We start from the raw sequence: 111,371 nt of genomic DNA on the forward strand, positions 1-111,371 counted from the left end.
AGCTTTTTTTCTGCTTGTTAAAATTTTATAAAAATATCTCAGCTGTGCAGATCTTGTGGAAACGCCTGACGACACAGCGACAAGGTGGGTGTTTGTTATCCTTGGAACACGAACGCTGGGTGATTTTCACCCCGGCAATTATTGACATTTGATTGTGTGAAAACCCTTCAACTTACCTTTAATCTCCTTCAGCGAGAGACTTCATTTCCACATATCTCCACTATTCCGCTGACATTCTCAGTTGCAAGTAGCGAGGACCCGCTCAACGCTGCTTGTAGCTTTAATTTTATTTGAACTGGAACTCAGACATTGGCTCTGAGCCGGAGTGCAAAGATTACCTGTCAAACAGTCTGTGATCACCTGACCTCAGGTGAGCCTCCTCTGATTGGTCGCCTCAGAGTCTGGCCAGCTGCAGTACACATCGGCGATGCCGCGTTCGATACCAAAACTTTTTCTTAATCAGTTTGCAAATTACATTTTTTTAAATCTGTGAAACCAAAAAAAAAAAAAAAAAAAAAAAGAAAGAAAGAAAAGAAAAAATATGAATCCACAGCTTTGATTGATGTCAGGTGTGTTGTGAGGCGCCCTCTGGTGGGCTCACTGAGCACTGCAGCTGATCAAATTTCAAACATGAAGTTACAAAAAAATCTTAGCATGGAGAGAAAAATCCTGATTTTTGTTCTTTAGCTGAGATCATAATGAGTTTAGAACATCGGCATAAGCATCAGCAACTTCTTTAAATAAAACAAAACAAAAAAAACTTAAAACCTACAGCAAAGACGATGTTGAAGAAGATTCAAACGTGCAAAGGAACAACTGTACGTCACCATCTGGTGTCAAGTCAGAGTGGAGAGGTTACCATGGAAACGCAAAGTAAGAGCGAAGGGATTGCCATGGATATGCAGAGAGGTCACCATAGAGACGCAAACTCTCTATGGTGACTTTGCAGAGAGGTCGTGGAGCCACAGCCGTCCCGTGGATACAAAGTCAGAGCAGAGGTTGCCGTGGAGACGCAAAGTCAGCGGAAAGTTCCCCGTGGACACAGTCAAAGCAGAGGTCACCGTGGAGACACAAAGTCAGAGCGGAGAGGTTGATGTGGAGACATAGTTGCAGCTTTCAGATTTTATGTTTTATGAAGTTTTGTTTCCTTGATCCGAGCGTTACATTAAACGTCATCTTTGATGCTAACAGACTGACGTCACCGTGTGTGCTGCCTGTTTTGCTGGAGGAATCGAACCGCGTGCCGCTGTGGTTCAGGACACCTCGATGACCTCCATGCTGCCGGAGAAGCTGGACTGACTGCCCACCTTCACCATCTCCTCCCCCGCCCGCCCGTCGCCGAATTCCATCTGACAGCTGCGTCTCTTCAGCTGCTTCTCGAAGCTGCTCTCCTCATGCCAGCTCCTCCTGGAGTCGCCGCGGTCGCCCGGCCGCTGCCGGCTTCGCCGCCGCACCGCTTCCAGGCCCTGACTGCAGCCAAACGCTGCGAAGCCGCCGCCGCTCAGAATGGCAGAGGTGGAGTAGAAGCGAGCGGAGTCGGAGGACAGGTACCAGCCGCCGCTCAGGGAGGAGGAGGAGACGGTGACGGGGCCCAGCAGGATGTCTGAGTGCCAGCCCTTCAGGGCGCCGCCGCACGGTCCCGGCTTGGCAAGGTGCTGCTGGCTGCGTGAGAGGCCAAACAGGAAGCTGGTGGCGCTCTCCTCCATGCTGCCGCTCCGGTGCAGCGGGTGTGAACAGTTTGGAGCGGGGGGTGGAGGCTTCGTGAAGCCGCTGGAGGCCGGTGGCAGTGCTCGCTGAGCTGAGTCCGCCTCCTCCTTATCGGGACTCTGCTCCGGCGTCGACTGCTCCGATACTTCCTGCACTGGCGAGAACTGACACGCTTTGCTCTCTTTAAACGTAGACGCTTTGTAGAAGTCCGTGGCGTCTGTGGCACCCCCGTGAGGCACAAAGACGCGGTGGGTAGCGCTCCCGCCCGGCTCGCCGTATGACTTAATGTCCAGAGAAAAGGAGCGCTTCAGACGCGTGTTGTCCTCACCGCCGTCGGCGAGCGAGAGGCCGCTCAGAGCCTGAGCCAGCAGACGCTCCTCGGGGGCGTCGGCCAACACGCAGGGCAGCGTCAGCGGTTCTAGCAGAGCCGGGCCGGCGCCACCGGGGGCCTCTGGGTGGGCCGCGGCGTCCTCCAGCCCCGTGGCGTGATCAGCACCGGGCCCCGCGTGGTGGAGGGACCGGAGCCTGGTCTCCGTACCGTGAGGACTCTTTATCTTCTTCTCAAAGTCCAGCAGCTGACCCAGGAAGTTGAAGTTGGGGGAGATGGTGGGACGCTTCTCCTTCACAAACCTGACGAACAAACCACGGAAATTTACACCAGAGTAAGTTACCAGTCAGTTACAGTTACTTCTTCAGACTCAAGGAGCAACTGTAGTGACAGCAGATAAAAAGTAAATAGTAATTTAATCTGTTATTAATGGTCTCATGTCTGTATTACTGTAGTGTTAGCATTAGCACTGTTCAGTAACTAGTTACAACAGAAAATGTAATCCTGCCAATATTTACTTGCTGGATTAACTGACAGGAATGGAGCCGGTACCTGTAGGCCTCGTCCAGCGACATGTCCATCCTCTTCATGATGTAGGCGATGGCGATGGTGGCCGAGCGCGAGATTCCAGCCAAACAGTGAACCAGGACACGAGCGTTTGACGCTTTGGCTTTTTCTGGAAGACGGAGGAGGTCAGAGAAGAAGAGGAAGAGGAGGAGGAGGGAGAGGAGGAGGAGGAGGCGACATCTCACCAATGAAGTCCAGCGATCGGTCCAACCAGGGAAGGATCTTCTCACAGAAGGAGTCGTTGACAGGAACTCTCAGGAAGTGAGAGTCTGGGATGAAGTCTGGTTTAGGACACGTGTTGCTGGCGTTCAGCACAAAGACGATGTCGTTCTGCTGCATCACTTCCTGTCTCACACACACACACACAGAAAAATGATTCAAAAAGAAGAACTAAAACAGCTAAAGCCACTGAATATTGGCGTTGTTCCTGCCGATATTTGAAAATCACTAAATCACCATGCTCAATCGTGTTTCCTCACCTGGTTGAGGACGTCCCTCTGGCAGCCCAGGTACAGGTGGGGCAGGATGCGGGTGGGCCCGACGTTGGTGACAGGGAGGCACGGCTGGGACATGCATGAGGGCACCAGGGTGGATTTCCCCTCGCAGAGACCCGGGAAGAGGTGGGAGAACTGGGAGAAGCCGCCTGAAAGTACAGCAGCGCCTCCGTCACTGACCAGCAGGGGGCAGACAGGAGCTCACAGGCAATCAATGTGACTCTTATCAGCTCTGCCCTCATGTGTTTACACTAAGCCTCCATCGCCTGTTGCTAGGCAACAAGGCAGATTTCTGGCTGACTCTGGTGTGTTTTATTTAGGAGAGAAACAGAGCTCAGGGTGACGGACATCTTTATACTGCTACAGTAAAAATTATTAAATTCTCTCTTTCAACCTTCAACACACACACACACACACACACACACACACACACACACACACACACACACACACACACACACACACACACACACACACACACACACACACACACACACACACACACACACACACACACACACACACACACACACACACACACACACACACACACACACACACACACACACACACACACACACACACACACACCTGACAGCAGGTGGACGGAGGGGAAGCTTCTTTCCAGTTTGAGCAGCAGAACGCTGAGGAAGGACTCGGAGCTGAGAGCCGCTGGGTCTGAGGAGCTCTGATCGTACACCACCACCTCCTGATCACCCTGCAGCTGCAGCTGCAACACAAACACACACGCAGTGAACATGAGCGAGACATGAAAAAAAATAAACATTCCCAGACATTTTTCCATGTTCGCAAAGTTTGACTGAAAATTCAGCAAAGCAGAATATTCAGAAATGAATCCACTCAGCTGAAAGTGTAAAATTGACATGTTTGTCGTTCATTCTGAAGGTGTAACATGTAATGATGTCTGGTAGATATTCATCACACAGTCCGTACAAAAACCTGATTGAAAGAATTTTTTTTTTTAAATATATTTCTGTGAAAAGAAACACAGATCATCAGGAGTCAGACATGTTTGTAGTTCCTTATCTGCATTAAAAAGCAGAAATCATGTCGTGACTTTGTGGAAACTCCTGAAATAATGTCAGAACTTGTTTTATTTGCCATCTCATAGTGAATAATGGTTGGGTCGTGACTAAGCCATCGTCTATCTTTGTCATCCTCCAGCTGTGTGTTCCTCTCCAGTGTAAAGAGTCCGTTCAGCCTTGTGTTGGACAAAATGTGTGTCTGATGTCTTTTGCTTTTATATACATATATACAGTTTTAAACTCTCTCCTAATAATTTGCATTCGGTTCCGAGCTTTATAAAAGTTTTCCTCCTATTCACATAATATGTTTTCACTCAGACTACAATCAGTTTTGTAAATATTTAAGCTCAGAACTCAAAATGACACTTACGATGTTGCTGAACTGCTGGAAAAACTAAAACCATGTCTATCTTCGACGTGTGATATTCCCTCTCTGATTTATAACATTACATCAATGTTTCAGTCAGTTTTTTTGTATTTTTGGATCAACTCCCGCCGGGATCACCATAACACCTCCAGCCAGGAGCTGATCACAAAAAACTCTTTCAACCAGTGAGAGGCACTTTAAAAACTCACAACCTCATCAGACTCCATCCAGATGCTACGACTTTCTCCAGCTATCAAGGCGAGCTATGAGTCTGAGAGCTTTGAAGATAAATTTTATTGTTTCTTTTCCAGGAAATTGGTTTGTTTGCTTTGTTTCATTATCTACAGGTTGTCAGGGGGACTGAAGTGTTCAGATCAAGCAGACTGTTCCTTAAACCTTGAATACACAAGAAGCCCTCACCATGACACTACAGCATGCTGCAAACAGGAGACTGGGACAGATTTCTTGTCCAAGACAAGAAACTAGATATTTCAGGACGTCTCCAGGACGGGCCCAGACTATAATGTATTGATCCTGTCTGTTTGTGGGGGTCCAGGGCTACTCGGGGGAAGATTTACAGCTCCATGACCAATAGGAGCAACACACAAAGCGACTAGACGGACAAGGGAGAAATCCCACAGCTCACCTTGTTCTTGGCGGAGTGCTGCAGCAGCTCGTGGATCTGCACCTTGTCCTGCTGCAGCCTCCTCTTCATCAGTTTGGAGCAGTTCACGTTGACGGCCTCCAGGATGTGCGACGTGTTGTAGTCCACGAAGGGCCGGCTGTCGATCAGCACCACGCGGTCCAGTCCGCCCTCCAGCAGGGCCACCAGGGCCTCGGCCCCGAGGGGACGCACCGCGCCGGAGGCCCCACGCCGTGACATGACTCCCCTCGCCCTCACCCCCCCGCCCCCCTCCTGCTGCAGCACAGGACGCTCACAGGAAGAAGAGCTGCATGGTGTCAGCCCGGAGTGACGTCATGACTGTGTGTGTGCGAGGCGGGCAAGTTCAGGGGGCGGGTTTAGGGTCTCACACACTTCTGGTGACATCACTGCACATCCTCATCTTCATCCCGACCTCGAGCTGCAACACAGAGAAGCATGACGATTGAAGAGACCGGAGAGGACGGAAAATTCAGACTGACAAGTCAAAAAAACAGAACAAAACACTTGAATTGAATTAAATTGAATTGGGGACATTGAACAAAAACCTCAAGAGAAAACAATCAGTGGAAAAATATCATTTTGAAAAGTACAACTCAAAATACAAAATTAAGGAACATTTTAAACATTCTTTAAAATGTGAATAAAAACTAAACTGAAACTTAAAAAAGTAAAAAAAAGAATTTAACAAAAATGAAATACATATTCATATAATTTTAAGCATCAGATCAGGAAAAAGTCCAAAAACTGGAAAAAAGTTACATTTAATTAGATGTGTGCACTGTTCTGGCCCACCTGGGCCACCGTAGTTTGAGGACTGTTTTTGGTTCCTGGTACCAAGACGTTCATAATGGGACTTTCTGAAGCTGAGTCCCAGTTCCTGACAGCGCCCCCTGCTGGCTGCTCTCTGCCATGGCAAAACGAATCAGAGCCACTCTGACCAAAGGTGAATCAATGGACCAATCAGAGGACTTTATCCCCGCGGTGACGTCACAGGCAGGTCCAGTGAGAACACCTGGAGGAGGCGAGGCGCCTCAAACAGCTCAAATTTTACTGCCTGGTTATTAGTGAAGAAAATATCAAGAGGCTACAGCGTTACACTGAGCTACCCAGAATCCTCCAGTGTTTGTCTGCACCAGGATGTTTTGACCAATGAGAGATGAGCTTCAGTCCGTTTATAGAAGAAAACATTCAAATTCTAGTCAAAAACTGATCAGTTCTACAATAATTAGAAAACCAAAGTTTACCCCAAAAGCTGGGTTTTTAAGATTTTCAGATGTGATTTAACTCCTTATATGTCTTCATATGTATCGAATCAGATGAGAGGAGTTGGTTTAAAGTGAGCCGATGAATAAAATGTCATTAAAAAGGAAGTTTGGTTTGTAGTGAAGCTGAAGGTGTTGAAAATGCGAGTTTAACCTTTTATTTTAAGGAAGTTTGGTTTTATTTGAGGGGAAATGAAAGTTGGATCTTTACAGCTGATAAACACAGAGTGAGCGTTTGTTCTCACAGGTTTGCTTACTGTGAAATGTGTTTTTATAGGAACGTTTTCAGCTTTTCCCCTCAAGTAACGTCACAGTGACACACACTCCTCCACGATGAGAGTCCTCTTTACTCCAAAACAACCTCATTACGGATCATTTCTTTAGATTTTTTAAAAACTCTTATTAAGATCAACAAGGTTGAAAGATGAACTCGCTTAAAAATGCTGATGAAAATCTGCTTTTAAGCCAATTTCAACTTAAAAACATACATTTTGTCGTTTTCTTATTACTGGACAATAAACAATTAGTCACTCATTTTAGACAGATGACTAAAACAAATGTTCTTTACAGGAGATTCATTCAAGACTTTGGAACACAACTTATTTTAAGGATGTTTCATGTAATTTTATACCCGTTTGTATTCAAAGAGGACATTTGAACTTCGGTTCATTATAAGATGGAACATTTTCTCTCTTAGCGCATAAAAACTAAAACTAGAAGCTTTGATACATTCGACTGAAAAGATTTATACGATTATTTTGAGGGATTTTCATGTTATTACCACCCAATAGGTGTGACTTCATTATTGACTGAAAGGTGGGTTAACATTAAATAAACATCAATGGAATTTACAACTTAAGTCTTTAAGAGGAGGTACTTAACCTGTTTATAAAGAAGTTAAAAGTTCATTTACAGTGTGAAACTAACGTTGCCGTCAATTAATAAGAGAATAAATAGGAACTCTTTAAAGAAGTTTGGGATTTCTTCAACACATTTTATTTTAATCAAAGTGAAAAACATTGCTGACTTTTGTTTGAGAACAATCTCAGGAGAAAGAAAATAACTTCAATAATAATATATATATATCGGCAGCTGAAACTGTGACATTACAGAAAATAAATGATATCTTATTAATCCACTTGGGGAAATTCCTATTTCTAGGATGCAGAGCTGCCACAATAAGGCGCTACAGGGAGCTGTCAAGGTCAAAGATCATGCTCAGGGACCCACAGTGGGACCTGTCGCTGTGGGAATCAAACCACAACCCTGAGAATGGCGTCATTTGAGTGAAAGAACAAGTTAGAGCCGCTTCAAACAGGAATAAAACATTGTTTACTTGCAGATTAAAGCTGCAATTTTACTGTCTGTTAATATATATAGGAACAGTTGGGTGGAAGGTAATCGAAATATAAGTTATTACCTCTTTATATCAGAGCAATCCCTTTTTTATTGCGTGACGTAACCCAAAACTATGCTGTAATGATGTTTAAAACTTTTTCACATCATTTGTATTCAGATCAGAGCTGAAATTTGGAATAAAAACATAAGTTATTAGCAGATCTATCTCAGCAGAGTTGATCTTTTTTTTTTTTTTTTTTTTACACAGGGATATAAATTCAACTGTAACTTTCAGCAATTAAAACTCCTGAATTTACCTGGACTTTTTTTGGAAGGAAGTTAATGGAAACAGGTTAAGCAGTTTAATCTGTTTTTATGAGTTAAACTTCATCCGTGACCTTTCTGAGGTCAAAGTTAATGAAAAACCTGTTTATATAGAGCTAAAACATTTTTTTTTTTAACATACGGGTTAAAGCTGGAACAAGAAGTGACATTACTGGATGTCAATACAAATTTGTTTCAGTCCGTTTTGGTGAAAATAATTATTTCTTGGCAGTTTAATTGATTAGTTAAACTTATTTCAAGGAAATTTGACACTTTTCAGTAAATGTTGATGGAAACGGTAGTTATAACTCCAATAAAGAGTTTAAAACAGTTACAAACTGTCTTTACCCGAGTTTAACCCGTGTTTACCCGGTTAGGGTTTTTTTTATTTTTTTGTTTTTTTGCGGGTTTTCGGGCGACATGTTCACGCGGACGTTAGCCGTTTCCATCGTTAGCTCCGCTGACATTTTGTCGCCGTGTTGCCATGTTTCCAAGGGGCTGACCTGCGGCTCGAGTCTCGGAACCACTGTCCGCGTTTCCCGCCGCGTTCCGAGCCTCGGCCTCGGTGCGGACCGGGACTTTACACGGACCGCCACCGGGCCAGGCGCAACTTTAGGCCCCATTAACGGAACTTTTCCCAGCCGCCGCCGCCGCCACTGCCGCTCCGCGACCGGACATTTCGGGGGAACTCACCGTCTGAAAACTCGACCTCAGAGTCCGGCCAGCGGCTCCGGAGCCCCAGCTGGCTCCCCGGTGGCTTCCCGGGAAGGTTCCCCGGGTCAGGACGGCTGTTAGAGCGGGGACAGAGCGGAGTGAAGGCGGCGGAGGGAGTCGGTGCTCTGGTCCTGCTGCTGCCGCGAGAGATGAGGTCACCGCCATATAAATAATCGCATGTCGTCATCGGAGCGCGAGACACGGCCGTGCTGCCCGGACTCTTAAAGGGGCAGCACGCAAAAATGAAAGTGAGCCGAGAGAAAACACACTGTGACAAAATACTGTAAATATAATGTACATAACATATATTATTCTTCATGAAACTTCCAGAAAACTCTATGTAAATAAACATTTCGCTTTCATTTTTATTTTATGTGTGTATCAGTTTTTCCAAAACCGCTGGGATAAAACAGCCAGAGTTAACAAAATTGATAAAATAGCTAAAATTCCTCAAAAAAATAAATACAAAAACTAAACAGGAAAAACAGCTAAAATCACACAAAAAAGCTTAGCTTCGTTACTATAGCTAAAAGTGCTAATATAGCTAAAACTGTTCTAACCATTAGGAAATGTGACTACGAATAGCTAAAATAGCCCAGATGCATAAAATGACTAAAGCCGCAAAAATCCATTAAAAAAATTAGACAAATTGCAAATAAAATTAAAGCTGCAAGCAGGGTTGAATGGGTCCTCGCACTACCACGCATGTTGCAATGTGTCGCATGTTGAGGTTTTGTGAATGTCTCCCCACTTCCTGTCACAGGAGGTGGTATTATGTCTAATCATTGTAAACATCTAATGGCTGATATAAGATGTGGACTCTCATGCAACGTGTAAAGTTTCAGCCAGAACGGAGCATGTATGCTTCACTCCCTGTTTAAATTAAATGTGCTTTTCCTAATTTCAGAACGTTTAGGAAGTTTTGGTCAAAATGCTTGCAGACTTCAGCTATATACCATCAAAACAACAATACAGCAAAATTGACCACAAAATACTGAAACACACAATAAAATAACAAAAATATATATAAATGTAAGTTTACAACCAAGTCAATACAGTTTACAAACACATACTGCTTACTGTGAGTACAAAGCTCATGCTGCTCTAAAAACAGACTTGAAGTTGTTTACAGTAAATACACCATCCAGAAATATGTACTGCAAATTAACGCCACAGAAATGTTCGACAATGCAAACTGCACAACGTTAAAAACAAACCAGGTAAATAAATTAGATAATTTGAGAATGAAAAACTTTTGACTGGGTTTATATATGAGAGACCAAGTGAGACTTTAAAAGGAGAAACGGGTCAGAATGTCAACAAATGTACTTTTATTTCGACACAATTTTTAAAATAAAGTTCATCAACAGATAATCGCACAGAAAACACTAATCGTTCCTTTAGTTTCTCTCACACACACACACACACACACACACACACACACACACACACACACACACACACACACACACACACACACACACACACACACACACACACACACACACACACACACACACACACACACACACACACACACACACACACACACACCTCTCTGATCATGTGACCTGTGACTGACAGCTTGCTAATGGCCCAATCAGCAGCTGCTTATTTTCACCACAGTTTTCAGAGTTCACTTTCCTTCTGTTCAAGTCAGAATATTAGAATCTGTGTAAATCCACCAACTTAAAGAGAAAAAAAAAACATTCATCCACAGTTGACCAGTAAAAACTGTCAGGAAACTGGGGAAAATTCTCATCTAACTGGAAAAGTGGTTGTTCAACAGGTAAAGTTTCATGAACTTAGAAAGCTGTTTAACTAGTAGATTTAAACTTGGAAAGTTTCTGTTCCACTTTGGACCTCTCCAGGTGTGACCACGCTGTCGTCTATACTCAGCTGGGATTGGCTCCAGCGCCCAGTGACCCTGCACAGGATATATAAGCAGCATAGAAGATGGATGTAAGCTTCTGTTACACTGGAGACAAGTTGTTAAGCGTGGGAAAAACACCATAAAACTGTTGTTCCAGAGGAGATAGTTCTAATCTGCTCCGCGCTGTTAATGAGAACATGAATGCTGAGTGGCAGGGTGAGTGCAACCTCAGACTGGGTGAAATGTAGGTAGAGTCTCACGAGGCGGACGAGCGGCTCTAAGTGTGAGCGCTGCTGCTGTTGTTGGCATTTTTGTGATTTTTGGCAGCTTTGGTGCTGCTGCCGCTCTGAGGCGTCTTCTGCTCGTCTCCAGTCAGCAGAGCTTTGATCTCAGACGGGATCTTCCCCTGATCCATGGCCGAGCACCACTGTTTGTACTGCAGGACACAGGCAACAGATACACACTGTGAGGTTACATCTGATGGTGGAAGATGCTCTACAATCTAGATTTGATCAACTGGAATGTTACCAATTGGTTTTCAACATAAACAAAGATGTAATTCTGATTCTTCAGACTGTTTATGCTCACTAATACGAACATCATTGTTTATATCTATCTAAGGAGGTTCATGAACCTCGTCCTCATCCTCTTCTTCCTCACCATCTCCAGCTCCTCCCGCAGGGCGCAGATGGCCCTCTCCTTGCTGGACACCAGCTCCTCCAGGTACTGGTACCTCAGCTTCTTCCTGGCTCGACACTCTCGGGCGCTCTGACGGCTTCGCTCCAGTTTGGCCTTCAGGTCGATCTTGGCAGGTTTGCGGCCGCGTTTTCCCGGTTTCTTCACTTTTCCCGCCACCATCTGTCAGACAGCAGAGCCACCGGTTTAACAGATTCATACAAAGTCATATAATCAGTTCGGTCGGAATCAGATGATGTGTTTTGTTTCTGGTTCAGTTCTTCAATATAAACTATTATAGACATAAAAGTATCAGGAATAAATTTAGATTCTCCTCATTATATTTTACTCATCTGCAAAAGTTAAAACATTAAATCAGAGGCGTTAAACACATTTTAGTTTAAGAGCCACATACAGGCCAACTTCACCTTGAGTGGGCTGAGCCAGTAAAATATTGCCATAGTAACCTTTAGATTTAAACTTGTTCTTTGTGGTGGCACAGAGCACACATGATGAAAATCTCTTTATTTTTGTTAAAAAAACAAAAACAGACAACTGCCACCAAAAATGACTACAATCTCAACATGAAGCCAAGTTAACAATACCTTTTAGTGCAAAACACAGTGAAATGTAAAAAAAACAGCAGCTTGTTTTTACAAACTGACCCTGAGAGCGTGGCTTTGGGACTAATGCCAGTTTGCTCGCAATGATCTCAGGGTCTCAGTGTTCTATATTTTCTGTTTTTTTAAAATGTTTACCATTTGCTTGACCCTGGTCGGAGCCTCTTGCAGGCCGGTTTTGACGCACGGGCCTTGTGTTTGACACTTCTGCTTTAGATGTACAAATTAACTGATCAGATTAAATATTCATAAATGTCACAATACAAATAGCTGGAACATCTCAAATCCCCTTCACTACCGAACTAAGATGTTAGAAAGCAAACTACTTCAGATTGTGTGTTTTTCTTAATATTTCACACATTACTGCACTCTGTCATTCTTCAGAGTATCCCTGCTCTGTCTGGGACTCAAAACAAACTAATCGAAGCAGTTTTTGAAGTTAGATTTGAATTATTTATCCAACAAAAACAGGTCATATGTGTCAGCTAACGTTAGCCACGCTTAGCCGAGGGCAGCTAGGTAAACCAAACCAGCAAATTAACAAAACAAAAACCACTTGTCTCTCACATCAGATGATTGTAGATGTTCTCTACCACTTTGAACCCCTGAATTGGTTAGTTAACGAGCTATGTCGAAGCTGTTCCGAGTTAGCAGCTGTTCGCATCGTTAGCTTCTTACCTTGTTTTCATCCATGTTACTCCACGTTAGCAGTTAGCTCCTGTTAGCTCTGCTCCGCTAACAGCTCAGATACGAATGTTGTGAAACACGCAAGTAATGAGCAGCAGGAGGTAACTCCTCTGAAAACCAGCCGCTAACCAGGAGGTAGGTCCTCAGGTAATCAGCAGGCAACCAGCAGATAACCAGCTGTGGGTTCAAGCGATCTGTTTACAACGTCGATGTTACGTACTGACGTCAGAGCCATGTAATCTTTTCAAATACAACTTTATTGACAGCGGTGAGGCTAACAGTTTAACTAACCAGATGTAAATTAATGTCACCAAGCTGATTAACATGTTGTTGGCTTAAAGCTGCACAGTTATACACATAACTGTGTAACAGTGTTATAACAACAGAATTATAAGTCTTGAGGACATTAAACACAACTTCCAAATAATCTTTAAAAAGATTTCTAATTAGGACTCACTAATTAAATATTTTGATGTGAAATACAACATTTTATTGTACAAATCCATCCTGGATCCTAACTGCACGTATTCTGTTTGTAAAAATAATCCAGACAAGGTGAAAATGTACTAAGCATTAATAGAGTTCCGAATATTCAAATTATTGTTATGACTTCCTCCTCAGTAGAAATGAATGTACTGGAAAGAGAATCCTCATCCAAGATGGCCACCATATGGCAGAGAGGACCACGAATATTATATATCTATATATATCTATAGATATATATATATTGTCTGGTGAACTGTGGGAAACACTTCTCCCTGAGCCTGTGTTCAGTCTGTTCCTGTGAAATACTCTGAGCTGTGCTGACATGTAGGAATCGTGTCATCGGTGGGTGTTGGTTGTTTTTCAAAGGTCTTTTCTCCCTCTGCTGAGGGACATGAACGTTTCAGTTTGGCTGTGACTCTGAAATGTTCATGTCCCTCTGCTGAGGGACATGAACATTTCAGAGTCCCTCAGCAGAGGGACATGAACATTTCAGAGTCACAGCCAAACTGAAACGAAATACGAAAAGAAACTCAGTTTGAACTCTCAGAGGAAAAAAAGGAGACTATCTGTGTGTGTGTGTGTGTGTGTGTGTGTGTGTGTGTGTGTGTGTGTGTGTGTGTGTGTGTGTGTGTGTGTGTGTGTGTGTGTGTGTGTGTGTGTGTGTGTGTGTGTGTGTGTGTGTGTGTGCCGCTGAGTCATTTGTTTGTGTAATTTCACTGAGTTTATTTGGACCAATTAAAGTCTTTGTGGGTACAAACAGGAAACACCAGATTCACAGCAGCTGGAGTTCAAACTGAATCAGAGACAGAAAAAGTGTAAATCACAGAAAGGTGACAGTTTACAGATAAAGGTCAAAGACGAGTCACAAGTTTTTTTAAAGACTTTTTTTTTTTTTGGTCACTAAGCTAGAAAAATAAATAAATAAATAAGAGCAAGACGACAAATCAGTTGGAGGGTCAGAGTACCACAACTTATTCATTCCCCATCAGGAACAATGTTCATCTTCTAGAGCCAGAGGAATGAATGTCTGTCACCCTCTAGTGGTGGTAGTGATGATGACAGAAGCAACGTGGCAGGGCTCTGAAGCGGGAGAAACCGTGTTTCGGAGGGGCAGATGTGATTTTTACCCAGAGAATCATGGAAATGTAAAATGAGAGGTCTTCAAAAATATCTGCACCAAAATATTGAGATGAAACGGATTACTTTTGAAATAAAGAAATAAAAAAACCACAAATGAATAAAATCCAAGCACGAACAAACAATTCAAAAGTATTTAAAAAAAAAAACTTTTCTAAAATTCTAAAAGTAAAAATCGCTTTCAAAAACATTCAAAATAAAGAAAAAATTATCAAATCAAATCAATTTAGATTCAAGTAACTTAAACTTCAAATGATTTGGAAAAATATCATTAAAAACATTGAAAACAATTATAGTAAAACTTCAAACTCATAATTATGAAAAACCAGGAATTCAAATATCTAAAATAAAAATTCTTTAAAAGTATTTTAAAATGAAAGTGAATTAAAAAAGATTTTTTAAAATTTCGAAAACTACACATGACTGAGTTTTGAGTTACTTTTGTAATCATTAAGTGACACAATGGAATATAATAAATAAGTCCAAACAATATGAAAATAAAAATTTTTTAAAAAATAAATAAATATTCCGAGTGAAGGTAAAAAATTCAATTTAAAAAAGAAATACATCACAATGAAATGGAAAATAAGCAAAATAATGGGAAATAATGACAGTGAAAGAAGAAAATAAAATTCTTGTAAGAGCTTGAAGCCCGCAATGCATTTTGACCTAAAACTTTGTTGGGAAAATGGGACCTCAGTTTAGTCTGATGGGAAAACTACTCACGCCACACATTATTCTCAACAGCAACATGATAATGCTAATGTTCAAAACAAGTTTCTACCAGTCAGAGCAAGAAAATTGATGTGGCCTTTAAATCTTCTGTCATCCAGAACTACCTGGTTGAAGAACTCAAAACAATAGAACAAACTAAACAAAACGTTTTCATCACATTAGCTTTTACTATCATAACATCTAAGTTCACCCTGATAAGCAAAAGTAGCCAGGTAGTTTTCATTATTAAAAGTTATGATTTGGTTATAAATGTGATTACGTCGTTTCCTGACCGTGATGCTGGCCGCGGTCTCCTGGATAAAGGTTTGTGGTTTTCTCCATCCAATCACACTCAAATTGCCCCTGAACATGAACTCTGCGGTGTTTTTTATTCCGTTATTTCATTTTGCTGAACGATCTGGTTCAAACAGCTGCGACCACCAGAGGGCGTCACGTCAGTGACAAACGTTCATGTCAACTGAGGTTCTCAAGCAAAGAGTAATCGCCGCCTGTATGTCTACTGATGGACGCACCTTCTGACCGAAGGAGTTCTCAGCCAATGCCGACAAAGCTCCAATCACAGGTGACACTTTAAAAAATAAGTTGAAGCTTTGATTGACAGCTAGCATGAACTCGCTGCTATTAGAGCATCTTTACGACATGATGTTGACATATTGGCCCTTTTTCTAACGACAGCTTCCACCACGAACGTGACTGCAGCAAACCAGTAACAACACTTTTTTAAGCGTGTGATCAAAACAAACACACACAAAAATCCAATGAGCTCATGAAAAAAATTTGCAAAAGATGGAAGGAAAATCTCCTCTGATCCAGATCTTACGTATGAAAACTCCAGTATGGCTGCCGGGAGGAAAAAAAGCCCTTTATTCAAACCTTTGTTCAGCACGAGTTTGTCTGCGTTTTGGCATCAGAAAGTTCACCGTTCACACGAAGGTGTTTGGAGGGTTGGTGTTCGTGGGCCACGCCACCTTCTTTTCTTTTGCGTCTCGATCGAACGGATCACAAACGGCGTCCTTTGAGACGGTCTTGGCCTGCACCGGGATGTCCACCACCCCCACGTAGTTTTTTTTGGCCATGCGGGAGCTGGCGGTGATGGTGTACGCGTTACTGCGGTAACACTTCATGGACGACATGCAGAAGGTCTCCCGCATGCCGCGCCGGAAGTTGGCGTTGTAGACAGAGTACAGGGTGGGTTTGGAGGCGGTGGAGCTGAAGGAGATCCAGGCGATAGCCGAGAAGAAGAACAAGCCCTGCCGGTCGGCTCCGCCCGACTCGTTCGGGTGCCACAGCTGGGCGACATAGAACGGTGTCCAGGTGAGGAAAAACACTGAGTTGAGCATGAGGAACATCTTGATTGTCTTGACTTTAGTCCGAGGGACAATGTTCATCGTCCGGCGCACTGTGTGGCCGTCGGCGCTGATCCTCCAGATGTACCGAATGACGCGCTGATAGAACGACACGATCAACGCCACCGGGACCACGAACCCAACCAGGAGGTGAAGGGCGGCGTAGGCGATGCTGCCCCAGCTGTCTGGGAGGAAGAAGTCACAGTGACTGTCTGTGGACCCGTAGAAGATAAGGCAAGGCGACGCGAAGGCTGCGTCGAACAGCCACGAGGCCAGGATCATCTTCTTGGCCTTCTCCCGCGACACCTTGAAGCTCAGCGGGTAGACGATCGTGTAGAAGCGATCCACGGAGATGGACAGCAGGACGTAGACCTGCACGCCGGGGCACAGGTGCTGCAAGTAGCGCACGGCCTTGCAAGCAGCGGCGCTTAGCGGCCATCGTCCAGAGGCGACCTGCATGAGAATAAACGGCGCGCAGCCGAGGCTCATGAGCAGGTCTGCGCAGGCCATCGAGACCACAAAGTAGTTGGTGGTCGACTGAGTCCGCCGACTCCGGTGGATGACCAGGCAGACCAGGGCATTTCCCAAGATGGAGACCAGCCAGAGGACCGCAAACACCAGGCCAAGGGCGGCGACTTCCCCGGGAGTCAACTGCTGGGCGGCGGCGGAGCCATTGGTCCAGCTGGAGGAGCCCTGGAGGCTGCAGAGCGTGGTGGTGGGTACGGTTGCCAGGACAGTCGCGCTCTCCCTCTTGGAGTAGTTAAATGACATCTGATAGGTGAACGGCGGAGAAACGACGGAGGGATTGACACCGGCTGCGTTTGTCGAGCGAGCGTAGACCATCACTGCGGCGCCGCGGCGGAGAGGAGCTGGAAGCAAACACAGGAGAACAAGGAGCCGTCAGAGAACTTCACCTCCACCAGAAACACCGGGACTCAGGGGATGTGAGACTTCTGAACGTTTGGTGGTTCCGAGTGGTCAGTCGGACGCACGGTCATGGTGACTGGTTGGTACACGAAACAGGTCAATATGTCACCAGTTACTTGTGACTTTGATCAGCTGGATTGGAGACATTTCTACTCTGTATCGAGTGCTTCTTGTTAACGAAACACGTTGACAGGTTGGTCTTGGTTAGTTGGTAGACAGATTTGGTTCTTGTGACAGCAAACTGGTTCCAGGTGAGTTACAGTGGCTCGCAGAAGTATTAAGAAGGTAAACTCTTACCTCTGCTCTGGTCAAAGAAAACCAGAATGGAACTAAACGCTATGTCACCCTGAACACACCACCCCCACTGTGAAACATGGTGGTGGCAGCATCATGCTGTGGGGCTGCTTTTCTTCAGGAGGAGACAGGGAGGCTGCTCAGAGCTGATGGAAGATGGATGGAGCCACAAATTCAGCAATCTTGGAAGAAAAACTTGTTAGAGTCTGCAAAACACCTTCCAGAGGTTCACCTTCCAGCAGGACAACGACCCGAAACATCCAGCCAGAGCTACAATGGAACGGTTTAGATCAAAGAATAATCATGTGTTAGAATGGACAAATCAAAGTCCAGACTATAATCCAACTGAATATCTCTGACATGATTTAAAAACTGCTGTTCACAGCTGCTCTACATCCAGTCTGACTGAGCTTGAGTCATTTTACAAAGAAGAATTGTCAAAAATGTAGATGAGCGAAGCCGGTCCAAACCCCATAAGACTTGGAGCCGTGATTGTGAAAAGTCCAACCTCCAGTGTGTGAATTCATCAATTCATTACCGTGGAAACATCAAACACAGCAGAGTCGTCAGGTGACTCTGGCTCGCAGCTCACCTTCATCAGGCGCCTTCTGGGCCGCAGCTCATTTCATTAAAGCGTCACTCGGGGCCCTCGGGCCCTCAGAGGAGGCCCTTTAACAGCGTGGAGGAGCTCAGGGAGGAACTCCCTCCTCCCTGCCGAGTTCACTCAGCTGGATGTCCTTCTTAGCAACAGCCTCCTCTTCCTCACCATCCTCATCATCATCCTGAGAACACTCGCTGCATGTGACCACCTCCAAACATGGAGACCTGAGCAGGTGAGAGAGGGACCGGGCGGCTGAGCAGGGTAGAGTTAAAAGCTGCCCGTGGAAAATTACTGGTGCAGCTGAGAGGTGACCATCAGGTGTCTTCATCAAACCTTCATCAAATACTCACAATCAACAACAAATCTCGCTCCTCCAGTCATCAGGAAAACCTGATCATTAAAACATGAAATGATCAAAAACACCTGATGAGCGGCTCCATCCTTTCTCTCCTGAAAAATATATAAATAAATAAAATAACCAAGCAGCGGGACGAAGGAGCAGCTCGAGTCCGACCAGCGCGCACCGAAACGCGGCCACCGGAACAAGCCGCGGCCGCTCGGATCTCCAGCGGGGGCCGCCGCGCACTGAGCGTCCGTCCCGAAGCGCAGCCTGCCCGGGCTACCGGGGACCGCGCGAGGCCGTTCAGAGGAGCGACTCACCGGGGCTCAGCAGGGCGGAGAGCAGCGCCTCATCCTCGGTGGAGGTTCAGACAGTCAGAGCCGGCGGAGGAGAGCAGGAGCCCGAAGGAGGAGGAGGAGGAGGAGCAGCGGCAGACATCATGGAGGAGGAAGAGGATGAAGAGGAGGATGGATGTTTGCTTCTTCTCAGCAGGGGCGCGCTGAGAGGATTCTGGGGCTCCGGGCAGCTCAAAGAGGGGCTCCTTCAACCAGAGACATGGGGATACTAACTGTTTTAAATCAAAGAACAATAAAATCCTTCTTATTCTTTTTGTTTTTTTCAACAAAGCTCTTGAATATTTAGAATTTTGATATTACACCTTTTATCAATCATCAATTATAACCTTCGGGTCATAACATTTATTTAATCATTGAAAACCATTGCTTAGATTTTTGATTCTTATATGTTGTTTAGTTAACCAGGTTAGACAGACGTTGGTCAGTAAAACAAGATTTGGGGATGTTGGGAGATTTGTGTTGAATTCAAGTTTTTCTCCTGATTGTAAGAAATTCTTTCTGAACTATTTTGATGTCACAGTTTTGCTTTATATCTTAAAATGCATATATATTTTATGTGAAATGTTTTTATCACAAAGTTTAGGTTTTTACGTCCAATAACAAAGTGATGAATTACTTTGTTTCAGAGTTCATAAACACAGACTTTAATTGAGACGTTTTAACTTTTAGAAGCTTTTTAATATATTTTTGATGAACTTTCAACTTTTCCTTTTCTAACTCAAAATGTTTTTTTTTTTTGTTTGTTTGGTTTTATCACTGGAGGTTCGATGCCTGAATGCGACTTTATCCTCTGTAGGACAAATTCCACATCCTCCTCTTCATCATCATCATCGCCTCACTTGGTTTAAATTTAGTTTCAGTTCCTCTGTAGACGGTCAATGGTTTTGCTTTTATTTGTCATCATTTGTTTTGGAGCTTCTTTTGTTACATTTTTCTGTTGTTTCAGTGTTGATCCTTCTCCTCCTCTCCTCCACCTCTGCTCCTCTCCTCTCCTCCTCCTCTGTTCCTTCGTTGGCCTTCAACATGTCGGCTCTATAAAAGGAAGCGACGCCGTGCGCCTGCGTCTGATTGGTCCGATGCTGGCAGGGTTTGCTGTCGCAGCACGTCACCATGGCAACTGCATCCTGTTGCCTTGGAAACCAGCAGGCATTGCTGATGGGAGGAGGAGGAGAACGAGAAGAGAGGGAGAGGAGTAAAAGAGGACCTCTGAAAATTGTCGGGAAAAGTATAAAAAAAAAAAAAATTGTGTTGACAAAATGACATTGAGACAAAAAACAATGAATTGAAGAAAAAGTAATCCACAAAAAAAATCAAAGACTTCTTGAAGACGTGACACTGATGGTGAAATCTTTTCTGGGATTTTTGTTCATAAAGTTAAAATATTCTCGTTTTATACCAGAAACAAATCAAACATTTGAAAACATGAAAAAGTTCCAACTGTTTTTCTCAGTTTGTGACACAAAACAAGAAAATTAAAGAGAATTAAACCATAAAACTGAGCAAAAGTTAAAAAAAGGTTTCTCTGAAAAGATTCAAACCTTAAAAACACAAATGTTAGATGTTGGTTAACCAGGTTAGTGATACATTGATTATCTTGTTAAATCACACGGTCTAACATGTTGGTAACTTAACTGTTCATTTCTCTTTATTGTCATAATTGAAAACCCTAGTGATTATTATAACCACGTTAGTGAAACGTTTGTTAACCAGCTGAAATGTAACATCGGTGGGACTGACAGACGAAACATTCAGTAAGTTTCTCTTGTGTTTATTTGCTTATTTACAGGTTTTCCTCAATGTTGTTTATTGACAAAAACAAGCCTTTCCATGGTAACGTCGAGTAGTTTGTTGATTACATAACTGATGCACGATAAATAAACACGAGAACTTTGACGATCTTATTCAATAGAATGAAGAGGGAAAAAAAAACCCCTTTGAAATAAAAGTCACTTTAACGGACTCGTTAACCCCTTCAACATGTTTGTCTTTATGCAAAAGGAACTTTTTTTCTGTACATATGGAGTATTTGACGTATATAATAAAATCAAGCAGGAAGCAAAATAACCTCTACTCACATTTAATAAAAGAAAAGTCCCTTAACTTAACTGTAATAAACCTTATCTCCACTAAATCCCAGCTAACACTTTCAATTGTATCGGCAGCTTTCAGTTCCTCTTCTGTCCACCGGGGGACAGACTGGACAGTGACTCACGGCACCACCTAGTGGTCCAAAATAGTATTACAGCACATCAGCTGTAAGCCTGTTGGGTGTACAATGAAAATTTAGAGTTCAATTTAATCAGATTGCACTTTTGACTTCCAGCGTTTCAGTTTGAATGAATCGGAGGAGTCATGTTGATAAACAATGTTTTAAAATTGACCATATTGGTTCTTTGGGGACGTTTGTTTGGCTCTTTGGAGGCGGGTGGATGTCTGAAGAGGCTTCAGCAGCAGATGACGGTGAACAGTGGTTCAGATGAAGGTGTCCGCTCAGCGATCGCAGGAGGAGGAGAAATGTTCCAGGCAGTCGAGCTCGTCCGGTTGCTTTGCGGTTACAGAAATCTTCCTCTTGGTCACAGCGCGGATTTTACAAAAAAGAAGAAAAAAAAACAACATTTTCACCACGTTCATCCTCTCAGGCCACCGTCCAGCGTCAGAGTCCCGAACCTGCAGGACAAACATCGACCAATCAGACGGCTCTGTGTGGCGTCATCAGTAGAGTAATGGATTACAAGTCAGAGAGTAACTTAATATAACAAATTGTATCGTAAGTGATGAGTTTGATGTAATCTTTGTGTTGTGTTGCTGCTTCTTCACAACGTTAGTTTATAAATCTGTTTCTTTCTGCGAACATCCAGATTACAGAGCATCTTCCCCCACTAACATCCAGATTATAGAGCATCTTCCTCCCACTAACTGATGTAACTTCAGATGAAGGTAATGCGTGACCTCTCTAAGAAGTGGTTGTTCTCTGCAAGTTCTTTGACAACGCCCTCCATCTCCTCCTTCAGCTTCTTCATCCTGCAATAAAACACACACGGTTACATCAACCATGATGACGCTGATGCTGATGATGAGGGTGATGAGTGTTTTACCCCAGAGTCATCTCCACCAGTGTGTTCTGGCTGAGGTAGGCCTGAGGCTTCATCCCACTGGACACCACGGGGAGAACCTTCTGAGGGAGCTGCTCCTGGAGCTGAAACATCCAACACGAAGCCAACGTTACACACTGAGATCATGCGTAATTTGAGACGACTTGTTTGTTTGTTTACCTTGATGGCTCGCTCCATCAGCATGCTGACCTCCTTCTCGATGCCAATCAGCTGGCCCGACACGCTGAGCAGCTGCTTCCTCACGTGATGAACCTTCCTGAGAGCAGAAAAAAAACAAAACACAAGGCGCCACTTTAACGGGACACTTCTCTGTCGCCATGGCAACCACAGACAAGCCAAAGTGTCAACCAATCAGAACCCACTGCACTGTGACTTTAAGAGGTCTTCGTTTCAGGTTGCACACAATAAATCTTAACGTTACGGCCGGGAGGATTTACGATGTCACGTGAGCCAGCGTGTGGTTGATGTCTATGTTCCCGGACGACATGTCCCATGATGCACCACTGCGACTCACCTCATCCACTCCTCGCTCTTGGAGATGAAGAGTCGGTACTTCATGGCGCACTCCTCAGTGAACAGAGAGCGGGCTTTACTGGCATGGAGGACCAGCTTCTGTCTGTGAGAGGAACCAGCACCACAAAGCCCATCAGAGACCATCAAAGACAAAAAAACGAGGACCTCTAGTGGAACAAACAAGAACTTACTTATCAAACTTGTGGATCTGCTCCTCGTTGTACGGTAGACCTGAAAAAAAAACACACACACGCAGGTTGTGAATGAAGTCGGGTTGACGTTGGTTCCCCTGAAGTTGGATTGTTACTCACGTCTCTCAGCTTTGTCCTTCTTGAACTGTTGGTAGATCGTCGTGATGGCGTCCAGCAGCACTTTGATCTTCTCCACACTGATACACAAATATACAAGAGAGTCACACTTTGACACAAACACACACACACACACACACACACACACACGCACGCACGCACGCACGCACAGGTCCTTACTTCCTGTCCTCGGGGTGTGTCCCCACTTGTTGCGTCCAGCCGTCGGTCAGCAGGCCTCCGGGCAGAAACTTGCTTTTGATGTCCTGAGATGTCCGTTCAATTGGATCCAGAGAGCCCGAGATCTAGACACAGCCAGGGGGCGCTCATGAGCACACACACAGTATACTGACATGCAAACCCACGGTCCAGGACGCCCTGGAGGACGTCTCAGGCTTGAGCAGACAAGGATAAGCTTTTGTCTGTCAGAGAAAGAATAAAACACTTTGTGTTTCTAAAGCAGAGCGGGAAGCTGCCCTGTGTGTCTGAGAGTGGGCGTGTCCTCATATATCTGAAGCACAAGCTGCCTGTTCGGTTATGTTGAAACTCACACATGACTTTTTAAGTTTTAACGTTGAAATCAGGAATTTTCTTCAGTTTTCATTTTAAAGTTGCAGACATTTTTGATTTTGCAGACGTTAGAAACACAAATTGTTGGTTAAGCTTCCACATTGTTTTAACGGAGGGCTCCCCAGTGTGTGGCCACGTGGTTTGCTGTTTGTTTTTATTGTGATCAACTCCTAAAATTCTCTTTTTAATGTCAAGTTACGTTAAAATCACAAGTTTCACGCAAGTCATTTAAGGCGTGTTGTCTTGCATTTGCAGGTTTCCTGAGTGAACGACGACTCACTCTCAGGACTTTCTTGTGCATGTCGGAGATCTCGTCGTATTCGGACGACAGCATGTTGGCCTGCATCAGCACTTCCAGCCTGTACACACACACACACACACACACACACACACACACACACACACACACACACACACACACACACACACACACACACACACACACACACACACACACACACACACACACACACACACACACACACACACACACACACACACACACACACACACACACACACACACACACACACACACACACACACACACACACACACACACACACACACACACACACACAGAGTGAGTCCTCAGCCGCCCCGCCCTCTGAGTGGAGGGGATCAGACCGGTGTTCCTCACAGCTGTTCGGTCTTCTCCAGCAGCTGCGTGCAGAAGTTACAGAGGTGGAAGACTTCAGACTTCTTGTGGAGGATCTCGCTGTAGTCCTCTTTCATCAGCTCGCTGCCACCGAACAGGAAACACACACACACACACACGTTCAGCTTATCACGTGAAAGAAAACTACATATCACAGCGTCTCCTTGCAACTTCTTCCAAAAACGACACTGTATCAGATTCACGTCAGCAAATTTTTACACAGAGAAAAGTTTGACCACCACAAATCTTACTAATTTCAATTTTTAAAAAAATTTATGAACTGAAGACTTTATGTATTTTCTATTCAAAGTCATGAAACGATGTTGATTTGTATCCAATGAAAATCTTTTTCTAGTCTGGTATCTGTTCAAAAACATGAATCTTTTAGTGTTTTTCATGAATAGAATAATAAAGATTGCATTAAGCATTCTTGTTGAAACACTAATTGCATATTTTTTTATCCCAAAAATCAAACTTTGAACAGATTTTCATGGAAAAACTAATTAATTCAGTTATTTCACATTGGCTTCTGTCAACAGGCGCCAAATCGGATTCTGCAGCCAATAGAGCTGTTTGAATTCCTAAGCCCCACCCCCTTTACTAAGGTTGGAGGAACTGTCACTCAAATCAGGGACACCCCCCCTCCACTTCATCCCCACTGAAACGTTGTGACTCACATCAGCCCTCGGACTCCTTTCCGCACCAGTTCCTGATAAACCAGCAGAGACTCCGACGTCTTCCACAAATGTCCGACGTCTCCTGCAAACGTCTGACAACAACCAGAGAACAGCCGGCAATGCGTCACCATGGAAACTGAAGATAGTGTGTTTTCTGCTCCATCAGTTCCTGGCGGTCTAGTGTAGGCGGGGTTACCTTTGCGTAGCTGGCGTCCAGGTCAAGGTCGTACCGAGGCTGCACTTTAGGAGGACTGGCTGTGGGAGCACAAACACAGCAAACTCAGTTTGAGCTTTTAGAAAACTCTCGAGGGGAAGTGTTTGTGGCGCCGAGGAGATCTCGTACGGTCTTCAAAGATGAGGCCGACGGTGGCCACGGACTCGCGGCTGACCAGCATGATGGGGTTGTCTCTGGAGGTCTTGGGGAAGGTCTTGGCCTGGCGGTTGGGGTCGAGCACGAGGCGGCGGCCCTCGTACAGCAGCTCCTGGTTGTGCAGCGGGATGCTGCTCCGGCGGCACAGCAGCTCCTGGAATAGCGCCGCACTGTGGACACGCCGAGGACAACAGTCATGACACAGACGGTCCAATCGGGTGGCCAATTGATGGGCCGAGGGAAGGGGGGGGCGGAGCTTACGTGTTGTACTCGTGGATGTAGACGTGGTGCAGCGTGGCCTGCTGCAGGCTGAACACGTAGACCACGGTCCGGTGCAGAATGTCGTTGGTCTCAGCGAAGAACTGATCGAAGCCCCAACACTTCTCCTGATCCGCCTCCAGGATGTTGGCGAGGACCGGAGTCAGGAGGCTCTGCAGACCCCTGAGACCGGCACAGACCACATCAGAGGAGGGACGGCAGCTCGGAGGAAGATTCTAATCTTTCAGAACTAATTTACAGCTTTGAAGTGATTCATGAAACAATCAATGTATCACATTAAAGCAATGCCGCCTCTGTGCATTAGGGGGCGATGTGGAGCTCTAACAGTTAGGTTGTTTAATGTTATTTTATTTTGGACGCATCTTCAACCAGTCAAATTTCCTGTTCTAGTGCCATACGACTAACTGCAAAAAAAAAAAATGGTATTACAATACAGATGTCGGCAACATTTATCATCACTGTAAATATTTGAGGGTATGTTGGGATTTTTTTTTTTAAATAAAGAAAGTTACATATATGTGTAACTTAAAACATTTATCACCATCACTAATCAAACAATCTACTTCAGCTGTAGATTTAGCAAATGATCGAGAAGCTAGTTTGGTGAAAGAAAAGCTGACGATGACCCAAAGTTGATCCCTGAGGAACTCCAGAACTACAGTTTACCAAGAAAAAAAAAAAAAGAGCCAAATTTTCTAAGAAAGTTTTGATCTTGCTGAGCAGAAGGACGATACTCCAGTTTAATACCTATGATTCTGTACTAATATAAAAGTGGGTGTAACATAAGGCTCGATGTGAACTCCATATATGTGTATTACTGTAAGACTGAAACTCTACAAGAAAAGAAATTTCACAATATTGATTCTTTTTAAAGTTTCTGCTGTCAGAAGCAGAAGGAACACAGTCGTGTGAAAGTGTAACGATGGAACCACTGACCAACATAAAGACAAGAAAATAATGAAAATCATCGATTTGTTTCAAACTAAAATATGCAGGGGACCCAGAGTTCATCCCTGAGGAACTCCAAATTAACTGCACAACATGTCTTATCAGTATAAAACATTAATATTCAAAAACAGAAAAAGAGAAGAACATCCAAAAGCTGAACAGAAACTCCTAAAGTGTTTAGGTTATGAAAACGTTGACCTAATGAACACCAACAGAGCAGCTCCAAGAACACAGAAAACCACCACAGGAGAAGATGGTGAGCCCACATTTGTTTGTATATACAGTAAGATAAATATTAAAGAGGGCCCAGAGTCGACCTCTGAGGAACTCCTAAGCCTAATTTGTCTGCTATATTTTCACAAGCGTCTTTACAGCAATGACTTGCACAATACATGCGTCTGGTTTTTATGGTTATTATCAATCTTCCTGCCACAGATGGTTATCAAACCCAGGTTTCCCACACAAGACCTAACCCGATGCACCACCAGTATGTCAAAAATGACAACAATTTAAATCATAGAAGTAAGGATTGTGGATATTTCTGTGTGTGTGTGTGTGTGTGTGTGTGTGTGTGTGTGTGTGTGTGTGTGTGTGTGTGTGTGTGTGTGTGTGTGTGTGTGTGTGTGTGTGTGTGTGTGTGTTCAATACTTGGACAGACTGCAGGATACGGGCATCTCTGTGCTCCACTCGATTTTCCCGTTCTCACACTTCTGGTGACCAGAGATTGTCCCTGACGGCTTCTCCGTGATGATCTTATACCTGAAACACAGCGAAGGTGAGCGAGGCAGCACGTCTACATCACGTCTACATCACGTCAACATCACGTCTACGTCACATCTACGTCACGTCGCCTTCTTACATCACTTCCTTGTTCCTGCGCGGTCCCTCGAACGGCCTGAAGGGGAGGCTGCCGGTGGCAGCATGGTAAAAAGTGACGCCGATGCTCCACAAGTCCACCGTGGCACCGTACTTCTTCTGGTGGTCTTTCCTCAACACAGCTCGCTCGTACATGTCGGGGTGCTGCACCATGAGGAGGAGGAGGAGGTGGAGGAGGAGGAGGAGGAGGAGGAGGAGGAGGAGGAGGAGGAGGAGGAGGAGGACTTAGCATTAGGACGTCAGTCAGGTGTGTCATATTAGCTCTTTTGTACCAGGTGTATTTTTTTCCATGGGTGTGTTTGTCATACCAGCACGTACAATCGTTATGCAAAGGTGCGTTTGTTTTCTTCACCAGGAACATTTCTTCTTCCACTGGGCGCATTCGTCATCATTACCAAGTACGTTTGTATTGCTCACCAGAATGGTTTTGTAAATGTTAGTGAGCCTGTGTTCTGCACACCTGGTACACTTTACAGACCAGTATGTTTGTTTTTTTCACCAGATGTGTTTGTTTTGCTCACCTGCAGCATGTTGTAAAAGGGAATGTTTGTTTTTCTCACTGGGTGTATTTATTTTGCACACCAGGTACACTTTACAGACAGGTACCTGTATGTTTATTTTGCTCACCAGGTACTCCTCGGTGCCGTACAGTGATACAAACTGCTCGTCGTCCTCCAGCTCTCGGGCGGCTCCGAAGTCGGTCAGCTTGTAGACGGAGCGCCCGTCTTCGCCGATCACCCTCATGATGTTCCCCGGTTTGATGTCTCGGTGGACGATGCCGTACTCTCTCAGGTGGTTCATACCAGCCACTGCGGGAGCCAATCAGAAAGCTGGAACACATGAACTCGGACTAACTCAGACTGGGAGGTTTCCAGGGAGACGGGTGGAGACTCACCGACATCGTGCAGGACGATGAGGAACTCATCCTCGGGGAGTCCGTACGCGTTGGACGACTCCTCTAAGACGGTGTAGAGACTCCCACAGGGGCAGTACTCCATCACCAGCACCTTGTGACGTGTGTTGGACTGAACAGAGACACTGATGTCAGAGTTTGCTGGCTCAGAGGGAGGGGCGGAGCCTCGCGGAGCGCTCGCTCACCTCCTCCTCCACAGCAAACAGCTTCACGATGTTCTTGTGGTTCAGCTTCTTCAGAACTTCAAACTCTCTCATCTGGACATCGAGCGGCCGCAGGAAGCTCAGGTTGTTGAAGACTTTGACTGCGTACAGATCGCCGGTTTTCTACGGAGACACAGCGGCGAAAAAGCTCAAGAGAAAAACTCTGGAACCGCGCCGACTTATTTCTCTTTAACATGCAGAAAGAAGTTTAAAACTGAGGCGGGTACTTTGTGCCGTCCTCGGTAAACGTTGGCCGTCGCTCCCTGACCCAGCAGGTCTGAGATCAGCCACAGGTAGTTAGAGGTGCTCTGCATCGTGACGGCAGCAACGGGACCCTGCACACACAGACACACACAGACACACACACACACACAGAGTTATGCTCTCCATGAGACGACGTTCCCATCCTTATATGATCCTGATTGGTGCGCGGGCTCAGGGGGAGGAGATGAGAAAGTATCTACAGCGATCTTTTTGACATAATAGAATAAATCCTGGTCCCTGAGGCTTTGGAGGATGTTTTTGTTGTTTTCTTGACTTATTCCAAGTCTGTAAGTCTGTTTAGCTCCACGAGGGTTGATCTGTAATGAGGAGGTAAATAATACTGGCCACGCTGACAGAACTGCAGAAACATGAATTTATGGAACGCAGAACTGCTCCTGCCGTTGCGGTGATGAACTAATATTCCAACACAAAACTCACTCACCCGTTAGGAAACTCAGCCTCAAAACAACAGGATGGAAAATATAAAATAAAAGAAGAGCACTAAGGAAGTTCTGTTCGACACGTCTCTGCTGTAATAAAGTGAAATTGAGTGATCAGAGTGCCTTACGTTTATAATGTCAGATGAATTAATACCGTATAATCTTGGGAAAGTTTGGGATGGTCTGACCTTGGACACTGCAACAGCATTGCTTTTAGTCTGGTCGATGTGTTTTAATTCTTCATATTCTCAGAGAATAATTTGCTAATAATTCAGTAATCCGTAAACTGCACTGCAGGATCTCTCCGTGTGTGTGATTGGTCAGACGCTGCAAACTCCGCCCCTTTCATGTGAACTCGCACTGATCCTAAAGAAAAAACACTGGGTTGGTCTAACAAGTTGATAACAGGCTTCATATTGCCGCTAATCTGAACCTCGCATGTCAGGCTAAGTCAACCCAGGAAACAGAAAGAGATCCTGGATATGTTTATCACGGGTCATAGTTCAGGCCCCAAAACTTCACAGCTCGCTGATTAATAACAGTTAGTCACTGTGAATCCACCACCAACTCAGCAAAACATAAAAGCTAAATATATTAGAATTTGAGCTTTAAATGATACATAATGAACAAAATAATAAAATAACTCAGTTTGAAATTTGAACAGGTCAAATAAATAAATATAAAAGTAAATTATCAGAACTCTACGTCAATGTTTACGTGGTGACGTCACATCAGTGTGGGGAAATTCCCGTGTTTTAGGCCCCGAAAAAACACACAGAATGACGTCTGAATGACGGAGCAGTTTGTGTTAAAGTGTCGATTCCCTCACCGGTTGTTTGTCTCTGGTTTGTTTGTTGGTTTGAACGCGGAGCTGTTCGAGCTGTTTGGAGTCGCGGTACCTCGACGCTTCTCTCCGGCCCGGACCTCCTCACTGCTCCTACTCTCCGCTCCTCCTCGATTCTCCCCCCTCGTTCTCCTACCGCCTCTCGGTAGCTGCTCCGGTGTTATGCCGTCTGTTTGTTTGTAATCGGCTGATTTTTTTTGGTGTTGTTTATTTCCTCACCTTCTCTCCGCAGTCGAGCTCTCTGCTTCCGCACTCTGCTTCTCATGTGACGGATCATTGACCAATCACATTCAGGGAAAGGCAAGGAGCGGGGCTCGAACGTTCCCGTAATAGTTGACATAGACGCGCAGACAGACAAACGTGACACAACTTTCAATTATTTAGTCTCATTGTTCTGATAAATAGCATAAAATGTTTAAATCACAGCGAAGTTTAATTAGAAACAGTAAAGTCAGACCGGTGAGATAGCAGGTTGGGGGAGGGGCCAGTGAGCACGAATCAGAGTGCGGCTGTATTTGGTTATTACGTTAAAGCGAAATCGAAAGGGATAGTTCACATGCAGAAAATTGTAATACATACGCTAAATTCACAATCACATCCCCACAAAATAAATACAACATCTTAATGACTATATTTGGAAATCTGTCTTAATCCATCAACAAATCAGACAAAATAAAGTAAGTGACTGAGGACAGTTTTAGTTTCAAAAGGTGACGTCGCCACAACTCAAACACAAACTCAATTTAACTTTGTCTTCACAAGTCAGTCTGATTGTGCATGTATTGTAAGTACTTTCAATTATTTCGGGAAAAAAAAAAAGAAAATAGCAATGAAACTTTGACAGTTAAGTTAGAAATAAAGTTTGATAAGACATAAAGGAATAAATAAAGCTAGGTCAAGAATAAAATGTAAACTGTGGGAAATAAATCAAAAGTCAAAAAACAGCAGTGAAATAAGAATAACGTCTTTTTATATGAAGCTCATTCTTTTTTTAATTGAAAGATTCTGCATCATTAGAAACATAGGCATATTGTGTAATTTAATGTTTTAAAGTCACAACTAAAAGGAGACCAGAGAATGAAGTTGAAAAAAGTATATAACTGAAGTATAGAGATAAAAAGAGCCTTTAGTCAATTTAGTCACTTAAGGAAGAGAATTGAAAAAAAAAAACACACTAAAGTTTTATATTAACAAAATATCTAAATGCAGGAATCTAAGATTCCTGGGCTTATTGAAGTATTTTCAATTCAATTCAGCTTTAATGTGACCACAGAAGTTTGTTTTTTGTTCTAGTGAAAGCAGAAATGATGACACAAGAGTCAGGTCAAAGTTCACTCACTTTATATTTAACAAAAAGAAAACTAAAATAAATCAGCATTAATGACTTACGACAGATTCTGGTGGCAGCTGTTTGGACGCGACAGGTTTTCGAACGAGAACAAAGTTAGTATCGGAGAGATCAAACTGAGCGCAGAACCTCGGAGCACCATTAGAGGGCAATGTTACCACCGCAACTCTCCCATTGTAGAAAACAAACAAAAAAACAATTCAGACAAAAGTGCTTCCATACAAAAACAGCAGGAAATGGCCTTTTTAAAAAATATTTTACTTTGTACTTCCTGTAAACATTTTCTGACCTCGGGAGACCCGATAAGAACTCGCATGAAACGGACATGAGGACGTCCTGTTTCAAAGTAAAATACTTCCTCATTTCAAACAACAGGAAGAAAGTTTTAGAGAACAAGAATCACCAGATGGAGTTTCAGAGAATCAAACTTTGGCAATAAACTCGATTTTTCTGGGTTTGCAGCCTAAAATATCCCAAAGTCATCAGAATCACAGGAAGAGGAAAAACATGAGGAAATATTTTAGTTTGAATTTTCACATTTCACTGAAAAGCTCAAAAAGGTTTTGACTGATGAAAGCAAGTCAAAATATCTAGAAAAAAAATAAAAAATCTTAGTTTGAATTCAAAATTCAGAAAATGAGGTATTCAAACATTTGTCATGTAAAAACAAAAAATTGAGATTAAAGTCCAAATGTTAAAATATTTTAACATTTCATTTTTTTGACAAAATTTTAATTACCAACAAGCAAATTTTTACTCAAAAATTTGTGAATCCAATTTCAAAACATCTTTAAAATCTGAGAAGCAATCCCGAGTTTGTTCCCTTAAAAGAGACACTCGCTGGATTTCACTCATCTTAGATTTGCTTAATTCCAGTTTGTAATGCAACTTCGTTTCGTTTCAACATGTTTGATTTTCTATGCTTTAAAAACATTCAAACATAGAAGCTGAGGTCCGAGGTTTTGACACGAAAAGATTTGTCCCAAGTTTTTATATTGTACCGGAAAAAAAAAAAGAAAAAGTAAAGTGCAGTCAAGAAACGGTGTAACAGACGCATGTTGAGACTTAGATGTACCACAGGGAGGCGCCAGCGAGGCTGAACTGAGGCAGCACAGGGTTAAAAAATCACCACCGGGGGGGCGCCAGCCCGGCTTGCTTTTAACCACAGGCCGAAGAAACCGTGCCGACACATTTTTATTGTAACAGAAAAGACCCCAGAGTCAATTACAACGATTCTGGAAAACCTCGCTAACTTTCGCTTTTTAAACTGTTTTGATAAAAACTCGTACAGACCACAAAATGTGGCAACACTTCGCTGAACCCACAAAAATGTGGACCGAAGACACAAATTTTCTTGTCGGAGTTATTCATACAGTTTTAAAAGGGAACGACTGCACTTGCCAGAGGGTTTCAAATGTATACAATTCCAACGCGTATTCAGGATTCAAGCAGATATTTTTTTTTTGTTCGGACTCTTTTGAAAATCTCAATGGAGAACGTCTCAAATTGTTTCAATTGAAATTGTCCAGCCCCTGACTTTAACTGGATTTTGTTTAAAAAAAAATCTCTTGAAACTTTGGCGGTACTATTTAGTGACTCACTGCACCATCTGGTGGTAGAAACAAGGAACTTGGTTAGCCTGTTTATGTTGTAACCAATGTAACAGTTTTACGCAATAAATGTCTGACTGTACCGTTTAAAGTTCAGAAGTGACAGAATCTGAAGATTTTTGATGAAAAAAAACCTCCAAAAACTAAATTTCCTGTGGTTCCTGAACACAACACTGACATTCTTTAAGACGATTCAATTAAAAACGTAACAGAAAAATTCAGATGATTTAAAAACAAAAAAAAAAACATGTTTAAAGATTGTCGTTAAATTCACGCTGGTGTTTTTGTCTTCTCTTAATGTGACGAACAAATGGCAAAAACAAGAAAATAAAAAACAAAGGCTCCTTTTCCCCCCCTGCCGTACGACGACGGTTCAACCTGTGGTCCTGACAGCTGCCTCCAGAAAGGTTGGAGGATCCTTCACACACACGTGGAGACGGCCTGATGGGTAGATTGTCAGCGTTTGTAGAAAAATAGAAGGAGGCGGTATAAAAAAAGACGGAATGAAGAGTCGGATGGAGATTTACAAGTCGTTTCTATATAGCTTATAAATACGTATCTACACAATATGTGGTACAAAAATACTATGGAGCATTTCCTGGGCACTGAATCCTCTGTGGGAGTTTCCTCAAAGTCACGATAAAACAAAACAAACAACAAAAAGACGACATGAAGCTGCGTCAGGCACGAGATCGTCTTCTCCATGGAGACGCCGCCACCGCCGCCCGGCGCTGACAGGAAGTGCCGGAAGCGCCTCGCAGGGGCGTCAGGTGCAGCCGGGCATTTTTCAATGAGAACAGAAAGACACAAAGTGAGTTTTGGTTTAAATCCGTCTGAACGTCGGCGCCGCGGTTCAGGATGTGAGTCACGAAGCGTGAGCTTCAGTCTTCATGGCGCCCCCCGGTGGCTGCACTCGTAACAAACTCCCGACACATTTCCAGCGCATCCCGCTGCTCGGTCGCAGATTGTGACTCACACCCTGACCGGACGCTTCGTACAAACTGTCTCGCTTCAGAGGAGGCTCACCCCTCCCCCTTCGGGAGGCGGGGCTTCTGATCCTGTCTCCATGGTAACAGGCGTCGCCTCCCATGACTGTTGGTTTTTGGCATTGTTTAAGTGGAACGCCCCGCTGATGATGATGTGATTTTTTTTTTTTTGTCCTTCAGCCTCTTTTTCTCTCTTCTGCTTTAAGGCAACTTATATTTGTGATGATTTTAATAAAACCTTTTCTTAAAAAATTTACAAATTTCTTAATACAAACCTCTATGGCGTCATCAGTAAACACTGTATAGAAAATATATAAATATGTTTTTCTCTGTTTGTACAAATGTTCTGCAGCTCCTCTTTCCCTTTTTTCAGCCTCCTTCAGTCTCTCGTTCCCATTCTTCGCCTCATATATGCACAATTGCTATTTACAGTGAGGGGGCGGAGCTGTGCGGCAGGCTCATGAGGAGTCCGTGCAGGGCGAGGGCGGTGGCGGGTACAGGTGGTGCGAGTAGCTGCGCTCGGTGTAAGGCGACGGCGGGCAGCTCTCGCAGTTCTCCTCCGCCGACAGGTACTGGCTGCGGGGTGTCGGCGGCGGCGGGAAAGGCTCCGAGTCGTAGTTGAGGTCGCTGGTGTAGCCCTTGGTGGCGGTGGCGGCGCTGGACTTGAGCGGTGCTCGGCGTCCCGGCGTGTAGTCGCTGTCGCACACGTCCGTGCTGCAGGGGGTGGTGGGCGGGGCGAAGTGTCGGTAGGTGTACGGCCGATAGCTTCACAAAGGAAAGACGGAAACTTTAGTTTGACTAACAATCAAACCTCTTTCAGTCTGAGGAGTTTAGTTTGGATGTTTAAGATCTCTGTACAGCAGAGGACGTCTGGGCGGTGCAAAGATAAGCTGTGTGAGTGTGCGTGAGTGTGCGAGTGCGAGAGAAGTGTGAGGGAGTATGTAGAATTGTGTGGGAGAAAGTGTGGAGCTATCTGGAGGGTGTGAGACTGTGTGGGAGTGTGAAAAAGTGAGTGGGAGTGAAGGAGACTGTGTGCAAGTGTGCACCTGAGAGAAAAGTGTGTGTGTGTGTGTGTGAGTGTGTAGAAGTATGTGCGGGAATGTGTTAGATTGTGTTGAAGAGTGTGGAAGGGTGTTACAGTGTGTGTGAGTTCTCGTAGCAGTGTGTACTAGTAGAGGTGGAGGGTCGGTACCTGTAGGATCTGTGAGTTGACGGACTGTTGGAGGAATATCCGAACTCCATGGTGTACTGCGAGCGCACGGTGGCCGGAGAGGGAGGAGGGTTGAGGATCTGAAAGCAGACGCACTGTTAGCTTGTGATGGGGGGGTGGGGGTGGGGGGCTGCTGCCTCTCTGGACGCTCACCGGGGGGGAGTACGTGCCCTTGGTGCTGGACGAGCTGCTGGACGACGCCCCGGTGACGTGAGCGCGGTCGTACGGCGGCCCGCTGCTCCCACCCATGATGCTGAGAGAGCCAATCACAGACTTCCCTCGGGACATTCCTGCAGACAGACAGAGGTTAGAGGTGTCACTCCTCTCTGAAGCTTGTAACTCCTCCACAAGAGTTAGAGGTTTGTCTCACCGGGCAGCGAGCTGGACAGCGAGTTGGGATGTGGCACGTATCCCAGTGGCACGGAGGACGGGCCGTGGACCACAAAGTCGTTGGTGACCGTCTCGCCGTCGTCCTTCATCTGCGGACAGTGGACGCGCTGACACACAAAGTATACGGTGCCCACCACGAACAGCGTCAAGACCACGGCCACCACGGAGATGATGGTGTTGTTGGGAGGCGGCGGCGGCTCCTCCGTGGGGTCTGAAAACACAGAAGAAGAAGTGTTGGAGAGGATCTGAGGGTCAGTGGAATCCAGCACAGCGTTGGAGACTCACAGCAGCCGATCTCGTCCGAGTTGTCCGTACAGTCCATGTTGTGGTCGCACTTCTTGTGTTTGCCGATGCACTGACCGTTGGAGCAGGTGAACTGATCGGCCGGACAGCGAACTGCACACACGGAGCGGGACAACGGTTTATCTTCAGGCCCGTGTTCGGGAAGCGAACAGGAGATCTCGGAAAGCCAGCCCTTCCCCCTCACCTTCACATTTGTTCTCGTCGGAGCGGTCCTGGCAGTTGGCGTCTCCGTTGCAGCGCAGACTCTGGTCGATGCACTGCCGACTGTCGCACTGGAACTCGGACTCGGAGCAGACGGGGCAGTCCTCCTCGTCGCTGCTGTCGTCGCACTCGGGGTAGCCGTCGCAGCGCCACGCCTGAGGGATGCAGTCCACCTCGCCGGAGGTGCAGGAGAACTGCTCGGGGGAGCAGGTGGGAGGCTCTGAGGGGGGAGACACAGCACAGAACGCTTCAGGTCAGCAGCTGACCTGTAACCCCGGATTTTTATCTGCTGTGAGGACAAATCTCCGAGGAGCTTCGTTCACAATCCTGCAGTCGGACTTCAGCGGAGAATTCACAGCATTCCAACACTGCTGAATGTGTGGAGGAGGACTGGAAGGAGTCACTTCTGCTCAGAGAACAAACACATCAAAGAGAGTGTGTTTACCTCCACAGGACAGCTCGTCGGGCAGCAGCACCAGGTGGACGGGGCAGGAGCAGCGCGTGGTCCCGTCTCCCTTCACGATGCAGATGTGCGAGCAGCCGCCGTTGTCCCACGTACACGGATGTTTACCTGCAAGGAGGCGCAGACAGAGTGAGTCCGACGGGCACGAGCAAGGCCGCCCGTCTGACGGAGTGGAGCGCGGACTCACCGTACTCCCTCATGTCGAGCTCGTGCACGGCGTGGATGTCGCTCAGGTAGGCGATGCGGGCCTGGATCTTGGTGCGGCCCTCCCGGGTGGTCTTGTCGATGCGCTCGATCATCTGCTGCTGCTTGTCGATCCAGTACAGGTGGTTGCCGAAGACGGTGAGGCCCACCGGCTGCAGGATGTTGGAGTCGGCGATAACGATGCGGTTCGCTCCTACAGGGTTCGACGCCACAAACAAAACCAGGGAAAACAAACGGTTGGAGGGCAAAAAACTTCAAGGAAGAAAAGGCAACAAAACGGGAGAGGAGCTGAGGGGGGAGGCAGGGGGGAGGATGGAGAGCAACACACCCACGTCAGAGAGAGACCGTCTGCAGGAAACAACAACCAGGAGACTGAAAACTGTACAAAATATCAACCTCAAGACTAAAAACGGTGAAAAAATTAAAACAGTACCAAAAAAATCCCCCCAGAAAACTAAAAACAAGGAAAAAAAAAAAAAAAAAAAAAAAACTGAATCAGAAAAAACTTAATTCAACCCTGAGAGGAAATAAGTTGACTAAAACTAAAAAATATCAACCAGGAGACAAAACAACGTTGGAGGGAGAAAAGAAAACGATATATAAATAAATAAAGAACCCAGTAAATAACAACCAGGACATTTTGAAAGAAAGAGTAGAAGAAAAACCCGACAGGAAGTGAAAAGTGTGAAACCATCTGGAGCGTCACGCTGATCGAAGCGGACTCACCGGAGAGGTCGCTGCTCTCGATGCGCCGCAGGTCCGAGTCCACCCAGAACAGCTTCCCCACCTGGTTGTCGATGGCCAGAGCCACCGGCTTCCCCAGACCGCTGAAGAAGAGCACCTCGCGCTCCGTCCCGTCCAGCGCCGCTCGCTCGATCTTGGGCGAGCGCTCCAGCAGGTTGGTGAAGTACATGTAGCTGCAGGAGGAGGGCCAGGTTAGAACCACTGACTGGTGTGGTTTTATGTAGAGGGAACCACTTCCTGTCAGACTGCTGATGTCACTCACCCTCTCTCGGGGTTGACCACGATGGCCCGAGGCTTGTCGTGCTCACCGTGCAGCACCACGCCCACGCGGCTGCCGTCGGTGCGGGTCACGTTGATGACGTTGGTCACCTCGCTGGTCCAGTAGATGAAGCGGCTGTAGATGTCGATGCTCAGATCGTACAGCTGCAGACCTCCGGAGGCTCCGCCCAGCGACGCCGACACCACCGTCATGCTCTGGTTGGACGACAGCCAGCAGGGGGCGGTTAGACACGTGCAGGACACAGTCGACGGTTTTCTCGCTGAGCTCTGCTGGTACCTGGTTGCCGTCCTCCTGCGCCCGGCGGATGACGTTCTGCTTGGAGTCGATCCAGTACAGCTGCTTGTCCAGCGGGTCGTAGTCGATGGCGCGGACGTTCCTCAGACTGTGGATGGGCAGGATGATGTCGGGGCTCTGCTGCTCGTCCATTACCATCCTGTTGATGGCCGTCTTCTGGCTGAACAGCAGGAAGGACGTCGGCGCTGCAAACACACCAAATTTATCGTTCATTAAACATTTTACAATTACTAATTTTCTTTTGCTTGTGATTATAGCTTTTATTCACAATTCTTCTAGTGTTATAAACTATTCTTAAAATTATTTTTCGTGGTAGTTGTAGTGCAAATCTGTTCCACTGTTTTGTTGTCGTTCTTTTCTTTCCTGTAAGCCCCGCCCCCAAGTGAAGTGGGTGTGGCCTCACCGCTGCAGGTTTTGTTGTCAAAGTTCAGGGAGAAGTGGGCGGGGCAACCGCAGACGAAGCTGCTGACGGGCACGGCGAGGCAGAGGTGCGAGCAGTGGCCGTTGGTGGAGGCGCAGGCGTTCCAGCCGCCCTGACGGGACGAGTGGAAGACCAGGATGTCCATGACGTAGTCCAGGTGGCCCTGGATCACCGTCCGGTTCTGGCCGCTGGTCTTGTTGGCCCGCTCGATGCTGCGCTGGCTCCAGTCCGTCCAGTAGATGTAGTCCTGGTACTGGGTCAGGCCGAAAGGGTGCGGCAGGTCGTCGGCGATCACCTCGCGGTCCTGACCTGTGGTGCCACAAGAAGCGCATGCAAACATGAGAAGGCGGAGCCACGCTGAGCGCGCTCATTACAGACTGAAACAGGACCGAACCAGGAATGCAACCAATCTGAAACCAGGTCAGGAACTATTCTGGAAGAACTGAATCCAGATTGAAACACAATGTTTAACTCGTCTGAGTGAAAGCAATAAATGCGGTCAAAAATGAACCCATTATCTGATCTGGACCTTTTCAGGTCAACAGCTAGTCTGAAGTCAAACGGCTCATTTTTAAACGGGACTAAAAACAGTTGCTAAAAAAAAAAAAACTAACAAAAACAAAAAACTGACTGATCGAAAAAGTCTGATTCAGACTTATTTCACACTAGTGTTTAGAAGTGGCCTGAGTGTGAGTGAGGAGAAACTTGGTCTGGAGATCTCGGTCCTGTTCACACTGTGTCACTGGGACCAAAGTGGACTGTGTCTGACGGTCTGGTTCTGCTCACCGAGCATGTTGGAAGACTCAATGAGCGTCGTGTCCAAATCCGTCCAGTAGAGGCGCCGCTCTGCGTAGTCGATGGTAAGCCCGTTGGCTCGGCCCACATCGGCCACCAGTGTGATACGTCCGGTTCCGTCCATCGCCGCCCGGTCGATCTTGGGCTTCCCACCCCACTCGGTCCAGTACATGTACCTGTGGAGCGGACACGGGTCAACACACACCAGCTTCACCTGACCGGACAACCCCAGTTCTATTGCTTCCTTCGAGTCTCACCCCTCAGCGGGGTCCAGGGCCAGGGCTCGAGGACTGTCCAGGTCCTTCCAGACCAGGACCTGCCGGTGCTGCCCGTCCAGCTTGGCCACCTCGATGCGGTTGGTGCCGGTGTCGGCCCAGTACAGGTTCTTCCCCAGCCAGTCCACCGCCATGCCCTCCGGGTAGTCCAGGCCGAACTCCACCACGTGCTCCAGAGCGCTGCCGTTCATGAAGGCCCGCGAGATGGTCTGCAGAACAACATGTCAGATATAGATTTAGAGGATCCAGAGCCAGTTTAGACTGGGCCCAAGAACAGTCCAGACCTAAGAAATGTCTGAGCCAGGTCCAAAAATTGGAATAATGTCCAGATTAAAGAACCGTCAAAATCTGGTTCAAAATCAGATTCAGCAGAGTTAAAAACCTGATTAAACCAGGTTTAACACGAGATTACACTGTGAATACAATCAATTTAAACCGGGTTGACTCCTGTTTAAATATGCACTAAAGCTAAGAATGTCCACACCTGGTTTAAACAGAGTAAGAAATCCAATTGAACCAAATCAAAAGATAAATGGGTATAAAGAGTCACAAAACCTGCCTTAAAAAAAAAGTCTAACCAATTCTTAAGTCAATATGAATTAACATCCGATCTAAACTGGAATAAAAACAAGTGAGTCTGAATTGAAAACTGGTCCAAACTAAAGTTTTCTAAAACTGTTTAAAAACAAAATGGGACAAATACTAGGTAACAGGTGGAGAAACTGCACCAAAACTGATTAAACACATTAAAAAAAGACAAAGACATAATCAGAATAAATCTGGTCCAAACACAAAATTAAAAACCAGTTAAAAGCAGATTTTTTAAAAAAAATACTTAAAGCGCCCACCTTCAGCGTGATGTCGGTCCAATAGATCCGGTTGTCGGTGACGTCGAAGTCGAGCGCGGACGCCTCCTTGACGCCGGTCAGCGGGATGGCCACGTTGTTGTTGTTGGTCTCCAGGGAGATGCGGCGGATGTCGGTGTGTCGGGAGAAGAGCAGGAAGGCCTCGGGGACAATGCAGGTCTTCATGTCAGCGATGAGCTCCAGACCGATGGGGCAGCCACACTGAACGCCGCGGGGCTTGAACAGGCAGAGGTGGCTGCAGCCCCCGTTCGCTTCCGCACACGGGTTTGTACCTGAGGGGGGGACACAAGAGGCGTTCAGGGTCAGTGGGACATTGGAGCGTGTCAGGGCGTTCTCGTGGTGTGTCCGTGGTGCGTCCGGACTCACCGTGGACCTGGTACACCGAGGTGGCCTTGAGGCCCATGAGGTCGGGCAGCTGGTCGATGATGACCTGCCGCTCGGCGGTGCGTTTGTGGACCCGCTCGATGCTCCGGCGCTGCCAGTCGGTCCAGTAGATGAAGTCTCCGAGCAGCGTGAAGCCGAAGATGTGCGGCAGGTTGATGTCCACCATGACACGGCGGCCCGTCCCGTCCATGTTCATCATCTGGGGAGGGAAAGGGAGAGGAGGGTCACCGTCACTTTAAAAATGGAAAGAACTGAATAAATGGACTTTCTGAAGCAACGTCCTAAATCTCAGTCTGTACATTTGTCTGGTATAATATCGTGAGGCTAATATTTTGATGAAACGTGAGAGAAATTTGTTGTTTTTCTTGCTAGTTAATAGTGAAGAAAACAATTGAGGGGCTACAGAGTTCCACTGAGCTGTTCTCAGACAGCGGGAGCAGAACTTTGGTTCCTGTGGAGGCACATTAGAAGATGTGTGTGTGTGTGTGTTTGTGCGTGCAGCAGGAATGTGAGGAATCTGCACAAATGTGTGATTGGCTGATTCGCCGTGGCCCTGCATGGCCCACCGCCATCTTTGTTAACGTTCCTGCGAGAGGCACAGAGGAGGGGAGGAGAGTGAGAGGAAGAGAGGAGCCAGAAGAAGAGAGAAAGTGGAGGGAGAGGAAAGCGGGGGGAGGAGGAGAGGAGGTTGAAGCAGAGAAGGAAGAAAGGAGGGAAGGAGGAAGAAAAGAATGATGAGAAGAGGAGGAAAACAGAAAGAAAAGGAAGAGAAAGAAAAAAGGAAAGGAAAAGAGGAAGAGGAGTCAGACAGGACGGGAGGAGGAGAAAGAGAGGAGAGAGCAGCTCCTCAACCACAGATGTGCTGCTACAGTGATGAAGTCATGGTTCGATTCCCGGCCCCCCGGCCCGAGCAGAGCCTCTCACCTCGATCTTGTCTGTCTTGGCGTCTCCCCAGTAGATCTTCCTCTGCTGGTAGTCCAGCGCCAGTCCGTTGGGCCAGCCCAGCGACGTGTTGACCATCACCACCCGCTCCATCCCGTCCAGGTCGGCCCGCTCAATCTTGGGCACCTCGCCCCAGTCCGTCCAGTACATGTACCTGAGGGGGCGGGGATGTTTATTCAAACTGCCCTCACACCAAATCTCCAGTATTAAAGTCACGTTCGATAGTTTCTCACCCGGCCTCGGGGTCCAGCACGATGGCCCTCGGCTCGTCCAGGTCCTCGGAGATCAGGATCTTGCGCATGGTGCCGTTGAGCCTGGTCACCTCGATGCGGTCGGTGCCGGTGTCGGTCCAGTACAGGTTACGAGCGATCCAGTCGACCGCGATGCCGTCGGGGTGGCTGACCTGCGAGGTGACCACGAACTGCGCGTCGCTGCCGTCTAGCTGCGAGCGGCGGATGGCCTTCACGTCGTCGTCCGTCCAGTAGATGTAGCCCTCCACCGGGTCGTAGTCAATGGCGATGGCGTGGCGGATGTCGTCCACCTGCAGGATGATGTCAGTGAAGTCGGGCATGTCGAGGGAGATGCGGCGCAGGTCGGTGCGCCGGGCGAGCAGCAGCATCTCCGTCGCACCTGAGCAGGAAGCAAGAAACAACCAGGTCAGCGCCCGGAGTGGAGCCTCAAAGTATCCGAGTATCAGGGAGGCCTCAACAGAGCAGACGTCAGAATAAACAATCGAGAGCAGGAAGCTTCCCTTAATCTGAAAGACTTAATCCAACAATATCTGGTTCTGTGATTTAAAAAGTCGATACGACCTTGACATCTGAAATACAAGATTAACGATCACATGAGGATCAGTCCATCTGTTTGGAAATGTCAGATAATATAGATTCAAAAAAATATTTGGATTTGAATTCGACTAAAGTCCCAAAAGGTGGCATTTAAAATCTAGTTCAGATTTGACGAGTCCAGGTGTCGTGGTTTTTAATCTGGTCTAATTTGGTCTATGGAAATATAATCTGCGATATCTCCCATTTAGCATTCCTACAAATAGAATAAAGGTTATACAAATTCAATATTGGATGTTGGGTAAATGTCATAGGTTTCACTGTATGACATTCTAAGATGAAAATTAAACTCGATCAGCTCAGTTCTCTCCTTTATATCGTGGCTCTGTGCATCGGGAGACGTTAGAGTTAATAATGAATTAACTTCTGCTCACAAAATATTAACTTATGTACAAAAGATAAAAGAAATATCTGTTGATTTTAGCAAAAAAAAAAAAAGAAAAAAAAAAGAAGTGCCGATAGCAGAGTCTGTGGACGTCCTCACCGTCTCTGCAGGTCTTGCCGTCCTCCAGCAGCTGGACTCCGGTGGGACAGGCGCACTGAAAGAACGGCGCCCGAGGAGACAGCAGGCAGAGGTGGGAACATCCTCCATTGTTCAGGGAACACGGGGTGCTTACTGCTGTGCACACGCAGACGACAGGTTACACACTACAAACACACGTTCATTGAACACATCCTCTAGAACCAAAGTGATCTAAATCCACAGGGTGGTTCTGGTTTTGGTTCTGGAGGACCGGACCGACTCACCGTGCAGCTGCCTCTTGGCGCTGAACACGTGGATGTCCATCGGCGAGAAGATGTCGGAGTGCACGATGCGCTGCTCGCCGCCCGTCTGCTTCCTGCACGAGTGGATGGAGTGAGTGTTCCAGTCGGTCCAGAACAGCGTGTCCTCGTACAGGGTGAGGGCGAAGGGGTGAGGCAGCTCCCCTTTGACCACCACCTCCCTGAAAACAGCAGGCAGGGGGGGTCAGACACACCCGGAACTGGAGCTGGACCAGAAGTGGACAACAACTGGCCCAGGGGTCTGTCTCTACTGGTTCCCGAAAGCTTTCATTAAATTATACATAAATAAACATTTTATCTGATGATTGGCTCAGGTACTCAACAAGAGTCATTTTCTAAAGGACTCTTATCTCTTGGCTAGAGACGTCTTTGAAAAACGGTGCCGCAAGCGAAATAAGGAAACTAGTTAAAACCACCAGAAATGGGATGTTTAAGCAAAAACAGCAAAAAAACTAAAATGATTGAAAAAATGTAAACAAAAAGGCTTAATAATGGAAAACAAAACGTGCAATGCGGCTTAAAAAAGCAGCCAAAATGATTAAAACAGGTGAAATGTAGAAATTAAAAATAAAATAAAAATCTGAAAAAGAAGAGTGAAACGGCTAAAATCAGGTACAAAAACAGCTGAAAATGAAATGTTTTTGGTCAACAAGGCTGCAGACCCCTGAACTACACTAAAACTAGATTACAACTGGACCACAAGCAGATTGCAGCTCAACAAAAACTGGACCACAACAAGACTAGAACTGGATTAAAAGAGGACTAAAACTAGACCACCAACCAGAAATTGACTGCTACTCCGTTAAAGGCGGATTACAACTGGACGACAAAGCAGAAAGCTGAATTTAAAAAAAAATAAAAACCTCAAGAGAATCGAGAGATTCTGGACCAAACATGAAGAAAACAGAACATCAATCATGATAAATTCTGTGTTAAAAAACCTTCCGGTCCCCGTAACCCGATGACCCCTGTCTGCGGTGGAACCAAGAACAGGTCCTGGTTTGGACCGGTAGAGGTTTACCTGGAGGACCCGTCCAGGTTGGCGCGGTGGATGAAGTTGTGCTTGGCGTCGGCCCAGTACAGCTTCTGGAGGCTGTAGTCCAGCGTGAGTCCGTTGGGCCAGTAGATCTCCTTGTCGATGATCATGGAGCGGTTGGTGCCGTCCATCCCCGCCCGCTCGATCTTGGGGACCTCGCCCCAGTCGGTCCAGTACATGAAGCTGAGGACACAGACGGACGGCCGTCAACACCAGGACTACAGACACGAGGGGGTCGAACGCTGGACTCTCCAAATGTGATCAAAATGACTCTTCCAGGAAGTCAAACGATTCAGAGTGACGAAGTCTGAAGACTTTTAACAAACAAAGTACAACCACATCAAGTCAACACTGTTTAATAACCGAGCCTCACTCACGCTAATGTGACATCATTTACCCCGAGATGCTGTGATCCCGTCTGAAAACATACTTCACCAACTGACCTCTGGCTAAACCCCGCCCCCAAACCCAAACGAACCAATAGCATTCAACTATTAACTGCCCGGACCAGGACAAACAACCTCAGCTCCGGAAAGAAGAATTAGAGATGGCGACACTTTTGTTGTTTTCTAAATCATTTAAAGATGCAAAAATTAAACAAGGAAACAAGTTGTTTTCATTATGTTGCTGAGATCCAGCCAGACTCTCCTGCTTGAACAAAGGAGATCTCGTGAGCTCATTGTCACAATTTCTTTTGTTGTGGCACAGAACACATGTGAGGAAAATGCTTATATTTTCACAAAAAAACTAACCAAATACAACAGAAAATCACTACAATCTCAACATAAAGCCAATTTTAATGAAGCCTTCTGGTGTAAAATACAGTGAAATGTCCAAAAAAGTAGTATATCTGTTGGATTATGGGTGTTTTTATAAAATCAACCAGATTTAAGAAAAATTTTAATCAATGTTTTATTTGAAATTTTTACCATTTGCTTGCATATTGGAGCCTCTTGCGAGCTGGCTTTGGCCCACGGGCCTCATGTTTGACACCCTGGGGTATAGACTATGCACTGCCTTATATGTACCGTCGACACAGTCGTACATATCCGCCTTTAGCCTGAGCGTGGCTCGCCACTAGCATAGCCAGCAGTCGCAGGCTAATATGAAGTGTTGTGGGAATAGACGACAGTTAAACCTGAAAACTAATAAAACATCAAGGTTTAACCGTTCAGTCCTTGACCAGGACCCCCGGCGCCAGTGGGACTCACCCCCTTTGTGGATCCAGAGCGATGGCTCGCGGCTGATCCAGCTCCTGCCAGAACAGAACCTTCCTCAGCGTCCCGTCCAGCTCCGCCACCTCGATGCGGTTCGTCTCCGAGTCCGTCCAATACAGTTTGTTACCCAGCCAGTCACAGGCCAGCCCGTCGGGCGAGGCCAGACCCGGGACTACCGTCTCCACGCTGCCGCCGCCGCCCCCCGACTGGTTGAAGGAGGTGCGTTTGATGGCCTCCTCGCTCACGTCGCTCCAATAAATGAGACCCCGCGAGAACACAAAGTCCACGGCGGCGGCGTCCTCCAGCCCTCCCACCACCACCGAGGCGTTGGCCTTGTTCCGCCCCGCGTCCACCAGCCGCAGGTCCCGCCTGTTTGCATACAGCAGGAGGGGGTCGCCTGAAGGGAGGCAAGACAAAACCAGATACTTCAGAATACGTCAAGAAAAGGATGATAAAAGATGTCAGAATACGACTTTAATGAGGAAAAAAAGAATTCACGTAGGTTTTATGAAGCAAAGAAATACCTTCAAAAATACAGGAACTAAAACATTCTCTTAAAACTGTTGAGTGTTTAGAGTAACTGCTTTAATGACATAAAAAAAAACAACAACGTTAATTTACATCTGAATAAGAAGTTCAGAAAAATGATTTCAAACTCCTGGAAGGAAAAAACAAACATAAAACAAAAATAAAAAAAACTCTCTTAAAGACCCGAGAACACAACTTCAAGACTGAAAATATTATTTGTTATATGAACGGCACCAAATGCGACATCTAAAGTAAGGAGAAAATAAAAATATTCTTTAAATCAGAAGAAAAACAAATATAAAACAATAGAGAACCTAATCCACTTTAACAATGAAAAACGATGAAAAAATCTAAAAAAAAATATGAGAAAAAAGTTTTAAATTTGGTCCAAAAAGATTGTTTGCTGCCTTTTTTTCTTAACCTTTGTTTAAACTTGTTTCTTTGAATTGAACTGTTTGACTTCATCCCACCAACACGTTTTTTATTTCAATTTGTTGTTTCACTGTTTATAAGCAGAAAATAATAATTAAAAAAAAATTAATAAAAGAGAGACAAATATCAAGGTTTTTTTATTCCCCGTTTTAAATCAGATTTGAGTCTTTTTCCTAATGTTTTGTTGATGAATTGTGAATTTGACAACTTTTATTCTCGTGTTTACACAGAAAAACCTGAAACATTTCTTATAAGAACGACTTAATTTGTGTATTGCACAATTATTATCTGAATGTTTCTGTCGAAATATGTAGTACGCACTTCTCACAGATTTCTGTAAAAAAAAAAAAGTTTTGTAAGTTTAACCTTTGGATGAGTTGACAAAGCTTCTGAAGAGGAAGTTCAGCTCTTCTGAAACATTTTTATAAAAAGTCATAAATAATCTGCTTTGAAATCTCAACTGAATTAAAAAGATTGAATATTCTTCATTTTGACAACTTAGAATGGATTTCCAGATGTTTAACGGAGTTATTTCACAGGGCTTTGAATAATATAATCCTCTTCTTTTTTTTTTTATCCAATTTCTACCTCAAAAAACAGATGTTTTTATCTGTGTATTTTTGTTGCTTTCGTTTCCATATTTAACAAAAATTATAATTTCATTATGAAAATGAACTATGCAACATTTACAGATGTCAACCGAGTTTGTGTCTCACAATAATAACGAGCATTAAAACAGGTTTTATAAAAGCAGAAAAACAAAATCACAATTTTGCTGATTTATAATGTTTGATTTAATTTACTAGTCTGTTGTTGACTGAACTGACCTCAGTATAAAATTACTAAGATTAAAATGACTCCTTCATTAAACAAACACACTTAAACAATTTTACCTCCATTATTTAAAATGATTAGAAATAAAGTTTGATGTTTTCCAGATGAAGAAACGTTTCAGTGTTTATTGCCTCATAGTAAAAATCAGCAGCTGTGATTTCACTTCAGCTTTAGCAGAAACTCCCTTTATCTCAGATGATCTATTCAAACTCATGATTTTCTCTCATTCCCGAGTTAAGCGTTTATCTGGTGTGTTAAATTAGAATCTTGGGAACTTGTTTGGTCTGTAACTGTTGTGTTTTCATCGAAAAAGTAACTTTAAATCAAAGATTCATAAGAAAATTCCACTTTTTTTTTCTCCTGTTTTCCTCATCTTTCGTGTTTTTTTTGTAGTTTTCTGGGTGGATGTTGAGCGCAATCTCAGTTTCACTAGTTATCTGACGTGTTTTCCTCGCAGTTCGCAGTGAATCAGCAGGTTAGATAAAGTTAAGCAGTTTACGTGCAGCTGGTTGTTCCTCCAACCTGTTAGCTTCCAGCTAACTAGCCGCTAGCATTTGTTGTGCTAACTGCCGCTAACGTGAATCCAGCCGGTTAAAGTTACTAAAACCCGAGTTAGTGGCTTTAAACCCGGGGTAAATGATGGAGTCCGGGGGTAAATGATCGGGTCCGCGGGGTGAACGACGCAGGGTAGCGGGGCCGGCGGGGTAACGGAGAGTGTTTTTCCCCCAGCTCAGTGCGCTAACACGGGCTGTTTGTGGTTTGCATCCCGGGCTAACGCTAGCTCCGCTCGGGAAGACCCGGAGGGCCCCGGGCCGGGCGACCGACATCCACCGGGAAACCGCTCCGAGCGGCGGGCAGCGGCGCTCCGGCGGGGCCGGGGCGAGCACACGGACGCGGGGAGTGGAGCTGGGAGGAGAAACTCACCTCGTACGAGAAAACAAAAAGTGCACAACAACAGGCTCCGCAGCGCGACTCCCATCTTTCTCCCGGTGCTCGGCCCAGCGCCGCTCCTCTCAGCGCGGTGCTCCCATCCCGCGGCCGCTCCGGGCCCGACACGAGGGGAGGGGGGTTTCCAGCGACGGTCACAGGTCGGAGCTCCGAGGTTCGATCACTGCGTCCCCGCTGCCATCGCGGCTGCTGCTCGGTCCTGAAGCTTCTCCTGCTCGGTGTCTCACATTGTCCTGCAGGAGCACCGCCGTCTCCTTCCGCTGTGAGTGAGTGAGAGCTGCTCCTCCCCCTCCTCCTCCTCCCTCATTCCCCCCCTCCTCCTCTCACCCCCACCCCTCATTCCCTTCCCCTGTCTTTCACCCCTCCACCTCTTCTCCACCTCTTCTTCTCCTCTTCTTCTCCTCTTCATCTTCCCTTCTCCTCCTGCTCCTCCTGCCTCCGAAATACATGGGCGCCTTCACGTTTCCCTCACATCCTGATGATGATGATGATTTTATTTCATACATGTAGATTATAGCAAACTTATAGCAAACTTTCCCCCTCCCATATTTTCATATGTACACATCCATGAACTCAGTTCACATGTAAATGTTCCAACATTCCTACAGCTCCAGTGTATAATATAAACTCACTCCTACCTCACATGCACACAATAACCTTCAAATATAGTTTACTCCTCTTGTTTTGACACATTTCAAAACATCACTCACAAAAAAAAGATATTTGGCTTTCAGATAAAATTTCAGAACGCTCCTATAACCTTGACCTTCCCTTAACATCTAGATGCACCCGTCCAGCTGTTCAATGTGTGGTTTCTTACTGCATCACATGCTGCTCTAAGAGGAACATTACAGTCTGGAAGTCCCAAACGCACAGATTAAATTCTCAGCATCACATTACAAGTGAAAGAAAGCAGTTCAATAGACTTTATAACTTCTTGTTTTATCTGAGTTCAGAAGCAGTAAATCACAGCTCATCCAGGCCTTTGTGTCTTTGAGACAAAGCTTAAGGTTTGACAAGTTGATCAGTATCATCTGCTGTCATTGATTTGTGATTTGAATGTTTTCCTTGTATGTTTCTGTGTTTCAGGCATCTGTACACCAGATCGCTATTGATTTCAGAGTTTACTGACCAGATTAAATCATCAGCTGCTCTTCATCTCTTCCAGGTGTAAACACATTTTGGACATAAAACACAGTGGAAGTTTCAAAAATCACGTTGTTTTTTAATCCTTACAACAAAACATCAAATTCCAAACTTATGCAAAAGCATCACTTCACAAAACAAGACCAAACTGTGACCATCCGTGGAAGTAATCAGAGTAAAAAGCAAAGAAAGAAGTGGAAAAAAATCTAATAAAGTCAGCCTCGCTGCTGCCACCTGGTGGCCAATTGGTGTCTCAGCAGCCTGTGCCCAACAATCCAGATGTTCTCATAATAATTAATAAGAAAATAGTGCTGTGCAGCGGCAGCCAGTGTCTCCCTCAGCTAAGAAAACATTCCCATATTTATCAAAAAGACGTGATACAGAAGTGCATCAATTTCCAGAAGGTTGCATTCATCATCTGGATCTTTTACCCCAGAAAAAAAAGTGGAACGAGTACAAAAACAACACAGTGAGAGTGCGCCTGACATCTACACTCATATGGCTGAAGCGTGTGGCAGGAAGAAGACATGCAGGTGAGTGTGCACGAAGCCGGGCTGCAGCTCCACTTCAGAGGCTTCCTGAGATTGGGGGGGGGGGGGGGGGGGGGTGTTCAGATATTGCTGCTGGGGAGCTTCAGAGGGTTTCTGCCTCGCTTTGACCTCCAGGCATTGCAAAGCTTTCAACAATCGCAGACTAAGAGTCCCACATTTCTGAAAATATCTGGGAAACGTCTTGATGACAAGAACAACCAAGAGCTCACGAAAGGAAGAAATTAACTTATGATGATGTTCGTTTTTGATGGCAAAATGATAAAATTAGGCCTCCTAGTTAAAGGTTCAGGATATCAGTTTAATGTAATACCACCCTTGTTCACTGGGTGGCAGCAGTGGGTTGAAAACAGGACGAGCGGTGAAGTGACTCACTGCACCGCCTCCTGGTACAAAGTGATATCACAATGACAATCTGACTGTTTCAAACTGGTTACCTATACATTCTGTTACATTCAATTCAATTCTTTTTTAACAAACATTTTCTGAATTCATCTGAAGTCCAGATTTTATGCTTTATTTTTTTAACGAGTTTTGTTGTTCTGCCATTCTGGACAGTAAAAACATGATACTGCTTTAAAGAAATAAAATCAGTATCCTATATGAAGTCAATACGTCACCTTCTTGCGAAATCTTTAAGGAGGCTGAGCTTGTGCAGGAATGCGACTTAAATGAATAACAAGAGTGAGCAGTTAAAAAAGCTAAAATAGCTCAGTTATGTCATGATTACTCAAATGAGGTGGAGCTTAAAATGGTGAGGTCTACTTTAGAGGATTGGTGTGCAGTGGATCACACATTCCAGCAGGGGGCAGTAAACAGTTATAAGAAAACAAACAAATAAAAAAAATCATCTGCACCTTCCGGCTAATTAGAGATGAGTTAACGCTTTAACAAATTACGTCAGTGTGCGAATAGGCATATTTAAGTTTTCTTTAAATGTGGCTATGCAAACATATTTTTCGGTGTTTGTGGACTTTAATGTAAATAAACTTAAGAGTGCTGTTGTGTTTAAACAAATAACACATTTCGTTAAGAAGAAAAAAGAAGCTAAATAGCAAACGAAGCGGTGCGTTAATTTACATAATTGCTGGGATTTGATTCGAGCACTATAAATGTAACTCGTCAAATGAAAAGAAATGGTGAAGCAGGTAGTGCTTACTGGCCAGTTACAGGCGGGACCTGACTATAGGGGCGGAGCTTAACATACTGAAAAATACTGCAAAAACTGGAGACTAAGGGGTGGAGCCTAAGTCTGGGTTATGGTATCAGGGCGGAGCTGAGATCCGAAAAAATAACACAAAAAGCTTTGTTCAGTCTGTTGTACTGGTGGTTCTCCAGGGCTATTGCTGTTAGCATGTATTCTGAAGTAAAATGTTTACAAATCTGTCAGAAATGTGCAGTTCCGGTCCCAGTTTAGTATTAAGCAGAGCACCGTCTGTGGCCACTCCGAGGGGGCGGAGTCAGACTGAGGGCGGGGCGTGATAGGACAGTGTTTAAAAATAACACAGAAAGCAGAGATTCACATCGCATGTATTTTTACGTAAATAAACTGTGGCGCTGCCAGAACTGCACAGTTTTCATCAGAATAAAATACAGCTTCTGGCCAATCACTGTCCAGTAGTTTCCCCAACCACTAAAGAAACATATTTCAAATTGCGGTAAAAGTTCTGTAGTTGAGTGATGTGCGATTATTATCCGATGCTAATGATGCTAAGTGAACTCCCGGCCCGCGGTCCCTCTGAGCTCCCGTCATGGAAACAGTGTTTTTCACACCTCGTAGTGAAGGTCGTTCAGCTCCAGCCTCGTGTAGTGGCGCCTGTCGAAGGACTCCATCGCTTTGCGGCCGCCGACAGCCAAAGCTAGCGTTAGCACGGCTAGCCCCAGCACCATGAACGCCACCAGGCCACTCTTTATCGCCCCGCGCGCCGCCACCGCCTTTCCCCGGCTGGCGTTCACGTTCTGGAGGGCGCGGTCAGACTGAGTGGCATCTTTGGGGACAATGAGAAGACTTGTTGATGACGTGGTCGTGGTGGGCGGAGGCTCAGTGGTGGTGGTACGTGGAGGTGGAGGGAGAGTAGTGGTAGTTGTGGTAGGTGCAATAGTGGTGGTTGTGGTTGGTGCAGTAGTTGTGGTGGTAGTAGGTGCAGTAGTGGTGGTAGTAGTAAATGCAGTAGTGGTGGTAGTAGTGGGTGCAGAAGTGGTGGTAGTTTGGGTGGTGGGAGGAGGAGGAGGAGGAGGAACGGTAGATGTGGGTTTAGTCGTAGTAGTGGTGGTGGTTGGGGCAGTAGTGGTTGTAGTTGGGGAAGTAGTAGTAGTGGTGGTGGTGGTAGTGGTGGTGGTGGTGGTGGGTTCAGTAGTGGCTTGTGGGCTCTCAGTAGTCCTATGCTCAGGCTCTGGAGTGGTGGTGGTGGTGGTTGTGATGGTGGTGGAGCTGTTGGCAGGGCGGATGGAGGCTGTGACAGGATGTTTTCCTTTCTTGGCCATTTTGTTTTGCTTTTTGTTGGTTTTATTTGTTTTTCTGGTGGCGATGAGAACTGCGGTGGTCGGATCTGCTGTTGTTGTGGTCGTTGTGGTGTTTGGGGGAGGTGGAGTTACTTCTGGCTCTGTGGCGATGATGATGATAGGTGGAGGTGTCGTTGTGGTGGGCGGAGCCTGCGTGGTGGTTGTGGGTTGTGTGGTTGTTGGCTGTGTGGTGCTCATTGTAGTTGGTTCCGGTGTTGTGGTGGTTGTTGTTGTTGTTGTTGTGGTGGTGGTGGTGGTTGTTGTTGGTCTCAATGTGGTTGGGTGATTTAAACCTGTGGGCGAAATTAAAAACAGCACGTAAACTAAAAACGTTCTTACCACCAGGGAGCGAAAGATTCAAATTTGTATTTCAACGACTGAATAAAAACATTCCGATTGACACTCAAATGTTTGTTTTGCATTGCGGTTGTTAATTTACTTTAGTAACCACCGCTTCTCTTCATTTCTGTACAACATTGTACAAAAAAAACTTTCCGCTTGAAAGTTCCAGCTAAAAGCAGAACGGCAGGTCAGTGTAACGTCCAAGCCTCGTGATATCTCCTGCTCTATTAAAGTACAGAGCTACTCTGAGTACACGTTGATAAGAAACCCCCCCACACACACACACACACACACACACACACACACACCCGCTGCTATCAGAAATGTGCATAAAGCATAGAGTCGTCGGCGTACGTGGAGATCCTGAACAGACACAGACAGCAGAGGCAGGTTCACCTTTGTAGATGTCATGGGTGTTGATGCCTTCTTGAGCCTTCATCAGAGGACAGTCCTGCTCCGTCTGACAGTGGAACAGGAAGCAGTTATCGTCGCCGGGGCGCTTGTTAGCGTTGAACGCGGCCATGTTGCACTTTGCACCTTCAGGAACATAAAAGATCAGAGTTTAAATCTCGTTCTTTCTGTGGAGATGTTGTGTTTGTTGATATGATGGGAAAAACGTGTTTGAATCTGATCAATTTCACTGATTTCTGTGTGAATTTAAAGCCACACCCACACAAAATCTCACTTTGTTAATTTTCAGGTTACGTATATGTTTAAAAAGATTTCTGTATTCCAGATTTTAAAATATATACCAAAATTGTTGATTAAATGGCAACAATGTGAAACCTCACAGGCATGGTAACCATGGTAACTACGTTGAGCGAACTCCTGTTAATGAAGATCCACAGTTTTTCAGTTTGCTGATTAAAAGTTGAAATTTCAGTTTGACTTTTTTCAAAGGTTTGCAGACGAAAACATTTGATTCCAGCTGCTCAGCAGTTTGAGCTTAAGACGCAGTAATAAAAGACACATTAGGACCTGGACCACCTGGATCCCCCGTGGGTGCGCCTCACCTGGTTTGACCTCCTCGGAGCAGCAGGCCAGGACGCAGTCTCTCTCCGAGCGGACCACCCGGGCGTCCATGACGGTGGTGGGCCTGTTCATGGCCAGCCGCACGTTCACGATGGCCATCTGATGCTGTCTGGAGAAGCATGTCTCCGGCTCGGTGGCCGCTACGGACACCGAGGTCAGCAGCAGGAACGTGGCGGTGACGGCGGCGTGGACGAGGAGGCGGAGCTTCGGGGAGGGTTGACCGGAGAGAGGAGGAGTCATGGCAGCAGAAGGAAGGAGACGTCAGAGTCGGAGCGAGGAGAGTAGAGTCGAAGGAGCTGAAGGACACAAACAGCATCAGGTCGTCAAGCAGAAGAGAGAAAACAAATAAACAATAAGATTTAAAAAAAAAGAAGACAAAAGGCTGCAGAAAAGAAGGAAAGTAAGGTGTAGTAGAGTGACATGGGTCATAACCCTGTGGTGCTCCTCTGGACTTGTTTCTCAAGAGCTTCTCAGTTTCCTCCACTCCGACAGTTCGGTCTAAATCTCAGGTTTTTTTTTTAAAACAGCTTCTGTCGGACTTCAAACCTTCGTCTGATCCGTCTGACGGCCGTCAAACGCGAAACCGAGCAGAATTAGAAACGGAGGAAAATAGAAAGCTAAAAATACAGAAGCGTGAAGGCGGATTTTTATTTTTAGATTCAGTATGAACGAGGTCACGAACATCCAAATATTCCCTCCCAAAAAAACCCCAAAACACCCAGACTGTCTCAGAACAACAGTGTGAAATCCAGTTGGTGGACTGAAGCTTCTTGCTCTGGTGGTCGCAACGAGCGCTTCCTGGTGTCTGTGTGTGTGTGTGTGTGTGTGTGTGTGTGTGTGTGTGTGTGTGTGTGTGTGTGTGTGTGTGTGTGTGTGTGTGTGTGTGTGTGTGTGTGTGTGTGTGTGTGTGTGTGTGTGCGTGTGCGTGTGCGTGCATGTGTGTGGTGGGGGGAGTTGTGGGTCAAAAGGTCAAGAGGTCGAAGGAGGAAACACAAACAACTAACGACTAAAAACCTGACTGGACCAACAGTCTTTCTCACGGGTGTACTCTCAATCACTCACAGATGTACTTACAATCAGAATAACAGTCATTCTAATCGTACTCACATTCATTCTTAAAGACATACAATCATACTTACAAGAGTTCCTAAAGTCATCCTCACAGTTGTACATAGTAACTGTTCTCGTTTTACTTACAGTCAAACTCACAGTAGTACGTGCAGTGGTTCCTCCAGTCCTACAGCCTGCAAGCGGAGCGTTAGTAGCTCGGGGTTGTGGACTCACCGTTGGCCGTGTGTGTGGAGGTTCCTCCATCAGCGGTGAGCCGACTCGCGGGTCCACAGTCCAAAGGCTCCTGCAAGAAACACGTTTCTATCACTTCTGCTCATCGGCTTTACGGCTTTACAGCTGCTGCTATCAGCCGGCCGCACCCCCGTCCAGTTGTGACGGGAGGTACAGGCGACCCGAACGCACTGGCCCACAATCACAACACCAGTTTGTCAACAGCGTGTCACAGTTTGAGAGGGAAACTGAAAAAAAAATTTGATTTTAACTTCGTCTCCAGGTTGTGACTTCATTTGAAAAGCATTTAAAAAACCTAAATAATATTCAAAGAAATAATTACTCTTGTTTTAAGATATATATTTTACGCCTGACACTATTCTGAAAGATAGAATTAAGGAATTAATTAAAAATAAGTTATGATTGTTATTGATTAAAAATTAGATTATATTGTCCATTAAAATGTGTTTAACATCTGATCATTTGTTCATGTTCCTTTTTTTGGGGATTAAATATGAGTTTATGAGATTTTGCTTTCAGGCGTGGAGTAGCTTAAGAAAATCTTTGTAATTTCTGATAATCACCTTCACAAGAATCATAAATGACCACAAATAACCAGTTCAATGTCCGCGTGCTGCGATAGGGATCATTTGAATCGTCTCAGCTGGTGTAACTTCTTTTATTGGAGGGAAAAGAAAAGAATCGAGGACTCAAATTGAATCATTTTAAATCCATGTTTCTATTTTTCTGCAGCCCGTCAGGCTGCCTCCTCCAGTGAATCTTTGAGTTTCAGCCGTTTGTATTGAAACTGAATCCAGTTTGAGCTGTTTTTAGTCTGCGGGTCCAATGAGGGCAGAGCGAACTTAGTTCTATCACGCGGAAACGAACAAACGAAGAGCAACGCGAACGTGACGCCGAGCAGTTTCAGGACCAAAGCTTCAGATGAAAAAGGTCACAACGAGACTAAAATACGACAGAAATTATTTGAAGATCGAACATTTCAGGCCAGACACCACATGTGTGGTCAAGTAGCCGTGCGACGTCGTTTTTCCATCAGCTGCGTGCGGCTAAAGAGAACTTCTTCAGGCGAAAGCGAAGCCGCTTCGCTGTAAACACAGAAACTCTTATTCCGAGATAAAGGTCGGGAAATATCCTGAACAAACTCGGACTGTGTAGAAATAAAACCACGGTCTGTTTTTAACATGTATCCTGATATCACAGGGAGAACTGGCTGCGCTATGTTCGCCCGGGAGTTCGTCCACGCACCAGCAGCCCGACAAACGGGTCTTCGCGGGCTCCGCTGGAGCCGCAGCTCCGGGAGTCAACCGAACCGGGACCGGGACCGGGACGGGTGTCGCTTTCAATCCGGTCTTACCTGCACGTTCGCCGGTGGACGCGGATTAACTCGGAGCCGCCTCCATGGTTCCTCCGGCGGGCAGCGAGCGAGGCGAAGAGTCGGTGTTCGTCTGGAAGCCGGGAGGCTTCATTAACCGGAGAGAAACTCGCTCCGTTACCGGGACATGAGGCTCCGAACGCGGCCGCAGGCGGCTGAAATAAAACCCGCCTTCCTCCGGTTTGAAGTGGAGACACAAAGCGGCGACACGTCGGCCGACGGAGCGGCGAGAAGCGGCTGTGTGTCCGCTGCTGAGGATGCTGAGGATGATGATGGTGATGATGAAGCAGCACGTTACATGACGGCGGGTGCGGAAGATGCGCCGCTTCGCTCCGGAGTCTGACCCACTTCAGTCTTTGTCCTCTGGAAGGAGGGGGATGGAGCCGCGACCCCCGGCGAACCGCGCCGCGAAGCTCCGCGCGAACAAATAAATCAACCCGATAGACGATTTACCGACAATCTCGATCGATATGTGTCCGAGGTCAATCAGTGGACGTCAAGAACTACGCAAAATAAAATAAAAATAAATTAAATACAATCTTTAAAAAGGCAAAAAAAACATTATAAACCCTCAGAAATGCAAAAACCGTATTAATATTTAATATTTTTGTCTCATTGTTGAATGAAAGATTCATTTATATAGAAGATTCCTGCAATAATATCTGTAAAAAATATATAGATATGTGCCAAGAGATCAAACATGAACATAGTCACAATTTTACAATATTGATGAAGTGGACAAAGAATTTATTCTGTCGAAAAGATCAAATACGGAAGCTCAACACCCTCAAAATAAGACTTTTAATTCCCTTTAGAAAGCTTAGATTTTATTCAAATAACCAAAAGATGCTTATTTATCATTATACAAAATATGCAAAGCCAAAATAATGTGATTCAATCCATCCATTTTGACAGCTGAGGGCCAATTTAGGGAACCAACATTGGACTGATGGCTGCCAAAGCAACAAAATCCCATTTGTAATAATTCTAATAATTTTAATTTGCATTTCTACAATTCAAATGTATTGGTCTGCATTCCATAATGTGCAATAAACACATCTTAATTCAGAAATGAGGCTAAACTTGAGAAAACCTTGAGAAACAACTGTCATGCACACACAATCCAAAAGGCAGTTTTCTGCCCTCGACAGTCAAATTTGGTATAGAACCGTCCTGCTGGAGTCCATTTCAGAATAGATATTCATTATTGATGTCGCTAAAGACGCCAATGATATAAACATTAACAATTCCAAGTACACATGTACAGTAGAAGCCTTTTAGTTGCCTGGGCTTTTTCAAAAAGTTCTACTTTCGGAGCCAAAAGTTGTGTTCATAGTTACTCTGAGCACCGTTGTCATGGAAACGGACAGCCAAAATGAAATTACATGTTTTTCCCGTTGTCACTTATAAGCTGCAGAAGCGGGGAGTCAAATAGTAAAAACTTTAAAGTTCAGTTTCACCAGAAAATGTAGATAATAGAATTTCCTGAACGAGTCAAGCGTTTTCATTTTGTCCGAACATGAGCAAAAGTATTTTATGCCAAAGATGGGAACATTTGAAGTTGTGATGATTTACTATTTAAACTGAGAGAGTTTTGTTTTTAAGGTAAAATGAAAAACAGAAACACCAGGATCATTTCATCGTAGAAGATTTAATTAGTTTCACAGGGGAGGTTTTTTCAATCCTTGAGGCACAAATAGATAAAAACATTCTGACATTCAACCAACAAACATCTGAACATCTCGTCTGAAGAAGTTCTTCATCTTGTTGGAATAAGCGTTGCCGTGACGACAAATCTTTTCTTTGATGATATAATCTTTTTATAAAAACGTCCTTTCACTCAACATCCGCCATGTCCACGTCGACATTAGAACCGCCTGCTTTCTTCTTCTTCTTCTTCTGTTTCTTGGTCGAACCCGTCGAGTCGTCGGGGTTTGTCTTCTGTGGCGCCGACGCAGCTTCAGCTGCAGAGCAATGAAAACAAAGAAAGTGTGAATTTGACAAGAATACAAATGTATTATTTCATTTAATTATATCTTTAAATATTGCTCTGGCAAAAAAAACCCAACAACCTCTCTTTAACTACACGCACGCACGCACACACACACACACATACCTTCTTTGGCGTTTTTCTGGTGTTGAAGCTGTTTGATCAGTTTGCGTTTCTTCTTTCCGGACAGTGTGATGTTTGCTCGAGGACTCGAACTGGACACAGAAGTGTGTGTGAGGTGGGTGTGATACATGTACTGTATGTATGTATGTATGTATGTATGTGTGTGCACGCGTGTCTTGACTCACTTCCTCTTCTTCAGGTGGTGGATGGTGATCAGACCTTCGTCCACCACGGCGCCGACAATCTGATGCTTCTTTCTCTTCTCTCGACTCAGAACTCGGCGACGCTTGAAGAGATTCCTCCCCAACTCCTGACACACACACACACACACACACACACACACACACACACACACACACACACACACACACACACACACACACACACACACACACACACACACACACACACACACACACACACACACACACACACAATTAGTAAAATTGTTTTTGACAAGTTTTCTATTATGTCGACAAAACTTAAATGTTTAAATGAAACGCCGCTTCATGTAAACCAACAATATGTTGGATCTCATCCCAACTGGACTATTTAATGACATTTTCCCTCTACTAGTAAATCAATACTAGATCAACTTATACTTTAACGGGTTACGTACCACAGGACTTTATGGATGCTTTTATCTAACATCTTCTTAAAAAACGTTCCCTTGATCCAGATGTTTTAACAAGTTACAGGCCAATATCCAACAGATTACAGACCGTCTACATGAGCAGCAAGAACTCTGATTTCTGCGTTAACGAACAGATGAATAAGAAAAGACACAAATAAACTGACTTGGTAGAAAAATGTGTTTTGACCCTGACACTTAAATAATGATATAAAATAGGAAAAAAAAACATCCAGTCTATTCTCGTGTTTTCATCTACATTTGTCTTCCTTCCTGATGAGAAAACGCTCGGGCCACGCTGCTTTGCTTTGATTGGCTGGTATCAGTTTCCCCTCAAAATCAGAGCCAATCAGAAGCAGGATGCAGGTTATTGCACCCGCCTCCGCCTCGTGTGTGTGAGTGTTTTTAAGTGCTCTAAAATACAAAACAAATATCTGTCTAACATGTTAAGACACTGATCCAAATATATATTTAAGAGACAAGCGAAACGACTAAGTACGGATATATACGGGAAAAAAAGCCCAACATCGATTTAAAGAAGCAGACAGCCCTAATTAAAAGACCCGCGGTGTGTTTGAGATCGTGAATCAGAGTTTTTACTCGTGGTTTTAACTGCTCATTAAACGTTTTCGCATGGTTTTGGCTGTAAACGAAGCTTTCTTTACTCACAGTTTTTGGTCGGTTTATTTTCCCTCCGGGCGGCGACATCTTGTCTTCACGTGGAGGCTGACTTCTTCTTCTTCTTCTGCGCTTTGAATCCCTGCAGACTAAGCAGCTCCCCCTGGAGGCCTGAGTGAGCGTTACACTACCGGCAGAGATTTATTTGTTTACTGCAGCGAAACATTAACGAAACACCAACAAATAAGCAGTTAACGAAAGAAGAAGTACTGTTAATATTAGGGTCAACGTTCTTGTTTTTACTCACTTGTGTTCTTTTGTCTTTTTATGTTTTCATACCCCAAATTGATTATCATTCCATTTAAATCTGTGTAGTTTTTGAAATCTTCATTTAAAAACTCTTTTTTCTGTTATGTAGATTGAGTGTATTATACCGAGTTAGATTTGTGTTGTACATGTGCTGTAGTGGTTATCAGTGTCTGCTGGTCACTTATCTACTGTACTACAACTCAATTACTATCGATTTGTCTACTGTATTCTTCTACTTCTATTTTGTTTGTCTGCCTGTACTACTATTATTAGTGTGAATACTACTTCAACAACAACTATTAGCACTGCTGTTACTATGAATTCTCCTACTACAACAATAACTACTAGTATGCATACTTCCACTTATATTACTACTACTACTGTGATTGCTACTTTACTTTTACTATGATCACTACTAATATAACCACCACTGCTATTAGTACTACTATTAGCAGTTTCACTATCACAATAACTAAATCTGCTTGTGCCACTGCCACTGCCACTACTACTTCTATTACTACTACTACGACTATTAGTATTCCTACTTCCACTATTGTTAGTGATACTGATACTAGTATTACTACCAATTCTACGGCTACTACTGCTGCTTCGGGTACTCCTACCATTAATGATTGTGCTACTAGTATTAACACTACTTGTAATTGTCCCTGTAAGACTTTCCTTCTGAGATTAATCAAGTATTTCCATTCTATTGTATTCTATTCTATACTTGGTAGTCCAACGACTGCACTTCCTGAACTTGTTGGATTGAAACTGCGGCGGCTGGATCCTCAGAACCTTTTATATGTTTTCAAGAAATTCAATTCATCCTCTACAGTCGAAGAAACAACCTCTTCAGAGGACCCATGACGATACCCTGAGGTACACCAGCACACAGTTCCACCTTTGGTTTGTGGTGATTAAATAACTTGTGTATCATGATATTTGGTCGGAGGACACAGGAAGACACAGGAAGACACAGGAAGACACGGGAGACGAAGAATCTGTCAAATGTTTAATCGGTTCAGTTTTTATCTCAGTGCAAGTGCCAAAGACATGAGGGTGGTTTGATTTATGTACAGGTCCAGCTGTGGCTTCAAGGAACAGGGTGGAGATAAGAGGGATCAAAATAATTGCCCCTCCCAAAAAAAAAAACGAAAAAAAAAAAACATGGGAAAAAACATAGGAAACCCCTCAAACAGCAGCAGAGGAACAAAGAGAGTCCATCACAAACACACAACAACATTAATGGTATATATATTTATATAATTATATATCTAAAGTGCATTATGGTACAAAAATATAGAAGGTCAGCAGCACCTCGATACATTTACAAAATAAATACACCATTCAGACCAAATAAATTACCGCAACAACAAACAACAACAAACAACAACAAACAGCAACATGGGACAACAACTGGAGTCTGTTTTTTTTTTTTGTTTTGTTTTTTGTTTTTTAAAGGAAACTTAAGCGAAGATTCACAAAGATCTGAATCTGACGTCGCCTCAACACATTTAGTTGTTTTTTTTTAAATTCTGCGAGCTACTCCGCTAACGTCCAAATATATTTACACACAATAAATATGTTCCACTGTCTGTCCAAACAGTCCCCGTCCCCCGGGACGAGGAGCATTTAGGAGTCCCATCAGAGTGCCGCCAACTCCCTGCAACAGAGAATAGAAGGAGGAAGAGGAGAAGAAGGATTAAGATGAAGAGCAGGAGGAAGAGGAGGTAGAAACAGGTCAGTGACTTTATCAACAGCCAAACAAAAATATATAAACAGTCCAGTGTGCTGGTTTACAGATGTGTTAAAGTGGTTTCAGGCTGTATGAATGTGTGAGCAGCGTGCGCTCCACTCAGTTTCTGTCTCAGCTCCACTGACCTTGGTCAAAGATTGACGGTGTTTCAGAGCAGCGCCCTCCGCAGGCCAAGCAGGGATCTCCACTCCAGGCGGAGCCCGCTGCCGGCCTCCTCCTCCTCCTCCTCGGGCCTCCATCCCAGTGACCTCGCCCTCCTCCTCCTCTTCTCGCCCTCCCTCCTCCTCCCACCACGGCCTTTCTTCTTCTTCTTGCCCGGTGTCCTCGGCGCCTTGTTGGTCTCCTGCGGAAGGTTGGTGCCTTCCTCCTCCTCCTCTTCCTCCTCCGGCCGGAAGCTCAGCGGCAGGTTCTTGGTGCCTCCAGCCGGTTTGGAGTGCAGGGTGCTGCCGGTGGTGCTCAGGTGGATCCCGACGCCCGGTACCCCGACCGCCACACCGCCGGCGCCACTGCTGCTCCCTGCTGCTCCTGCTCCTGCTCCTGCTCCTGCTCCTGCTCCTGCTCCTGCACCTCCTCCTCCTCCTCCTCCTCCTCCTCCTCCTCCTCCTCCTCCTCCTCCACTCCGGATCTGGAGGTCTCGGATTTCGGCCGTGTGGACCTCGTCTAGCAGCTCCTGCAGCCACATGCGGCGCTTAAAATCCTGCAGCACCCGACCTTTGTCGTGCATGAGCTGAGCGTGGCTTACAGAGCGCCTCCTGCACAACAAACAGACAAAACACAAGACGTTAGACTGAAAATAGCCACAGAAACATAAATAACAAGACATTTATTGAAAGACATTCACACAGACAAATTCTCCACTGTAATGAGAGTTTCACATTTTGACACATCAGAACCTCAGCTGGACTCTTGAAACATCCACACAGTCTCAAAGTGAAGCTCCTCAGACCCCCGACCATCAGATTCTGAGACCCTCAGTACAGAAATATGAAACGCGTCAAAAGGTTGGGTGTAGTTCACAAAGTGTCCACAGGATGGTGCCAACGCTCCACGCACCGCTGCAGGTGACGCTCCAGAGGATGGAACCCTCAAGGTGGATCTACCTGCGCTCAGACCTCGGCGAGGTCAGAGCAGCTCTTATCTGTGCGAGTGCTGGAGGCTTTGCTTTGCCGCGGTGTCGCCTTACGGGGTTTTAACTCCTGGAAAAACAGAGAGGCGGCGAGCCGAGCCTGGGAACCGGCGAGGGGCCGAGGACGGCCAAACCCCCTCAGTGTCTGAGCACACAAACAGCTCAGAGAGCAGCCGCTGGCAGGCTTTCCCATGATGCCCTCCTCCTCCTCCTCCTCCTCCTCCTCCTCCTCCTCCTCCTCCTCTCTCCTTCTGATTCAGCTCTCCCAGCGTCGGAGCCGTTTTCTGCTGAGTCGTGCCGATATCCTGTGCCGAGCTCCTGAGGGCTCCACTGTTTATGTGCATACAGATATTTCCTCCGAGTCCTCTGAAGCTTTGAAAGCCGAGCCTGGCTCTGTTTTACCTTTAATAACGCTCACATCAAACGCGGGGGGAAAAAAAACGCCGCGGTGCATCCGGCCGTGGCAGCGCTCCAGATCCCCGTCCTCCACCTACCTACCTCGTCCTAATTGTGTCTCTCTGCAGGAGACGTATGAAAGAAGGAACGGTGTTGTTTCCAAAAAAGCCGCCGCGAGTCATTTCCCAACCGACCGCTCCAGATAGAAGTCAGATGTTTGTTGGTTCGACTTCTAAAAAGTCTCGGTCGTTGGAGTCTAAACCGAAAGACTCTTCAGTTTTAAAGTCTCTGCTTCCCAATTCCGACCCCATTAGCAGTTTAAATTTGGGATTTTATAATATGAAAGTTTGGTATTTTTAACTCTTGATACTCCTCCAGCCTCGGAAATCTTTAGGTTTGTGTCTCAAAAGGCCGCAGAGAAACGGACTTCTGGAGGTTAGAACTTTCCACTTTCCACTTCTTGGGCCAATGAAACTTCAGATTTTAATTCCAAGAACTTTGGACCGGCCGATATTGACTCCTAAGGCCTTGAAGACCTTGATTTTGTCTTTGGAAACTCCACATTTGGATGTTGACTCTAATTGTGACTCCCGAGGCGTCGAGAGTTGGACCTTGACAGCAGTTTGGATTTCAATTCTCGGAACACGTCTCAAACTTCAGATATGAAGATACGACGACTTTCTGAGTTTTGAGTTCCTGAAGCTTCTATGACGCTGGTTTGGATCTCCCGACTTCTGGAGATTTGTTTCTCAAGGCTCTCGGAGCGTGCAGAATCCTTAAAGCGTCTGACTATAAACTTTAAAGCTCAAGTCTCACCTGTCAATCTTTAAGAATTTAGAGTTTCATTTCTTAACACTTAGAGATGTTAATCTCTCACTGCAGTGACTCTTTAATCTTTAGATCTCAAGTGAAGAGGTCCTGGATTTCCCCTGGTAACACCCCCCCCCGGGGTTCCCGGAGCGTCACATGTCCTGCGTTGAATCTCAGATTTAATGTCTTTCGATCACCGAGGCGACTTTTGACAGCGATTTGCCTCGTGATGTCACTCCCAAGAGACGGCGCGAGTGTCGGATTTCAGGTCCGGGATGGTTCACGGCCCCCGATCGCGTAAACTGCAGCAGCTTCCAGATGCTGCTGCGCCTGCGGGCGGGGACTGGAAGCGGGCCCTTCTGACCCAGTTCTCCCCCCGAGCAGCAGAGACCTCCGCCACCAACAGGACCAGAGACGTGAAAACAAATCAGTCACATTAGTGCGTCAATGAAATGTGTTTGCGTTCGAGCCGCGGGGTTTTCTAAAACTCGGGTTTCCTCCACTCGATTGTCTGGAAACAATAAATCCCACATCTCCACCTTCACGGCTTTCAGGTCAAACCAAGCGAATCTGTCTCGAACCGGGAGGTCAAAGGTCACCGGGCTCCCTCCCCAACTTTGTGATTTTTTTCTTTTTCGCGGTGCTGGTGTTTTCCTTTCTGCTCAGGTGGCGCCGGGTCGCGTCCGGAGCGTATCAGAGGCCTCTCTGGAAAGTGTTAGGGGAAAAGCTGGACGGCGTGCGCGCTCTGAATCACCGCTGCCACTGAAAATGCCTTTCAGATGTGACGCGGGCGCCGCGCGGGCCAGCGAGAGAGTCCCGGCCCACCAGAGCATCTTCCCGCTGCTTCATTAGAGGCCGCTCAGGTCCAAGAAGCCCTGCGAGGCGGCGATACGATCTTTCCAGAGTGGAAAAAAAGAAAAGAAAAAAAAGCCGGGAAAGCGTGAAAGCACATTTATTCGGCCTGGCATCAGGCGGCTCGGCGGGAGCGGCAGGTTTGCTTTGGTCCGCCGCCGACTGCGACATCAGCATTATTCATTGCACTGGCGAACGCTCGGGAGCCTCCTGAAGGTGTCGCAAATACAAAGAGCCGCCGCGCTTATCTCCATCGGCAACGGCGCTCCGGCGGCTCGCCGGAGACATTGACGGACGCCGCAGGGTCGTCCGCTCACATCCCAAGAGGCTCAAGGGCTTTAGTTTCATTCTCCAAGCGTCGGATTTGAGCTGCTGAGGCCTTCGACTGTCTGATTTAAACTCCTGAACTCCCTGAGTATCAAATCTGGACTCAGAACCGAGGTCTTACATAACCAGGCTTGGATTCGAAAGGCCGCTGACACTTCTGCTTTTTGGTCCCGAGAGCGTGAAAACACAACTACGCAACCGCTGAAGCTTTGAATGTTGATTGTTGTTGCGTCACAGACACACATTTTGAAGTTGATTAAGTCTTTAATTTCCACTCCTGAAGCAAGTTAAGATTCAGATTTACAGTCTTCGTTCAAATTTGAGCCTTGAGAACCTCCGAGCCGAAGATTCCTATTGCAGGATCCTCGACGTCTTTGATTTTCACTTTGGAAACTCCCAGATATTTAAATGTTGACTCACTTCAGCTGCCGGGACTCCCGAGACATGTCGAGTTTTAAAACTCGACTTTTCAGATTCCTGCAGCCTCTGATTTCAGCTTCTAGCCTGAACGCGTGTTTGGATTTCAACTCTTAAGATTCCAAATTCTGAAGCATGAACAGTGAACGCCCGTGCTCTGAAAGAGTCCGGCGATGAATAAGAAGACCTTGGAGGTCCAGATTTCAAGGCCTCAGTGTCGGAGAATTCAGGTCCAGACCTCTTTTAAGACGTAGGTGTACATTTTTGAAAACCTCCGTAGACTTAGACTTACGTTCTGCTGCTGAGGGCGTCGATCGGCCGGCCGTGGTGCGGCACCGGAGAGCAGAGCAGGAAGACGGCGAAGCACCACTGCTGCACGAGCCTCCGAGAACACAACATGGTCCTGAAACCAGAGAGAGAGAGAGAGAGAGAGAGAGACTTGATTCACCTTTCAAAATGTTCCCCTCGTTTAAATGAGTGAATGCAGGAAGCCAGGCTAAAGGTTTCCCTGCACCACCCGGTGGTACAAAGCGGTATTTCACGACGGATCAGGCTTTGGCTGGGTGTGTAAACAGTAAACCAGGGCTGAGACACTGAGAATGGGTTGTGGCTTCGCACAAACAAATAAAGTAAATAACACTTTCTGATTGAACGTTCATACCTTCTATATACCGTATGTAAGTTTGAAGAAAATCCACCTTTGTGCACAGAAACGAGTTGACAGGCTTCACCGTTTTAGCACATTGCCTCTATCACTCAACAACATTGAGGATTTTTTTAAGATTCATTTCAACGAGTTACAATCTGGAGGATCGAATTTGTTCTTCTGAAGTTTTGACGTGTGACAAAAGAGAGAAAATGTGTACACATATATAGAATAAACATTTTCCAGTATATATATAGAGTGGAAAATATTTACTCTTCAGATATAGTTAATTGAATTAGTGGCGTTCCCCAGGGATTGATTCTAGGGCCCCGTAACAAAGTCTTTCTGAAGCATTGACATGCGATTTCACTTCACATGAACAAACCAGGTAATAAGTTTCATTCATGAGGAATCTGGTACTTATTTTCCCAATGAATGCATTACTTTGCGGCTCTTCTAAATGTGAGTAATCTGTGGGAAAACATCAGTCAGGCTTCAGGAATTTGAAGCGGTTGAAATGATTGCTCTGTGAAGGTATCAGGAGGACAAAATGAAGGGATTAATTAATAATTGAACAGACGTCCAGGTCGTTAAATGCAAAGTGGAAAAATCTGGCAAATGTTTGATTTTCTCTCAATAAATAATGACATATTAACAAAAAGTGACAGTAAATTCTTAGACTTGGAACTTAACTGACACCAACCAAATGCACAACCTTTATAAATTGTCTCTGTTTTAAACTTCAAAATCATCCAGAACTTCTAAAAACCCAAAGTCCTTCAAACATTCCAAAACATCCAAATCTCTTTCAAAAACAACCCAAAAGAGGGTCAAACCCCGAAATCTTCAGATTAATCGAAATTCTTCAGTCGTGTTTCTGACTGACGACTGGTTCTCAAGGTTCGACCCGGGAAACCTCAACGACTTCCAAACCCTCGAAACACTGAAGCCTCCAAAACCCGACCAAAGAAACAGAAACGCTCGACTCATCCTCATCCTTCCAACACGTCAAAACACCTCCAGGTTCCCAAAACACCTTCACAACTTCCACAACTTCGGAAACCCAACAACCTTCCAACACCTCCACATCTGAAAAGGTCCGTGCCGTGACTCTAAAACGTCTCCACTGTTTGATAAAAGTCCACAGAACGCAGATCGTCACTGGACACGTTCAGCAGTCTGCCAGGGTGAGACGACGGGAATAATGAGTCGACTGACGGCTGCAGATGTTTGACACCAGCCGGGGGGGAGCAAAGAGTCGAAAACGCCGTCTGCCGAGGAAACGTCCGAACTGTGACCTTCCTGCAACTCACTTGAGTTTTAAAAAAGCCAGAACAACCGAAACAATCTGCGCTGCTGCTGAACAAACTACCTCATCCTGAAGAGATCGGCTTTCTGATCGATGAGAACAGAGTCGGCTCTCAAAGGTGGAGGCCCATTTAGGTCTCAGAAATGAGTAAAATCGGTGGAAACTTGTTGGCGCTTTGACTTTTTTTTTGTAAATAACAGATTAAAAAAATAGACCCAGCCAGAATCAGCTGATATCAGACCACTCTGAGGTGTGGGGGACACAGTCTCAGGTCTAGATAAAAGTTCTGTAACTTGACAACTTGTTGAGAGTTCTGTAGAGCTGAAATCAAACTCAAGACTTACACAGCGATGTCAGTCCCTCAGAAACAAATCAAAAGGAGGAAAAAACAAAAAACCAAAAGAAGAAATAAGTCCTCCAGAAAACTTTCCAGAAAATCCAGGTGATGACACCTCCGGAGATAGAAATCCTCACGAGCCCGAGCACATCCAGGTCCTGGTGTGTGTGTGTGTGTGTGTGTGTGTGAGGTGGCCCTCAGCGAGCGCTGCCTTGCGGGGGGAGTTGCCGGGGTCCTGCAGGCGTGCGGTGGTGCGTGTGCTTGCAGGGCGCTGTGAGCCCACCGTCTGCTGCACGCTGCCTGAGAGCTGCAGCAGGTCAGGAGCAGCGGGGGAAGGAGGAGGACCGTCGGGCGGAGAGGGAGGGCCTCCCACTCCGCCACGCCTCCCCCTGCGGGAGCAGCGGGGAGGGAGGAGGACGGCCCGCAGGGAGGTGGCGCTGCAGCTCGTACGGAGGCCCGATTCCACCTGGAGGACAGCTGCCGACGCTCCAAACCCCTCATTCCTTCACGTGAAGACAAACATCTGCGATTCTCACGGCTCGCCGTCTTGTCGGTTTCTGGCTCTTTTATGTCGGACCAGTTCTGACTTGTTCTTGGACTTTTTTATTTTGGGTTTTAAGTCGGGCTTTTGGACTGATTCTGGTGGGTTTTTTCATGGGCAGTTTTAGTGTTGGAACCAGCTTTACAGTTTTTTGAAGACGTTTGGTGGCGTTAGGAACCGTTTTGGCTGGACTGGTGGTGGAGGTCTGGACGAGTTGTGTCTGGTTTAATCTGCGGTTTTGGTTGTCAGACTGGTTTGGGCCAGTTTTTAGACCAGACGAGCCGCATTGGATGACTCCTTGGACTGAGCTGCCCTGGTTTTCAGACCAGGTTGGTTATGAAACCAACTTTGCATGGTACTAGTTTCGAAAACTGACGTTCTGGCTGAAACTTCCATATTCACAGTGATGTTTTTATATATGTGCTCTGTCCTATGCTCAAGAAAACCTCTTCACTCTTTAAACCGTACATACATTTGACAATAGTCACTTGACTTACATCACACTGCCGTAGAAAACCAGGTTAGAAAATAAAAAGTATGGTGTGCAACTTTAAGAAAGTCACAGTAAGTGAAAAGCTTGATTAAATATAATTGTAACTTTTATAAACACACAGTGTCCTCACAGTGTTAATTATCAAAAATATTAAAATGTTTAACAAAATATGAGCATTCTATTCAATTACATTAAAGTGAAAATGTGGCGTCCCACAGGGAATGATTCTGGGACCCTTTTGGTTTTCATTTATGCCTCTCACTCAATCTTCAGAGACGGCAGGAAATAAAATGAGACACAATTTTAAACTATGAAGAACAACAAGATCAACAGCACATCTGCAGGGTTTGACGACGCCTTCAAACCATTCAAGCAGAGATATTTTCATATTAATGGCTTCAAATCTGAGTTCTTATCAGACAGACACACACACACACACACACACACACACACACACACACACACACACACACACACACACACACAGACAGTCAGACGGACTCAGACTCTCCCTGCCGATGTGACGCCCCAGGCTGCGCTCAGCGATTGTAATAAATCTTCTTCAGCGGTTTACGAGTTGCTTAATGAGCTGCTTCCTCTTTACTCACACTCTTTGTAGCTCAACGAGTGATGAAACAGCTAAACCTCCTCGTTAAGTCATTTTGACATCCAGAAACACTTTAAATCACAAGCCGACTGTCTCTGTGTTTGTAAGCCACTCACCGAATGCTCATATTTACGGAATATTTCTTCTGTTAAGTCAGTAACAGTCACAGATTGATCACTTCAAGAAAGCATCGACCGACCCACAGATCACCAAGCGACCACAACATTCACACACCAGCGGACCAAAAAGCTAAATATGCATAAAAAAGGAGATAAAATATCAACAAAATAACCAAGAAGACATTAAGCAATCTTGAAGTGTCGGACAGGAGTTCCTGCAGTGAGCCCTCTGTTCTGCTCCTCAAACCTGTTGAACAGCTGTGGACAGCCGACGCTGAGCTGGTTGCTACAGTTTTTACAACATGTCTTCCTGTCTGTGAGTCAGTCTCGCATGCAGCCCTGCCACTTGGGGTCACTACATCACACTTGCTGCGTCATTAAGTCACAAATCTAACGAAACCGAACTGCAGCAAGGCAGGATGCAGTGGAATAATTATTTATAATGTAGTCATTATATCTTATGCTTCAGAGTTGAAGGTTTTTCTTTTATGCAGACGACTGTTTTCATCCTGATTCTGGTTTTAAAATTGAAGCAGAATATCAGATGTGTGTCGCCCTCAAGTGGTTGTATTAAATATGACAACAGCAATGGAGGGGATGGCGATATGAATCCAAACACAGTTCAAGTTGCTAAAATCTCCTAATTAACAAAATCTATGTGTTATTTCTTTGTAAAAAAAAATTGTGAATATACTTGAGTAAAAAAATATTTGGTGGTAAAAAGTATTACACAAAAAGAAATGGACCCACGGTTCACAGACGCACAAAAAACCCGACTTCCTGACTGTGTTTGTTTTCACACATTTAGTTGATGCGTCATCTTGTAGTACACAGTGTACATACAATACTTGGCTAGTTGGTGAGCATAAACAGCACTGAGACGATTTGTTTTTGATGGGTAAAAGTTGTTTTTGGACGTTTTCCACAGAAAACCATGAAAGACTGAACCGTGTGCAGCGACTTTAACACTTCACGAGCTTTGTGTTTCTGAGTGCAGACGGCGATCCCGAGCGAATCTCTGATTGTTTGAGTCGTGCAGGAGCCGAAGTGGGTTCGAGGCCTCCTGTGCAGTCGAATGTGTTTGATTTAATGTGGAGCTTCATGTTGGTCCAGCTTTAATCGTTGTGGACACACGGAGCGCTCTGAAAGCCCGGCACCGGCCCACCCCCAGCCGACCGCCGGCCCACCGTGCACTCTCCAAATGTTTGGTTTCAGACAGCCTCCCGGGGCTTCAGACGCTCCCCTCCTGCTCCCCCTGCTCCTGGTGCAGGTACAGATGTGTATCAGGGCTTCCCTGCAGCTCTGTTTTCCATTGACTCAATTATCTACCCCCTCGGCTGCTCTGACTGAGCCCCATTGATGCGTCCTTGATTTGTACCCAGAAATAGCAGCTCCACTGTAAAAGGTCAGCGTATGAACATGAAACGCACACAATGAACACATTATTGGCTGAAGGTGCCGACTGCCAGCGCCGCTGATGCAACCGAGCGCTCTGCCTTTCATTCATTAGCATCAGAAACAGAATCCATTGTTTGATTCCTGAGCGGTCGCCGGCTGCTCAGACAACACACACACACACACCCACACACACACACACTGTGGTACCGTTCAGAGGTTTCCCTCTGAATTAGTGGAGTTGCTTCTCTTTACGAGCCTGGAGATGCTCCACGACCCCAAAACAGGAGCAGGAGAGTCTGGATCATCACCCTCCTGCTCCTCCTGCTCCTCCTGCTCCTCCTGCTCCTCCTGCACCTCGACTGTGGAGAGAAGGCTCTCCTGTGCAGCCACGCTACCTGCAGGTAAACAGGTAGGAGTCGGAGTGTTTTCCTGGCAGCGTGGCGGCGCGTGGGGTCCCGGCCAGGAAAGCTGTTTTACATTCACTGAAAATTGCAGCAACTTGGCAGAGAACCACACACACACACACACACACACACACACACACACACACACACACACACACACACACACACACACACAAAGCCAGCCACTGTGGGTGTACGGCCCCCTCTTGGTGGTCTCGGCCCCGTCCTGAAGGACCCCGTCCTGAGAGCCTCTCAACGACCACAACAAGAGCACAGATCTGCTTGTTGGACGTTTCACTCCGTTTAATCTCCGAGCGAATCACGAAAACATTCAATGCAGACCCGAAAACAAAGCGAACACACCACGACGTTCTGATGGGTCACGCTGTCAGCGAATCAGAAATGTCCCCACAACAATCCATCCAATCAGAGGAGGGGAGACAGACGGAGACAGGAAAATCGTCTCAGATAGTTGTTTCACAGTAAGAGACAGACTCCTCCTGATTTGATGTGTCCACTGTGAGTCAGACAGGAAGTATCACCACTCAAACACGAGCACTCTTTTCCACTCACAGTCCAATGTAAAGGGGTTTTTCAGACCTGCAGCTCACAGTGGTAAATAATCACCATCCAATAATCCCCATCTAATAATCTCAATCCAGTTAGCATCTTCCAATACTCACCATCCAATACTGACATGACATCATGAGCTGTTCTGGAGGTTTTGTGATCCATATTTTTGTTGAAAACTTTGGGGTTCGGGTTCAGTAATAATAATCTATTTTTGTTTTACTTAGAAAACTTAATAACAGGTTAACACGGAATAGGACATCATATCGTTAAGTGATGCAAAACGCTGTTTTACCATGTGGTAGAAATAATATTGCTACAGATGAAGTTGTGTTTTTGTCTCGCCCTAAATGTTTTACGATGCCATCTTGAGGTATCAGGTAGTATTACAAGGCTACTAGATATCTCAGTGGCCTTAAATATTAGTGTCCTTCTGATGAGGTCATTATAAGTTATATCCTGAGAATGTTGAATAAATACAAAACCAAACTTTGGATAGCAACGTTATGAAGTGACCAGTCAGGCCATCACTGCACCACCTGGTGGTACAAAGTGGTATCAAATGACCAGGCTAGTTAGTTAAATTAACCAGCTCGAGACAAAAGACATGTTTTCTCCCATTTCTTGAAAAGATTATTTAAAACTGGATCAGCCATCACACCCTCTTGTGGTAAAAAGCAGTACTTCATCAGGAGGCTCGCTTCAATATTGAAGTAGTAATTGAAACAGAAGACATTTTGACTGGTCGTTCAAACATTTTTCAGCTTTGAAGTGTTCACTTCACCCTCTCCTGGTACAAAGCGGTATTACAAGACCAGGCTAGCCGCTGGTCAACAGCTGGCTGTTGTTTCACAACATTTTCCGGATTGTTTTAGCTGTTTTTCAACATTCTGAGTTAAAGCGTTGAATTTTCCAAGGAGTGAAATGCGAATCTGAGGCTCCTACTGTGAAACAGCAGCCGGGTGAGTCGCAGTGAGTCATGGGGGAGTAGTCAGGACGGGGGGAGGAGAGGGTGGAAGAGAGCCAGTGTTAGAGGGAGGAGGAGAGGGAGGTGGAGGGGTGATGGATGATGATGACTGGGTGATGATGAAGAGACCAAGAGGCGTCTCCTCTCCGGGTGGCCTTACTCCCAAACACCCCCCCGCCCCCCCTCCCACACCCCCAATATTGTTCACCTCTGGATCACCTCCTGCTCTTCAAATACGATACATTCGAGGACCATAGGAATTTAGGAATGTACAAATTATTTGAAGGGAGATAGAGAGACAGACCCCCCCCCCCGACCACAAAGCAACCACACACACACACACACACACACACACACACACACACACACACACACACACACACACACATACAGATATGATTGCTATTTAAAAAAATGCAGAAATTGAAAATGAAGATGTGAATATTTGCACACAAAATGTCAGAATGTCATACTTCCTGATGTTTTTCCACAAGAAAATAGACTGTTGCTCGCAGCTGCTTGGATCTGTAGACGATTTGATTCCTTCAATCTGCTTTAAGTTCGTATGTATAGTCTGTAACTGTTATAAATGACATGTTATTTGTAAAATCTGTTTTTCCTGTTGTATGTTTTCTTTTGAAAGAAGTGTTCCTTTAATTCTGAAGTGAAGCAATTCCATCCTGATGTACACTTCAAGTATTTCATTTTGAACCAAGGTTTGTTAATTTTTGGTTTTATCAGCCTTTGAAAGACAAAACAAAGAGTCTCTTAAAGCTTTATATTTAATTTACCACTTTTACAAGCATTGTTGTCTCTTAATTTCTTGTTTTCTTAGTGTCTTTAAACGCTCTGTTAATTCAGTCCACTGTATAAACATCCAGTCATAAACAACCTTATGAAAATATAAACTGAGAGGATTGAATATTAAGAAATAGCACATTTGACCATTTGGCTGTTATTGAAGGTTTTTTTCAATGTTTTTGGAAATAAAAAAAATAAACACAACTTTCTGCCATGTGCAACACACACACACACACACGCAGGTACACAAATACGCTAACACGCTAATGTATGTGATACAGAAAAGTTAAGCAGAAGAAAATCCTCTAAAATATTGTGAAAATGTATAGAATAATGTTTTTTAACATTTGGAAGTATGTGGAGAATAATTTATCATTTGGAGACAGACGCTAACAAGCTGAATGAAAACATTGTTGGGTGGTAACCCCATAAAACAACACTCAAGAGTCGTAAACGAACACAGTAGACAACCACAAACAAGCTTAATACAAATCTGTCTTTGGGCGGTAACTCATAAAACAACAACAACTTATAAAGAAAAACCAACCCCGTAAATATATTTTTAGAGAATTAAAATTTCACCGCAACTAAATACACACATATGTAACGCAGTAAAACGACAGTTAGTAGATGAATGCAGGAAGTCAACCAGCAGCCCCAATGATACTTTAAATACGAAGAAAACGGACGGCAACGAGCGACACAGACACCAGGAGACAAATCCTAATACGCCAATAGAAAACTTTCTCCAAATTTGAACACCGAGATGAGAACGTTCATGAAATCCTAAATGAAAAAGAACTGAAACATACGTTTCCTGGTGACTTCAGCTCGTCTTCAGCAACACTTCAGGTTCAGGTTCAGCCAGAAAAGCTGCGCTCACTTCAAGCTCCACTATTTTTCAGTATTTCAAGAACATATCCAGAAAAACAAACCGAAAACAAGAATTTGTCATAAATAATGATCAGAGCTTGAACACTGGAGGTAAACCTGACATTCGAACTTCAGTGTGTGTTCATATAAAACAACCCGACGCCTTATAGAAACTTAGTTTTCACTGTATTTCATCTCCTGACTTGAATAACTTGATATTGTCGTTAATCTAGAAGTTCTAATAGCAGCTCCTTCTACACTCTGCACTGATGTCTGATGTCCTCGTGTGCACGTTTGAATTATTTGTGACGGAAATTCTTATTTTTCTGAAGAAAAAAAAACTGAAGCCAAAGTTGTGAATTGAAATAAACGATGAAGTGAAATCACTTTTTAGAAAAAAAACACGAAAAGTCAAGTTAAAAGTCAATGAAGCTAAAATCATAAACAATATATTTTTTTCAGATTTTCTGACTTTTTCAGAACAACAAACAACCCGAGAGAAGAAAGTGATGGAGCATCAGGTTTAAATGAGACAGTTCGGACACATCCAAACTTCTCAATGAAAGATTTAAAAAAAGAAGAAGAAAAAAAAAAACATGTTTCTCAAGATTTGAAGAATAAAAGAGTGAACCTAAGAAGAGAACTTCCTCCTGACTGCAGTCTGAAAGCACTGCTCTGCTTTTTACTCTCAGGTCATTTGGTGTTATCCACGTTTGAAGGATTTTCTTTGAGTTTTCTCCACATTTTACAGTCGAGTAAATTCTCCGATCATACAGAAGAAAATGGGATTTAATCAGATTAAATGTTTCACTCCTGCCTGCAGTTTAAAAGGACTTTTTTACCAGTTTCCCCAAAACCTTATTCACATCTTCTACCGGTGAAACCTTTTGCACCGACATTATTTCACTAATATCATTAAATCTGAGCCACAGTTCAAGTTTCTGTTTGCAGCTTACTTACTGGTTTGGAGGGTTTTCCTGCCTGGTTCGTCTTCTTCCTTGTGTTCGGTGTCAGAAGTGGCCTGCTCCTCTTCCTCACCACGTGAATCCACAGGAGCCGGGAGCAGCAGTGAGGAGATGTTCTGCAGGCAGATTCCCACATGTGGTGTTTCAGCTGCAGCGTCTCTCTTTTTTAAAGAATCCCTCCTCGTGACATCACACCCAGGTCACCACCGCCATCATGGCCGCCTCCTCGCCGCTGAATGTGGAATCACACGGACGGAGTTACTCACCCCATCTGCCCCCCCCCCCCCCAACCTCTCTCTCCTCCTACAGATTTCACTTTAAGAGCGGAAACACACACACACACACACACACACACACACACACACACACACACACACACACACACACACACACACACACACACACACACACACACACACACACACACACACACACACACACACACACACAAACAAGCTGTGGTTTGGTTACATGTGTCTCCTCGACACTCTGCACCTTCACTCATGTCTCTGATTATTCACAGACTTGAATCTGAACTAGAACACCCCCCCCCCCGACACACACACACACACACACACACACACACACACACTGGAGTGCACCAAGAGCAGAAAAGCCCACTCGCGTTCCAAAACATGGTGGTTTTGGTTTTGCCGATCCCGCCTGGCTTGCGTAGCCTCGGCTAATCTCCTCCTGCCAGCGGTTCTCCTCGCTGCTCCGCTATGTTTAGCCCCGGCCGGTGGTTTGAGGTCCAGAGCGTGGGGCCGAATTGGCACCGGGAGCTGTTTACAGTCCGGCACGGTCCAGAGGAGGAACCCTGAAGATGCCGAGGAGGTTCTTCCACTGCTCATGAACTCTGCAGGAGATCTGATGTCTGTCTGTGGGCTTGATGTTTCATCTTTGCTTTTTACTGAATCTGAATGAAAGGTGCCACGGTGTCACTTGGCAATTACTACCATAGGGAATTCTTCGGCCAGATTAAAGCATCTCGCCGGCCAGTTCTGGTCTCTGTGCCACGTGGCTGACGCCTGTGAGTCATCCAGTCCTGAATATTTCTCAGATTAAAGTTTTGTAATCTACAATAAGCTTCTCTAACAGTCCAAACACAAAGTAAACACTGTTTCTTCATCTACGTTTTTTCCACGAGTATTTTTATTTGATAACCTCATTATGGCTTCATTAATGAACAGATTTAGTGAAGATACTTACAATTCAGTCATTTAATGAACATCAAAACATCTTATTTTGGTTTTCTTCATGTTGAAGAACTTTTCTGAAATCTTCACAGACAATGGTTTTATGAAACCTAAAAATAGAATATAAGAAAAGGAAAAAAAACACTATTAGCATAATGAGCTTGTTCTGTAGGATTTCATGTGTTAGCGCATGAAGTCATCTATAAATACTCCGGTTTGTGAAATATGGAGAGGCTCAGTTTCACGGTCCGCTGGAACAAGTTGAGGATTCAGTGGAACTAATGAGGTAAACTGGAGGTGAGTTCAAATCAAACGACTGCCATAACTTGAGCGTGAACGATGGATCGGATTCTCAGAAAGAATCTGTGCTGTGAGGACGAGATAACGAGCACCTCTGACGCACTTCCGACTGACCTGGGAATCGAACCGGCGACATTTCCCTTGACAAACACGCCGCCTCCTTTGACTTCAGCCCGAAGCCAACAAGTGTCACTCAGACTGCTCGTCCTCCTCGTGGCCTTCGGCTTCGACCCAGAACCGACCATGACTCACTAAACACATCGGCCCGGCCAACCACTGCACTACACCATCGCTCGCAGGACCTGGGAAGAGGGAGCGTTCCAAGAGCGATGGAAGGAGGTGGTCTGCTCCGAGCGGCCAGGGTCGCCCAAAGATCACATTATGTATGAGATTTACATTCTTTTTTTTAGTTTTAGACATTTGAAGACGCTATTCCAAATAAGTCTTGGATGTTTGTACAGGTGTGACGAGCTTCGCGATCTGAGGCAGGTGGTCCTAATGTTGCGGCTGTATGTGGCGTTTAAACGTACCGCTGCCGTGTGGCCTGAATAATGAATGAGTTTCTCTGTTATGTAATGTCCGATGGGACGAGGCTCACATGTTCCCTGGAAACGTCACAGTGAAGACAACGCGTTAATCAGCCCTGAAAACGTAACCAAGTGCATCGGCGCTTTACCGTTTGTGTCGCTCATATCGCGGCTGATTGAACCGTTGCTGCTAATTAAATGTCCGGCCGGCATCCTAAAGATAGACGCCGCCGAGTAAATGAGGCTAACGAGGCTAACGAGATGAGGACGAGTGGTCCTGATGTTCGTTCTGCCTCCGTGCGCTGGAGCACACATGAAAACTTCAACCACATGTTCGCGGTGGACGTGACGGCAGATACGAGCCGCTCTGAAGCTCCAGTTTATTCAGTCTGAGAGTCTCTGAAGTCGTAATCTGAAGCAGACGCTGACGAGGCGCCAAGCAGCCAATCGGAAGACGTCAAGTAGACAAGTTGATTTAAAACATCTGCCGACACGGACCTGTCGGCTTCACGCCGCCACCACCGGAACTGCAAATGAAAACACTTTAAAATACTCTCTCACTCCATGTGTGACCTGCAGGTGGCGCCATCACAGCACACAGTGGATTATGTAAGGCTCCTACTCTCCAATGATCCGGTGAATTAGGACTGAAATGTTACGGAATGTTTCAAGTGGAAGCACCGCACGTTTACCCGGAAAAAGTTTTGAAAACGACGTCTTAGAATACGGAAACGGCAGAACCGCTAAAAACAAGGTAGTTAGCATGCCCGGCCGCGAGTTGGCGCTGCTGGTTGTTTTTGAAATGAAATCACACACACATGCATGTAGAGAATAATACGCTATAAACATTGACAATAGGAGTAAACGGACATTCGTATGGGCAGACGACCAAGTTGGATTATTGTTTTCCGGTGACAGTCAACTATAAAACTACAAGATCCCAGGAGGATATGAACTCGGGGAGTTATGACACTCTGGAGGAAAACATTGTTGTTATTGTCCATCAACTTGCGAATGTGAGGAAGGACTATTTACGTTTCCATGGAGACAAAGCGTTTTTGGAAAGTTACACTTTATGAGGCGTTTTCAAAAAGTTGTGTTTGTTGTGTTTTCTGTCGTCGTGTAAACGGACACACAAAATGCTACGAAAGTTTTTGGTTTTTTGCTTGAAAGCCTGAGAATGATGCCACTTCCTGTTAAAAAGTGAGGTTGTCGGATTCCCGTTTATCACAACAACCGACTCCTCTGGAGCTGTTTTTGTGTTTTGTGCTCCTTGTATGTGTAATCAAAAACATTGTTCCTTTCACTGTCACTTCCTCTCCACAGAGACGCTGCAGAGGACCTGAACACACGAGTCACTGACAACATCAGAGTGCTTGGCACGTCAGCCATCTTTCAACTTCAGCCGTTTCCCCAGAATTGTTCATTCTCGGCATTGTGACCCCAACGACACAAACAAATCTGAAGGCCCAAAATATCAAGAAATTTCTAATTCCAAGACATCTGTAGCGTTACCTGTTACTTTGTTTTACTTCCTGTTCACAGCTGTTCTACAGATAGTAGGAGCAGAGCTGAGGAAATTGCCTCCTTTGTGTGTGTTTGTGTCCAGTTTTCTACTTCGATGTTCGATGTGATTTTAAAATGTTCCACATTTTTATTTAGTTACTCCTACATTTTAGCAGTTTCTATTTTTCAGCCTACTTTTATTTTTTTTGCATTTTTTCCTACATTTAAGTCCATATTTTTATGTTTTATTCCAGTTTTTTTGAATTTTTGCCAAATATAGTGAGAAATAATGATCAAAACAAACAAATGGAATAAGTGGTTGACCGGTGGATTGTTGTCCAAGCCCAGTGTCAGCGATTCGATCAACATGAATGAGTGAAAGTGACTGAAAGTGTGGAGCATGTTGAGACTTAACTGCTGGAGCGGTAAAAACAGGATATAAGGGTGAAGTCTGTTTAAAAATGAAGTCGGCTGGTTGCACACACACAGTTATAAATCCCCTACTAAACTGATGGAAAACATGATAAAAACTAAAAATAGGAGCTGAGCGTCGCCGCAGAGAGTAATGGTATTTATTGTTAATGTGAGATAATGACGAGCGTCGAACAGCAGGAGAGAATCCAGTGTGAAAATATGAGCTGCAGCCGCAGTTTGAGCAGCTCCTTCAGCGTCGTCTTCATCTCCCTGACAATGAAAACATGTTTATCCACAGAAGTGGTTGACAGCCAGTGTGTGGCATTAAAGAGGCTCCTCGGCTGTCTCTTTTCCCAGAATCCAGCGGGCGTATATTACCGTCCTGATCCCTTCTGTCAGCTCCCATCGCCTCTCCGTCTGCTTCCACTTTACCAGCCTTAATACCGCTCACATTCTCTTCACGCACAGCACAGACACACGACTTTTTCTTTTCTACCCCCAGAACGCCACGCAGAGAGAGAAACCGGCCTCACACTGCAGCGCCGCCATACCGCTGCCGGACAGGTGACCCGCCCGTCAGTCCTGCAACCCCAAGTTTAGGAAAAACCTTCGATCAGTACGATCGGGACTCAGAGACACACAGGAGCATGACATTGAATCGGGACAAACACAAAGACAAAGCAAATCACCCAAGACAGACACAAAGTGATCAAATATGGAGACGAAAACAACTGAAAATAACCTGAAAAATTTGAGATATTAATCAAAAATAAATGTAAGGTAGGCCAAATCACAATAACTACATACAAAATGACATAAACTGACAACTAAGAGACCAATAAATGATGAAAAACTGAAACAAAATTACCAAAAAGAAACACAAAACTAACCTAAACCCTAACTGACAGTAAAAAAACAAAAAAAAACAAAAAGGAAAACATCAAAAGGTGAATTCTAAAACAACGAAATTTTGAGAGTCAATGAAGAAAAACAGACCAAATATTCCCAAACAGGTAAAAAAAAACACACACACACACACACACACAAAACTAAAACACAACCTGACAAACAACCAAGGGAGACAAACAGACTGAAAACAGACTGTCTGTTAAATCCATTTAACGGGAGTTAAATGGATTTTTGGGCGTCTGTTTACACGACAACGGTGCTCAGAGAAACCGGGAAAAAAAAGCAGTAAAACGAGTTGATATGTGGTCGATAACAGTCACAGGAATCAGTGCTGGATGTGATTGTTGTCAGGATAACGGTGAACCGGTATGAATGTGCGTTTGGTCAGCTTCAGGAAAACCTGATGGTTTTGGTTGATCAAGGTCGAGACGTAGCTGTGTTATGTCTTTACGTGACTGTAACAAACCTATGTTACTTGCTGCTTTCCCTCAGAAATCAAACATGGGTCCCTGCTCTGTGTCATCCTGCACCTCTGAGACAGGCGTCCTCCCTCTCCAGCCTTCCTACAACGCTGCTGTCATCATTACTGCAACCACAAGGGGGAGACATACAGCTTCAGTTGGTGCTGTTGGGACGTGTGAGACAGACTGATATATATATATATTTGAATGGTTCTATTTATTCTGCTTTGTGCTCTTCCAGCTGATTTTGACAGTTTTTATACAGTTTTCCAATGTTTTGCAGGGTCTGACCTCATTTTAATCAAAAAAGAAAGTCCTGCTTGTCTACATGGTTATTGTTATAATTACTGTGACCACCAGAGGGCAGCATACATTTCGATGTGTTTCAAACTGACATGTCTTTTTTCTGGACTTTCACGTGGTTTTGCTCAGGTAGTTACAAAACTCTTTGCATGTTTGACGGCTTCGCTGGAGACTTTCTGTGCGTATGAGCCGACATATAAGTTTTGAACTCAGTGTGTGTTGTTGGACGCAGTGTGTGTTCTGACCTGTGGTTTGGTGTGTGTTGGTGGCTTTTGGCAGTCTGTGGGTGTGTGTGTGTGTGTGTGTGTGTGTGTGTGTGTGTGTGTGTGTGTGTGTTTGTTTGCGTGTGTGTGTAAACTGGAGCTCAGAATGTTTCGAAACCCTGAAAATAAACCAGACTCTCAGAATAGAAAGCTCTGAGTTGGGGAGGCCGGGCGGTGACGTGGTGGGTCGGAGGAGACCCACCGGCTGCGTCACGGCGACACGCCTCCGGTGGGAAAAGCCCCGAGCCAAGGCAGCGTGCGGATCAGCGGAGAGACCGCGGCGTGTTATTACAGCATTATCCAATCAGACCTGTCTGCCCCTAGGGATTTGCCCCGAGTGTTACCCACAGACCCACAGGGGGCGGGGTTGGGGGCAGTGTGGACGTAACACAAACCGACTGAATGTGAACCAGCAAAAACACTTTAACTTATTCTGCTTGTTTTGTCTTTTGTCCCATTTTGTGAGTCTTTGCTCTGATTTTGTGGATTTTGGAGCACATTTGTGTTATTTTGTGATCATTGTTTTCGCCTCTTTTGAATCAAAATGAAGGTATATCCTAGTTTCTTTATTAAGCGGGATAGAGAGCGGAGAGATGTCAAGAAAATGGGATTAAAATATATCAAAGTTCCCTACAGTGTAAACAATTAGACTAAAATGTAAAAAAAACAAAAAAGAGACTAAAGTGGACAGTTTTTCTGTCACTTTTTGTCTTGTGAGTTTGAGTGCAGGTCTTGAGGTTGAGATGTTAAAAACTGGACATTCTGGAAGCTGACAGCTTGTCAGATGCCTCCATATTTTGCTAAAAGTGTGTAAAAACCAGAGAGATCCCACAAAACCGGACTGAGCAACTCATCTGCTGAGAGTCAAACGCGCCAAAGAAAATCTTCTCAGCGTCATGTGCTCGTCTTCACTGTAACGTCTTGGTGGGTCAGAGGTCAGAGGTTGGGGGTCTGATGGATCCTCCGTCCTCTCAACTCAGCGCTGTAATAAAACTCACAGCGACGGCGACAAGGCGGCCATTGTGCTGGTGAGGTCATGGCGGCCGGCGCCCAGACAAACAGCCCCCTGCTACGACTCATTTACTTCCCCTCCGCCGCCGCTCTGATGGTTTTGTGCATAATGATGGATGAAAGGCGCGGAGTGGCTCCGCTCCCGAGAACGGAGCGCCGTGATTGGCTGTGGCAGCTCCCGCACGACGCAGACTGTCGGCCATTGTGCCAGCGAAGACGGCGTGCAGGTGTGACGCGTAATGACTACAAGGTCTCTGGAGACGCTCGCAGTGGAAAGGACTGTAAACAAGCAGAAACCAGTTTCTCCAGGAGAAACTCTCCAGAAAGCTCTCCTGCTCAAACGTCCTCAGGAGTTCAGAAAACAGAGAACTGAGGACCAGAAACACCATCGCTGACGGATGGCGTCTTGTTGAGTTGCATCGGTGAACTTTTACGAACGCGCTTTGCAGTTTCCGAGATCGGTATCGGTGAATCCATTCAAAGAAATAATGTTGTGAGTGGTGAGACGCCCACTGTATCATTCACACACTTTTCAATGTTTTGTTTGCAGAAGCCTTTTCCTGTGTTCTATTTTTTACATTTTTCTTTTGCAGCCTCAGGGGAAAAAGACGTTTGGCTCGATCTCCCACTGCTTGGTGGTGTGATGTCACTGTGATCTTACTCATGTGAATGAAGGATCTCAGGAAGTGCGCGATAATCCCTCTTATTCTCAGTGTCAGCATGATTCCTAATATAAACTGTCAGAGAGAGTTAAGTCAGCTGTTCTGGTTTGCTTTCGCCCAGATTAAACCACAACGTGCTAATCCTTGTTAGCTCCCGTTAGCTTACGCGAGTAATAAACTGTATAATTCTAATCGTCACGTGATTCTTTTGTGCGGACCGTAGAGATAATCCTTCCCTCCTCCATTTAACATCTTTGTTTCTGTCTTTAGTCAATTCTTCTCGACGCTGTCTCGCCGGACTCCCGACATGTTTACTATTCCTCTTTTACGGTTCATGTGCCGTCACGCCAAACAGACCGGAGGGCGTCGGGCTGATTTATTCTCATTAACACTCACCCAGAAACAATCTTTTTACAAAATGTTTTCAATTATTTCTGCATTAACACAGAGTCGCACACTGGCTCAGCCTCCAAGATCCCAAACCACATGGAAAATACAAGCCTGCAGGTCCATAAATAACCTACGCCCCCGTGCTGACAGTGAACCCATCACAAGGCTTTCGCTCCAACTTGGACTCCGATCGACCACCCCCCCCCCCCCCCCACCCTCAATGTGTTTCTGCTGGATTCCAGAAACATTTTCCAGAACATCGAATTCCAACATCGAGTCATAAAATTCAAAGAGATGGTCGTCGAGATTTCATGGGATGTTTACGGTTCAAAAACTTTAAATCTGGTGTAGCGGTTAACAGTCTCACTTCAGAGCAAGGTGGAAGGTTCGAGCCTGGTTTGTGGAGGTTGCATGTTCTCTCTGTGTGTGTGTGTGTGTGTCCTGGGGTGGACAGCTCACCTGTTCAGGTGAAATCTGCTGGCATCAGATCAGAGTTGGATAAAGAAAGAAGTGCAGATGACGGAAATAATCTGAAGCTCAGAGATCAGAGTATTTTAGCGCCCTCTGTAAGAGAAGAATGGACTTCACTTATAAAACACATTTCACATTTTAAAGTCTCGTATGGACGTGGACAGAGACATTCGTGGATGTGGACATTTTTTCAGGGGTCTGATAACTGTTGTTATGTTTCTATTGTTGTGAGCAGCTGTGGCTCATAGCATCAGACACACTAGCGCAGGACATAATGACGTAGGGGATTGAACCACCAACATGGGGTCGGAGCAACCCACTGTACCACCCGGGCCACGTTAGTGATGTGCTTCTACACTATTATTGTCTTTTCGCCTCTTTGAACTTCTACATATTGTTTTAGGATAGATCTCCTGGCTTGTTTAGTTTAAATTAGGGTTGTCAAAAATTGGTGTGCAAATGCTGATTTTATCCAAAATCATGATTAATGGGATAAAAATTTTAAATGAAATTAACCCACAATGATTCGGTTCCAGTAGTGACAAAACCAAGTCGATATAAAAGATGCTAAACCAGCACATTGGCTCTCTCGATGGGAAAATTGAGTACAAAAAACCCCCACAACGCAACAGTCAACCGACATAAAGTATTTTGCACACTCTGCAGGAAGCAGTTTTCTTTTCATCGAAGCACTTTCAGGTTAAAATACCACATTAACGCAAAGCAATCGTTAGGCAGGGATTCTGCTGATTGTTCTCAACTGCAGCAGCATTGTAAATAAAAGTCGTCAGCTCTCCTCTTGGAATATGTCAACAAGATGGTTTTTCTTGGTAGCTGCTAAAAAAGGAGTAACAAGAATATTAACGTGGCTAAATGTTCGTTTTTTTTAGTTATAATGAATTGTGTTTAATAAACACGTTTTGTCCCTTCTTTTATGAGGCTCATGTAAAAGGAAATGCAGTTAATATAGATTAAACAGAGCTATATAATCGTGATTAATCACAATTAATCCACAGCAACTCTTTGATTAATCCGATAAAGACTTTTAATTGTTTGACTGTTGTTAAAATGTAAAAAAAGACAAAAAAAAAACAACCTACTATAATGTTGGAAATTTTGAAATTGTACTCCAATAACCCAGCCACAGCTGCCTTCTTTTCCACTGCTGAGCCAAACTGTTGAGACTCTTACGAGCGCTCACTCAACACGCTGATGGAGCTTTAAACAAAGCTTGAACAAAAATCAAACAAAAGCTTTCCCTCAGTGGGACGATATCGGTCACGGATTTTGACACTCGAGACTAAAGTTTATAATCAGAGAACACAGTTTATATTCTGTCATCTGAAATAAGAAGCCATTAATTATCTAAAGGTTTGTTTTTTTTGTTTTTTCAATTTGCTAGGTTTCATGAGAAATAGAAATCACATCCATGTGTTGACGGCTCCCTGCTGAGGATCTTCTGTGTCTGCTTCATAAAACCAGAGTGAGGACGAGGAGCCGAGTGAGGAGATAAAACAGGAGACTCTTCAGGCTCCACAGACGCTCGTAAAAAACGGGACCAGCTTCATCTGAACTTCATTTCGAGTCCGATTTGGCTGTAAAAAGACAAACTTTGACGTTTGAATTCCCCGTGCAGACGTTCATCAAACCGCTGTTGAGCGATCCGGCTGCATCTGGACCCCCCAAGATGGACGCTGCAGGAGGGGCTCGTGGGAAATGTGCCAAGCTCCTCAGGAGGTCTGAGAGGGGAAGAGAGCCTCCGTCCTGGTGTGACCCGTCCTCTGAGAAAACCTCTGTTTGTCAGTTATAAAGTGATACAGCCTCTGCAAGATTCAAACTTTAAGAACACCTCCATGACCTCGAAAGCCTCAACAAGAATATCTCAGACCCCCTCAAACTCAATTAGGACTTTTAGTACCTCAACACAGACTTCAAATACAATTTCTTTCGAGCCTCCAGAAGTTCTTCAAGACCTTGATACTCTTTTATAGCCAGAACCTTTCCATGTATCGAAAACCTTAAAAAATCATCTCTCAAGCCTCTATAACTACATCATGATCTTTGTCACTGGCTCCGGAACTTCAACAAGGTCCACGCTGGCAACTTCTCTCAACGTCTAAGGCCTCTTGAAGAACCACAGAAACCTAAACAAAGGCCTATGGGATATACCTTACACTTACAACCTCAAGAAAGATGCATGAAACCCAGGAAGTTCTTAATATTTCATTAATTCGTTCAAAAAAGAAAGAATCAAATGACCATTTAGGAAGATCTTCGAGGCTTCTCTCAACCACTGAAAAACGTCTACAATCTGAAACAAAGACAACGGTTAGAACCTCTTGGATTCTCTACAGCCTGGGTAAAAACCTCTCAATTCCTCGTCATCATTTCTGAATTCATGAACTTCTCGATTTTTAATAAAAAAAAAAACTATTCAAACATCTACTTTGATAACTTCTTCAGGATCAAGATCTTCACTGTCTCAAAAAAAAAGACATTTAAAAACTATCTTGAGTACCTCTAGAAAGACCATCAACATCTCAACAAGGGCTTCTCAGATCTCTTTAATCATCTCTTGAACGTCAAGACCCTCAACAAATGCTAAGTGGAGTTCACTTGTTTAGTGCTTTTTTGTGTTAGTTATATTCATCCACCCACACACCAATGGAGGTGGCTGGCACGCCAGAAGCAGAGTAATTCCAAAACCTCCTTAACACAGCAAAACCCAACAAGGGCCCTGATATTCATTAAGGATTTTTACAACAAAGACCTCCAGAACCTTGCTAGTTACCTGTAGGGCATCTTGGAGACCTCAAACACTTTTAGTAGCTCTAAAACATGAACAAATTGTCTGAAAAGTCTTGGGACTTGTGTAATCTCAACTTCATAATAAACTTCTTTATTATTGACTTCGGGAAACGTCTGCCCTCATACAGCTTCAGCAGCGACGGAATCCACAGTGATGTTTCAGTATGAAGATGGACTGAATGTTTGGGCATCTTTGTCTCATGTTTGGCTCTGGTGGCAAACTTTGAGTGAGAGTGTGTGTCCATGATTGGCTGGTGGGACGGTGATGATGAGAGGGTGGAGCCGGTCGTCTTCACAGTAAATAGAAGAAGATGTGTGACTGCGGTGCTTCGCAGGATTCTTTTAAAGTCTCCACATGAACTCAAAGTTCAGTGACTTGCATCATGGAAGCAACATTTCAAACATGACGTCAACTCTGAGGAGCCTGCAGCCGGGGTGGAGACACTGCTGTCTGCTCACACACACACACACACACACACACACACACACACACACACACACACACACACACACACGCAGATATATATATATATAAGAAAAAGGCTTAATTGGTGACATACGTATACAATATACAACAAAAGTGCGCGCACACACACACACGCACGCACGCACGCACGCACGCACGCACACACACACACACACACACACACACACACGCACACACACACACACACACACACACACACACACGCACAGAGGAGGTGTCGTCTTTCCAAACAGACAAACTGGGCTTCCTCCCAAATCTGTCGACCACATTTTATATCGTGTTTTTATGTCAAAGAAGCACATGAAGGGCGGCTTCTCTATTCCAATTTCCAATGCTGTGTTATATATACTGTACACGCACGGACGCACACATGCACGCACCGTTCGGAAAGAATTCGGAGCCCTCTGCTCACTTCATTAAGTTGTAGATTTGAAGAGGTCCTTAAAAAGTTTGTGCACATTTTAGAAGACATAAACACTGCCTCAGTGTTCCTCACAGCCTCACACTGTGGCTGAAAACATCTTTATATGGAGGAGTTTTGAAGTAGTTCCAGTGGGGATAACCTGCAGTTTAAAGGCTTACGTTAATGCAGAAGTTGTTAGGTCAGTTCACGAGTTGACCTGTAGAGGTCCTTCATCTTTGTTGAAGTCGAAGGAAAACAAGAGTTCCCAAAAAAAGGATCCAAAGACTCGACCTCGACGAACCTCAGAAAGAACCTTAAAGACCTCCTGTAGAACTCACACACAACCTGAACATGGACTTATAAAACAGGTTTTAAGACCTTTAAAAGTACCAAAGTACATCTGCAACCTGTCCAGGCACCATTAGAACCTCACAAAACCTGTAACATGTCTTAATTAACTGTAGAAGTTTGTCTTACTTGCTATTAACAAAAAAGGTTCTCTTAAACCCCGTTTGATAGCTTCTGGAACTTCTTAAGGACCTATAAAGCCCTTCACGGGGAAGTGTAAAGTTTCCCATAAGAACATAACAAATTCCCTCAAACACGTCCACAACTTGTTCAAGGACCATTTGAACCTCACAAAAGAATCTCAATCAAGTGTCTTCTTCAACCTATAATACACCCTGAATATCATCAATACTTTGCCCCCCCAAATCACCTCCTGAATCTCTTCAATATGGTTAAGTCGTCTTAAATACCTCCGGAATGTTGTCAACTCTACTCCAACATTAACACGAGTTTTGGAAGACTTCCATTGATATCTCCTTAAGAACACCTAAAACCCCTTCAAAGAAGTATCTTGCCTCTAAACCCATTTAATTACCCTCGTCAGGATGACTACAATCTCAACAAGCACCTCCAAATACATCTTAACCACTTCTGGAACCTTCTTGACAGCTTCCATAGAAGCGCAGAAAACATTTCCAAAGCATCGAAAATGATCTTAGGAATGCTAAAAACCTCTCGAAAACCTCTGAACACTCCCTAATTACCCCTGAAACTTCTTCAAAGATAATAATGGTGCATAAAAGTCTCAGGTTTCCTCGAAGGAATCTCAGGGACCACCAAAAACCTCTGAAACCATGTGAAACTTCTTTAAGACATCTACAACCTCAACCAGGACCTCTAGACCCTCTGAAAAACTTTTTCAAATGATTGAGCACATGTACAACCTCTGAAACTTGTTAAAAAAAAACTTGAGAAGTTACCTAAATACATTTAGAACAGGTCTAAAAACCAAAGAACTTATAAAGATCACAGAGTTAATCACTTGTAGAGTCTATTAAAGAAGGTTCTACTTTATAAATCTCTTCGTGGAACTTCACACTTCTCCAACCTCAACGAAATTCTGGAAGACTTCATTTTTCAATTCCCACAAGGGCAACCAAAACCCACTTTAAGGACCCGTCAGCAGTCTGGTAAACTACTTAAACTCACCTTTGGAGCATCACTACAGAAACAAATCTCTTAAGTGAACGCTATTATCTCATAGAACTACTTTGTGGTGTGGTCATCCTTTAGAAAAACCTGAAAGACTGTGAAGATGGATCAGAGTTTCTATCTAGGTATATTGTGTCTGAGGTTATTTAACGGCCCAAAGAACCCAAAGAAATCTGCTGAACTACCTCTGAAATATCTTCCAAACTTTCAGTGCCCCTGCAAGGAGGAAGTGAAATCAAAGAATGTCTATCAAGCATCTTGGCTGGTCCTGGATGTCTGGGACTCCACCTGGACTTGAAAAGAAACCTCCTAAGTTTGTCTATAACTTTAGATTTGAGAGCTCCAAAACGTTTTGTAGATTGGATGAGACACTTGAAGCCGAGAGAATGTTTCACTTTAGCAAACAAGGTCAACACTATGGATCGTTCCAAATAAGCTCAACCAGATAAAACTGTTAAAAAGACGGACCATCTGAGAAGTTGGGCTAAAGCTGTCCAACTGCATTAACCTGTAAGTTACAAACCAGTTGGACCAATTAAAACCTAGGATGTTGGTCTTGTTAGGGGCTCTTCCTGTGCCAGGTCACCATGGTGGGCACCTGAACAAGACCTGACACCCAAGAAGATGGGGAGGCTTTGCATCTCCTCAGGGTCGATGAAGACAACAGATATGTTTGATTAAAAAAAACAAAAAAACTTCTCCTTTCTATTGCCGTCTGTGGCTCAGTTAGTAGAGTGTGGTCATTTTGTCCTGTGTGTGTGTGTGTGTGTGTGTGTGTGTGTGTGTGTGTGTGTGTGTGTGTGTGTGTGTGTGTGTGTGTGTGTGTGTGTGTGTGTGTGTGTGTGTGTGTGTGTGTGTGTGTGTGTGTGTGTGTGTGTGTGTGTGTGAATCATTGAAAGCTCTACTGTATGTGAAACCTATTTACTTCTTAAAGACAAGACAGGTTAAAGTGGTTAAAGTAGTTACACCATCAAACCAATTAAACCAACTGAACCTGTTGGAAAAGTAAATGTGTTAAACCAAATGGAACATTTTAACTAGTCAAACCAGTTAAACCAGTTCACTGGTGGTTTCTATGGGTCTGTGGAGGTGCAGGTATAGTTGTACTGAGAAAATGTGTGTTGGTCGAATGTTTCTCTGTCGTAACAATTCTTGTTTGACAATAAATCTGATACCATCAGAATTTAAATTTTCTTAACATGTATTTCCTGTCCCCTGATAACGAACTGCTGTGACTTGCTGTAACCACTAGAGGTCCCTACATGTGACCTCTCGTGGAGGTAGGCGCAGCTGGGTCCTGGTGGTCCATTTTTATGGTCATATTGAGCAAAAAAACGTTGTCTGGACTCGACAGACATCTGGAGGTTTGAAATTCTTCAGATTAGGACTGTTGGGAAACTTTTTGCCCTGAATTCAGCCTCCAGGCATTCAAGTTCTTTGTGAGGTTGAGATAAAGTCTGATGGAGGTTTTCCCACTTCAACAGAGACCACCGGGTCTTATCAGATCTTCCAAAGAAACCACATGAACCTGCTGTTTATCAAAGGGAAGGGAAGTGGTGAAAACACACGAATGTACGCAAGTGTGACAAATGAAGAGAAATGTGCTTCGTCACTGAGCTAACACACACACACACACACACACACACACACACACACACACACACACACACACACACACACACACGCACACAGAGTTATCCATGTCTGTGGTGTGTCCAATATCCAGTTCTTGTCCTTTACAGAACCTTCAAGCAAGTTCACTACCCTCTATTTTTCTCGACTGTTTATGACTAATTAGCAGTTCACTTTGACATAAGGTAACAAGACGTTTGGACATTTCACAAAGGAATGATCAAATTGAAGGAATAATAATGAAAAGCAATGACATGTATATTACAGAACTGTTATTTCCTTTGGGTGATTTTAAACCACATGGCGCCTTAATACGCACTCACTTACAGAGTAGGGACACTGTTTCCAGTCTGAGGATCTGGGAACGTAGTAATAAGTTGAATTTGGCAAACGCACCACTTACTTCAATGGCATGGCTTGTGGCGTCCAGCCCCTACCTGAACTGCTGGGTCATTCAGGGACTTCTGTTTCCACCCTGGCGGCGCTGGTTGGCTTGTAGAGGATTGTGTTCATGAGGCCTGCGGTGGGTGGTTTGGGCAGGTGCAGTACCTGGGGGCCATGGTTGGCCCCTGCTGAACCTTTGCCTCTGGGAGGATAGCGGTGTCAGCGACCGTCTCACGGGCTCTGGCGTGTTTGGGGCATTCTATCGCTGGTATGCAGGTCTGGAGGCGGCCTGGGGTGGGACACGGGGGTCAGAGGAGTACCTCCTAGTGTCGCCCTTGGTCTTTTCCAGAGCCCTGGCCCATGTCCTCGACTGGCTGGGACTCGTTTGGTTTTGGCACTGGAGGTGGGCTGCTCTCGGTCCGTGGAGTTGTTGTCTGGAATCTTTTAGGGAACAGATCGATTAACAATTCTGAATTAGTTTCGGTAATAAATATATATTGGGGAAACAGGCAAATGAATGAAGGGGAAGAACAAACAATAAGAAGATTAATGTATGAAACAAGTATTTTGGGTATAGGGAAATAACTATCAAGAAAAAATGAAGGATTTGAACAAGTGAAGGGATCAAGGGAACTGACAAACAAGGTTGAAAACATTTTAAAAATGTATTAAAGAGTTCAGGGAACTAATCAATGAATTTGGGGAACAACTTATGTAGTAATGTGAACCAACAGACTAATAATGTTAGGAAACTTTAAGCAAAATTTTATAGACAAGTTGATTAAATTAAGAAGTTGACTTATTAAACTAAATGTAGGGAACAAATGTAAATATTGAATTACACTGGATTAGTTAGATGCATATTGGGAACAGGCTTATGAATTGAGAGCATTGAATGGTCATGTTACACATGAAATCCAGACCAACACCGATACAGTGGAATGATGAACACAATTAGAGAACCAGCAAATTCATAATTGGATACGGGGAACAGATTGAAGAAGAAAGGTTAATACATTTAGAGACATTTTATCATAAAACAAGGGAAGATAAATCAATTACAGAATATCTGTACTTGTTATTCTGTTCAGGTGAGACAGCAGCGGTAGTTTAACTCCACTGAACCTCTTCCTCGGAGCCTCATCCTCGACCTCAGATTCATCCCAGCTTTACTCTATTGTTTGTTTTCTTGGCTCAGCGTCAATAAACCTACCGTCACCTGAAGGACTGTGTTTATTGAAGGATCGGGTCGGCCAGCCGAGCCGGACTCGCTCAGGGTTTCTCTGTGGTCCGCGCTTCAGATTTTCCACCCGAACCTTCAGCCGGCTGCACGCCTGTATCGACTGTGGCGAGCCAGCGAATCCCGTTAACGCGTCTCGGCTACAAACCGTCTGCAGACTCAAGGCTGAGATTCCGACCTCGCCCAGATTACAGGTCATTACATGGCGGCGGGAAACAAATGCTTGAATAAGTTTGGTTTCCTGAGAGGATTCGTTTAATCAGAACCAAGTCTGCGGCAGATTAAAACACAAAGAAGATTCCTGTAATCCTTTTGTTTAGAAAGTCCTGCGGCAGAGAGAGCAACGTCGCTGGTAACACCAGAGGGGAGAAGAAGGTTGCTCTCAGGGTTTCTGCTGAGAAAACTAAAGACACCTGAAAAGGAATCTGTTCAAAGGACAGAAAAATGTGTTGAGGGAGCAAACTGAAATTCCCAGGGAGCAGATGAAAAACCTGAAAGAACGTGTAGGTCCCGTCAAAACGGAGAAATAAATATATCGAACCACGAAAAAGAAACTCAACATGAGAATACGATCATGGCAGCAAATGCAATTGGCGATGAATAAAGTGAGGGAACAAAGTTCATGTTTTATGGAAATGACAGAATGTCCTCAGTGAATTAAGAAAAGACACAGACAAAAAAAAATTGGGAACTGGTTCATCTATTTGCTGAATAAAATGAAGCAAATAATCATAAATATGTTTTAATTCACAAAGGTCATCAACTCGTGACGGATCAAGGCAAGTTGAGAATTTGAGGGGAAAACCAGTTATAAGTGTAATAAATAAATAAAAGTAACAGGTTGTAAAAACAATCAAAAAGGTGAATATGTTTAGACCTTGTAGGGAATCGATAAATACAGCCAGGGAACCAAATAACTAAGAAAATGAAAAAGCAATCTCATTTGAGGGAACAGAAAAATGAAGTCAGGCAACATATAAACAGAATAAAAAGGGGACAGTTCAATGAACTGTGGGATGAGAAGAAGATGTCAAAGATCTAAAAACAACTAAAACACATTTATGTGGCAATGAAAAATAAACGAGGGCGCAGATAAATAAAAAAAAACACTGAATAAACAGACGATGGACGAAGAGCTGAATCCGAATCAGAATGAAACATGAAGGTGCTGGTTGTGTGTTCGTGGAGGACTCCCTGTTTACTTCTGGCGTGCAGGTGCAGTGGATTCCCGTCAGGAGGAGACAGGCGGTGGTTGGTGGTGTGCAGGTCGGTGGCGGTTGGGGCCGTTTGCTGTGGTTTGGTGGTCTCTGGGCTCAGACCACCGCTTGGCCGTGAAGGTGCTCCCAGTCATCAGAGCTGACAGCTTAATGGCGGACCGAAGAGGCTCCGCCGCCCCGGCAACGCTCCAACCGACCTGGCAACGCACCAAACGGCTCCTGTGAGCTCTGACAGTTGATTCCAAGGTCAGAAAACATTCGTCGCCACAGCTAAAGACTCAGCAGACAGAAGTCGTCCCGTCGCCAAAGCGTTTGATCTGTGGGGTTTTTCTCAGTGACAGCCGCTCAGCTTCAGTGTGTTTGGGATGAAACGTGACCGTGGCGTGTTTTCTCTGCTGACGTGTGAGGTCTGAAGTGTTTACCCTCGCTCTCTGGGACGTCTGAAAGTGTTCAGTCAGACGCTCTGAGGCCCGTCACCATGACTGATGGTCACTTCACAAACGAGGTTTTTCCCCCCTCGGAGGGGTGAACACCTGCACTGAAATCCCCACGGACCAACCCCTGCAGCCTCACACACATTTCCCCTGACAGATCGGCTCATTGACTCTGTGAGAACCTGTATGGAGCACTTTATCTCTCAGTTCTTCAAATGTTACCCTTCTCCACGCTGATGGACTCCAGACTCAGTCCAGGATCGACTCACAACTTAACTGCACAACCACAAAAATGCCAGATATCAAGACTTACATCAGGCTTCAAGCTAAAAGATCATCAGGAATAAAGAAGAAAGTATCCTGGTGTGAGTCAACAAGACCAAGTCTAAGTTGAAAGGCAATGAAGTCCTGAATCCAACAACTCCAGTTCAGTTTACCTCAACCATCAGCACAAACACCAACAATATGCACACCGATCTCAACAAAATGCATCGCTGGAAAACTGAAGCAAAGTGAAGTATCTATTATCTCCCTGTTCTTCATCGTTTCTAAAACATTCGTCACCACAAGTGCAAACAGGACTCTTATTATACCCCAAACCACCAACAACTCAATCACCAAACAAATCATCGTGTCAGGATAATTCTGCATCTGGTTCGAAATTGAAATCGATGTGTTAAGACTGTGCTTTTGAGTTTAGTTTAGTAAGTTTAGTTTTAGATTTTCATAGAGAACGGCTTCACGTCCTGCTTCCAAAACACTTTTTCTACTTTCAAGTCAATATATGTGCTTCATCATTCATCCTGATGTGGATTAAACAGTCAATTCCTATTTTTAAAAAAACCAAAAAAAAACCTGCTAAATAATAGTAGTCATCACAATCTCTAGTAGCAATTAACGTTTTATAGAAGTATTAAAACTTCTTAGCTAAATGTTTGTGCAATTTTTATTTTGTTCAACCCTTCATTGAGTTCTTGGGGGATAGTTTGAAAGTTCTTGTTCCCGAGACCGAGCAATTATAATAATATTATAATCCTTGTATCACTCTGAAAAAGTCCCATTAATAGAAATAAACCAGTGAAAGCAGGACACCCACTGAGATCCTCCTAAATGTTCAGCTCCTTTAAAGTGAGCACCAAGACTTTTTACTGCCACTTACAGGACATGGCGGCACCATAATAAGAAAACGTGTTGTTTTTAATCAGGTTTATGAGCTCTGGTGTGGAGAGGGCTCCCATTGGCCGGCCTCTCTGACTCATGGAGCTGTTGTGGTGTTGTGGTTACAGGCTGTCGCCTCCATGGGCGTGCTTGGTCGCGCTCAGGAAACCAGCCAGGCTTAAAGTCATTTAAAAAGTGAGTAAAACACTAAATGAGCTGAGCCTCTTACAAACCGCTGCAGGCTGCTTGATGGCTACTGGAGGAAGAGGAGGAAGGAACTCGCTCACCTCTCCATCCACGTCGGTTTATGAAATCAAAACAAGAGTTTAAAACCTGGACCGAACACGTTGTGGAGTTACGTCAGGATCCAAACCTGAAGTTCCTCAGTTGTTTCTGTTTTTCTCGCCTCGTGTTGTGAAGCAGACCTGCTTCAGAACCAACTAAGGATTTTGTAAATGGATTTCAAATGGACTGATTGTCCCAAAGCACTGGGCATCGTTTGTCACACTCACACATTCACACACCAACTTCAGAGATTTACCTACCAATCCTATTAAATTCTCACCAGGAGAGTGTGTGTACGTCATGAACGTTACCATCGGAGATGTGGAGAAAGAGTTTAAGCCATCAAGCTTCATGACTTCATTTGGTCAAGGATTGCGTCGATGTTGGAGTTTAGTTTTGACGCCTGTCACAATGAGTTCAATACTACAGACGAGGTTTTACTATTTGAAGTGTTTTACGATATTTTTAGACGGTTAATGTTTGTTTTATGTTGTTTGTGGAATCGTTTCTATGGTTTTAAAAGGATTGATTGGAATCATTCAGCTATTCACAATTTAACAACTGTTAGCTATTAGCCAGTCCTTGACTTGTTTACCTGCTCTCTGTAACAAAGAATGTTTTATGTGGTGTGATGGCGGAGGCGATATATTAACCCAGAGGAGGGGAATCCCCCCCCCCCACCCCCACCCCGATCCTCCCAGCAGTTCCCACCCTGCAGCAGAACTACAAGTAAACAGACAGAATTGAGCTCTGTGGGTCGTCTGGTTATCTGAGCTTGTTGTTCTGGCAGGAACGCCGTCACGATGCTCATCTCTACACCAGCCTTTGCAAAGTGTTGCTAGCAGCAGTAGCACTGCGATGTCTGCAGACTCGTCCCTCCTCGCCATGAATCTGGGCCTGTGTGCAGAGCTGTTAGAGACTCCACCGCAGACCAGGCGGCTGTGCCACTGTGGTTAGGCACCTCGGAGGAGAGCAGGACAAATGGCTCTTTAATTGCTTGTAAATGTGTAGCGGGGGCTTGGCGGGCGGCGGCGGCAGCAGCGGATCGCCCTGCAGACAAACAGTGAGGTTCAAACACGGTAACATACCGTGATGCTTTACCACAGATGGGAATTTCTTTTTTTTTAAAACGCTATTGTAAAACATGAAATTCACCTGAAACACCGACTCCATGTAAGAGGAGGAAAATGCAACTTTTTGAAAAGCGCTCGGGCTCCGGGTCCATAGAGGCAGCGGAAACGCTGCTAATGTGCAACATGGCTATAGTCAAGTGTTCTTCTGCACATGCTCAGTAGATGCACAATAAGAACAAGAGTGTCATGACTCCAAGTCCATACTCTCCTGGGACTTGGTAGTTTTATAGTTGAGAGTCACCCGGAATAGCAACCCAACTTCACTGTCTGTCCACAAAACAAAACAACAGCACCCCCTAGTGGCCCATCGTGGAAACTACATTGTTTTCAGCAATTGTGTCATTGCCTTATAAACGGACATCGTTTCCCAAACATTGTCGTGAAATCGGAAAACTTTTCTGAAACGAAAATGCAGAAACGATGCGTTTTCACTGAAAACGTTGGCATGTAAACAGGGTGTGAGAGCGGCCATATTTGTAGCTCCTTTTCTTGCATCTGTGTGTAGGTGTGTGCAGGTGCTACAGTTGCACTGATCCTCCCACGGTGGATGCACAGTCTGGTGTGCAGCATTAGCACAGACACAACAGCCCTTGGGGATATAGCACCAGCAGCATTAGCACAAATGTATTTGATGTACTAGCCGAAGCACCTGCATTAACAGGAGTAGGGACATCAGCAGCAGTACTATCATTCACATTTTGCACCAGCATCAGCTTGAGCATTAACAACTGGGAGCCCTACTCAAAGCCTGTGTGACAGCATTAGAAGCTTTCGCATTGACTCTTCCAACAGCAAAAGCAGAGACAAAACAGGCTCAGACCCACAGCGAGGGGCGGAGCCTCACCAGAGTAAAACCCCGTCACGTTTTTCCAGCGTGCACACGGCGTCCACACGTTTATTTACTGCATCGCGTCATCACTGTCCTCTCCAGGGGGCCCCGCGGCCACTCCGACCCCCGGCCTCTCCTGCTGCCATGTGTGATGCGAGTAGCTGCCGTCACACTGCACTCATTCATGTGTGTGATGAATGCTTTGACCTTTTGAGAGTTCCCCTTCCAAACACGAGCCCGGCGTGTAATTACGGTGCGGCCGTTTCCCCGGCACACTCCATAATTCATCTAATTTGTCTGCACTTGTGTTTGAGTGTGTGATCTCATGGCTGGATCCAGCGGCTGTAAATGTGTTTGGAGGACGGTGGCGATGCCAGTGCGATGGCGGAGACGCCAGTGTGATGGCGAGGCTTCAGTGGCAACAGCTACCCTGTTAAACTGCTCACACACACCGACAGACATCGACGGACAAATGGACACAATGCACAAGATGAGGAGGGGATCAAACCTCGAGCCACTGGATTGGATTACGACCCACTCCACCAAAAGGAGTCGCGGCTTCCCAGCCCTGACGTTCAGGTTGAAACGCATCAATATTATCATCCTTTTGTGGTTGTAATGTTACAAAATGTGAAAAACTTCAAGGGGTATTAATACTTTTACAAGCCAGTGTTGCGACTGTGATTACTTCCGGTCCATGTAATTGCTGCTGCTTGTGTGATGGTGAGTTTAAAACTGACAGGCACAACAATTAATATGTAAAATATCAAAACATAACCAAAGACCGACTGACGTAACTCTACAGGACTGTATTCATATCTATGGAAATTTTTTCTAAAGATGAATCTACAAAAACATGAAAAGTAGAAACCGACAGACATGTTGGAATAAAGGTATTTTTCACTGTCTGAAAAATAGAGCTGTAATTCAATTTTCTCTCTGCATGCGCTCGCACAGTAACTTTGTGAAGTGGTTGAACGTTCTAATTTATTTGAAACGTGTGTGGAGAGAAAAGTGGAAAGGAAAACTGTGTGTGGGCTCCGTTTTACTGCCGAGCGTCGGCTGCTTTCATTTAACAAAAAAACAGCTTTACATCGGATTACTTCCTTTGAGGAATTAATGCCAAACATCCCAAAAATTACCAACATCCCACACGTCACCAACATCACTTTCATCAGTAACATAAATAACACAATTCGCTGGAAACGTCACTTAAAACCGGCCAAAGCCAAGGTCATGTTGGATCAGAAATCCCTCTATGTCCTTTATAATTCACTGGTTATACCTAATTTAACTTACTGCTCGGAGGTATGAGGAGATACATATCCAAGTTTGTGTGTTTATGAATAATGCTGCATTGATTAATATACTGTGACTATTGGAGAAAATCTGTATTTGTTGATGTTGGTCGTCGGAATGGAACAACATTGTTGATGTTAAATTCAGAAAAACTTAACTGAGCTATTGATAAAGATGCAAAGGGAGGATAAAATAACTTTATACTTCTTCCTACTCATTTTCGAATCATCTAAACACAGATTAGCATGTATCATGGACAGATTGTTATCTTTAATACATGTTTCATTTATCTTTTTCCTTTATCTTATTAAAAAATCATTATTTGATCACTCAAAGCATCGCCATTGTCACCATCACTCATATTACTAAAACCATTAAAGTCCACAAGAATCACTTTTACAAATACATGGCCCCAACAGACAGTAAAGTGATTTCATGTCATTTACATGTACAAACTGTAGCCCACGTGAGGCACGTTTCATTAAAAAACAATGTTAATGTCTTACCTTTACTCATAAATGAAGTTCTTGTGCCAAGAATTCCTTAAATTATTACCCCCTGCTTCTTTTAGAAGTTTATAAAATAGTTTGAGTTCAGTGTTGCTAAGCTAACTGGCTCTTTCTTATTCTGCAGCTGTGGAGAAGCATAAGAGTCGCTGGACTCACCAGCGCCCCCTAACATGAGGAAGACGAACTGCCTGCCTCACCTCGTGTCTCTAAGCTATAGAAAGAAAGCAAGGGAGGGTATTTATTTAACTGTTTGAAAAGTTTGATTGTTGACATATAGAGAGACAGTGGCATGCTCTCAGTGACTCAGTGATGACAGTTGTGAAGTATTGCACAATTCACAGTGAGGCTCATTTTGCCCCAAACGCACCTAGTCTTCTTCCAATATTTGAATGGCAAATGTGCAAATTTATTGAAATATCCCAGGTGAAAGGGTAGAGGTTTACAAAAGTAATTTGTAATGGTCTGTGATGGGTTTTTTTTATTTTTATTTTTTTATAAATAAACATAACAAAACAAGTATGTTTTCTCTGTATTTGTATGTATGTATGTATGTATGTATGTATGTATGTATGTATGTATGTATGTATGGATGGATGGATGGATGGATGGATGGATGGATGGATGGATGGATGGATGGGACAGCTCTGGCTTGCTTGGTGGTGGTCAACAAAATTGAGAAAACATTTTAATACATCTCAATGATCATATCAAAAGGGTCACATCTGGTGCAATTAAGACAAATATATTAACATAAACAATAAATGCTTTCTTTCTCTTTACCCTCTGTTTGCTGCATGTCTGCATTGCTGCTGTTACAATTCCTACAACCACAAGAGGGCGACATAAATCTTCCGGTTTTAGTCGGTGCAGTCTGGCCCTGCTACATCACATCTATGGTTGTGGTTGTAGCTGACAACACTTGGTGTGTTACTCAGGGGTTTTGTCAGCTGGACTCAGACCTTGGGTGAGACTGAGACTTCGTGACTCGGAGGGTCTGAATTTGGAGGCTCGGGGGAAATGATGGAGAGCGATCAGTTTTGGATCTGCTGGCTGACGGAGCGCGGAGGAAAAAAGCAGGATGGAGCATCAGTAAATCCTCTCTAAGCTGCTTTCTGTTGGAGAAACGGTGACGCACAGCTTCCATGACGGCGCTGGCTTCGACCGGCTGCCAGCGACCGGGAAATGAGACTAATTATTTCCTGAGTGGGAGTCAGAGTTTCTCTCTTTCGGGACCGAGAGCTCCGATTAAAAACAAAACAAAACACCTGAGCGGTCCTGTAGGTACGAGGCCTCCCGTCGTCCCTCGACACCCCAAACGCAGACCCAGACCCCCGAGGCCTCTGGAGTCAAAGTCCAACGGGACTTTCTCACAGTTTCTCTCAATAATCAATCATAACAATCTTTTATAGTTTTACCTTTCATATGCTCTTTCTCTGTGACTGTACTTTTTATTGTTTTTCATGTACTTGTCTTCTCTGCTATTTATTAGGTTTTTTTAGTATTACTTTGACACTGTGAACTTGTTTTATGTACTGCTACCAGGACACACTTGTAAAAGAGATTATTAATCTCAGTGTGGTTCTCCTGACTGAATAAAGGCTAATAGATAAATAAAAATATAAAAACAACAATTTGTTCTAGCTCTGAGGTTAAAGTTCACTTATATTTCCTGGACAGAATGATTTCAGGAGTTGAAACAAAGACTAAATTTTACAACTGACAAAAGATTTTAACAAATGTATCTCAAACCGAGCTCCAATTTAAACCTTCAAATGACAAAGACTCTCAGGAAAATATCAAACAACCAACCACAAACTGATAACTTAAAAAAAAGAGCTGAGAACAATAGAAAAAGAAACTAGGAATGTAAACAAGCAAAACAAAATAATTCATGCAAAAAAACTTGGGAACTTAAAGGCTGAAACAGACGTGTAAATTAAAGACAATTAATCAAACAAACGAGCCTGAAACAACCATGTACAAGTCAAACAGACAAAATTCTTAAAAAACAAAAACCAACAAAAAGAAGCTGAATAAAAAAAAAGATCCAATCTGTCGTCCGAACAAGTGTCCTGAATTCAAACTGACCAATCAGAGCTCATATGCCGGACTAAATTGACAGAAATAGAACCTTCAAAAAATGAAAACCTCCAAAAGTCCTGCAAACGCTTTGTGAAAAGACGAAGAAGCCGATCATTTTAATTCATTCTGTGACATTTAGTCCAACACCACTGTGCGTTCCAGTGTTCAGTCACTGAAACTGAACGTGAAAGTTCTTTGGAACAAAAAGATGAAACTGACAAAGTGTTTCCGTCAAACCCTTCCTGTGTGAACGAGAGGCGCAGAGACGTAATGAACAAACAGCTCATGGAAATGTAAGACGAGGGGACAGTCCACGTCTTGTCTTATCAATTTTATTGACAGTTTTTTACAGTCTGCGGAGGAGAAATTGTTCAAACGTCCAGATGGAAAGTCCCGATAATCAGCTGGAAATGTGTTCTGAAGGCCGCAAATGAAGGTTTGAAATGGGAAACTAAAAAGACGTAAACTGATAAGAACACCTCGAGCAGTCAGAAAACCAAACCTCACAGAAAAAACGCTTTTATACAGGAAACCAAGAAAACACACAAACATACGACGGAGAGAGGTGGCAGACATTTGTGGCAGATAGAAAGAGAAAACCACACGACATGAAAATAAAACACCCCACAAACTCAAACACACATCCGGAAGTCATCAAAACCCAACAAACACTCTCAAACGATGAACTTGAGAAGAAAAGGAGCGGCGAGTGAAGAGCGCCACATGAAAGGTTTTCAGAGATACAGAAGTGAACTCATAAACGTGACAGAAGCTCTGATGAAACCAGCAGCAGATGGTTTCCTGCACACTTCAGCGTGGACCTGCATCCGAGAGCGGAGCAGTAAATCTGCTGCACCTTCCAGCCGCCGCTCCAATTCTGCCCCGACTTCCCCGCAGTAAATTCGAGCTTCAGACTGGAAGTTCTTATCCTGATTTACTGCTCGCGTCTCCTCCTCGCCTCTGCCGATCTGAGCTCTGCGCCAGATTCCAGCGAGTTCCCCGTCCACAGCTCATTATTCTGCTGAGAGCTGAGGACCAACGGGACTTCTCATCCTGCACAGCTTCAGATGAAGCTTTGTGAAGCTGCAGGGCTTCAGATGAAGCTTTGTGGAAGCACCAGAGCTTCAGGTGAAGCCCAGTGAAGCACCAGAGCTTCAGGTGAAGCCCAGTGAAGCTGCAGGTTTTCTCCTCTGTCGGGTCAGCCGTGTGAACAGGAGTTGAGAGCGGAGGTCGAGTCAGGACTGGTAAATCCATGCTGCGGTGTGTAACTTATCCACACTTCCTTGTTGTGAGTCTGTGGTTGAAAATGGTTTTAATGTCTGGAGGAGGTGCAGGGAAGGAGCATGGGACGCTGGATCAGCGTTTCCCCATCTGTCTCTGATGAGCGCTGATGGTTCAAACAGGTCCGGGGCTTCATCATCACAGGACGTCACGATGCAGAAGCATCAGCGACACCTTCAGGTCGTCGCTTCAGTGTGAAAATAAAGCTGTGTACAGCTCAAATTCAAGTCTGTGGTTAATCAGAAAGTTCAAAAGACGGCACTCATAAACATTCTACCGACGCTGGACTTGGATAGAAAGTCTCAGGAGCGCCCCCTGCCTGCAGTTTACAGCAGACGGGCTTCTGCACTGATTGCAGTCTCCATCTGTTGTGCGTTTTCCTCCATTTTCTATTGTGAATTACAGCCTTTGTTGTGTGAGTTTTCCCCTCCACGCTCAGGCTCTTTCCATGAGTCACTGCAGAGCTCTGAGCCGAGGATCCAGGCTCAAAGTCTTCTCGCAGACACACTCATGTTTATGGTTTTCTCATCAATAAATGGCCCATTGTCTGGCAGCGTGGGCCGAGCTCTCCGTCGAGTTTCAAACAGGAACACAGCTATAAATATTAGAGTGTGGAGGACATTTGTTCACTGAAATAATGTTTTTACAGTTGACTCAGGCCACCGGGCACCACAAGCCTACTACTTTTCTACTTCACTGCAGCAAACTTACAAATACTTCACATTTTTCACTGCAGTGGCGCTGCCTTATTGGAGCGTCACAACCACAGTGTTCGCAGCTCCCACAGCTCATCGCTGCAGGTCTGGGCAGCAGCTGAAGATCACTTAGCACATGCAGATCAACTCTAATCTCCGCTTTTAAATGAGGTAGACGATTTTGTAATCGTCACCAAAAGTAATGTATATAGGAATTAAAGGTTCCTCGTTGGAAAAATACAGCGAGAAACAAGCAAAAACCTATAAAAGATGCAATTTGAAAAATGCTGATACAAAAAAAGAATCACTGAAATTGATTCTGGCACTTAAAATGCAAGCTTTTATTCATGAAAGACACTCAAAATGACAGGGAAATAACCATAACTGGCATTTGAAAAGATGCTAAATTACTTGCAAAGCATAAATGACAACATTTTAAATAAATAAATAAATAAAAAAACATAACTCTTGAAAGTATGGAGGGCGGAGGATGGGGGGATTAGTAGTGGGTTTAGTGGATTTCATGCATTTATACCCATACTTGAAAAGATGGCGACTTGCAGCAGAAGCACTAAAAGATGAGTGATTTCAAAATGTGTATGATTGCCAAATAAAAGCCGCATAAAATGTTGATAAACTACAGTATTGGAGTCCACCGGGGATCGATAATAGAACCTCAGTGTCAATGATTTCTAAAAGGAGGACTCAAATGGCCAGACGGTGCCATTGATGAGATTAACGTTCATTTAATTTGAAGGTTTGGGGAAAAGGGGAGGTGGAGCAAGCCACTGACAAAGACACAGTCGTCGAAAGCCAAAAGATTCAACCCTGGAGCACGAGGAACGCGGAAAGCAGCCGAGGCTGAAACAAACTCGACAAGGCAGAAGCCCGATACATTCCGCTGTCACCAGGTGAAGACGATCGCACATGTGTGAAACACATCAGGGCAGGGAGCAGCAATCAGACAGAGGTGGGGAAGTCAAGGAGCCTCAAACAAGACACAGCGTGAGAACTTCAAAGTAAAACAAGAAAGAGACAAGAAAGAAAATGTGCTCTGTGACAGCTACTGTACAGGAGTCCCCCAGGGATCCATATCTGGTCCTCAGTTGTTGTTTTTTTAATCTTTTTGGGGGCTTGTTATATTTACAATCTGCTTTCATTATTTAAAGAAAATTCATTGTTCTTCAGTTAAAATGGTTCTTGGAGTTCAGGGTCTGACCTTGATTTTCATTTTGATGGTTGCCTTTGTGTTTTTTCATGACTGATAATATGACGCTTGAAGTTCATCTGCTTTTTGCCATCTGGTTGTTTAACCTTCAAATGAATGTGTTCAGGTTTTTCTGTTGGAAATTTCTGTTTTCATTTCAATTTTACATTTAGTTTCATATTTTCTTTAGCTGACAACAGGTAGAAGATCTTCAGATATCGATCGTGGTTCCTCTATTTTTATAAATAGAAGATTGTTTTGTTTTTACTTTGATCACATACACCTATTTAAAAAATAGTCTTTATTTCAATAATTGGTCCATATTTGAATTAAACTTGAATTTTTTTAAACTTGAATCAAACTTTGTGTTGCTGAGAAATGCACTTGGGACTTTTATTCTTTGAAATTATAATTTCTTTCTCGTAATAAATGAAATTAAATCCTCAGGATTCATTCTGAGCTGGTTTTTTTCTCTCTGCATTTTAAATCTGTATCTTTTTTTTAAATTCTAGATCTTGATTAATTTATGTTATATATTCCACATGAATGTTTGCTTCTTCATATGTTAAAATAAAGTTTGGAGTTCCTCAGGGATTCATTCTGGATCCCCAATGTTTTTTTAAATATATTTTTACTATTTGATTTTGAAACGTTGATATTCATTCTGGAGCATATTTTATTCATACTTTTTTTTAATTTCTATACATTTCTGTGTCTTTATCAGCTTGAATAAAGTTTTAAGTTCCTCAAGGATCAATTCTGGTTCCTCTTCTGTTCACTATGCATCATTCTTAACATTTTCGGTTTCTCAGGCAGTTTGAGGAAGCTGAGTTCTTGGTTTGGAAAGCGAATGGCAGAGTTTTAAACAGACTATATCTGAGTGAGATTATCTGGGTGAACTTTCACTTTGATTCCACAAATTGTTTTTCTGCAGCGTGTCCCGGTGTGGAGCGTAAAAACAGCAGCGGAGGACTTTCCAGCGGCGATCTGACATTTGCGAGACGATGACAAAGACGCGGCTTACGACCCACCTTTCTGTGGAAAGTTCAGCCGATGAGCAGTCGACTGTTTATCTTGTGGTGTCGGGGGAATATGTGGGCTCACGCTCGCCGCGGTCCCTCTCACCACATGTTAGCCCAGCTCGGGCTCTGGGTGTCAGATGGAGGAGGAGGGTGGAGGGTGGAGGGTTTGAGGTTTTTCTTCGTTTTTTTTTTTTTTGTTTAGGGGGGGAGGGGTGGATCTGGATCTGGGTCTGGGCCTCGGAGCTCTGCCAGCTGAAGAAAAAATCCCCGTCTGCTTCGACTCTGCAACATTTTCTCATAATTACATGGTGTGGTGCAGCGAGCAGACCGAGGCTGTGCAGGGAGCCGCCTCGGGCGCTGCTGCACGCCGATGGGAAGAAGACCTGAGCACAACTCTGTTCGCTTCTTTATTGTCCAGGTCTGAATATCCTATTGTTCTTTATATCCATTGCATTTATTGCATTTACCTGGTCTAGTACATCAAAGTCTGAATCACTGGTAACAGGAATACTTCGGCGAGAAGATAAAAGTCCAGACAACCGTAATCTACAACACCGCAGTCTGGATTAGAAAATCATTGCAAATAAATTGGCCCTGACATACCAAAGATGGCAAAGATGATATCATCAGAGAGCTGCTCCTTTAACACAAATCTGTCACATACACAAGAACATTTTTACTATATAGACAAACAGACATTTAGACAGACGGTGTGTATATATTGCATAATAACTCATTTAGTTTTTTTTAAATTTGGGGTGATCGTAGCTGCTGCTAACGAACTAACCAATAGAATTGCAGTATGAAATGAAGTACTGATTAGCACAACACCACCCCTAAAATCCAATTAGGTGCTTTTCGGTCACAATGGCAAAACGAACCAAAACAATATGTGGGTTATAAACAAAAAAAAACATTTGGGGGATTTATCTCCAAAAACATAAATGCCAGAAGGGCAACGTCTCGGTTCAGGCTTCACCTGTTTCTTTTTCATGAATAGATGGAGCAGGCGTATGATGTTTTATTCTCACGTTGACTCACGTACATCGTAGGCTGTGATTCAGTTTGCGCAAAAAAAAAAAAAAAACACAGAAAAATTTGATGTCGTGCCCAAAGTTATTAGATCCATGTCAAGCGGTGTCGCGAGCTGTGAACTTATAAGATTGTTAAAATCGCAGAGTTTGTGACGGGCGTGAGAGAAGAACGCCTCAGTCTAGAGTCGTTTAATTCAGAAAGTTTGGATCTAGAAACACAATCTCTATAAAATCACAGTCGCTGAGAACTCAGGTCAGTGATCTGTGAACGATAGTTACATTCGATTTGCGAATGAGACATAAATTGCAAGTTGCTCTTCGAATGACAAATTTCACCCACGGCTGGATTGACTGTCGATATTTAAGCTGGTTGGTTGCAGGGTTTTTTTGAGCTGGTTGAAGGATTTGTAAGCTGGTTGCAGGATTTGTAAGCTGGTTGCAGGATTTGTAAGCTGGTTGCAGGATTTGTAAGCTGGTTGCAGGGTTTGTGCGCTGGCTGCAGCAGACCTCTGGCGGCCCCTCTGAAGCCACTTTTCCGTGTTCCTCCTCTTCAGCAGACGCAGACGTTCTAAAAATAAAGACGGCCTTTTTTTTTTTTTTTTTTTAAGAGCGTGTGGCTTTTAATGGCAACGTGTAAAAATGTGCTGTGTGTTAACAGCTTCACTGAGGCGAACCGACGACATGCCTCCTCGACCTCAAAACAAACGAGGAGGCAGCGTGATGAAGCACAAAGCTCCTCTCCCCCGTTTCTCCGCTCTTCATCTTTGATCTGCGTGGCGGCGCCACCGACTAACGCTGCTGAAGAACACCCTGAAAAATACGACCCGGGGATTAAAGATGAACGTATGCACACAGTGCGGTCAGACAGCCAGAGTTTTGCATTGTTTTTCATTCACGGTCATCAGGAGGGAGACAAACCCAAACCAATAAGGACCAAAACTATTTGACTTACGACATATTCCAGAAGAAAAACTATCAGAACATTTTATTGTAAGATTTTATTCTAGTTTTGTCTATATTGTCTCTGTCTAGAACAGACGTCATTAACAGTTGGACCGTGGTCCAGGTCTTTACGCAGAAGCTGTCCTCAACAAACACAAGGCTAAGATTTAAAACCTGATGGGACAGTTGTTTTAATCTGCACATCTATTCTGTTCTTTACGGTAGTGCTTTAATGGCTGAGGAAACACCCCACCTGACACGACTCAGCCAATCAAATCAGACTGACAAGGAAAGTTAGGGGAAAGTTACACAACGATATAAACTTTAAAAATGGGAGAACAAAGACATTCAAGTGGACAGATGACCAAGTTGGATTGTTGTCACGGTGACTGTCCACTATAAAGCTACCAAGTCCCAGGAGAATATAGACCGGGCGCCATTGTTGTTATTTTTAATTAACTCACACATGCGCAGGAGAACGACTTACTATGGCCATTCAGCGCATGCACAGCAGCATCGTTTCCGCAAATTTACACAGAATCGGAGTGTTTTCAAAAAGTTGTGCCAAGCAGCGTTGTTATTGTAAACAGACTCCCAAAATACAACAAAAGTTTAACGTTTTCGCTTGAAAACTTTGTCGTGTTAAAGGGGCCTTTTTGTTTAAACTCCAGATGATCGAGAACTTCGGCAACGAAAGAACGTCCGAGTCACAGTTAGTGGAGAGGCACGGGCAGGTATCCCATCAGTTCCTGCAGGAGGGAATCGAACCGTGACGCGAACGTGACGTGGAGTTCGAGGGTTTCCTCGACGCTGACGCAGGATCTGAAGGCCGCGCGTCTATTTTTGATGTCCTCTCCTCTAAATATAAGTTTCCTCGTGGAGCAAAAGAAAAGAAAAGGACCGAACGCTTCGGTTTGACTGTGTACAGTATTCATCTCACACCCACTCAATATTGTCCACTCTTGTATTCTACTAGAGTATCCCACCAGCCCCCGGGGGAGGGAATCGAACCGTGACGTGGAGCTGCAGGGTTTCCTCGACGCCGACGCGGAATCTGAAGGCCACGCGTCTATTTCTGATGTCCACTCCTCTAAATATACCGACCGGGGTTTCCTCCTGAGGAAACGCAGAAATGTGGGCGCTCAAACAACATCCAGGAGGCAGCGGACGCCCGCGCCGGCGGCCGCAAGCGACCCAAAAAAAGAAAAGCAAAAGAGCAGCGCACTGCGGGGAAAGAGTTGAAGCGGCGATGCGGCAGTTTGAAGCCGAGTCTCCTAGTGTGACGCACGGCTGTGGGAAACGGCCCGATTCACAGAGAGCCGAGTCGAAGTGAGCGGAGCGTCTGTCAGGGAGCTGTGGGTCTGAACTCTGGTCAATTACGAAACCACAACTGTGGGTTTGTAGCCGTTTCAGGCCTCAAGTGCACAACAAGCCACATGAGTGGACTCCAAGTTCAGCCTGACACATGTCACAGTCACTACTACTACTACTACTACTAAAATACAGCAACCGCAGGGAAGTACAGGAAAAAAAGGAAAAAAAATCTGCAAACGTAGAAAACAAAATCAACGAATACAGGAAGACAAACAGAGACGGGAGATTATTGCATATTTCTTCAGGTTCCTGTGCCTTCATGTATGTTCCTATAGGATCCTGCCTGTTTTGCGCCTCCATGTTTTAGGAGGTTTTGTATGTTAATGTTGCTCCCTGCAGGTTCCTGCAGGTTCCCACACGTTTGTGTATGTTCTCGTAGTTTCCTTTATGTTCCTGTATGTTACTGTACATTGTACAGGGAAAACAATCAAAACGAGAATAAAAAAACTTACCTAAAGGTACTGTTACTTTGAAATAAGTGAAAACTTACCAAACTAAATTTGCCTTGGTAAGAATCCTTGAAATAGGACATTACATTTAGAATATTGAGGTCATAAAATTATTCTAAGCTATATTTTACCAGTATTTTCAAGTTTGGTGGGTCATAATTAAAAAAAATAAAAATAAATCACCATTATCTATTTTGTAAAAAATTACACCTCAGCTTGAAAAATGCATGAAACGTAAAATAAACCTTGTTTTTTTTCTAGAATACAACTCAAAACAAGCTAATTTTGAAGTTGTTTAAATTAACAAGATATTTAAGCTGCATTGTTTTTAAAACAAGTCCCTCTCGCTTGCTGCAATGTTACTTGTTAGGTGAATTTATCAATCAAGTTTGTGAAACATTTTGACTAAAATCAAAACTTGGTAAGATTTTCCGGTTTTGCAGTGAATGTTCTCGTCGTTTAATTTATGTTCCCGTAGGTCGTTGTATGTTCTTGCAGATTCCTCCGTGTACCCGTTTGTTCCTCGAGGTTCCTCAAGATCAGATATTATACACATTTTTTTCCATCCCCTTTAAAGAAAAGCTGTTTCACAGTTTCTGCTCACGCCGAGTAGTTTGACTGTAGTTTGAACAGATGCGAGTGACACAGAGGAGGAAACTCCTGAGGCCCTTCGCTGAGCTCCATCACAGCCACAGTGATCTCACTCCCTGTGCAAACACGGTAAATATGGAATCCAGAGAGAGACGCCTGCAGGGCCGACTGTCCTCCGTTCACCTTTAAACCTCCCGATGTTCCCTCTAATTCGCTGGGTTTATCCCGACTGCTCCTCGCAGACGCTGCGCGCAAATTATGTAAATACGTCTTTTGACTCAGGAAAAACATGTTGTAATCACCATAAACATGCGTAATCATTTTAATTCATCATTTCTGTCAGGAGGATTTGGGGTCGTGTGTCACGGTGTGGCAGTGGGTCGCACCGCAGAACGTCTCAGGGTTGGTTTCCAGCTTGGTTTATTTGCGTGGTGACGTTTGCATGTTCTCCTTCAGCTGGTCCCGGAGGTTTTCTATGGAACGCAGGTTTGGAGAACGTGCAGGTCTCTCCATTTGAGGACCCCAGCAGTGGTTTGCTAATGACGCCACCGTGCTGGAGCACTGTCGTCCATGTTGAATTCTGCCTGTGTTGTTAATGCAGGGGCTCAATGACTATATTAATGTTAATCAGGTAGTATGGGCGTCTCACTGTATATTAGACTATTTCTATCTTTTATCTAAATGATTGAGGTAGGTTTTAAGAGTTTCATGAATAAGCAGCAAAATGCAGGATAAATACAAATAATACTTAAAGTGCATTATCACAGGGAGACCTTAATATTATGAGCTTCCCAAATTGTACTTTACACAGCGTTATAGTGGACGTTATTCGACGTAATGCATCTGTTAACTTTGTCCACCGCTGCTCCCTTAATGCGACATGACTGAAACACTCCGCTACGTCACGCCACGCTCACAGACAAACCGCGTTTTAATCTTCTGCTCTTTCTTGTCTCACATTCGGGACTTTGGGGGAAACGCTCGGGACCCGAGCCCAACTCGCCGCTCCCAGTCCGCCGATGACCTCAGCGGCGATAGACTCCGCCCCCCCGTGACTTTAACTGGCACACCAGCTAAAGTCCTCCAGTAATCCCCTCTTTTCTTCTCCTCATATCTGTAAGACAGCTGTGAA

At 44.6% G+C, this 111,371-nt stretch overlaps 8 protein-coding genes across 11 annotated transcripts; all 8 read right to left on the reverse strand.

The window, feature by feature from the left end:
- Nucleotides 1–264: 264 nt before the first annotated feature.
- On the reverse strand, nucleotides 265–8,986 carry dusp16 (dual specificity phosphatase 16). The gene is made up of 7 exons (XM_080492543.1): nucleotides 8,791–8,986; nucleotides 5,156–5,591; nucleotides 3,688–3,826; nucleotides 3,082–3,245; nucleotides 2,788–2,947; nucleotides 2,588–2,711; nucleotides 265–2,337 (listed from the first exon to the last, which is right to left on the reverse strand). The coding sequence occupies exons 2-7, from the start codon at nucleotides 5,390–5,392 to the stop codon at nucleotides 1,254–1,256; spliced, it is 1,908 nt and encodes a 635-aa protein (XP_080348669.1). The 5' UTR covers nucleotides 5,393–5,591; nucleotides 8,791–8,986; the 3' UTR covers nucleotides 265–1,253.
- An 834-nt stretch (nucleotides 8,987–9,820) lies between these two features.
- Nucleotides 9,821–12,918, reverse strand: crebl2 (cAMP responsive element binding protein-like 2). Its single transcript, XM_080491855.1, has 3 exons — nucleotides 12,658–12,918; nucleotides 11,345–11,542; nucleotides 9,821–11,120 (listed from the first exon to the last, which is right to left on the reverse strand). Exons 1-3 carry the CDS (start codon nucleotides 12,670–12,672, stop codon nucleotides 10,962–10,964), a joined length of 372 nt encoding a protein of 123 aa, XP_080347981.1. The 5' UTR covers nucleotides 12,673–12,918; the 3' UTR covers nucleotides 9,821–10,961.
- A 3,029-nt stretch (nucleotides 12,919–15,947) lies between these two features.
- Nucleotides 15,948–17,213, reverse strand: gpr19 (G protein-coupled receptor 19; the record flags this gene model as incomplete). The annotated part of the gene is made up of 1 exon (XM_080491729.1): nucleotides 15,948–17,213. The coding sequence occupies one exon, from the start codon at nucleotides 17,211–17,213 to the stop codon at nucleotides 15,948–15,950; it is 1,266 nt and encodes a 421-aa protein (XP_080347855.1).
- A 3,427-nt stretch (nucleotides 17,214–20,640) lies between these two features.
- tbk1 (TANK-binding kinase 1) lies at nucleotides 20,641–30,146 on the reverse strand. 2 transcript variants are annotated; one of them, XM_080492099.1, is made up of 21 exons: nucleotides 29,846–30,146; nucleotides 28,540–28,647; nucleotides 28,295–28,435; nucleotides 28,092–28,221; nucleotides 27,824–28,005; nucleotides 27,180–27,340; nucleotides 26,969–27,079; nucleotides 25,355–25,534; nucleotides 25,067–25,263; nucleotides 24,920–24,978; nucleotides 24,724–24,815; nucleotides 24,029–24,130; nucleotides 23,670–23,748; nucleotides 23,003–23,124; nucleotides 22,826–22,902; nucleotides 22,706–22,745; nucleotides 22,516–22,617; nucleotides 22,161–22,257; nucleotides 21,984–22,084; nucleotides 21,838–21,909; nucleotides 20,641–21,555 (listed from the first exon to the last, which is right to left on the reverse strand). In XM_080492099.1, the coding sequence occupies exons 2-21, from the start codon at nucleotides 28,624–28,626 to the stop codon at nucleotides 21,516–21,518; spliced, it is 2,172 nt and encodes a 723-aa protein (XP_080348225.1). In that variant the 5' UTR covers nucleotides 28,627–28,647; nucleotides 29,846–30,146; the 3' UTR covers nucleotides 20,641–21,515. The 2 variants fall into 2 exon arrangements, with proteins under 2 accessions (XP_080348225.1, XP_080348226.1); XM_080492100.1 differs by having other exon boundaries at nucleotides 30,080–30,121.
- Nucleotides 30,147–33,638: 3,492 nt separating this feature from the next.
- Nucleotides 33,639–48,464, reverse strand: lrp6 (low density lipoprotein receptor-related protein 6). The gene is made up of 23 exons (XM_080492094.1): nucleotides 48,176–48,464; nucleotides 45,452–45,854; nucleotides 44,226–44,423; nucleotides 43,169–43,365; nucleotides 42,906–43,037; nucleotides 41,810–42,206; nucleotides 41,559–41,730; nucleotides 40,617–40,833; nucleotides 40,233–40,522; nucleotides 39,367–39,593; nucleotides 39,101–39,285; nucleotides 38,297–38,623; nucleotides 37,876–38,078; nucleotides 37,582–37,793; nucleotides 37,302–37,492; nucleotides 36,559–36,768; nucleotides 36,354–36,479; nucleotides 35,892–36,128; nucleotides 35,690–35,800; nucleotides 35,385–35,615; nucleotides 35,168–35,304; nucleotides 34,997–35,094; nucleotides 33,639–34,569 (listed from the first exon to the last, which is right to left on the reverse strand). Exons 1-23 carry the CDS (start codon nucleotides 48,228–48,230, stop codon nucleotides 34,263–34,265), a joined length of 4,863 nt encoding a protein of 1,620 aa, XP_080348220.1. The 5' UTR covers nucleotides 48,231–48,464; the 3' UTR covers nucleotides 33,639–34,262.
- A 948-nt stretch (nucleotides 48,465–49,412) lies between these two features.
- Nucleotides 49,413–56,767, reverse strand: mansc1 (MANSC domain containing 1). Of its 2 annotated transcripts, none has more exons than XM_080492105.1 (5): nucleotides 56,426–56,767; nucleotides 55,054–55,123; nucleotides 53,751–54,065; nucleotides 53,134–53,274; nucleotides 49,413–52,688 (listed from the first exon to the last, which is right to left on the reverse strand). In XM_080492105.1, exons 3-5 carry the CDS (start codon nucleotides 54,007–54,009, stop codon nucleotides 51,661–51,663), a joined length of 1,428 nt encoding a protein of 475 aa, XP_080348231.1. In that variant the 5' UTR covers nucleotides 54,010–54,065; nucleotides 55,054–55,123; nucleotides 56,426–56,767; the 3' UTR covers nucleotides 49,413–51,660. The 2 variants fall into 2 exon arrangements, with proteins under 2 accessions (XP_080348231.1, XP_080348230.1); XM_080492104.1 differs by having other exon boundaries at nucleotides 54,967–55,123; nucleotides 56,426–56,711.
- A 1,309-nt stretch (nucleotides 56,768–58,076) lies between these two features.
- Nucleotides 58,077–59,941, reverse strand: c4h11orf98 (chromosome 4 C11orf98 homolog). Its single transcript, XM_080492126.1, has 4 exons — nucleotides 59,857–59,941; nucleotides 58,742–58,866; nucleotides 58,560–58,648; nucleotides 58,077–58,407 (listed from the first exon to the last, which is right to left on the reverse strand). Exons 1-4 carry the CDS (start codon nucleotides 59,893–59,895, stop codon nucleotides 58,280–58,282), a joined length of 381 nt encoding a protein of 126 aa, XP_080348252.1. The 5' UTR covers nucleotides 59,896–59,941; the 3' UTR covers nucleotides 58,077–58,279.
- A 1,633-nt stretch (nucleotides 59,942–61,574) lies between these two features.
- pthlha (parathyroid hormone-like hormone a) lies at nucleotides 61,575–75,969 on the reverse strand. 2 transcript variants are annotated; one of them, XM_080492124.1, is made up of 4 exons: nucleotides 75,827–75,969; nucleotides 66,094–66,204; nucleotides 61,999–62,625; nucleotides 61,575–61,780 (listed from the first exon to the last, which is right to left on the reverse strand). In XM_080492124.1, exons 2-3 carry the CDS (start codon nucleotides 66,198–66,200, stop codon nucleotides 62,022–62,024), a joined length of 711 nt encoding a protein of 236 aa, XP_080348250.1. In that variant the 5' UTR covers nucleotides 66,201–66,204; nucleotides 75,827–75,969; the 3' UTR covers nucleotides 61,575–61,780; nucleotides 61,999–62,021. The 2 variants fall into 2 exon arrangements, with proteins under 2 accessions (XP_080348250.1, XP_080348249.1); XM_080492123.1 differs by lacking the exon at nucleotides 75,827–75,969 and adding an exon at nucleotides 68,101–68,415.
- Nucleotides 75,970–111,371: the final 35,402 nt, after the last annotated feature.

This window comes from Lipophrys pholis, assembly GCF_963383615.2.
Source record: "Lipophrys pholis genome assembly, chromosome: 22".
Lineage (NCBI taxonomy): Eukaryota > Metazoa > Chordata > Actinopteri > Blenniiformes > Blenniidae > Lipophrys > Lipophrys pholis.

Excerpts from the sequence above, each read along its gene's own strand:
- dusp16 (XM_080492543.1), bottom strand. The coding sequence starts at position 5,392 with ATGTCACGGCGTGGGGCCTCCGGCGCGGTGCGTCCCCTCGGGGCCGAG. Across the intron at positions 3,246-3,687 it reads CTCCGTCCACCTGCTGTCAG|GCGGCTTCTCCCAGTTCTCC; the intron begins GTGTGTGTGTGT and ends CTGTACTTTCAG. Across the intron at positions 2,948-3,081 it reads AGAGGGACGTCCTCAACCAG|GAAGTGATGCAGCAGAACGA; the intron begins GTGAGGAAACAC and ends TGTGTGAGACAG.
- pthlha (XM_080492124.1), bottom strand. The coding sequence starts at position 66,200 with ATGTTGTGTTCTCGGAGGCTCGTGCAGCAGTGGTGCTTCGCCGTCTTC. Across the intron at positions 62,626-66,093 it reads GACGCCCTCAGCAGCAGAAC|GAGGCGCTCTGTAAGCCACG; the intron begins GTAAGTCTAAGT and ends TTTGTTGTGCAG.
- lrp6 (XM_080492094.1), bottom strand. The coding sequence starts at position 48,230 with ATGGGAGTCGCGCTGCGGAGCCTGTTGTTGTGCACTTTTTGTTTTCTC. Across the intron at positions 44,424-45,451 it reads GCTCTGGATCCACAAAGGGG|CTTCATGTACTGGACCGACT; the intron begins GTGAGTCCCACT and ends CTGTGTCCTCAG. Across the intron at positions 39,594-40,232 it reads GGACCGACATCACGCTGAAG|ACCATCTCGCGGGCCTTCAT; the intron begins GTGGGCGCTTTA and ends GTTGTTCTGCAG.
- tbk1 (XM_080492099.1), bottom strand. The coding sequence starts at position 28,626 with ATGCAGAGCACCTCTAACTACCTGTGGCTGATCTCAGACCTGCTGGGT. Across the intron at positions 22,618-22,705 it reads CAGATCCACAAGTTTGATAA|ACAGAAGCTGGTCCTCCATG; the intron begins GTAAGTTCTTGT and ends TTCCTCTCACAG. Across the intron at positions 22,258-22,515 it reads AAGAGCGAGGAGTGGATGAG|GAAGGTTCATCACGTGAGGA; the intron begins GTGAGTCGCAGT and ends TTCTGCTCTCAG.
- mansc1 (XM_080492105.1), bottom strand. The coding sequence starts at position 54,009 with ATGACTCCTCCTCTCTCCGGTCAACCCTCCCCGAAGCTCCGCCTCCTC. Across the intron at positions 53,275-53,750 it reads CTCCGAGGAGGTCAAACCAG|GTGCAAAGTGCAACATGGCC; the intron begins GTGAGGCGCACC and ends ATGTTCCTGAAG. Across the intron at positions 52,689-53,133 it reads CACCCATGACATCTACAAAG|GTTTAAATCACCCAACCACA; the intron begins GTGAACCTGCCT and ends TTTCGCCCACAG.
- c4h11orf98 (XM_080492126.1), bottom strand. The coding sequence starts at position 59,895 with ATGTCGCCGCCCGGAGGGAAAATAAACCGACCAAAAACT. Across the intron at positions 58,867-59,856 it reads AAATAAACCGACCAAAAACT|GAGTTGGGGAGGAATCTCTT; the intron begins GTGAGTAAAGAA and ends TGTGTGTGTCAG. Across the intron at positions 58,649-58,741 it reads CACCACCTGAAGAAGAGGAA|TTCGAGTCCTCGAGCAAACA; the intron begins GTGAGTCAAGAC and ends TTCTGTGTCCAG.
- crebl2 (XM_080491855.1), bottom strand. Across the intron at positions 11,121-11,344 it reads TGCGGGAGGAGCTGGAGATG|TACAAACAGTGGTGCTCGGC; the intron begins GTGAGGAAGAAG and ends TGTGTCCTGCAG.